A 107,369-nucleotide genomic window follows, 5' to 3' on the forward strand; every position below is an offset into this window, starting at 1 on the left:
ACAAGTAAATCAGAATCTCTAGGGGTAAGGCCCAGGAAGTCATGTTTTTGTCTTGAAAACTCCACTGGTTATCCTACTACGCCATCAGGGGTGAGGGTCACCGATTTAAAGCAACTTGAATACTTTCCTGTTCTGGAAAAGTACCTGGAAATAATCCACATCACAGAGGGTTTGATCATTGTCTCCTAATGAAATGGACTAGGATTTGGAGTTGATGCTCTCCTCTCCCTCACTCCCATTATGTTTTTACTGGTGATCATGCTCTCTGGAGAGCTTTTCAAGCCAGTACCCAATAAACTAAAGAGAACTAGAACCAACCCCAAAGGCTGAATCATCTCCCATGTCAAAATGAACCAAACACAAGATCTCTTCAAATATTTAATCAGTTTGGAGACCTCTGCCTTCCAACCCAGTTGGGTAAAAATTCAAAAGAAAGCATGATGAAGGGGTCTTCAAAGAAAACACTGGACTAAAATGGAGAGCAGACTGGGTTTGGGAAGACAGAATATAACATGTGCCTTATGACCTTTTGAAGGCATTCTACCTTGGATTAAAAACAATAATCATCATCAAAATGAACAGGAAAGGATTAAACAGTTATACAAATTTAAGGACAACTAAAACTCTTATGGCTGAAAATACCAGACATGGCTTTGAAATAGACTCTTTAAAAACCTTTAGATCATTCTGTGGCTTCTTTCTATAGCCTTCTGTACATGCAAGAAGCAAGCTAGCTACACCTAGAATCCCCGGGAGCTTTGGGGGGCCTTGGCAAAGAAGCAATCAAGGAGAGATAGAGAGAAGGCCTGGAGGAGGTGAGAGGAAGTGGTTCACAGTTTTTGAACGTGGACTCAGACCCTGCAAACCTAATCTATTTTCTTTGAAAACTATGGAAACAAACTGAAGGCCTTGAAAAATCACCGTCGATCTCAGGTCAGTGTGCCAATGATAATGCTTTTCGATAACTGCGTCGTAGAAACTGGGGAAGTATGTCCTTCAAAGTGACGGGTCTGTAATAACAGAGGCGTGGTCGGGACTCATGCTGACTCCTCAGGAGACGTTCGGCCGAAAAGGCCTCACGTCTGTCTCACTCTCGTGCTCTCTGGTTTCTCTGCTTCTCTGTCCCTTGGTGCAGTTGCAGGCAGTGTCAGAGGCTGCGGCCCGGCGCTCAGAACGGGTACTGGGACACATATATCCGCAGTCGGATCACAGAGCTGCCTCTGAAGTTGATGACGGTGTTGACCGTGATCATTTCCAAGTCCAGTTGTATGTCCCGGGGCCCTTTGATGGGGCGAGTCATCACCAGGGTGGCACTGATGGGGCCCGTTTGCTGTGGACGGAACCAGGCATACTAGTTAGAGAAGATCTGACCAGCTGAAGGAGCCAAGGGTAAGCTTGACTCTGGAAGCTGTCAAACAGCAGAAAATGGTACAGATGAGCCTATTTGCAGGAACAGGAATAGAGACTTGTGGACACAGAATGGGGAAGGGAGCTTGGGAGAAGTATTGACATATATACAATATCATGTGCAAGATAGCGAGAGGCTACTGTATATAGCACAGGGAGCTCAGCTCGGTGCTCGGTGATGACCTATAAGGGTGGGATGAGGGTGGTGGGACGGAGGCTCAAGAGGGAGGGGATATATGTATACATAAAGCTGATTCATGTTGTACAGTAGAAACTAACACATTGTAAAGCAATTATACTCCAATAATAAAATTTTTAGAAAAAGAAAACAAACAATGGTAGAGAGGGTGAGGAAAGCTGTCCTTCAGGTGACATGGCCTCTGGGACAGTCACTAAAGCTGAAGTCAAGTGGTCTGGTCGCAGCCAGCCTCTGTAGTCCCAGTCCGGGTGCTCCCCCTTGCCCACTGCCAGCAGACAGGCATCCCTTGATGCCCTCCTCCCTGACTTTGCTCATGTTGCCCTGGCTTCTCCCTGCTGCTCCTTCAAGTCTCACTGAAATATCACCTCCTCAGATGAGCTTCTCTGCTTTTCCCAATTTAATTCAGGTCCCTGTGACCCTCTGCCAGTGCACCCCCTACTTTAGCAAGGAAGAGAAGTGTTCATTACCACGTGTCATCATCCACGCTATTTACCAAGTCCATGTCCGGTGTCTAGGTCCACACTAGACTGGGGGTGGGTTTTCCACCGCTGAGCCCTCCAGAACCCAGAATAACGCCTGGCACATGGTAACTGTTCAGTGACTGTGTCTTGAATGAAAGAAGAAACAGTTGCCCGAACTATGTGACTCCAGGCTGTCACTTCACCTCTCTGGACCTCCTCTCTAAAAGGAGAGTTTGTACCAGATCAGTAGTTGCCAAGTAAACAGCTCCACAGCACCTAGGACACTTTTTAAACTAACAGTTCCAGGGGCCCATTCTGAGATTTTCTGCTGCAGTGGATTTTTTTGATGATGCCTGAGGAAGTGTGACTTGTTTACCAGACTCCAGCTGGTTCCAAGTGCAGCCTCTGCTGGAGCTTCTGGCTGGACACACCACACCCCCTGTCCTGCAGCTTCATCACTCTGTGAATCTATCTCTGTCATCCTGATAACTTCATGTGAGCTTTCTTCCTCCACTGAATCTTTTCCTAAAGTTTTTAAGGTGGTAAGGAGAGAAGACTGACATAACTGAGCTTCTGCTATGTGTGAAGTACTCTTCTGGCCACTTTTATGTACATATTCTGATTTAATCCCTGTAAAAGCTCTGAAAGGCCTGGCTACTCAGTGTGGTCCTTGGACTAGCAGTATCAGCATCACCAAGGCACTTATGAGTCATGCAAGACCTCAGCACCTGCCTGAGGCATGCTAAGCCAGAATCTGTAGCTTAATATAATCTGCAGGTGATTCATGGGCACATCAACAATTGCGATGGCACCCCACTCCAGTACTCTTGCCTGGAAAATCCCATGGATGGAGGAGCCTGGTGGGCTGCAGTCCCTGGGGTCGCTAAGAGTCAGACATGACTGAGTGACTTCACTTTCACTTTTCACTTTCATGCATTGGAGAAGGAAATGGCAACCCACTCCAGTGTTCTTGCCTGGAGAATCCCAGGGATGGGGGAGCCTGGTGGGTTGCTGTCTCTGGGGTCGCACAGAGTCAGATACAACTGAAGCGACTTAGCAGCAGCAGCAGCAGCATCTAAAAGCACAGGACCCAGTCTGGGGACCCCAGCTGTCATACTAAAGGTATGTCTCGTTATCCCCTTGTTTTGTTGTTCCTTGTGAACTGAGTCTCCATAAGTTAAGTCACTGCTTAGAGTCACTAGACCACTTATGGGCAGGGACATGGGGTTCCATTCCAATGCTTTTGACCACAAACTCCAGGCCTTTGTCACTGCACAACAATTATCAGAAAAGACTGATATGTGTTTTATTTCTCCCTAGCACTGCCCTAAAGGACAAATACTCAGAGGGCCAGTGCAATGGCCAGAGAGTAGGTACCTGGAAAAGAAATAGCACAAGGGAACAGGACATGCTGGACGATCCCTTCCTACAAGTTGCAGAGCCCGGCGCTATGTCCAGACAAAGCAACAAGCTCTGCAAAATCAAGAAACTTGGCTTGTTGAAAGCCACACCAGACATTTTATCTGTCTCCATGAAGGGAGAGCTCCCCATGAAGTTCTGGACATCACCAAGAGCTGCCACAGGTATGACAAGGGCAGGGCAGGCAGACAGGTTTCACCCAGTAGTGGGACCTCCCCTGTCCTCTGGGCTATCAGCAGCCTGACACCACACAACTTCCTCTTGGCATCAGCTCCCTCTGTTCCTGTCAGGATCCATGCACTTGGCACCCTCTCATACAGAGGATTGTTCCGACTTCCTTGTCAACTCTTGAAAACCCTTTGAGCTCTGGGCTAGGACTTCAGAGGGTACAGCCATACATGGAAATGCCCAGGGCACTTACAGATCTAAATATCTCACCAGCTTTCACTATTTGCACAAACAAAGGCCAGGGATTGAGGACCCTGAGCTGTGGACAGGCTTGGGCAAGCTGTGGGCAAGCTGTGGGCGGGAGAGTTGCAGAGCCAGGGACAGGGAGTGGAACAGCTGGAAACTTCCCAGTTGTTCCTTTGGGCTGTCCTTGAAAATGTCTCCAGAGTATGAGAGCATCACTGCCTCTTCTATTTGGAAGTAGTCTTAGAGGTCAACCAGTCTGATCCCCAGCAGGATCAGATCTGCAGCAGCCTGAGAAAGGCCCGCCCACAAACACACGGAGGACTCAAGTGCCTGCCAAGTTTGCTGAGGACAAATATCTCCACTCCTCACTAGGCTTTTAGGGCAGACCCAGGGCATTAATGAGATAGGCCCCCTTGAGAGGCTCTGGTCATTAGTGGACTTGGTGATCACTTGGTACAAAATGATGATGGTGATGGTGGTCATAGTTGATACTCAGCATTTGGCTATGACTTGGGCTTCCCTGGTGGCTCAGATGGTAAAGACTCTGCCTGCAATGTGGGAGACTCAGGTTTGATCTCTGGGTCAGAAAGATTCGTTGGAGAGGGGAAAGGCTACCCACGTCAGCATTCTTGCCTGGAGAATCCCCTGGACAGAGGAGCCTGGTGAGCTACAGTCCATGGGATTGCAAAGAGTCAGACATGACCAAGTGACTGACACTTTCCCTTTCTTTTGCATACATCTCCTTTTTAATCTTTATAACCCTACAAAGTAAGTAGGTTAAGTACATTAGCACATGGTACTAGAGCATCTGACTCCAAAAATCAAGCTTCTAGCTACTAAACTCAGATAAGTTCTCAGTATCTCTCCATTTCCAGACCATCCCAGGCACTTAGTCTACTTGAGAATCACTCCTTTGAATTGTAAATGTTTGCCTGCTTGTTTTCCCTCCCCTCACAGTGTGGATTCCTCAGGGCAGAAGCCGTGTGTTCCTAAACTCTCAGAGCTGCATATGTAGTGGAGCTGAATTAATGTCAGTGACCGAAGGTGGATGCGAAGTTGCGATGCCGGTGAAGGGGCCTGCAGAGGAGTAGCTTGCAAACAGCCCACCTGACCGTCTGTCTTCTTGGGCCTGCCCCTACAGAGGCTCAGGTTTGTCTTGAGTCAACCAGCGAGGTGGCATTGTCTGACGCAGGGCAAGCAGCCAGGCCACAGCAAGTCAGCTTTCCGTGATCCCGTCACCTGATCTCCACGCCCTTTGGCACAGTTTATGCCCCGTGACCGTGCTCCTTCTTCCCGTCCTAACTGTCCCTAAGTCACCTGGCCAAAGCCAGTCACCAGTTGTCTGTCCAGGTCTCAGTGGGAGAGAGAGTGCCAGTGGGGGCTCATGAAAGGGCTGTGTGTGAACGTGCGCATGTATTTGCATGTGTGTATGTACCTGTGCACATGAGCGACTGTGTGAGTGTACATGTGTATGTACAGGCATGTGTGCATGTGTGTGTACATTTGTGGGTATGTATGTGTGGGGAATGCCTGTTGTGTGAAATGAAGCTCTTCCCAGGAGACTGTAACACCATCAGTGACACTCAGGGTAGCAGAGCCTGAACAGCCATCAACACCCACCCCCAACAAGATGCTGCAGTCCCTTGGGCATCTCCAACATCGCCAACCTCGCCAACTTCGCCAGGGCCCAACAGCTCACAACCTCCTAACAACAGTAGCAGCAGCCACAGAAATGACTCTACCAATACAATCATAATCAGTGCTTATTGGACACTTTCATTTTTTTTGATTAGATGTTAAAGGAGAGATTTTTGTTATCTCAATTTTGGCTGAGACTCCAAAGCTAGACAAGTACTCCGCATCCTAAAGAGAAATGTGAGAGTATGTATAGATACTAGTGGCACACTGTCTGGGTTCTAATGCTGCGCTGGGATTTCCTAAGCTGTAAGATCTGGGGCAAGTTCCTTCACCTCTCAGTGTCTCAGTGCCCTCGTCTGTAAAGTCAGGGAGGGCAAGCAAACTTAGCAGCGGTCCCCAACCTTCTGGGCACCAGGGACTGGTTTTGTGGAAGACCGGAAGCCGGGGGATGGTTTCAGGATGACTCAAGTGCATTACATTTATTATGCACTTTATTTCTACTATTATTACATCAGCTCCACCTCAGATCATCAGGCAGTAGATCCCGGAGGCTGGGGACCCCTGCCCTAGAGAACAGGGCTGTGATGAAGATGAGAGCAGTGATATATGGAAAATACTTGGCGTATGTCCCGCACCGTACAGGGTCAGCTGCCACTGCTCTTTGTGTAGATTCTCCTGCTGTTGTCATAGAGGACTTGAAGGCCATGGCCCAGCGCCAGATCTGTTTCTCTCACTTTGTCACCTCCAGCCTATATAAGTGTATGAGACACACTTACCAGCCCCCAAATCAAGCTTTCAATGTGGGTCCTCTGAACTTAAGGATGCAGAGAGTATACCGGACTCTCTCAGAGAAGAGAGCCCAGAGATGCTGTGCACCACGCGGGGGACAGGGGGCTGTGGGGGAGCTGGCTATTGGTGTCCTGAAGGCCCAGTGCAAGGTCTGCCCGCCAGGGTGAGGCAACAGCCACACATGCAAACTTTCTGAGAGAGCGGTTTGGGGTGGCAAGCAGCCAACCAGAGGCCCTCGCCCACACCTGGGAATGGTCAGTGCAAAGTCCTCAGGGAAGTCTCCAAAGAACCGACAAAGCATCCCATGAAAGCAAGAGCATTTGGGTCCCAGAAGAGAGCACCAGGTCCTGCCCACAATGGCGACAAGGGAGTACGACCCTGGCTCCCCTCACCGCCTCCCTTCCACATCTGTACCCCCAAAACCCCAGAGGAGGAGCCAGGTCAGCACCATCAGTGAGGAAAGGGGAAGAGGAAGGCAGGCAAGAGGCCAAGCTGGCAGGGACTTTACACTGAGAGACTTGGTGGTTGGCTTCTACCTAAAGCAGCTGGGACTTCTGATATGGGGGAGAGAGGCAATTCAATAGTAACTGAGAGCATTTGTGAATCCAGTGGGCTCCGCCTGAGAGCTCACTCAGGTGTGTGCAGGTTCAAGATAGCCAGAGGAGAAATAGAAAGGTATTGAAAGTTTCATCCTGCTTGTTTGATAAAAAACAGCTGCTCTGTGCTCTAGGCACTGGGCTAAGTAGATGATCTCATCCAATCCCAGAATTGATACTATCATTATCCCCTCTATACAGATAAGGATGGCTTCCCAGGTGGCATTAGGTGTGCAGGACCTGCCTGCCAACGCAGGAGACATAAGAGATGCGTGTTCGATCCTGGGTTGGGAAGATCCCCTGGAGAAGGAAATGGCAACCCACTCCAGTATTCTTGCCTGGAGAATCCCATGGTCAGAGGAGCCTGGCGGACTACAGTCCATAGGGTTGCAAAGAGTCGGACACAACTGAAGTGACTTAGCACGCACAGATGAGGAAACAGTCTCAGAGAGGTTAGAGTGTGTGTCCAAGGCCATAGCATTGGTGAGTTGTAGAAGGAAATGAGGTGGGTCAGCCTGGCTCCACAGCCCATGACTGTGTGGCCTCCTGAGGAGGGCACTGCTGCTTTGCACAGTGTCGGGAGGGAAACCCTACCTCCTCCTACAGGGAGGCTGCCTGGCTTCACAGGGCCCCTACACCGGGCCTGTCTTCTCTTCCCAAGAGCAGCCTTTAGGACCTTTCTAGCCAGGATCCAGCTTCCCATCCCTAAGTTCCTTCAGCCATTCCCAGGGCAGGTCTATGTGCCCTCATCCCCTCTGTGTCCTGGCATCCTCAGTTGAATATATGCTAACGAATTAGGGCCCTTCTCAATGTTCTCCAGAGAGAGAGAGCAAACCACATAGAGCTCAAAGTTTTGTGAGTTTCAAGGGTCCCCTCATCGCCGTAACAATCCAGGCACTAGAGGAAGCTCGAAGGAAGGGGCCCCGCCTCCTGGTCACTCGCCTGCAGAAGACAATCTTCCTCCCCTGCCATGAAGGGGCAGCTCTTACAAGTCAGCTACATGGGGAACATTTGGATCAAGAGGATTTTAGTAGGTGGTGACCTGGCCAAGACAAGGCCACCTCCTATTCTGCTGGGGGTAAAACCTAAAGCAGCTGATATACGTGATGGTATTTTAAATCCCCGAGAGGGGCATCTTTGTACCTTATGATTGGGACCTGCTGTGTCTGTACAGACACTAGAGGCCAGATTGGAGAATGCTGGCGGGCTGGGCTTATGCTCAAGGGGGCAGCAAGCCCACAGAGGCAGGCAGAGGTGGGTTCCGCTGGATGGCCACGGCTGATGGGAATGCAAGAAGGACTGACAGAGACGCAGCTCCATCTTTTTCACCTTGAGAAGTTCCTCTACCCTCAACTCATTCCGTCTTTTTACACAGCCCGTGACCCCACTACAGTGTTCTACAGATGCTGGGTCCACAGGTGCGTTATCACATGTGACCTGGCCCTGTTAGAGTCTTGCCAAAAACATATTAGTGAGGAAACAGACATAATACTCGCTCCTGAGGCCTTTCTAATCTGGTATAATCCTGCTTCTGAAACCTCTCTGTTTTCAGATGGTCCCAGCCCCAGAGGCAAAGACTGGAAGAGAAGGGTTTGGGAGAGGGTGGGGAGAGCTCAGACACTTGGTTCTTTCACCAGCCCACAGGCTGAAGCTGTGAACTTCTGAGTCGAGTGCCCCACACTGACCCTGGAGGACCACATACTGTGTTCATTAGAAATGCAGATTCCCAAGGTGAACCATGGCCCCCAAGGGTATCAAGTCCTAATCTCTGGGCCCTATAAATATTACCTTATATGGAAACAGGATCTTTGCAGATGGGATTAAGTTAAGGATCTCAACACAGGGGGATTATCCTGGATTATCTGGATTATCTGCTGCTAAATCAGTCCTGTCTCTGTGTGACCCCAAAGACGGCACCCAACAGGCTCCTCTGTCCCTGGGATTCTCCAGGCAAGAATACTGGAGTGTGTTGCCATTGCCTTCTCCGCTGGATTATCTGGGTAGGCCTAAATACAATCACAAGTGACATTCTAAGAAACGGGGAGATTTGATACACACAGAAGAGGAGGGACTGTGACAACAGATGCAGAGATTGGAGTGGTGTGGTCACGAATCAAGAAGACTGGCAACACCAGAAGCTGGAAGAGACAAGGAATGGATTCTCCTCTGTAGCCTCTGGAGGGAGCACGGCCCTGCTGACATCTTGATTTCAGCGCGTGCGTGGGTGTGCTAAGTCACTTCAGTTGTGTCTGACTCTTTGACCCCATGGACTATAGCCTGTCAGGCTGCTCTATCCATGGGATTCTCTAGGCAAGAATACTAGAGCGGGTTGCCATGTCCTCCTTCAGGGCATCTTCCCGACCCACTGATGGAACCCGCATCTCTTACATCTCCTGCATTGGCAGGTAGGTTCTTTACCACTAGCTCCACCGGGAAGTCCAGAGCAGTGGGTAGATTCTAGCACAGTGACAATGATTTCGGACTTCTGACTTCCAGAATAAATTCCTGTTGTCCTAAGCCGCCAAACTGGTGACAATTTGTTACAGCAGCCATCAGAAACCGATACACTAGGTCTTAGCCACCATCTTCTGAAATAAAGTCTCTAGAGAGGAAGTTCTGGAATTCACTTTTTCAACAAGCATCCAAATTCACACTGAAATGTGAAAAGCACAGCTGTAAGACAGTGGGCTCCAAAGACACATGACCACTCCAGAGGCTGAGGGAAACGAAGCTCAGTAATAGAAATGGCACAGTACCACGTGTGTAATTTACAAATAAGCACATGCATTTAGGATGTGTGCTCTAAAATTTGTTCCTGATAAATCCACATCAATTTATCCTGATATGGCTAAATCAATGTTAGCCAACCAAACTTTCTACAGTGATAGAAATGTTCTGTATCCAAGCGAATACAGCAGCGGAGCACCTGAAATGTAGTTAGTGCAACGAAGGAAACTAATTTTTAATTTTACTTATTTTACTTCATTTTCATTTTAAATTTAAAGAACCATATGGCTACTGTGTCGGACAGCACAAGTAGAGCCCACTTCTTTGAGGAATGCCTTTAAGTTCATTGCTATGTAAGTGCCATGAAGGCAGGCATTCGGGACCTTTTTGTTCATTGCTGCAGTCAGTTTCTAGAAGCAAATAGTGGGGACTTGATGCGTTTTGAGTGTACGCTCAGTTGCTTCAGTCGTGTTGGACTCTTTTGTGACCCCATGGACTGTAGCCTGCCAGGGTCCTCTGTCCATGGAATTTTCCAGACAAGAATACTGGAGTGCGTTTCCTCCTCTAGGGGATCTTCCTGTCCCAGGGATGGAACCTGTGTCTCCTACAGCTCCTGTATTAGTAGACAGATTCTTTACCTGGGAAGCCCAGGGACTTGAAAGAATATACATATACATATACAGACATAGATATAGATATGTCTATATCTGTAAATATAACTGAATCACTTCGCTGTACACCTGAAACTAACACAACATTGTAAATTGTCTATACTTCAATTTTTTTTAAATGGTTAAAAAAAAAAAGAAGAAGTGCAGGGAGAAAGAGACCTACCATTGCATCTTGGCCTAATTTCTCATTGCACAGATAAGGATCCTGAGGCTCACAGAGGAGGAGCAATGTTCTCAAGGCCGCTCAGAAAGTGAGAGGAACCAGGACAGTGGAGTCCTGACTCCCATCCACTTTCCCCTCCTGCCTCCACACCCACCCCTCCGAACTGCACTCTGGCCTGTTTCTAGAAGCACACTCCGGGCTAGACAACAGAACAGCTTGTGGAAGATGGTGACCACCACTTAGCACCCCCTCTTACCCGCATATAGAATTCTCTGCCCTCATTCCCAGACTTGATCTGGAAAATGTAATAAGCCCCAGGGTAGCGGGTCGTTGCTTGCATTTGGAAGATGTCAGCGGGAACAGAGCGTCCTGACACCACGTCCATATCCCGGTACAAGATGGTGAAGGGCTGGTCTCTGCAGCCAGGATTCTCCGCGGGACACATACAGCGGCTGTCGGGAAGGGAAATCATGTGAGAAAGTGGCAGATCCTTTCCAGATGCTGGTTGTACCTACCTCTGTGCTTGAAACATGGAAAAGAAGGACACCCCCTTTCTACCATCCAAATGCTGTGGCTGTGGAGGCCCTCTCCTTCTGTCTCTGGTCTAAAAACTCTCCAGCATGTAGGTGAGCCCTCTGTTTCCTAGAGAACGGCCTGTTCTGGCCAATCAGATAGTCCTGCTACTGAAGCATAAACCTGAGTTGCCTGGTTTTCAGAACACTGGGACATCCTGTAATACACTTCATGTTTGTCACATATTTAGTTGGCAAAAGTGTGCTGCACAGTCCTTCACTTCCCAACCATCCATACTCATTGAGAAGCTTTAAAAATGAGAAATTACAATAGATGGATGGGTCTTGACTGGTCTTTTTTACATTTTCTATTGTACTTACCCCAGTCTGTGTGGAATAGAATTGGGTATTTCCTTTCTTTAAACAAAACATCAGAACTCGCTATGTACAAGATACATTAGGACAGGACTTTCAGATGTTAGGACACTTATTGCAATGATAAATTTAATTATCTTAAATTCACTCTTTAATAGGAGAAATAAATCATAGACGAAAATGTCTGATACAAAGCATCTCATTTGAGACACTAGTAATAGCATAGTCTAACTATGTATATATTTAACATAGTATAACATAGTATAAAGTTGACTCATTACCAAGGTATGCATTTTACAGACACCGCTGGATTTATCCTGAATCACCACCCCCATCTCTCCCCTCATTCCTGAGATTCCCCCTAGGGGTCCAAGTGCATAACAGGATGAGGATATCTGTTGATCTATGCCTTGGTGGCCAAAACTGGGAGTAAGTTTTTCTGTTTCTGTCACTCTCCCCTGACTTCCAATCCATCTTCAAAATCTATCCGTTCTACTTCTAAAATGTAGTCCAAATCCAGCTACTCCATCTCCACTGTCAGTGCACCGCCTTGATGTCTCACCTGGACCTTGTGACAGCCTCCTTGATGGAACAGAAGGCTCTCCCACTCCAACCTATTACACCGCAGGCAGAGTGCCCTTCGTCAAACATAAATCAGATTATGTCTGTATCCTGCTTCAAAGGTTCTACAGTGGCACCCATTGCAACTTGCATAAAAACTAAACACATACTCTAACCTCTAAAACCTCATGGGGTCTGGTCTCTGTTAGTTTCTCTAACTTCCTCACAGGTCACTGTCCATGTCATTGATGAGGCTGCAGCTTCTTCCTGTTCCTGAAGACATCAAGGTCACTCTTGCTCATAGCGTTAAACACGCTGTTCCCTCTGCTCTTCTACTCTGTTAACATCGACTCACCTTTCCATTCCAGCTCAAGGGTCATTTACTCAGAGGGGCTTTTAGACTCCCCAGACTAGACCAAGTCCAGCCTACTCTTTCACTTTGTAAATTTCCGTTCTTCCTGTTCACAGCCCCTACTACCATTGAGGATCATGCATTCATTATGTGACCATTAGTTCATCGTCTTTCTCCTCCACCAGCAATAAGAACAAACACCACAGCACCTGGCACTGGGCACAGACCAGGAGTTTGACTAACACTTGATAAATGAGGGTATAAAAAGAATTTTTAGGGGCTTCCCTGGTGGCTCAGTGGTAAAGAATCTGCCTGCAGGAGAGGTTGGAGCCACATGCAGGAGGTACGGGCTCTATCCCTGGTCTGGGAAGATCCCATATGCCAAAGAGCAATTAAGCCCATTGCCACAAATATTGAGCCTGGGCCTGGGAGCCACAACTGCGGAGCCTTCACTCTGAAACTACTGAAGCCCATGTGCCTAGAGCCTGTGCTCTGCAACAAGAGAAGCCACCTCAATGAGAAACCCTCATACTGCAAATAAAGAGTAGCCCCTGCTAACCGCAACTAAAGAAGAGCCCAAGAAGCAATAAACACCCAGCACAGCCAAAAATAAGTAAATAAATAAAATTACTTTTTAAAAAGGAATTTTTGAAGTTTTGTTTTTTTAAACAGCCAAGTCAAGATGTTCCGGGTGCCAAAATAGCCACATTAAAATGTCATATGTCACACAGAAACTAATTGTTTTCTAAAAGAGATGTGGAGGAGGGAGAGATGGCTCCCAGCTGAAGAGGATCGCAAACAGCTGGGAGGTGGCACTGGCACCCAGATCTGAAAGATGGGGCAAGTCTGTCCCGGTGGCAATGGCAGGAAAGCCTTCCATGTGCAGAAAACGTGTGCACAGAAGCCGGGAGGCAGGACATTCCGGGGTGTGGGTGAAGGTGAGGGCAGGTCATGCTCAGGTTGTTCAGGACACCTGAACAAGGAAATGAGCTGGATAAGGGCGGCTGAAGTGAAACTGGAATGGGGCCTGAAGGCAGGGTGCAGGAGTCTCCCAGGGCTCTCAGCGGCTCGTCGGGGCCCTGCCAGTAACACCAGCTCAGGGCGGGTCCCCACCACAGACAAGTGAGACCTGGAGAAACCCAGGGACAACCAGGAATGGGAGTCGGTGAGGGTGGAGTTCTGCTTTGCCACAAAGGGCCCTGGAACCAGAAATCAAAGAATGCTGTTCCACAGGGCTACTTAGAAGCACAGCTCTTAGCAGCCAGCAAAGACTCCTTTAGGACCTGTCTGTTCCTGCTTTGTCCTTTTCTGCCAGCTTTTGATCAGAGCAGGAAGCATACTGGTAAGGCGTGAATTCCTCTTAGGAGCTGTGTCCTTAGAGGGCATGCATGATGGACGTGTCCCTTCATCCCTGTATCCCAGTTGGGAGGGCTGGGAGCTGTGGGGGTAGTAAACAGGTGACTGGAAGGGAGGAGGGCAGAAGACATCCGTGTGTGTGTGTGTGTGTGTGTGTGTGTGTGTGCGCGTGCGCGCGTGCGTGCCTACTGCAATGCACGCAGGCTGCAGTGGAACTAAAACAGTTAAATAGGAACTAAACAGTAAGAAAAGGAATTCCTAGTACACGGGGGCAGAAAACCACTGTTCTAGTGTATTCACTCTGTAGAGGTTGTCTTCACTTCGGTGCTCACCTCAACGAAATATTTGCCATCTGGTGATTTCATTCAATCACTATTATGACTTCAAAAACTTGATTAGAGCAAGCTAGGTATCCTCAGTTATGAGAACTCTCTAGCGATCTGTCCAGCCTCTTGCTACTCCCAACAAGGTCCAGGAAGGCTGCAAGCATCCATTTCACCTGGGGGCTTGTCTGCAAGGCCGAGTCTCACACCAGATCAGGCCCACAGAATCAGAATTGGGCCACTAACAAGATCCCTGGGTGGTTTCTATGCATGTGATCTTTGAGAAGCCCAGCTCTAAAGACCCTGTATATCCACCAAAACAGCAACAACATCCAGGACAAAGTCATTAAAGGGAAAAGGAGATTCATGAACCCCAGCTCTCCTCTTGATTAGCTTTCTAGAGAATCTTCATATAGCTCTGGCATGAGCCGGGGAACGGTAGAGACGTGTGGTGGGGGAGGCGGGCGTGCATGTGTTGTGTTCAGTTCAGCCGCTCAGCGCTGTCCGACTCTTTGCGACCCCATGGACTGCAGCATGCCAGGCCTCCCTTGTTGTATAGGAGACAGTAGACCACATCTCCCACTACCCTGGGAGGTACTCTCTCCTTGACACCTCACCGGCAGATTTCTGAAACAGGCTCCTCATCCACATTCCCATCTCCCCAGGGGAAGTCATGACTTACTTATCACTGATCCGCAGATAAGGCTCCTCACAGCGGATGGGGTCAATGCACTTGAAGCCCCCTTGCAAATTGTAGCAGGTCTGCTGCAGGATGCACGTGTGGTTTCTGTGCTCACACTCGTTGATGTCTGAAATGCGTGATAGACAAGAGGCTGAAGCCAGGCAGCACTTCCGAGGTGCCGGTCCCGGGGCCAGACGGGTGGGAGTTGGGGTGGAGGCGGCCTGGGTCTTTCTACAGAGCTACACTAGCCAGTATGGCAGCCACCAGCCACACGTGACCACTGAGCACTTGAAATGTGACTAGTCTAAACTGAGATGTGCTGTAAGTGGAAAATACAGATGAGAGTCCAACAACTTAGTAAAGCCAAAGAATGTAAAGCACTGATAATTTTTATATTGAGTACATAGTAGACTGGTAATATTTTAGATATATAGCTCTAAATAAAATATGCTCTAAAATTAATTTTACCTGTTTCTTTCTATTGTTTTAATGTGACTACTAGAACATTTAAAATTACATATGTGGCTCACATTTATAGCTCACAATATATTTCTACTGCTTGGCACTGTTGTGTGGAGAATTCTTGCTTGGTGTTGGGATAAGGCAAGTCCCAAGGAGCTTAAAATGAATCTGTTGCCCAGCTACCAGCCTCCTCCATCTGCCCCAGTAGGTGAGCATGGGCTGGAAAGCATCTTGAGCAGCCAATCTTGGGGAGACCCCACCCCCTTCACAGCCAGGGTCACGACCCTTTGAGGCAGGCAGCAGTCAGAGGATGCAGGTGGCCCCCGCCTGTGTCCATTCTCTAGGAAGTTGGTAGAGAAAGGCTGACCAGGCTGCTCTCCAGGGACCATGAGAAAACTGGCTCATGGACCACGACCCGGCCATCAGAGGTCCTGGTGGGGTCTGGAGCCTTCCTCAGAGGGGCTGCAGAGACCTGCCTGGGGAGGCAGGACCAGCTGCGTGTATCTGCAGAGGGCATTCCAGCAAGGAGAGTGACCTTGTCCTTTCTGAAGCCAAAGGATGGGGTTGCAGGGCAGGAAGGTACCAGCCCAGGCATCCTGCCCAGAGCCTGTCACACTGGGAGTCACCAGCACCCATTCACACCCTCACCCCTGCCACCTTCCCCAGGCAAAGACATCCAGGTGGCCCCCTGAGCCAGCCCCATCTCACACCTCCCCCAGCTGGGTCCCTCTAGCAGCCTCACCCTGGCAGCTCCGGTTGTCATCCAGCAGGATGTAGCCGGCTGGGCAGGAGCAGAAGTACGTGCCTGGCTGGTTCACACACTCGTGTTGGCAGAGGAACTCAGAGAAGCTGCATTCGTCCATATCTGGGGGAGACAAGTTACACATGCCATTTATAATCATAAACTACCTGGGCATGGGAACTTACTGCTATTCTAGCTTTATTTATCCCAGCCTGCACACTCTCCTTGGTCAGCAAGGAGATGAAATCAGTCAATCCTAAAGGAAATCAACCCTGAATATTCATTGGAAGGACTGATGCTGAAGCTAAGGCTCCAATACTTTGGCCATCTGATGCAAAGAGCCAACTCATTGGAAAAGACCCTGATGCTGGGAAAGACTGAAGGCAGGAGGAGAAGAGGATGAGAGAGGATGAAATGCTTGGATGGCATCACGGACTCAATGGACATGAGTCTGAGCATGATGAAGAGAGACAGGGAAGGACAGCAAAAAGTCTGGTGTGCTGCAGTCCATGGGGTCGCAATGAGTCAGACATGACTTAGCAACGAACAATAGTAGCCACACTCTCCTGACACATAGGATAGCTTCTCTGCCAAGAAGTTTCCAATTCATTTTTGAACACTTCTGGTGATGGGGAGCTCACTACCTACCAAGGAAGCCCATTGATAATTGGACAGCTCTAATTGGTAGAAAATTCTCTCCTTCATGAAGCTAAACTCTGTCTCCCTCAAGCTTCCAACACCGTTTGCCTCTGGCTCAGCTACATCATCTACTCATCACTGTCTCATTTTGCCCTGTAGGTGAATCTACCCTCTACATCTGGAGGTGAGATTTGTTTGTCTGCTGGAGTTTTCTGGGTGCAGAGCTCTTCCCTAGACCTAAAAAACATATTCACTGGACCTAGTCTTCTGAAAGGGCAACTTTACCAGTGCCTTGTTGTTATTTAGTCACTAAGTCATGTCTGACTCTTTGCAACCCCATGGACTGCAGCACGCCAGACTCCTCTGTCCATGGGATTCTCTAGGCAAGAATACTGGAGTGGGTTGCCATGCCCTCCTCCAGGGACTTTCCTGACCCAGGGATCAGACCCACGCCTCTTATGTCTCCTGCATTGGCAGACAGGTTCTTTACCACTAGCGCTTCCTGGAAAGCCCTAGTTACCAGTGCCAACTCCCCTCTAATCGCCCGCAAGTTGAGAAACAATATTATTCCTAAAATCACAACTAAAAGGGACATCTCCAGAAGGCCAGGGGGTGTGAATTTTATTAAAACTTCATTGTATCCAAAAACTTCCCTGAGGGACTTCCCTGGTGGTCCAGTGGCTAAGACTCTGTCCTCCCAATGCAGGAGGCCCAGGTTCCATCCCTGGTCCAGGAACTAGATCTCACATGTTGCAACTAAAGATGTCACATGCTGCAATGAAGATCGAAGAGTCTGTGTGCTGCGACTAAGCCCTGGCACAGCCAAATAAATAAATAAATACTAAAAAACTTCCTTGAAAGGGAAAACTCTGTGTGGCACGGGGTGGCCCGCCTGCCTCAGGTGGTCCCTGGGATGTAGGACCTGGCGCTGGGCCACTCTCCAGCCACAGAGGTGGGGACCTGAAGAGGGAGCCATTGAACTTGTAGACTGTGGCCAGGGATACAAAAGCAGGCGCTCCAGAAGAGTCAGCTCTTCATCACACACAGTGTTTGGCAAGAGAACCCCCATTTGAGCCTCACGCGATAAGCACGCCAAAGAAAACATGTTTTTCTTTTATTTGTTGTGTTCCCGAAAACTTGCTTTCACTGGCTTCCCCATGTGACATGTCCTAGGATTGCTCTCTGGAATCACCCAGAGAGGGTGTCAGCGCATGGGAGGCTGCTCCTCCACTATGCGATAATTCCTGTGTTACATGCCTGCTATCTCTCACATTTGAGAAGGAAAAACTCCTTTCCTTCTCTCCCAGGGGCCTCCGGGCGATGGGTTAAGAGCCAGCATAACTGAGATGCTGCTTTGAAAAGTTAAAGCACGCTCGGTGAGTCAGATCTGCTCTGTCCTGCCCACTCCCGCTCCCTGGGGAGCCTCGTAGAGTCTGGTCTTGGCCCCAGCCATCCTAACAGAGTGTCCTGTTTATTTCTGTTAAGCGTGTAGATTCCATTCATACCTTTAGTAGAAGGCAGTGGTAAAACCTGTCATTTCCTGAGAGCTCGCTGTGTACCAAGCCCTGGGTTACATGCACTACACGCCTCATCTTATTCAATCCTCACCTCAGCCCTAGAAAGGGGTGCTATTACTAACCATACTTGACAGAGAGGAGATTGAGGCTCACAGAGATTAGGTAACTTTTTTTTTTTACTTTTTGGCCACACCATGCGGCATGTGGGATCTTAATTCCCCAACAAGGGATCAAATCTGCCCCCTGCATTGGAAGCACAGAGTCTTAATCACTGGACCACCAGGGAAGCCTCAAGGTTAGGGACTTTGACTAAATTTACAGATAACGGGTAAGCAGTAAAGCTGGGATTTGAACCTGGCCAGCCAGACTCCAGATTCTATACTCATCAACACAATGCCATAATGTCTCTCTGAGTAAATCCTGCCTGAATTGGACTCCAAATTGGTGGATCTGGGGAGTTCTGGGCTTGGGAAGTTCCCTGGCTGGGGCTCGCCCCACTGCAGATGGAGAAATAGCAACCACCTCCACCTAACAGACCCCTCTGCTTATGTTAGAGTCACAATCCCCAGACTTTACTAAGGACTGTGGCTCCATCCTCCATAAGCAGAAATACAATGGACCTAGAGAAAAAGAGTTATGACAAACCTAGACTGCATATTAAAAAGCAGAGACATTATTTTGCCAACAAAGCTCCATCTAGTCAAAACTATGGTTTTTCCAGTAGTCATATGGATGTGGGAGTTGGACTGTAAAGAAGGCTGAGTGCCAAAGAATTGATGCTTTTGAACTGTGGTGTTGGAGAAGATGCTTGAGAGTCCCTTAGACTGCAAGGAGATCAAACCAGTCCATCCTAAAGGAAATCAGTCCTGAATATTCATTGGAAGGACTGATGCTGAAGCTGAAGCTCCAGTACTTTGGCCACCTGATGTGATGTGATGTGATGTGAAGAGCCAACTCTTTGGGAAAAACCCTGATGCTGGGAAATATTGAGGGCAGGAGAGGGGGACGACAGAGAATGAGATGGGTAGATGGCATTCAATCTTCACCTCAGCCCTAGAAAGAGGTGCTATTACTAAACATACTCAACAGAGGGGAGAGTGAGGCTCACAGAGGTTACCCATTCAATGGACATGAGTTTGAGCAAACTCTGGGAGATAGTGAAGGACAGGGAAGCCTGGTGTGCTAAGTCCATGGGTTCGCAGAGTCGGACACTACTGAGCAACTGAACAACAATAAGTAAGTGAAGTAAGTCAGAAAGAAATATCATATGTTAATGCATATACGTGGAATCTAGAAAAATGGTATAAATGATCTTATTTGGAGAGCAGAAATGGAGACACAGACATAGAGAACAAATGTATGGATACCAAGGGAGGAAGATTGGGATCGGAAGAATTGGGAGACTGGGATTAATGTATATACACCGCTGCTGCTGCTGCTGCTAAGTCACTTCAGTCGTGTCCGACTCTGTGCAACCCCATAGACGGCAGCCCACCAGGCTCCCCCGTCCCTGGGATTCTCCAGGCAAGCACACTGGAGTGGGTTGCCATTTCCTTCTCCAATGCATGAAAGTGAAGTGTGAAAGTGAAGTCGCTCAGTTGTGTCCAACTCTAGCAACCCCATTGCAGACTACCAGACTCCTCTGTCCATGGGATTTTCCAGACAAGAGTACTGGAGTGGGGTGCCACTGCCTTCTCCAGTATGTACACTACTATGTATAAAATAACTAGCTTACGAGAACAGACTGCATAGCACAGGGAACTCTACTCAGTGTTCTGTGGTGACTGAAAACGAAAGCAAGTCCAAAAAAGAGGGGATATGTGTATACATATAGCTGGTTCACTTTGCCATATGGCAGAAATGAACACAACATTGTAAAGCAACTGGACTCCAATAAAAATTACTATTAAAGACTGAAGCAGGAATAAAAAAGAAATACAGGCCAGTTTCTGGCAAGGAGCACAGTTTCAAGCATCCACATGAGAGTCCATCGTGGTTTCCTGGGTCAGCTCACTTAGCAAATCTCTAAGGGACATGGGGCTGCACAGAGGGGCCACAGCAGCTGGAACAACACAGCAAAGGTCACAGATCCTGGCCAGGAAACAAGCAGCACAGAAAGGGAGTTAAGTAGGAAGGGACAGACAACAAGCTCCCAGCAAACATCCCCGCAACTCCTATCTGACTCTCTGCGACCCCATGGACTGTAGCCCGCCAGGTTCCTCAGCAGAGGGGAGATTTGTCCTGTCCATGGGGTTTTTCAGGTAACAATGTTTGAGTGGGTTGCCATTTTCCTCCTCCAGGGGATCTTCCTGACCCAGGGATCAAAACTATGTCTCCCGTGTCTCGTGCATTGTAGGCAGATGCTTTACCTGCTGAGCCATCAGGGAAGCCCAGGCCCACAGTGGACAGGGGTTAGCTAAAGATTTCAGAAAGTGTGCATCATCACGAATATGGGGAAAAAGATGACCATTTTGGTTAAAGTGAGTCAACTGAAAATTTTTGCCAAAACACCAAGGATGGCTTCTTGACAAACCAAAAGTTTCTTACACTTAGGCTTAGAGAAAGTAAGTTAACACAAATGACACTGAGGTACCCCAGCTCATTTCATCTTTATGACTGCCCATGAAGGTGTTTGTTGGTTGGTTTGTTTTTTAACAAATGTGGAAACTGAGGCTCAGAAAGTGACTTGGCCAGGGAAGGCACTGAACGGGAGAGCTAGAATTTGAAACTGGCTCCTTCTGACTCTACAGTCTCTTCTCTGCAGGTGGCCACATTTGTGGATGTGCAGACAATTCTCCAAAAATGAATGACCCCACTGCGTAATGCTAAACGTTTCACCTCTTAGTTCCTTAGCCCAGATTCCCCAAAGGAGTACTACAGGAGGTGAGGAGAGACGGGGATTGAAATCTAGGAAGAAAGTAGTTTTTTATGCCTGAGGGTATCTTACGGCTATTTCTGGGACTGACATTTAATCGGCCTAAGGCTACTTGTGGCCGTATCTTTCCAGGCCCTGGGGAGAAGAGCTCGTTTGTTTCAGAGAATTCTGTCCCCAAAACACTCTGGTCCTATCTGAAGCTATCACACACGTTCCATTCATGGCCTGGGTCAGTTCCTGTTACGATGAAATCCAGGATTAGAAAACTTTCTATTCTGGAGGATGAAAAGATTTTCACACTCTAGGATATGGCATACTTGTTTTGAAAAATACAGTGAAGCATCATTAGTTTGGACTGTGCTCCTTCACAATTGCTGATGATGCTAAAACTGAATAGAATGGAGTTTAAGTCAACATTTACAAAAAAACAGGAAAAGAAAGAAGAGAAGGAAAAATGAAGCAAAGAATGAAATATACATGGCCCTCTGCAGAATGCTATAGGAACGGATAGGAGTAAGAAGCTACTCCTATTCCCAAGGAGTTTACTGGAGTTTACAAGTTTCTAAGATAATTGTGAGTCCAAGTTTCTAAGATAATTATAAGAGTCCACAAGCTAGCATGAGCAAAGAGTCATAGCTTCCTGGGCTTGGAAAGAATTTACAAAAGGTCAACTGAGCCATATGTGTTCTCACAATAAATTAAGATTTTATTCATTCAACATCCAATCATTCATTAGTTGATTTGAAAACTAGTTACTGCGTGTTCATGATGTGCCAGGTCTGAAGTTAGGCACTGATTGTAGAGACTTTAATAGTCTACATACATAATCTCATTCATTCAACACTCCCCCTCCCAACCCTACCCTGTGAGACTTGCTTTTATTCCTGCTATCATTCTGTTAGTACTATCTGCCCTATTCCCATGACTTGACTCAGTGCTGGGTGAAGACAGATAACTCAAACCAGCATGCAAAATTAGGCAATTCCTCTTCCTCTTCAACCCCATGTCAGATCCTAAAAGTTAGCTCCACTGATTTTTGCATTAAGGGTCAAATAACAAGGGACGTGCAGTTGCATGCCACCTTTGGGAAGTGACTCATCTGTTTTGTGTGCTTGTAACCCCGCTGCACTGGAAAATGTCCCAAACTGGAAATCTGTCTGGGAAACAAGAGGAAACACCTGTGAAGAAACCCCTGTCCCAGTGCCCCTAGGACAAGTGGAAGTCTCCAAAGCCAAGCTCATTACCACTGCAATGAACGCCATCATCCTCGAGTTCATATCCTGGGTCACAGCGGCAGATGAAAGAGCCATAGGTGTTGACACAGGTTTGTACACAGGGATTCTCAGTTGCACACTCGTTCACGTCTGTGAAAAACAAAAGCATATCACTGACCATTCCCACAAGAGAACGTTTGTATTAACTCGGCAGAAGGATGCACCAGCAACGAAACCCACTACCACCAGGAGACCAGATCCACAGATGCCAAGGCTCTCCATCTAAGACCTGTCGGATGGAGACTCAGACCCCAGAGTGTCCACTGAAGAAGCCTGGGCTCCATCCACCAGATCTACAGATACCAAGGCTCTCCATCTAAGACCTGTCAGATGGAGACTCAGACCCCAGAGTGTCCACTGAAGAAGCATGGGCTCCATCCACCAGATCTACAGATACCAAGGCTCTCCATCTAAGACCTGTCAGATGGAGACTCAGACCCCAGAGTGTCCACTGAAGAAGCATGGGCTCCATCCATACTTTCCCTCTGGGGTTGCAAGTTAGGAAGGGTGGAAATGGCGTGTATACATATCATATATGTGTGCCGACATGTACACGTTTACACCTCCAAGGAAGTCTACTCTCCAAGGCTCGCCAACAGGAATTTCTAGGCTACATCTGCTCCTTCCCACCCCCAATTAGCTCTTACCTCACCCCCACTGACTTTGAAGTTCCAGATAAAGAGGTAAATAAGCATGATAATTTACAAAAGATAACCATTCACTATCACTGTGGACTGAACTGTGCCCCCTCCAAAATTCCTGTGTTGAAACCCTCATCCCCACATGTGATGATATTTGGACTTGGGGCCTTTGGGAGGTAATTAAGGTTAAATGAATTCATAAAGGCGGGGCCCTTATGAAAAGAAGCACTGGGGCTCTTGCTCTTGCTCTTTCTGTTGTGTGATGACTGGGGGAAGGTGGCCACCTACAAGCCAAGAAGCACCCAAGCAGCCAATCATGCTGGTACCTTCACCTTGGACTTTCAGCCTCCACAACTGGGAGAAAGTAAATTTATGTTGTCTAAGCCACCACGGTCTATGGTATAATATTTTATCATGGCAGCCTGAGCCGACTATGATAGATGGACTTAAATAATGTCACTGATTATTACAGAAGGATCTCGTACTCACCGAATCCTTTCACCCCATGTTACAAGTTCAGTAGGTTAAGGAGAGAACCACAAAAGGGCACAAGGAAACTTTAAGGAGTGATGGGATATTCGTTGGGCTTCCCAGGTGGCACCAATGGTAAAGAACTCACCTGCCAATGCAGGAGACATAAGAGATGAGGGTTTGATCCCAGCATCTGGAAGATCCCCTGGAGGAGAGCATGGCAACCCACTCCAGTATTTTCCCCTGGAGAAGCCCATGGACAGAGAAGCCTGACAGGCTACAGTCCATAGGGTTGCAAAAAGTCGGACATGACTGAAGCGACTTAGCACACACGCATGGGATATTCACTGTCTTGAGCTGGCGATGGTTTCGTGGGGATATATGTTTGTCAAAGTGCATGAAATCGTGTGCCTTTAACAGTGCAGTTCATCTTATGTCAATTATACATCAACAAAGATGTTTATCTTGGTTTTGAAGTTGAGACATGTGCCCAAGTCCCCAAGCTAGCAAGGGCACAGTTGAAAATGGGACGTGAGTCAAGGGTCTTTCTGCAATATACAGGATTCATCCTGCAGAGCTCAGAGAAGGGGAGGCAAGGAGGGAGCCGTTACTACAATGGCACTGGCTGGCCCATTTTAAACTCCTCTCCCTGATACTCCATATGACAATGACCAAAGTGCCAGCTGAGGAAATTTCTATCCCTTTCAAAGTCCAGGGAAACCTCTTCAGACTCTTAATAGAGATTTGAATGCTTTCAGAATTAAAAGGGAAGTGGCTCGAGAAGTTTTCCTTACAGAAGAGGGCAAGCCCATATCTACATTGCTCCCACATCCTGGCATCTTTGAAACTTTCAGAGGGGCAAAAAAAAAAAAAAATAGATGGCCATGCAGGGCAAGTCCAGGGAGATGCCAGTCTCCACCAGTGCAAAGGAAGTCTAGAGGCTGTCCACCCAGGAGGCCAGGAAAATGTCGTGATGCCAGGCTGTCCAGGCAGGACTGCACCAAGGAGGAGAGCTCGAGTCCTCGGCTTCCAGCCAGAGGCTGGCTGTGCAAGGACAGCAAGCTCAAGACCTGCCCTCTTACAGCCTCAGCTACTTGCACTTCTGCCCCCAGGGCCCTGGTGGCCCTCTCTGGCCAGCCCTGCCCTCCACACATACCCAAGGGCCCTTCTGAATCCCCCGCTCCCCACTCCAACCTGCTGGACAGGACGACTGGACTCTTGGGCTTTACACTCCTTTCTGCCACCACCTAACTGTGTGACTCTGGCCAAGTTGCTTAACCTCTTTGAAGCCTGATTTCCTCATCTGCCCTGCCTACCTCACAAGGCTATTGTTGGGGCTCAGTGAAATGAACAAATGTGACAATCCTTTGACGAGGGCAAAGCCCTCTACCTTGCTTGAGGTGTTAGGAATACAAAAGCTCGCTGGAGTTTGTCACATCCTGTGTCATCGTGGGCCCTGCTGATGCAATATCCCAGTGGCTGAGTGCCTGCGTCCAGGCCTGGGTGCTGTGTCTGTCGCTTTATCACACTGCTGGACCCGGAGCCAGGTATGTTAACTGCTCCTTGTCAGAGGATGCTCTCCATGGGACACAAGGGCCTTTGGGCTTCTCTGTGTGTGGCTGTGCCTTAGGAGGGGCTGGCATCTCGAACCTCCAGCCCTGGCACAGAGAAGCCTGCATCTGCGCTAAGCCACTTATCACAGCAGCAAAGGAGCCAGGCGCCTGCTCCCCTGCCCAATCAGCTCCCTCAACCTCCCAGGCCAGCCTCTGCTCTCAGAAGAAAATGACCTCTCCTGGCGAGAGGAACACAGTCGAGACTTCTTGGAACAATCAGCAGAACCAGCTTTGGAAGAGAGACTGACAAAGAATCCAGGATCCAGCTCTTTAACGCTGATGCCTTCCTGTTTACTCAATGATTTAGATACGATTAAACTAATGGAGACATAATATCCTCCAACTAGCTGGCCAGGAGCCTGCCAGCCAGACCTCAAGTGCTGTGACAAGGAAATGGATCCTGCAAAAGCTGGTGGCAGGCTCCAAACAAAGACCTCATTCTGAGTCTCTGGCGCTGTCCCCACCCTGGATGGGGCAGCTGCCAGGGACTGGAGGCCCCGGGCTGGGGGCTGGGGGAGGGGAGCTGGGGGCCAGGCAGGACTTATGCTAATTCTTTGGGTCTTAAGTCCCCTGTTCACTTCCTGAGCAGAAGATACCTTCAGCTGGAAGCTGCCATAAGCCTGGAACTTGTTTTTCTTACTTATCAGTATGTGACGCAATCATGTGAAAGTCAGAAAATGCCTTTGTTTCATTCTGTTACTTCGGGGAATGTCGGGTTGTAAGGGAAGTTACCACCATCACCATCCTATTACTCCTTAAAATAATAGGCCCTCCTAGCATGGACAAGGGAAAGCTATAATGACAGGCATTGAAGTTGCCTGTGGGGCTTCCCCTGTGACTCCGGGGTAAAGAATCTGCCTGCCAATGCAGGAGACAAGGGTTCCATCCCTGATCCAGGAAGATCTCTCATGGCACTAAGCAACTCATCCCGTGTGCCACAACTACTGAAACCCCCAAGCCCTAGAGCACGCCCTCTGCAACAAGAGAAGCTACCACGATGAGAAGCCCACGCACCACAGCTAGAGAGTAGCTCCTGCTTGCTGCAACTAGAGAAAGCCTGTGCAGCAATGAAGACCCTGCACAGCCAAAAGTAAAATAAATGAAGAAAATTATTATTTTTTAAAAGTTGCCTGTGAAACCCTTGCATAAAGTATATGTGAATACCTCGCAATTCATCAGGAATCAGGAGCCCTCTTTCTTTTATCCCTCTTTGGGCCTTGGGAGTTGAACTCAGTCAGGCTAAGAGGACATGTGAGAAAGCTTCTGACTGATCAAAAATGTTGGCAAGGCTACTTGTGGACAGCGGATACACAGAGAGAAGCAAATCCATGAAATCGTAAGCTCCCAGCTGGTGGATGATGTGGTTCTAATCTCAGTAAATGCGCAGAGTACATCCTGACATGTTTCACATAAGCTCAGTTAGGATCTCAGGTTTCTGTAAGCAACGGCATGAACAGGCAGTGAGTGGAAATACACTTTAACAAAGGCGTTTCCCACCGACATAAGCTGTCAGACTCTGAAGAAGACAGCATCTAGGGTTTCACACTGTGTTCAAGTTATCATTCACATCACATACCTTGGCAAGACCTTCCATCCTCGTTGAGGGTAAAACCAGGGTTGCATGTACAGGAATAAGATCCGGGAACATTCGCGCACAGCTGCTGGCAGTAGCCATAACGACATTCATCAATGTCTGGAAACAGAATTGCAAGCAAGATAAGATATTTCTTCTCCATCACCGATGCCACCCCCAGCATCATTATTGCCCGTCTCTTCTGGAACAGGATCACAAAGGGAAGCAAAGGGGAGCTAACGCAAAGACAGCACCGACTAAGCCTCAGGGAGGGTAACACCCCTCTGGATTCCAGGCTCAATCTCCCCACCATCCTCCCTGACCTGTCTCAGTCTTGTGTGAACACCTGAATCTATCTTGAAAGTTGCAGAAAACAATTTTTTGCTTAGAGAGGAACGTTGGTCCAGGTGACCTCTAGGATTTCATCCGAATCTAAGACTTAACGCTAAGACGGATCCAACCCTGACAGGTGCTCTAAGATTCTACAGAAGCGTGTCACTGCCCTGGGAACAGACCAGTTAAAGTGTAAAAGGATTCCATAGCCTGGTTCCTGTAGGCTCTTTGCCAGCTCCACTAATAATGAATATGGGGACCTCCCTGGTGATTCAGTGGTTAAGAATCTACCCGGTAATGCAGGGGACATGAGTTCAATCCCCGATCAGGGAACTAAGATCCCAAACATCATGGGGCAATTCAATGCGTGCAGCACATCTAGAGAAGCCACCACTCGCCACAACCAGGCCTGCCTGCTTCAACGAAAGACCCCGCATGATGCAACTAAGACCTGACACAGCCAAATAATCATTTCTCTAAAAATAATAATAAGTAATGAATATGTCTGGCTGTTGGGAACAAGACTGAGTACAGTCTAGGCTGAGCTGGGGAGCATTGCAGTCTGGAGACCTGTGAACCCAGGAGCACAAGGATGCTGGAGTTCGCCTTGAATCTCCTCCTTGTAGCACAGCAGCCATCAAACTCTGGATAAACACACTTTTTTAAACTACAACCAGCCTTTCTTGAGCAAGCAGCTATGTGGGTGAATGGTTCCTTTTAGCAGAGCCAGGCTGACATGTGCCAGTCAGTGGGGAGTCTGAGGTTATGGGAAAGCACTTCCCAACACCCCAAGCTGATGGGCTGGAGAAACCACTCCTGCAAGATAGGATGTTTTGAATGAAGCCTCCAGGTGGGGACTAAGCTCTCACTTGATTTATACCTATCACGGGTCCCTATTTCACGCTCAACTCCTCCTAAACGTTTTCCCTCTGGTATCCCAGTTCCTTTGGAACCAGGGTCCATTCAGGGTTTTGAAGACCAGCTTAGAACTTTTCTCTGTGCCTGGCTTCTATCACCTACTGCCAGAAAGCAGTAGCCCCTCACTGGAAGGACTGATGCTGAAGCTCCAGTACTTTGATGCTGATGAGAAGAGCTGACTCATTGGAAAAGACTGACGCTGGGAAAGATTGAGGGCAGGAAGAGAAGGGGGTGACAGAGGATGAAATGGTTGGATGGCATCACCAACTCAATGGACATAAGTTTGAGCAAACTCCAGGAGAGAGTAAAGGACAGGAAAGCCTGGTGAGCTGCAATACATAGGGTCACAAAGAATTGGACAAGACTGAATGACTGAACAACTGCCAGAAGGGACCCCACCTCCACATTACTCATTATTCAGCCCCCCTCAGAAGCTGTGCCCTGCCCTTGTCACTCTGTTTTATCTCTGAGTGGTAGCTACTTTTAACCCAGCTCACCCCACCGCTGAGTGGCATGCAGCTCCCACGTGGGAAGCACATTGACTTGTGCAGTTGCTGGTCCTGACTCTTATGTGGGTGCAGTTGGGTGCATCCCCAAGCCCAGAGAGGCAGCAGGGGGAAAAGAGGGCATCTTCTGCCTTAGGGGTAGCTTGGAGGAAAGGCAATCCCCTGGCCCTTCTTTTTCTGCAAAGGCAATGCCTCCAAAGTCATGCAGAAAGGGTGGTGGATGGCTATGGAACTTGCACCTTGAAAGCAAAAGAAGAGTTTGGCCAGGAGAAGGCACAAGTTTAGCCATATTGGGGAAAGTGAAAGTGAAGTCACTCAGTCGTGTCCGACTTTTTGCGACCTGTGAACTGTAGCCCACCAAACTCCTCCGTCCATGGGATTCTCCAGGCAAGAATACTAGAGTGGGTTGCCATTTCCTTCTCCATTTCCTTTCTTCTTGGAGAAAGGTCCTCACTTTGGATGTCAATTGTAAGCAGACTGTGCGTGCAGCACCAATTAGGCCTCCAGGAGCATCCTTCCTAAAGCTTCATGCTCTGTGAATAAGAACAACCCTCCTGGTGGAGGAATGTCCCAGTTACTGTCCCCACTCAGACGGGGAGGGGTTTCCTGGCCCCAAGGTCTCTGCAATCCAGCCTGTGTGTCCCGGTCACCTGGTCTTCTCTAGCACCCCCTGGTGGTGGAAAAAATGGACTGAAAAACAGGACACAGATTTTAGACCCAATAGCATATTCAAAAGCAGAGACATTACTTTGCCAACAAAGGTCTGTCTAGTCAAGGCTATGGTTTTTCCTGTGGTCATGTATGGATGTGAGAGTTGGACTGTGAAGAAGGCTGAGTGCCGAAGAATTGATGCTTTTGAACTGTGGTGTTGGAGAAGACTCTTGAGAGTCCCTTGGACTACAGGGAGATCCAACCAGTCCATTCTGAAGGAGATCAGCCCTGGGATTTCTTTGGAAGGAATGATGCTAAAGCTGAAACTCCAGTACTTTGGCCACCTCATGTGAAGAGTTGACTCATTGGAAAAGACTCTGATGCTGGGAGGGATTGGGGGCAGGAGGAGAAGGGGACGACAGAGGTTGAGATGGCTGGATGGCATCACTGACTCAATGGATGTGAGCCTGAGTGAACTCCGGGAGTTGGTGATGGACAGGGAGGCCTGGCGTGCTGTGATTCATGGGGTCTCAAAGAGTCGGACATGACTGAGCAACTGAACTGAACTGAACTCTTTGTCCAACATGTTCCTCCTCTATGCGTCTCACTTTCCAACTCTATAAAAGGTGGATGACATAATATATAACATCCCTTCCAGCTCTGAAATGCTACATATTGAGTTCCCATACAAATAACTCACACTGATCTGCTTATGTTCAAATCAGTGGCCTCAGATTTTCCATAATAGCCGAGGTTGGTTAAAATGCAAAGCAATCATCATATTCACACATGCCCATGTGCAGCCAACTCTTCGGTGCCTGGAAAGGAGAACCAAGTGAGGTCCAGGCTGGCTTGTCAGGCCCCTTTGGGCAGGGCTCTAGAGGTGACCTCAACACAGTTTCAATCAAGAGAAAACGGGAAAAAAGAATCTTTTTGTCTGTTTGTTTCCATGAGGTTGTTTGGATTTATTTCTTAGCACCTCCAGGACTGACTTTCAGGCAACAGCAGCGTCTTGAGACTTTAAACTAGAAGGGCTTTTCCAAGAAACAGCAAAGAAATCACACCCTAGAAAGAGAAATTGCAGTGACAACTAGAGATTGTTATGAGTGCGTGCACTTGGCTAAACCAAAGACTAGAGGGGAAGAAAGAAAAATAGCCCTCCAGGAAAAATAAACAGAGGGATCATATAGCCAATGCCAACTGCAAGGGAGAAAATTCTCAATAGGTGCTGACTGACTTTTTAAAAAAGACCAGAGCTAGACGGGTGGGCATGGGGTGGGGGATATGGTGGGGTATTGGAAGGAGATGATGTTAGATCTGAATCCCCTGATTCATATTTGAAACCTGGGACATTTCTATGACAAAGCAAGCACTCCCTTCTATCGGTAGGATTTCTAATTAGGGACAGAATAACCCTCACCTCTACCACTTCCTGCCTCTGTTATAAATTTCCAAAGGCAGAAAAAAGGTCTAGGTAAGACCAAATATGAACCTTTAAAAATTACAGTAAAAAATCCTGATGATGGAGAGGCAGTGACGAAGGCCTGAAAAGCACCTTCTTATCCTGGCAGAGTCTTTATTAAACTCTATATAAACAGGGTAGTGAAAGGGAGGAAGACCGCAAGGCTCAGGGCCTGAAAAGCAGGGTAAGCAGCTGCAGCCATGATGGATCGATCCCAACTGTCAACAGCAGGGAGCCAGGCTGCCGCAAGCTTGGATTTGCCACAAGTCTGCATTTGGGACTGGACAAAAACATGTTTTGGTGGTTCAGTGGTAAAGAATCTACCTGCGATGCAGGAGATGCAGATCCGATCTGTGGGTTGGGAAGATCCCCTGGAGAAGGAAATGGCAACCCACTCCAATATTCCTGCCTGGGAAACCCCATGAATAGAGGAACCTGGAAGGCCATAGTCCATTGGGTTGCAAGAGATACAACTTAGTGAGTAAACCACCACCATTGTCATAATAAAAATAAGAGAAAGTGAAAGTGGCTCAGTCATGTCCGACTCTTTGCAACCCCATGGACTATACAGTCCATGGAATTCTCCAGGCCAGAATACTGGAGTGGGTAGCCTTTCCCTTCTCTAGGGGATCTTCCCAACCCAGGGATCTAACCCAGGTCTCCTGCATTGCAGGCAGATTTTTTACCAGCTTAGCCATGAGGGAATACTGGATTGGGTAGATCCAAGAATACTGGAGTGGGTAGCCTATCCCTTCACCAGTGGATCTTCCTGACCCAGGAATCAAACCGGAGTCTTCTGCATTGTAGGCAGATTCTTTACCAACTGAGCAATCAGAGAAGCCCAAAAATAAGAAAGTGGGGGGAAAAAATTCCTGGTGATGACATGCCGTCATGCGGTGATGGTGACAAGTGATCTTAAAGGGTGGTGCTCCATGTAAGCTCAACAATCTTCTGCCACCCACAACCCCAAAGAAAAGCCCATTGCCCTTAAGCCACCCAGCCATGACCACGATTCACAATACCCCCAGGCAATCATTCACTTTCAAGAGCTTCTGTATTACCTAAGCACTGGCCTTCAAGCAGCCAGTAGCCATCCGTGCAGGAACAGGTGTAGCCTCCTTCGGTGTTGATGCAAATCTGGGTAGGGTTACACTGGTGGGAGTCCGTTGCACACTCATCCACATCTGTAACACAGACATATTCCAAAGAATGTCACCTACATCTGTTTAGAGCCCTTGGAGCCACCAGAGGTGCTAACTGCTTGCTTGTCTGGCTGGGAGGCAGTTGATTATGTCCCTGGATTACATCACCTCCCTAACAGGTACCACTAGGAGACCCTGGCTTTTCTGGAGGGGGCCGAGCTAATCTGCTCCCTGGAAAATCTACAAGGGAAATGGCCAAAAAGAAAACACACATCCTTAAGCACTGTTCTGCCATCCTGTCCAACATTCTCTGAAAACAAGTTCACCTTGATGACAACCATTACTTGATTTAGAAATGTATTTTGTATTAGGTTCATCCATTCACATATAAACAGGTCTGCTGTGTACCTTCTGGGTGCACAGAGCCATGATAAACACCTCTGAGAACAAGAACAGAAGGAAGAGAAACATCCCTCGTTAGTGGAAGCTTGTGAGTCACTTGACTGCATCCACACAGGAAAATCTTTTCATTTGGGGCCCCTGCATCTTCAGGAAGCTTCTAGGAGCCCTCCAGCCTTCCCTCCTCCACTCCAGAGCTCTGGGGCTCACCTCCTGCTGCCCTGTACTCAGATTGGGTTTCTCCATGCTGTCATTACACATGGCCATCTGTCTGCTGCCGGGCAGGTACTTGTGCCAAGTCAGTCCCTTCTCCTTCAGTGGGACCATCAAAGCGCAGAGACCAAGCTGTATTATGCCCACGTTTCTCATATGGTGTACGCAGTACTCAAGACTGTTTCAGCTGAAACGAATCCTACTTTCTTTTCTCCCCACACTGCACCTTAGGGAGTCCTGGAACAGGTGCTCCTGACACCACGCCCTCACTTTGACAAAACTCCATAGGGATTCACCCCGCACACTTAATTCATCTGGCCTGGCCCTGCCTCTCCCCTTCACTCCCACCCTCACCTGCCTGCATCCTTAGTAGGGCTCTGGCCTTTTGCCCTCTCATCAGGGTTTGCTCATCTACACCCTACCCCTCCAGAATGGACCATCGCACCATCAGAAATATCAAGTTGACAAAAAGTTTGTTAGGGTTTTGCCATAACAGCTTCTGAAAAACCCAAACAAACATTTTGGCCAACCCAGTAGCATTAAAAGCTGCACTTCACTGAGACTGAGCCGTGCACCTGGCTCCTCATTTTCCTCTCACAGTCGCCCCATGCAGTGGGCTCGTGATTCCCATTTTACAGATGAGAAAATGTTGCCAAACATGCTATAGCATCGAGGTCTGTGCAGGGATGACAGGGCTCATGCTGCCGGGCCCTGGCAGGTCACGCAGAGGAGAGAGGGTTGAGCTTTTGCTGCCTTTTCCTGCCCCACCTGGGAAACTGTCTGCCTCTTAACATTGTAGATGGCAGACTGGGGGTGGGGGGAGGGGGCGGTGGTGCAGCGCTGGGGGGCCCCGAGGATTCCAAAGTGTTAGCTCCATAGGTAGTACAGGGGTGTACTCAGGAAGCGAGCACAACTGATCCAGTGAAACAAACATTCAGCCAGGTAAGTGATGGTCTCCTGGGTCCAAGGACACCACCCACCACAGTCCACCACCACGTGCCTCATCAGTCAACACCAAGGACGCTGGTTGGTTCCCACCCCAGCCCAGTGACCAGAGTCTGGACATCACATGGAACCAGGCTCCAGCCTTCTCAACATGGACAACCTCCAAGAACCTACTTCCAGGGTGGCAGCCATCTCTGCTGCACCCCAACGATGTACAGCCTTGATGGCAAAGACCCAGGGCCGTTCTCAGCTGCAAGAACTCCTGCCTTGGCCCCAGGCATCGCCTCCAGCCCCAGCTCTGCCCACCCAGCAAAGCCTCCCAGGGGATCCCGCAAATAATGCTTGGCCAGCAGCCGCTCCTGCTCAAATCCGTATCGAAGCCTAGGATAATAAATAAAGCCACTATCGGCCAGCACATATTTACATTTTTCCGGCGGGAAGTGATGGATGACAATTGTACCCTGGGAACAACTCTGCCTTAGGAATGTGTGCTCTTTATCCTGCTTCAAGGGGAACGGAGGGTGAAGGAGCAGCAGAGCCGTCAGAGAGCCCTGGGGACAGCAAGTTCCAGGGCTCTGTGCTGTGTAACCGGCATGGAGACGACGTGCCCCCAGTAGCTGATAGACAGCCACCAAACTGGGAGAGGCCCAGACTGGGCCCAGAGGAGCATGGGAGGCCTCAATGTGTAGGCAGGTACAAACTATTCAAATCATCCAGAAACAAAATCTCTAAGGTTTATTTTTTTAAAATCCACCATTTTTACTCAGTTAAAGAATTAACTCAGTTATACTGCATATCTGTTGATGGACATTCAAAAAACTACTTGAATTGACTGATTGGATGTCTTGAACGGGTTGAATTCATTGTCAATTGATTGACCTTGAACGGATGGTCAATCTAAATATGTTCTGAGAACTCAGTAAGTCTGGGAGTCTCTGGGGGAAGTATGTCCCATATTTATATCCTCAAAATATACCTGGTTTTAACTTGGGTCCATGCATGTGTTAAATCATGTCTGATCCTTTGTGACCCCATGGACTGTAGCCCACCAGGCTCCTCTTGTCCATTGGTTTTCCAGGCAAGAATACTGCAGTGGGTTGCCATTTCCTCCTCCAAGGGATCTTCCTCCTCCAAGGGATCTTCCCACAGGATGGAACCCATGTCTCCTCCTTGCGTCCCCTGCATTGGCAGGCGGGTTCTTTAACACTTAACCCAGCTGGGAAGTCCCCACCTCAGGTCCATAGTAAATGTTCAATGAATGAATGAATGAACACATGGGCAACACACATTAAGGCCTTTGAGTCCCCAGACAAGTTTTTCCAGCCAACTTGCTGACAAGTGTGTAGACTTTAAAAACAACCACCTCCACTGAAAACCCCCATCAGCTTGCACACCTGAGGAGCTGAAACTGAGAACGTTCACGCCTTGGGTTCCGCACGAGGTGAAAAGACTCATCACACATTCCAGCTCACAGCTGAATTGCTTACATTAAATACCTTTGATTTAAATAACAGAAGGGAAAAAAATACGTCGAACCACTCCCAAGGACATTCTTTGGCAAAGGGGCCTTTTCTGCACCAGTGGAAAAGTACAAGTTAGGGCAACCTAAGTAAGTACCATTATCCTCAGATGCAAATTGTGCTGGTTACTTCTTCCCTTTTCTGTGTAATGTTTAGGAAACGTCCCTTAAGAGAAGAGGATGCTGGGTTCATTCAATCATTCATGCCCTCGCTCATCTATTAATTCTTTCTGTTCTACTGTGGCTGTGAGTGTGTGTGTGTGTGTGTCTCCTCCCAAATCTCCAGGCTGCTGAGAAAGCCAGTGGGGAGCACAGTCCCTCCAACCATGTGACTCCTACAGTGTCTTTCCTGGGGCTGTAGTCCCGGGCAGCTGCCTGGGCCCTTCGAGGACTCTAGCACAGCAGCTGTGGCTCATCTCTCCTCCGCCGGGAAGACATCTACCCACTGTCATCCAGCACCCCGATAACTGGAGGACAGAGCGCCCTGACACCTCCAGAACCAGATCACAGCCCAGAACTGCACCTGTCCAGGAAGAAATCATTCTCCGTGTTGAACAACACATCCCTGCTGCCCAATGCAGCTCTGAGCTGTTGCCCTTTCCTGCAGACCTCCCCAGGGTGGCCGTCAGTTACAACATTCTCAGGACTTCCCTAGTGGTCCAGTGGCTAAGACTCTGCGCTCCCAATATAGGGGGCCCTGGTTCGATCTCTAGCCAGGAAACTAGATCCCGCATGCTGCAGCTAAGAATCCACACACCACGACTAAAAGATCTCACATGTGGCAACTAAAAAGAAAATCTTATGCCTCAGCAAAGACTGAAGATCCTGTGTGTTGCAACTAAGACCTGGCACCCAATAAATAATAAAATAAATAAATACATATGCATGCATATTAAGTCACTTCGGTCGTGTCTGACTCTCTGCGACCCTATGGTCCATAGCCGCCCCTGCCAGGCTCCTCTGTCCATGGGATTCTAAAGGCAACAACACTGGAGTGGGTTGCCATGCCCTCCTCCAGGGGATCTTCCCGACCCAGGATTCGAACCCATGTCACTTACACCTCCTGCATTGGCAGACAGGCTCTTTACCACTAGTAGCACCTGCTGCTGCTGCTGCCTAGGAAGCCCCAAAATAAATGCATATAAAAATGATTTTAAAAGTACAGCAATCTCAAACAACAACTGCTCACTTAGAAAAGTTCTCAAAGCAGTCAACCTCATCTCCTTGACCCGCTTCCAGGAGGCAGAAGTGGGCTCCCGGCCTTGGTACAGCAGCCCACATGTCAGACATACTCATTCAGGAGGTCATATCCATAGCTGTGTCCCATGTCCCCAGCTGGTGCACTAAGGCAGCAAGATCTCACAGGGGCACCAGGTGGAGAAACTGGCCTCAAGACATCAGAATACAATTGCCCAACAAACCAGGACAACAAAAGGAACAGAATCTTCCAGGCTGAGACCTTAATAAACATTTCTCTGAACAGAACATACAAGTGGCCATTAGGCACATGAAGAGATGCTCAACAGTACAATTATTAGAGAAATGAAAATTAAAACTGCAATGAGGTACCAACTCATACCAATCAGAATGGCCATCATTAAAAAGTCTACAAATAAATGCTGGAGAGGGTGTGGAGAAAAAGGGACCCTCCTACAATGCTGGTGGGAATGTAAGTTGGTGAAGCCATTATGGAAAATAGTACGGAGTTCCTCAGAACACTAAAAATAGGATTACCATATAATCCAGCAATCTCACTCCTGAGCATATACCTGGACAAAACTATAATTTGAAAAGTTCATAGCAGCACTATTCACAATAGCCAAGACATGGAAACAGTGTACATGTCCACTGACAGACGAGCGGATAAAGAAGATGTGATGCATGTATACAATGGAATACTACTTGGCCATAAAAAGAATGAAATAATGCCATTTGCAGTAACATGGATGGACCTAGAGATTATCATATTTAATACTAAGCAAAGTAAGTTCAGAAAGAGAAAGACAAATACCATACGATATCACTTACGTGTGGAATCTAAAGTATGACACAAATGATCTTATCTATGAAATAGAAAGAAAATCAAGGACATAGAGAACAGAATGGTGGTTGCCAAGGGGGATGCGAAATGGGGGAAGGATGGAGGGGGAGGTTGGGGTTAGCAGGTGTAAACTATTATATACAGAATGGATGAACAACAAGGTTCTACTCTACAGCACAGGGAACTATGCTCAATATCCCATGATGAACCAGGATAGAAAAGAACATGAATAAAGAATGTCTATATGTGCATACGTCCGAGGTCAGGGGCAGCAGCCAAGAGTACCAGACTGCGACGGCGCAGGAACGGCCGAGAGGAGCTACCCCGCGTCCGAGGTCCGAGGGGGCGGGCGGCCAAGAGGAGATGCCCAGCGTCCAAGGTCAGGGGCGGCGACGAGAGGAGTTACCCCGCGTCCGAGGTCATGGGCGGTGGCCAGGAGGAGCAACCCCACGCCCGAGGCCAGGGGCGGTGGCCGGGAGGACCAACCCCACGTCCAAGGAGCCGTGGCTGCGCGGGCGCAGGAGGGCCTAGAGGAGCTATCCCACATTGAAGGTCAGGAAGGGCGGCGGTGAGGAGATACCCCTCATCCAAGGTAAGGAGCAATGGATGCGCTTTGCTGGAGCAGCCGAGAAGAGATACCCCATGCCCAAGGTAAGAGAAACCCAAGTAAGACGGTAGGTGTTGTAAGAGGGCATCAGAGGGCAGACACACTGAAACCATACTCACAGAAAACTAGTCAATCTAATCACACTAGGACCACAGCCTTGTCTAATTCAATGAAACTAAGCCATGCCTGTGGGGCAATCCAAGACAGGCGGGTCATGGTGGAGAGATCTGACAGAATGTGGTCCACTGGAGAAGGGAATGGCAAACCACTTCAGTATTCTTGCCTTGAGAACCCCATGAACAGTATGAAAAGGCAAAATGATAGGCTACTGAAAGAGAAACTCCCCAGGTCAGTAGGTGCCCAATATGCTACCGGAGATCAGTGGAGAAATAACTCCAGAAAGAATGGAGGGATGGAGCCAAAGCAAAAAGAATACCCAGCTGTGGATGTGACTGGTGATAGAAGCAAGGTCCGATGCTATAAAGAGCAATATTGCATAGGAACCTGGAATGTCAGGTCCATGAATCAAGGCAAATTGGAAGTGGTCAAACAAGAGATGGCAAGAGTGAATGTCGACATTCTAGGAAACAGAGAACTGAAATGGACTGGAATGGGTGAATTTAACTCAGATGACCATTATATCTACTACTGCGGGCAGGAATCCCTCAGAAGAAATGGAGTGGCCATCATGGTCAACAAAAGAGTCTGAAATGCAGTACTTGGATGCAATCTCAAAAATGACAGAATGATCTCTGTTCGTTTCCAAGGCAAACCATTCAATATCACGGTAATCCAAGTCTATGCCCCAACCAGTAATGCTGAAGAAGCTGAAGTTGAACGGTTCTATGAAGACCTATAAGACCTTTTAGAACTAACACCCAAAAAAGATATCCTTTTCATTATAGGGGACTGGAATGCAAAAGTAGGAAGTCAAGAAACACCTGGAATAACAGGCAAATTTGGCCTTGGAATACGGAATGAAGCAGGGCAAAGACTAATAGAGTTTTGCCAAGAAAATACACTGGTCATAACAAACACCCTCTTCCAACAACACAAGAGAAGACTCTACACATGGACATCACCAGATGGTCAACACCGAAATCAGATTGATTATATTCTTTGCAGTCAAATATGGAAAAGCTCTATACAGTGAGCAAAAACAAGACCAGGAGCTGACTGTGGCTCAGACCATGAACTCCTTATTGCCAAATTCAGACTGAAATTGAAGAAAGTGGGGAAAACCACTAGACCATTCAGGTATGACCTAAATCAAATCCCTTATGATGGTGAGTGGAAGTGAGAAATAGATTTAAGGGCCTAGATCTGATAGATAGAGTGCCTGATGAACTATGGAATGAGGTTCGTGACATTGTACAGGAGACAGGGATCAAGACCATCCCCATGGAAAAGAAATGCAAAAAAGCAAAATGGCTGTCTGGGGAGGCCTTACAAATAGCTGTGAAAAGAAGAGAAGCGAAAAGCAAAGGAGAAAAGGAAAGATATAAACATCTGAATGCAGAGTTCCAAAGAATAGCAAGAAGAGGTAAGAAAGCCTTCTTCAGAGATCAATGCAAAGAAATAGAGGAAAACAACAGAATGGGAAAGACTAGGGATCTCCTCAAGAAAATTAGAGATACCAAGGGAACATTTCATGCAAAGATGGGCTCCATAAAGGACAGAAATGGTATGGACCTAACAGAAGCAGACGATATTAAGAAGAGATGGCAAGAATACACAGAAGAACTGTACAAAAAAGATCTTCACCACCCAGATAATCACGATGGTGTGATCACTGACCTAGAGCCAGACATCCTGGAATGTGAAGTCAAGTGGGCCTTAGAAAGCATCACTATGAACAAAGCTAGTGGAGGTGATGGAATTCCAGTTGAGCTATTTCAAATCCTGAAAGATGATGCTGTGAAAGTGCTGCACTCAATATGCCAGCAAATTTGGAAAACTCAGCAGTGGCCACAGGACTGGAAAAGGTCAGTTTTCATTCCAATCCCAAAGAAATGCAATGCCAAAGAATGCTCAAACTACCGCACAATTGCACTCATCTCACACGCTAGTAAAGTAATGCTCAAAATTCTCCAAGCCAGGCTTCAGCAATATGTGAACCGTGAACTTCCTGATGTTCAAGCTGGTTTTAGAAAAGGCAGAGGAACCAGAGATCAAATTGCTAACATCCGCTGGATCACGGAAAAAGCAAGAGAGTTCCAGAAAAGCATCTGTTTCTGCTTTATTGACTATGCCAAAGCCTTTGACTGTGTGGACCCTAACAAACTGTGGAAAATTCTGAAAGAGTTGGGAATACCAGACCACCTGACCTGCCTCTTGAGAAATTTGTATGCAGGTCAGGAAGCAACAGTTAGAACTGGACATGGAACAACAGACTGGTTCCAAATAGGAAAAGGAGTACGTCAAGGCCGTATATTGTCACCCTGTTTATTTAACTTATATTCAGAGTACATCATGAGAAACGCTGGACTGGAAGAAACACAAGCTGGAATCAAGATTGCCGGGAGAAATATCAATAACCTCAGATATGCAGATGGCACTACCCTTATGGCAGAAAGTGAAGAGGAACTCAAAAGCCTCTTGATGAAAGTGAAAGAGGAGAGTGAAAAAGTTGGCTTAAAGCTCAACATTCAGAAAATGAAGATCATGGCATCCGGTCCCATCACTTCATGGGAAATAGATGGGGAAACAGTAGAAACAGTGTCAGACTTTATTTTTCTGGGCTCCAAAATCACTGCAGATGGTGACTGTAGCCATGAAATTAAAAGACGCTTACTCCTTGGAAGGAAAGTTATGAGCAACCTAGACAGCATATTCAAAAGCAAAGACATCACTTTGCCAACAAAGTTTCGTCTAGTCAAGGCTATAGTTTTTCCTGTGGTCATGTATGGATGTGAGAGTTGGACTGTGAAGAAGGCTGAGAGCTGAAGAATTGATGCTTTTGAACTGTGGTGTTGGAGAAGACTCTTGAGAGTCCCTTGGACTACAGGGAGATCCAACCAGTCCATTCTGAAGGAGATCAGCCCTGGGATTTCTTTGGAAGGAATGATGCTAAAGCTGAAACTCCAGTACTTTGGCCACCTCATGCGAAGAGTTGACTCATTGGAAAAGACTCTGATGCTGGGAGGGATTGGGGGCAGGAGGAGAAGGGGACGACAGAGGATGAGATGGCTGGATGGCATCACTGAATCGATGGACGTGAGTCTCAGTGAACTCCGGGAGTTGGTGATGGACAGGGAGGCCTGGTGTGCTGCGATTCATGGGGTCGTGAAGAGTCGGACACGACTGAGCGACTGATCTGATCTGATCTGATATGTGCATAGCTGAGTCACTTGGCTGTACAGCAGAGATTGGCACAACATTGTAAATAACTATACTTCAATAAAAAATATAAAATTAGAATCTTCCAGGCAGACTCAAGGGACAGCATGGGAAAAGGCCACAGTCTGCAAAGCTGCTGAAGGGTTAGCCCTCAGAGCTGGAATCTGTGACAGAAGCAAGTAGCAATAGACAGGTCCCCCCGGTCTTGTCAGATGGAGTTTCACAGGGCACCCTGACTATCATGCTGTTGCTTTATGCCTCATACGTCCTTCCCCGGGAGTGAATGAGTTCTCAGCATACAACCCACTTTCTCATTCCCTATAAAACTAATGGTTCCAAGTATAATCTTAGGGTTAACTCACAGTATATTATATAAAAACCTCTATAGGCAGCTAAAATGGACAACATGCCGCTATAAACACGCATAAACGTGTGTGTGCTTAGTTGCTCAGTTGTGTCCGACTCTTTGCAACTCCTTTGAATACAAATAATATGCATACATAAGCCAAGTACTTATTATATTTGAATGTCCATATTATATACCTACACGTATTTACATGTCAGCATTTATTCCTAAAAGTTCAAGGGAAAATAGTTAAACTGTTCTCACAACACAAATTCTCATTGAAATAAATGTCCCTTGAAAACTGTAAAACAAAGCAAACCAAAACAAAAACTAATGGTTCCCCCATGCCCACAGGGAAAAGATTTCCCAAGTCATGCTGCCTGTACCAAAGCTTAAGAGGAAAAAAAGACCAAAGGTCTGAGACCTCCCCAGAAAGGGCTGCTGGGTTAAAAAAAAAACAAAAAAAAAAAACGTTGAGGGCAGGCAGAGCTGGGTGTGGATTCAGTTCTTGCACTTAAGAACTGAATATTACCGACAAGTTGATTAATCTGAGGGATGCTCAGATGCTCTGCAAAACAGAGCTGCAACAGCCTGCCTCCTCAGCTGCTAAGAGAGTTCACAAATAATTGTGTTTGCAGGTGCTATTGCCGCCACCTGGCGCACAGGAGGTACTTAGGAGGTTCTAGTTTCCTTCCTTAGTGAGCTGCTGTTTCTAAGAGTTGTGAAAGATGGGGGAAGCTTGTCTTCTGCCGGCTGCAGGCTTTGTCCTGGGATTCAGAAGACACGATGATGACAGCTCTCAGTGGGCTGTGAGACACAGTTAGCTTATGGTTCAATCAACCACAGTCGCCAACCGTCCATGATTCTGTAACTGAGGATGTCCGGAAGCCTAAGGGTGCGTGTGTCTTACTGAAGTCCACAGCCAAATACCTTAACGCCGTGATTCTTCCCTCTTCCTGTGTTTTCTCTTCTCCGATACTGTGATTAAGGCAGGGCTGCCTTTGTGAGCCTGTGTACACACCCTCGGCTGAGCGTCTCGGGTCTTGTGTGAGAATGGCCATCAGCCAAAGGGAAACATTCTCACTGGGTGACACCAGGAGAAAGTGTCCAACGCCTTTGGAAGCCTGCACCTTTCCAAAAGCCTCCATGAGTCCTTTTTTGGACACAGCCAAATCATTTCCTTGGTAGTAAATTTTTACCCAGTGAAACAACATGTTTTCCCAGCCCGTTTTTGTTCCTTCCTTGCTCAAGCTAATGGGGCTTGATAAGAAAGAAGAAAATAAAAATGGCACATTCCAATGCCTCCAATTGAAGCCAGTTTCAGGCCTGCTGCTGGGCTGGATCGGGGCCATTTTTCAGCCAGACAAGCTCAGCCAAGGCTGGAAGCTACACAGGACCGACTTCCCAAACACCTGCTTAATTAAAGACCTCAGTGTTTGAGAACTCTCTTGTTGAATTCCCAGGACATCTGCATTCCATGTGTCTTATGGGTCCGGGGCAGTCGTCAGAAGCCAGCTCTTTCTGTGTTTACAGCACTTTTCCCAATGCTTGATATTAAGCTTAGAACACAAAGCCTGCTCGTTTCGTGCCTCTAATTAAGCAACAAATATGTGGTCCATTTTCCAAACAACAAAAAATCCTCTCGGATGAAACCAGCTGGGCTGCAGCTTCCAACTTCTCCGTGGATTCAATTTTTCTATCCATAAAGCAAGAGCTTGGAGGAGAGCTCTGAAAGGCCCTTCTAGCCCTGACCTTCTACAGAAACAAACTATGCAACTAATGGGGATCACATTGTTTGGTTCTTGGCTAATTTTTTTCATCCAGAGTGCTTGGTAAACATCAGCTGACTTTAGCTGCTCTCAAACTGGGCAGTGAATTGGCTAGGCTCATTCAAGTTTTGACAACGTGTGAATGATCACTGCAGGTTCAGGCATGGGGGTGGGAGTGGGGGAGCGACACATACATTCCTTCCTATCATGCACCAGTAGTCCTGAGAGGTCTCTTCACTTCAGAATTAATTACTTAATGTATTTATTAATAATGACTTTAAAGTATTTTGTAGAAATATACTGTAAGATTCTTTATGCTAACATTATCATTAGCATTCTTCAGATTTATGTTCTCTAAGAATCTAGGTATTCCCCAAATGATTAACTACCTGAAGATTTTAAAAAAATTATAAACTTACAGCAATGAAAAATATTTCATACTTGGGAGCACATTACACAAAATAATGTGAATAAATTTGTTTTACTAGACTTAAAAAAAAAATTGTCCTGAGAGTAAGGGGACAAGGCTGCTTATTGACAATGTAGACAATGGTATTTTTCAAAAGAGCACGAGACTTTAGCTATTATTGTGATTATAAAGCAACAAACGTGGAGCTCAAACAAGATTCCCATTTGCCAAAATTCTTGCCATTTGTCCATCAACAGAGAAGGATTTTTGCAACTATACAAGTCAGTGGTTCACAAACCTAGCTGCCCAAGAGAATTACCAGGCTAACACAGAAAGTCTGGGGTGGAGGCTTGAAAAACTTTTTAAAGTGACCTAAGTGATTCCAATGTAAAACCATATCTGGAGCTTGCCGTGCCAGACTAAAACTTCTTAAACTTTAATGCGCACATAACTCAGTGAGGATCTTGTTGAAACGCAGTCTCCAATTCCATCTTCTCTGCGTTTCTAATAAGCTCCCAGGTGACGCCAATACTCCTGGCTCCAGGACCTCACTCCACGAGGCAAGGTGCTGGATTATTGAGAGCGGTGTTTGGTTCTGTAACCACGCAACCTGCTCAGAGTTTAAGAAGCTGTTCAAGAGAGTCTGGGAGGGAATTAAGTGTTCAAAAGTCAAACTGGCAATCCCTAGCCAGATTCTTTTCTAAGATCAAACCTGTTAGTTATAACAGTATTGTGATTTTTAGAGCCTTATTTAAGAAGTTCTCAACACAGTCAAAACCACAGTCTAAAAATGCTTTCCTGGGAGTACAAACAACAGCTATTACTCACATCCACCTGCAATGGTTGTGAGCACTGTGTACCTACAAAAGGTTCTCCTTTCAATTTGCTGGTGGTGTTTTGATTTCCTAAGAGTTAACTCAGTTCCCTAAATCTTAACTAAGTTCTTAGAAAATACTGCCCCCAAAGTGATGACAAAAAGTGCAAAAGATTCCAATTAGGAGAAAAGACAGGGTTTTTCCTTCAGTGCAGACCATCCCTTGTTCATGAACACAGTCTATAAATACTTAGCTCTTAAATTGTGTCATCTCCACTGCATCTCCCATAGGCTCCATCTCCCAGTTCCCTCTGAGCTATTCCTCCCCCACACCCTCAGCTCAACGTCATCCACAGTGCCCCAGGCTGGGATCTCCTTGTCCCTGATCCCCACACCCTCCTCTCTGTTTTGCAGAACCCCAGGCTAAAAAGCTCAGACTTCCTTAAATCCTTTCCCCGACCCACGCAAGAGTCTCACACAGTTCTCCTTCTGGAAATCTTGCAAATTCTTTCTTACCATCCCTTATACCCTAAAATTCCAAGGCCTCACTGTCTTTTCTCTGAATGACTGGAATAACTCCATATTAGTCTGCTGGCCTCCAGCCTCTCCCCCTGAAAGCAAGCAAAACACAACCTCCAGAACCATGCAAGACACAGAATGTGTGGCCCCTACTACTCAACACTGTATATCCCCTCCTTAGAAACCTCAAAGCTTTCTTTTTACATTTTGGCAAAGCACACGATGTGATGTGATGTAATTAAGCATATCAGGTTTTCCAGCATCTCACACCGTATTATATAATTAGCTGTGCAGGGCTCCATCTCCTTCCACTAAACTGTGAGTTTCTTGAAAACAAAAAGTGGGTCTTATTCACATTTGTGTCCTAAGCAGATGGACGACATCTGGGGACTGTGCTTGCCCAGCAGACCTCAGGCCCCCACCTGGGATGTGTCCTAACCCCTGTCCAGTCTTTGCCGAGGGCTGATTTGAAAGTGTCTACTTTCAAATTGTGGTGCTAGAGAAGACTCTTGAGAGTCCCTTGAATTTCAAGGAGATCAAACCAGTCAATCCTAAAGAAAATCAGCCCTGAACACTCATTGGAAGGACTGATGCCGAAACTCCGATATTTTGGTCACCTGGTGCAAAGGGCTGACTCATTGGAAAAGACCCTGTTGCTGGGAAAGACTGAAGGCAGGAGGAGAAGGGGTTGACAGAGGATGAGATGGTTGGATGGCATCACCGAGTCGATGGACATGAGTTTGAGCAAGCTCTAGGAGATAGTGAAGGACAGGGAAGCCTGGAATGTTGCAGTCCATGGAGTCGCAGAGTCGGACATGACTTAGTGACTGAACAACCGACCTCCAAAGGCTTTGACATGCCATGTGCTTGGCTTGATGGAGTGCCAGACAACCTAGACAAGCAAAAAGTTTATTCTCAACATTCAGGAGGGAGGGACATCAGAGGAGAGAAAAGATACACCTTTTCCTGGCTTGAAAATGGGCAGCAACAGGAACTCGTAGGGCACAACCAGGAAACCCAATCCACTTTGCAGACCCTCAGTCTGGTGCCAGCTGTGAGAATACCCAGGTGTGCAAATTCACCCCAAGAAATCAATCATCCTGTTGTCAGGATCAAACACTCCCTGCCAATCCCTCCCAGAGCACAAGAAAGGAATCTGCATATGCTAGCACCTGCTACCACCTCTGACGCCATCACTAACTAACCAGCATGCCCGTGTGTATGCCATTGGCCTGCCTGTGCTTCCCTGTCTCGGAAATGGGGCCTCAGAGGACTTGTAGGCTTGTGGGGAAGACAGGTGGTGAACAGAAATGAGGAGTGCACTGAGGAAGGCTATGGGAACACATAACAGTGAGTGTCCCACACCTGGGAGGTGAGGGCAGGCTTTGACCCCGGACAGTGACATAGGGGAACGCGTCCTCCATATACACCCATTCCTGGAGCCCTAAGACAAGGGAGGGGAGAGACAGATGGCTCTTTCCACATAAGTTACAAGCAGCAGGCCAGGAGGTGATTAAGGATATAGATATTCCATCCTGAGACTTCCCTGGTGATTCAGACGGTAAAGAATCTGCCTGCAATGCGGAAGCCCTGGGTTCAATCCCTGGGTCAAGAAGATTCCCTGGAGGAGGGCATGGTAACCCACTCCAGTATTCTTGCCTGGAGAATTCCATGGACAGAGGAGCCTGGCAGGCTATAGTCCATGAAGTAACATAAGAGTCAGACATGACTGAGGGACTAACACTTTCACTTTTCTTTCATCCTGAGATCACTCCCTCTGATGATCGCCTCTCCTGCTCCCCACCCCCTACTCTGCTTTGGTCCAAAGTTCCTTGTTCCTCATCTCCAGCCAATGACCTCAGCACATCAGAGAATAACTGTTGAGGCTACAACTCAAGAGGAGGTGAAACCCCACAGGATGGGAGGAAGAGGTCAAAATACAGAGGGACTCTGAGGTTAGGGGAGAGGATGCCAGAAAGAGAGAATCTGTCTCGTGACTGAGGGGTTGCATGTCCTGAGAGTCTGGAAGGGAGAGCCCCACCCCAAATGGCGCAGGACTGCAACAGCCACACCAGCTCCACACAACCTTTTGGACTTGGTAAGCCTTGGGTTGTATCACTTAAACCTAAAATAAATATTTGAACTGATTAAATACTTCCCAGGATTGTGTGTTTACCTAGCTGATGGAGTAGGGGCTGCTCTCTTCCATCCCCGCTCTGGGGTCACTAGCAGATGTCTGGATTTCTCTTCTTCAGAAGGCAGGGAGGTGAAGGAGCAATATTTGAGGGCAATCAAGTAAGTGACCTGCCGACCAGTCTAGCCCTCCCTCCAACCATCAAGAGCACAGCACCAAAGACCCAGGGCCTGTAATACAGCTATTCAGGATTCATTTATGCAACAGACATTCACCATGAGCCAACACTGCTGTAGGTACTAGGGAGTCAAAGATAAATGACACATGGGCCATGTCTGTTTACAGTCTAGAAGGCAACGGATAAGAGACCAGATAATCCCAATTCAGTATGGTAAGTGCCATGCTGGAGAAAAGAACGTGGGCACTTCCGGGAGGAAGAGACATCTTGCAATAGGGGATGGATTCCTGGAATAGGACATTGGGGTGAATCTAGACGGATGATGTGGCAGAGACTACCCCAATCAGACACAGTCTTCTGATACCCATTCTCCCAACTGAAGACTACATTTTTCATTTTCCTTCACAGTGATATGTGGCTATGTGATGAAACTCTGGCCAGAGGGATATAAGTAAAAATAATATGTAACAACTTCTGGGTCATGCTTTAAAAGAACAATATATGGTTCCCTTGTCACCTCTCTCCTCCCTCTGGCTGGGATGCAGGTGTGATGGCAAGAGCTGGAGCAGCTATTTTGGATCCAGAGGTGAAAGTCACACATTGAGCTTGGTCTAGCCAGCCTCTAGCCCTGAACTGCATGCCTCTGGACTGTACTATGAGAGAGAGTTTTAATTCTCTCCTATTTAAACCAGTGTGTTGAAAGTCTCTTTGTTATTGTAACTTAACTTGTTTCTCAATACAAATGAGTAGGAATCAGCCAAAAGAATGGCATGTGCAAAGGCACTGAGGCATAAGAGCCACAGAACATTTAGACAGCCAAGAGCAGTTAACACAAGCAAACATGTGGGTGAGTGCAGGGGAGGGAAGGGAAGATAGGAGCCCATTTGTAAAATGACAGTGTACCAAGCTAAGGATGCTGGAGAAGGGGGAAGAGAAGATGAGCAGAAAGAACAGGAAAGGGGAAAATGAAAAAATGAAGAGATGATAAGGAGGGCAAAGGAGGAGTGAGAGGAAGGATAAAAAAAAAGCCACAGTCATCCTTCCCTGCATGTGGGAACTTGCATCAGTTCTCAGTTAACACCACAGAAGTCCTAGCCCTTTTTGGTTCTGCAACAATTAGCATTAAGCTTCATGTTTTAATGAGCTCTCTGAGTTGGCCTCAATCAGAAAATTTTGACTTATTTTTTTTTTAAATAACACAATAAGATGAACCCTCCAAAATATAGTTACTGATTCTAAATGGTTGGGTTAAGAGTATGCTCAGTTGAGTTCGTAATAAATGATGTTTTGATTAATAGTAGCCGTAGTGAAGGAAATGCTAATAAAAACACATGAGCCGATGTAACTCCCCTATGACCACAGAATTTCTCTGGGTCCCTCTCTCACAGTCTTCCTGGAAGTAATTGTCTATAGTCACTGCTCTGCCTTCCCACCTCCCACTCTCTCTAACCTGATACAATCAGACTTCTATCTTTTTTATTTTACTATAGCCTTTCTGTTCAAAGTCACAAATGATTTCCACAAGGTCAAGAATGATTTTCACAAGATCAAATCCAAAGATTTAGTCTTTATCCTTCACTACTTCCCTTCAGCATTTGGCACAGTCATCCTTTCCTTATTTCTTTCAAGACTTTCTTCATTAGACTTTCATGATCACACCTTTCTCTGGTTTGGGTTCTCTCCTAAGGGTATGCTGGTAGTCAGTATGGGTGGGTCAGGACATATTATGGGTAGTCAGCATGGGTGGATTGTTACAGCAATAATCACAATAGCCGAGAGATGGAAGCAACCCTACTATCCATCGATGGATGAATGAATAAACAAAATGTGGCCTATACGTACAGTGGAATATTATTCGACATTTAAAAGAAAGGAATTTCTGACATGCAACAGCATGAAAGAACCCAGTGAGACATTATACTAAGTGAAATAAGCCAGTCACAAAAAAACTAATATTAATGATTCCACTTATATGAAGTAGCTAAAAGTAGCCAAATTCATAGAACACATAAGGTATAATGGTGCTTACCAGGGGTTGAGGGGAAGGGTAAAAAGGGAGTGATTCTTTGATGCGTACAAAGATGACAAAGTTCTGGAGATTATTTCACAATAATGTGAATGTCCTTAACAGTATTCAACTCTACTCTTAAAAACGGTCAAGATGGTAAATTTCATGTTATGTGTTTTTACCCCCAATAAAGTTAGTATCTGTAAATTAAAACATATTCATTGACCTTGACTCTAAATTTTATCAATTGTTCCTACTGGAAGACATAATTGACCTGTGATCTGAAATAAAATCCCAGAGAAGAGGCAGACAGTAGCATCCTGTGCTTCTGACGAGCTTACCTCCCTGCCTATCAGCCCATATCTCCACAAAGGAATCAAGACTTGAGTATCCTTGGATGGGAGCAGAGAATCAGGAGAACAAGGATGGAGGGGGAGAATGATGAAGGCATAGGGGGAGGGGAGTGGAACAGGAACAAAGAGATCTGCACTAGGGCATGGGGCATCTCGCACTTCTGTGCACTAGGTTCAAAGGACAACAGAGGTCGGTGGGAATATTGGCTTTGGAGTCAGACCTGTTTCAAATCCTATGGCTATGTGATTTTAAGCAAGTCTTTTCTTACTTTTTGCTGATTTGTTTTAGCCCCTAAAAGCCTTGTTTTTCCTCATTTGTAAAAGGAGTTGGTGACGATACACAACTCCTGGTGTTTTGTGAGGATCCCATATAAGTAAAGCCTGTAAATCAGTGCCCAACACAGAAATGGCCCTCAGCCAAGGCTGACTATTCCAGCTTCATGTCAAAAAGTAGGAGGAAGAAGGGGAGGAAAGGGATGGGAGGAGGGTAGCTCACCTTCTAAAAGAAGAGAAAAAACAAGGGACTGAAAGCCAAATCCTAGTCCAGAACCTTCCACTAGCTCAATGGTGGCCCCAGGCGAGTCCTTCCCAGCCTTTCCTCCTCTGAAAAACGAGATCTGGAGTCTCCTTCATCTGGAAAGTTTGATACATCTGAATCCTCTGCTCCAGAGGAGTTCCCCACTCTCATCACTCACTTTACACCTCTTACCTATGCAGGGCTAAGGAGGCCCTCTAGAGGACACAACAGGAAAAGACATAAACATGGCTGGAGGCTCACAATTTGACTCTGCATACAAAATAAGGACATGATCTTGTAGAACAGACTATTACAAGGTTGGGAGAAGACACAGGATAAGAGAGAGACTTAAATGGGGAAGGGCTTCTTACCTGATACTCTTGGGGAGCACAACTAAGTTAACTTCTACTTTCCGGTTGTCCTCATGTCAAGTGTCTACTACAATATATAAACATTGTTATCAGGTATGACTGTGCCAAAGCCTTTGACTGTGTGGATCACAATAAACTGTGGAAAATTCTGAAAGAGATGGGAATACCAGACCACCTGACCTGCCTCTTGAGAAACCTGTGTACAGCTCAGGAAGCAACAGTTAGAACTGGACATGGAACAACGAATGGTTCCAAATAGGAAAAGCAGTATGTCAAGGCTGTATATTGTCACCCTGCTTATTTAACTTACATGCAGAGTACATTATGAAGAACACTAGGCTGGAGAAAGCACAAGCTGGAATCAAGATTGCCTGGAGAAATATCAATAACCTCAGATATGCAGGTGACACCACCCTTATGGCAGAAAGTGAAGAGGAACTCAAAAGCCTCTTGATGAAAGTGAAAGAGGAGAGTGAAAAAGTTGGCTTAAAGCTCAACATTCAGAAAACTAAGATCATGGCATCCGGTCCCATCACTTCAAGGGAAATAGATGGGGAAACAGTGGAAACAGGGTCACACTTTATTTTGGGGGGCTCCAAAATCACTGCAGATGGTGACTGCAGCCATGAAATTAAAAGATGCTTACTCCTTGGAAGAAAAGTTATGACCAACCTAGATAGCATATTCGAAAGCAGAGACGTTACTTTGCCAACAAAGGTCCGTCTAGTCAAGGCTATGGTTTTTCCAGTGGTCATGTATGGATGTGAGAGTTGGACTGTGAAGAAGGCTGAGCGCCAAAGAATTGATGCTTTTGAACTGTGGTGTTGGAGAAGACTCTTGAGAGTCCCTTGGACTGCAAGGAGATCTAACCAGTCCATTCTAAAGGAGATCAGTCCTGGGTGTTCATTGGAAGGACTGATGTTGAAGCTGAAACTCCAATACTTTGGCCACCTCATGAGAAGAGTTGACTCATTGGAAGAAACCCTGATGCTGGGAGGGAATGGGGGCAGGAGGAGAAGGGGAAGACAGAGGATGAGATGACTGGATGGCATCACTGACTCAATGGACATGAGATTGGGTAAGCTCCAGGAGTTGGTGATGGACAGGGAGGCCTGGCGTGCTGCGATTCATGGGGTCGCAAAGAGTCGGACACGACTGAGCGACTGAAATGAACTGAACTGAACTGATGACCATTGTTACAGTATATGAACATTATCATAATATGATGCAAGTGTTGTTACAATATATGAGTGCTGTTTTAATGTATAAACATTGCCATCTTCCCTGAGATACACTCTGAAAGAAGAATAGTCTCATATTTTCCTCTGGAACTCTTTTAAGACCTGTTGAATAGGCATCTTCAGAAGGCCCTTCTCGGGGGCTTAGGAAAAGACTGAGAAGCTTCTAATTAATTAGTTTTTCCTTTATATTTCAGCTTCAAGCTCCCTAGGTTTATGTCAGTGTTTCTGTTTTTTAAATGGATGTATCAGGCCTAACTTCTTTCAGGGATTCAGTGAAATACGAGTTTCCTTTGGAAGAAATGCCAACTCGTACATATTTTAGAGACTATTACCATTATAGAAGAAATATTTTTCTCCAGAAATAAGTGTAAAGCAATTATCTAATTCTATTATGTTGAAGACTGGGTCTGATGGTCTCACACTATCCGTTTTGCAAGCAACCTCTCACCCACGCACTCAGTGTCTATTTCCCAGGCCAAAGGAGGAAGGGTGTGAGCAGGAGAGGAGACAGTTTTGGCGGGCCATCATATTCCTAGTGCGCGTTTGCAAGGGTATTTTGGAATAAGATGTAGCTGGCAGGATTGGACAACTTGGCTGGGTAGAAAGAGCTAATTTCTCTAATGCCTGGTCACTAGACATTCATTTATCTGTCATTCATCAGATCAGAAAACATTTACCAAAAAACTTCCACATTCTTGGCATTATGCTAGGCACTGGTGGATACAAAGTGAGTAAATCATGTTCCAAGCAAATCTCATAGTATCACACAAATCATATTCCCTGATGACAGTGCAATTAAGTAGAAATCAATAACAAAAAAGATAACCCCCATAAATACGTAAAATTTTAAAACTCATCACTAAGTAAATCATAGACCACAAGAAGTAGTCACAATAAATCAGAAAATCCCTAGAACTTAATGGCAATGAAAATACTACATATCCAAATTTGTACAACACAAAGAAAAATATATAGTCTTAAATATTAGGAAAGAAGGAAGGTTTAAAATTAATGAGCTAAGTATCCAGCAAAAGAAATTAGAAAGGGAACAAAGAAATATTTTAAAAATTAGAAAGACGATACTAAGGATAAGAGCAGAAAAATAATGAAATAAAAAGCAAAAGCTAAAAAAAAAAATCTACAAAGCCAAAAACTGGTTCTTCGAAAATGACTAATAAAATAGATATGACTTTAGCATATTTTTAAAAGAGCACTAAAATCCTGGGAATGAAAATAGCAACAGAACTACAGAATAGCAACAGATTCAGCAGAGATTTAAAAGAAAATAGAAAGAATGCTATGCAAAAGCTCATGCAAATTAATTTGAAAACTTAGACAATTCTTAGAAAAACATAACTTTGCAAAACTGACTTAAGAAAGAGTAAAAAGTCCAAAAGTCCTATAACTGTTAAAGAAATTATATCAGTAGCTAAAAATCCTCACACACACATATAAAATCAGACCCCAATGATCTTATAGAAAAATTCCAATAACTTTCCATGAATCATTCTAGCCTTCCAGAGAATAGAAAAGAATACCACGCTATCAAGATATCAAACACAGCAAGAGTAATTTTTAAAAGAAATACAAGTCATTTTAATATATAGACAGTAATGAGAAAATTCTAAACAAAATATGAGCCAAACAAATTCAGCAGTTTATTTGAAACAAATTATACTGTATCATGAAAAAGCTGGTTATACTAAGAATGAATGAAAGGTGGATTAATAAGAAAGTCTGTCATTGCGATTCCCCACAAAAGCAGATTTCAAAAGCATATAATTATCTCATCAGTTCAGTTCAGTCACTCAGTTGTGTCCGACTCTTTGAGACCCCGTGAATTGCAGCACACCAGGCCTCCCTGTCCATCACCGTCTCCCGGAGTTCACTCAAACTCACATCCATCGAGTCGGTGATGCCATCCAGCCATCTCATCCTCTGTCGTCCCCTTCTCCTCCTGCCCCCATTCCCTCCCAGCATCAGAGTCTTTTCCAATGAGTCAACTCTTCACATGAGGTGGCCAAAGTACTGGAGTTTCAGCTTTAGCATCATTCCTTCCAAAGAACACCCAGGGCTGATCTCCTTTAGAATGGACTGGTTGGATCTCCTTGCAGTCCAAGGGACTCTCAAGAGTCTTTTCCAACACCACAGTTCAAAAGCATCAATTCTTTGGCGCTCAGCTTTCTTCACAGTCCAACTCTCACATCCATACATGACCACTGGAAAAACCATAGCCTTGACTAGACGGACCTTTGTTGGCAAAGTAATGTCTCTGCTTTCGAATATGCTATCTAGGTTGGTCATAACTTTTCTTCCAAGGAGTAAGCGTCTTTTAATTTCATGGCTGCAGTCACCATCTGCAGTGATTTTGGAGCCCCCCAAAATAAAGTGTGACCCTGTTTCCACTGTTTCTCCAATTATCTCATAGTTGTAGAAAAAGCATTTGATAAAATTCAATAACCATTAATTATTTAAAAGAAAAGAAAACATTCTTAATGAGGAAAAACAATGGACACAGTCCTTTTACCATCAAAAGGCACAAGAATTCTATTGTCAACACCTATGTCCAATATTATTCTAAAGGTACCAGCCAGTACCGTAAGACATAAAAACAAAGAAAAGGTTTAAAGGTTTAAAAATTAGAGAAGAAACAAAATTCTCATTTTTCATAGATAGTGCAGTTGTCAAAATCACCCGAAAGATTCTACAAAGTATTGGAAAGAATATGAGAATTTCACAAGCTATCTAGATATAAGATCAATATTTTAAAATAAACTGTTTCTATACACTAGCAACAAAAGAAAGACATAATTTTTTAAGATATCATAAATATAACAACAAAAATATGTATTATATATACACACATATATATACACTTCCAAGAAATCAATCTAGACAAAGATGTGCAAAAAGGGAAGAGATTTAACGTACACAGATAAAGAGATACAGTAAAATGAGGATGTCAGTTCTCTTCAAATGCATCTAGAAACTCACTGAATTACAATCAAAGTCTCAAAAAGTTTTTTTTAAGGCACTTGACCTAAGAATATCCCAGACACTCCTGAAAAAGGAGCCTGCCTTGTTAGATAGTAAGACTTCTTATGAGCTATAATAATTAACACTGAGAGGTACTGGTGCAGAAACTGACAACAGAAGAGAGTGACAAGAACACAGAAACAACACAAGAGTTGTTTCTTTGATATTTGATAGGCAGGGGAGGGGGCAGTACAGAGCAATGGGGAAGGGAGGCGCTACTCAGTAACAGGTGTGGGGGTAGTTCGCGATTGTCCATGTGGAGAAAAGTGAAACTGGATCTATACTTTTCACCATATACACTAATAGATTCCAAATGGATTTAAGGTTTATATGTGAAAAACAAAGCTTTAAAACTTTCAGAAGACAATATAAGAAAACATATTTATTATCTTAGGATTGGGAAAGATTTTTCAGGCAAGCCTCCACAAAAACATTTGACTACATTAAAATTGGGAATGTCTGTTCTTCAAAAAACTCCATGAAGATACTGAAAAGATAAGCCATAAATTGGGAGAAGTCAACTGCAACTCATACAATTAAAAAAGGATAAGTATCTAGATATATAGATTCATACAAATCGCAAGTACAAAAAGGAAAGAAAATCCAATAGGAAGACAGGCAAAATATACGATCAGACAGTTACACAAAAGAAGAAATACAAATGGCCAATAAATATATTAAAATATGATTAACCTCATTAGCAACCTAGGAAATGCAATTTAGAACACAAAAAATACCATTTTACAACTACTAGAGTGGTAAAAAATTAGGAAGTATATCATACCAAATGTTGGTGAGATTGAAGATCAACAGAAAATCTTTATCACTGCTAATTAGTATGTAAACTGGTATAACTATCTTAGAAAACAATAAAGGATTGCTTTCTAAAATTGAAATTTCCATACCTTCTTGGATATGTGTCTTAAGACACATATTCAAAGTCACACAGCTAGTGAGATCTAGGGTCAGGCCCAGATATCCTGGCCCTGGCTCTAAGGTCTTCCTATAGATGCTTCTCCATTAAATACTTGGAGGGAATATTCTAGTCTACTTCTGACATCTCAGGACTATGCCCTGAGCGTAACTCAGGTCCTTTTCCAGAAAAGCAGTATTCAATTGCTTCAGATTTTCTGTCTCAGTCATGGGGCAGTGGTGTATCCTTGGACCATCATTCCAGTTCAAAAGCTCTAAGAAGCTATCCTTACTCTGTAAGTGATCAGTGGGGCTTTTCTTTAGGACAGAAGTTAATTACTCTAATGAAACAAGTCTTAGGGAATATATGGCTACCTAGAGCTACGCTTCTTACTTATTCTAACATCACATACTTTTTATACATTCTTTTAATCCTCACAGAAAAACATGAGATAGGCATTATCCTTATTTTATAGTTAAGAAAACCAAGGCCATTCCCAAGATTTACCATGATAAGGGGCAGGAGATTAAAAAGAATCAAAAACTCTGTCCATGTGAGTAGAGGCAATTAATGTACACAAACAATTAATGTATCAGTGCTGGTGAGTGCTAATTCTCTTCAGCCATGTCCAACTCTTTGTGACGCTATGGATTGTAACTCACCAGGCTCCTCTGTCCATGGGATTCTCCAGGCAAGAACACTGGAGTGGGTTGCCATGCCCTTCTCCAGGGGATCTTTCCGAACCAGGGATCAAACCCATGTCTCTTGGGTCTCCTGCATTGGCAGGTGGATTCTTTACCACTAGTGCCACCTGGGAAGCCCAGAATTAATGTATCACCACCATTAAAATAAAAATGGAATCAGAGACACACAGGTTCCTTGATGTGCTATGGTGATGAAAATGGTTATACTCAGAACTAATCTGCCATACCTGTTTTTTATTTTTTGTTTTTCTTAAGCACAGGATAAGAAAGAGCAGCACAAATGATTTGAGCAAGACAACAGGCATTTCTCCTTGACTCAGAAAATTGTAACAGCCTGGTATTTCTATAAAGAGGATTTGTATTATTGTCTCCCTGGCAATTTTTGATGACTAAGAGCATTAATCGTCTTCAAGGGGCAGTGTGGATACCCGGCTACATGAGGACAGATGGGTAGCATCTGGACAGTTCCAGGCCCCTGACTTCTTTCTTTACTGGCGACCATCCCTCCATGTCACAGAAGGTGCATGTACAAGGGACGCTGAATTAGCTGGGGAGCACATTCTCCTTTATCTATCACTGTTGACTCAGAACAAACTACGGTCCTTCTGTTTCCTCTGTTTCTATGTGGAAGACAGAATCTGCCCTGAAAATCAAGAAGCCTTTATAGTGGAGACAGGAGATCCCAGATACAGCTCTTGCCCACTCAACATCCAAACTCCTTTCACAAGGTAACAGTATTCTAAATTTCCTTTGAGAAACCATCTTTACTCACCTTTAGTGCAGTGTTCCAGAGAGCTTTACAACCCAGTACTGGCTCCAGCATTGGGCTGGTGATGTAGGCTCAGTAAATCACAGCCCAAATTGTTGCTGGTCACAGTAATAGGCGTAGGACTGGGCATGTGACCCAAACTAGCTAATAAAATCCTACTACACCCTTTTACCAGAGTTCCAAAGATGGAAGCAATCTCTCATGTTGCTAACCCGGTAAGAGAAAAGCCTGCAGCTGCTAGGGGCTACCTCTTAAGACAGCTGCCCCAAGAATGAAGAAGCCTTTGTATTGGAGACAGGAGACCAGGAGAGGAAAAAAAAAATAAAAAACAAGTCCATATGATACCACATGAGCCCTTGGATCTAGCCATCTCTGGGGCTAATTCTGCTCATGGACTTCTCAGTTATGAAAAACCATAGCCTTGGTTATACAGACCTTTGTTGGCAAAGTGATATCTCTGCTTTCTAATATGCTGTCTAGGTTTGCCATAGCTTTCCTTCCAAGGAGCAAGCATCTTTTAATTTCATGGCTGCAGTCACTGTTCACAGTGATTTTGGAGCCCAAGAAAATAATATCTGTGACTGCTTCTACTTTTTCCCCTTCTATTGATGGGACCAGATGCCATGATCTTGGTTTTTCAATACTGAGTTTCAAGCCAACTTTTTCACTCTCCTCTTTCACGCTCATCAAGAGCCTCTTTAGTTCCTCTTTACATTCTGCCATTGGGATAGTACCATCTGTATGTCTGAGATTGTTGATATTTCTCCCAGCAATCTTGATTCCAGCTTGTGATTCATCCAACCTGGCATTTCGCATGATGTATCTGCATATAAGTTAAATAAGCAAGTGACAATATATACAGCCTTGTCATACTCCTTTTCCCAATTTTGAACCAGTCCATTGTTCCATTTCCAGTTTTAACTGTTGTTTCTTGACCTGCATACAGGTTTCTCAGGAGACAGGTAGGGCAGTCTGGTATTCCCATCATTTTAAGAATTTTCCACAATTTGTTGTGATCCACACAGTCAAAGGCTTTAGCACAGTCAATGAAGCAGAAGTAGATGTTTTTTCTGGAACTCCCTTGTTTTCTCCATGATCCAACACATGTTGGCAATTTGATCTCTGGTTCCTCCACCACTTCAAAATTCAGTTTGTGTAACTGGAAGTTCTCTATTCATGTACTACTGAAGCCTAGCTCAAAGGATTCTGTGCATAACCTTGTTATTAATAGCATGTGAAATAAGCACAATTGTACAATAGTTTGAACTTTCTTTGGCATTACCTTCTTTGGGATTGGAATGAAAACTGACCTTTTCCAGGCCTGTGGCCACTGATGAGTTTTCCAAATTTACTGACACATTGAGTGCAGCACTTTAACAGCATCATCCCTTAGGATTTTAAATAGCTCATCTGGAACTCCATCATCTCCACTAATTTGTTCATAATAATGCTTCCTAAGACCCATTTGACTTCACACTCCAGGATGTCTGGCTCTAGGTGAGTGACCACACCATTGTGGTTATCCGGGTCATTAAGACCCTTTTGTATATTAATACACTGAATGTAATCAAATTGCCCTACAACTTTAATGAACCATAGAGTCCTAATGTTGGCTTTCACTTTGTCCAAAGTCAGAGCACCAAAAGTAATAAGTGAATGTATTTCATTTTAAAAGGTAAACACTGAGAAACCTACTCAGTGATCCTAGACATCTCTGCAGAACACATCAGTCTAAAGCAGTCCTCACCAACCTTTGCCATTGGGGGCATACATAGAAAATTCTAAAAGTGTATAAGGCACAATGGAGAGAACCAAGGTAACTGGTCCAAGGACTCAAAGCATCCCAAGGCCCTGGAAACCATCCCAGGAGCTGAAGGGACCAATATCCAGGTACACCTACCCTCCAGGAACCAGGTAGGAAGCTTTACTGAAGAAAGTAGAGGAAGGAGGGGAGGGAACATGTTTCAGAGCAAGTCCTCCAAGGAGTCTTCTCTTAACAAGACGGGTGACCTCCCTTATCTAATAGTACATTCCTCATCCTCTGTACACCATTCTGAAATAGTGATTTTAAATTATCAGCATTGTTTTTCAGAATCAGCCTGCCAAAACCCAGCTGTTTCTGCATAGTCAGGCTTTCTGGGCTGTGTGGCTCTGGGTCCGTGGGAAGGACCCTCACTCTCCTGAAACTGCCTCTGCTCTCAACAGCAGACCCAGATGCTCAGCCAAGAAACAAGGGGACAGAAGGTCACAGGACTGGGGGTGGAGGGAGGAGCATCCACAGAGCCTGGCCAAATGAATGCCATTATTCAAGCCATGATTGAAGCACTTCTTAAAGACTGGCCAGAGGAGTCATTCTCTTTGAACTCTGGGGGTTTAGGAATGCTGAGAACCCAGATGGCAGACTTCTCTGTTGACCCTTGTGGTCAAACAAGGATAGAAGGGTGGAAGGAGCTTCTTTTTTTGATAAACCCAGGAGCTCGACTTTGTCCATGAGTGCAAAGACTCTGAGGAAAGGCATGTTGCTGTGGCTGTTTTATTAATAGCTGCATCTTCCTGTTTATCCAGCACTTATTACCCAACTTCCTTGGACAGCCAGACCATCAACAAGCCAACAAATATTACCAAACCTGCTCCATATGCAAGACAGGAGGCGGTGGGCTATGAGAGAGACACAAAGATGCCTAAGACATGAGGCTTCAGTAAATCAGGAGCACAGACACATTTCTAATGAAGTATAAGGGAGATGATGATAAATGGCTCAACAGAGGTACCAGCTAAGTGTCTGAGGAAGTGAAGAGGCTGTGGGGAGGGAATCCAATGGGCTTGGGACAGAGCGGTAAAGATCTAAGAAGGCTTCCTGGGGGAAATCACCTAACAGCTGGGTCATTACGGATAAGACCAAAAACCGGCTTTCCCAGTGGCCTTTGATGTCACAAGGGTACCCTCCACCAACCCTGGGAGGAAAAGGACTGTGTCCTATGTTTCGGGCTGAATTGTGCTCCCCCCAAAATTTGTATGTTGAAGTCAAACTGTGTCTCTTGAAATTCATTTGTTGAAGTTCTAAGCCCTGGGACCTCAGAATGTGACTGTATTTGAAGATAGGGTTTTTAAAGAAGGGATTAATTAAAATGAGGTCATTAGGGTGGATCTTAGTCCAATGTGACTGGAGTCCTCACAAGATGGGGGAATTTAGACACAGAGATGCACACAGAAGGAAGATGATGTGAAGATGACTTTTTGCAAGCCAGGAGAGAAGTCTAGAACAGACCCCTCCCTTCAGGCGCTCAGAGGAATCTGGCTCTGCTGGAACCTTGACCTTGGACTTCCAGCCTTCAAAACTGTGAGAAAACAAATGTTGTCCTAGCCCTCTAGTTTGTGGTACTTGTTACAGCAGCCCGAGTGCCCTCGGACTTTCTGTGTGCTTCCTCCTGGCCCCGAACACCTCCCGCCCTGGAGACTTTCCCCAGACTCCCAGAGGGACGCGATGGCTTGCCCTCCCCTCTCCTCTGCCCGGTCTCAGGGTTCTTAGTGTGCGTGTGGGTCACTGGACTCGACTCGAACCCCACACACTCTTCCTCAAGGCCAGTAGGCTGCCCTGGAATGCGATCCTGGCAAGCCTGCCCTCCTCATGAGAGCTAAAAGCCAAGTCACACTATCTCCTGCTGTCTTATAATCGCTTTCTATTTTATTAACTCTTTTGTGACTCATTTGCTTCTGAAGTACCAGGGTCTCCTGCCACCTTTTTTATTTTCTTTTTCTTTTTTTCATCTTCAGAGGGAGATCATGCTAACAGTCAGATTTATTCCATTTACAACACTCTTTTCCAAATTGGATTTTTTAAAACTGCTTATTTGGTTTTTGTTGTTGCTGTTGTTCTTCATGCTCTTCTGCTTGTGGGATGTTAGTTCCCCAACCAGGGATTGAACCCACGCCCCCTGCATTGGCAATGCAGAGCCTCGACTACTGGACCTTCAGGGAAATCCCCCATTTATAACTCTTTATGGAGCTTAAACATGGAAAGAACAGAGCTGTATGACTCACAAAGAAGATTCAGCTCAGCCTGTCCATGCAGCTGGGTTGGGGCAGTATTCCCGTGAAACCAGACTCTAGTGAAAGTAACTGTGGCCAATGCAATGAGTCTGCTTTAGAAAGACAGTTGCATTTATGCCCTGACTCACCTTATCCTGACAAACACTAGCTTGCCCAAACTGCTTAGAATATAAAAGTTAACACCGGCGCCAGAACCAGAGCTCCCCAGTCTGTCCATCTGAGATCATATGATGTTCATCTCTTATCCCCACAATGAGTGAGGGTCTAAACTAACCCTAAAGATCACTGTCCTCTGTGAGGCCCACAGATAAGAAGGGACTTGTTCAAGGTCACTCAGCTTCAAATCCAGTCTCTTTCCACAGCATCATATGGTTTTCTGGAATCAGGAATCCAGTGAGTTTAGGCACTATCCCTCCTCTGCAAATGACAGGTAAGGTGACTTTGGGCAAATTACATCTCACCCCTGGTCTCCAGGTTCCCATCTAAACTATGCCTGTCCCTTCTCTGGGTAGACTTCTTGACTCTCTTGGGCAGAGGTAGTTGCCCCTGTAATATGTATTCCAGAGCAGCCATGTGGTTTGCAAACCCATCCCTTCTTGTGCAGGCACGTGTGTCTGCACACGTACACACATCCACTCTCTCTCCATTTCCCATGGGTCCTTGAAGGAGTCCTGCCCACAACTGGAGGATGAAGCGTGGGTTATCTTGGCCCCAGCCCCCTCTCAGCACTCCATAAACACCTCAGACCTCATCTTCTACTCTGCTTTGACCAGGAAAATCAAATTTTACCTTTAAAACCCAATTCCAGTCTGGCAAAATCTCAACTTTTTTCTCTTGAAACCACAGGGTAGGAGAGGCCTCAGACACTTGAGGTTCTGAAAGTACCACTCTGGCAATTAAAAGTGTCCCATGCAAGCCAGTCCTAAAATTCTAATTCACTCACCCAGAAAGTTCCCAAGAGGTTTAGACCTGTGATATCTGGCTGGGTCGTAGTTTGTTTGAACAAAATGCTGACAAGCCCAAGATGAAGGTTTCTTCCTGTACTTTCAATCTGCTCATCACAGAGGAAAACCTTGAGCCATGGTCACAGCCTGCATGCCCCCATTCCATCACAACCACAGCTGGCTTGCTAGTAATTTGTCCCAAGTGGGAAGAGTGAGAATGTGTGTGCTCTTCCCCACCTGTTGACAGGTGAGGTGAGGTAAGTATCAAAGTTTAAGTACAGCACAGAGACGTGGCCGACTCAGGGAACCACACTTGGCTGGATATCCTGGTTGGACTTTGGACAGCCCTCCTTCAACCCAGATAGCCTCATTCATTCATCTGGAATTTCAAGAAAATTGTCCATAAAAACTATATACCAATTTAATAATAACCCTTAGAACAACAAACTAGTGAATTCAACAAAAAAAAAGAAGCGGACTCACAGATATAAGGAACGAAATAGTGGTTACCAGTGGGGAGAGGAAGTGGGGAGGGGCAAGAGAGACATAGGGGACCAAGAGATACAAACTATTATGCATAAAATAAGCTATAAGGATATAATGCACAGCACAGGGAATATAGCCAACATTTTGTAATAGCTATAAATGGAATATATCCTTTCAAATGGTGAATCACTATGTGGTACACATAAAACATATATTTTTGTATATCATCTATAATTCATTAATAGTAATAATAACCCTCAGAAAAAGCTTAAAAGTGAAAAAGTGAAAGAAAAAGGTAACAGGGAGAAGAGATCAGACCATATAACTCCATGTTTCTGTCAATGTTCCACCTTCCTTCTTAGGTGTGGGAAGACAACACAGTAAAAGAGTTCATCTGAGTCTTCAGTCAACACGCATTTGACAAATACTTGTCAGGCACCAAAGATGGACCAGGCATACACAAGGATACAGCAAAAACAAGATAAGAGATCGAACAGACAATAAACAAACAAGTACTGCCAAGATATGGAAACAACTCACACGCCCATCAGCGGATGAATGGATAAGGAGATCAGCCATCAAAAGGGACATGTTGCTGCTTGCTACAACATTGGAAGGACCGTGAAGGCATTAAGCTAAATGAAATAAGTCAGAGAAAGACACATTCCTTAGATCTCACTTACACATGGAATCAAGGGGAAAAAGCTCCCGTATACAAGAATAGACTGGTGGTTGCCAGAGACTGCACTGGGAGGGTGGACAAAATGGGTGAAGAGGGTCAGACAGTACAAATACCCAGTTATAAAACAATTAAGCCATAGGATGTAATATAACTCATGGTGACTAGAGTTAATCATACTGTATTGCATGTTTGAAAGTTGTTGAGTGTATATCTTGAAAGTCCTCATCATAAGAAAAAAAAATTTTTTTAACTGTGTGTGGTGATGGACATTAACTAAACTCACTGTGGGGATGCAATATATTTTGATACTGTGCTTGAAGTCCTCCAGATGATTTTAAACCTGCTCCATTTCAAGACAAACAGCATGGACCTAACAGAAGCAGAAGATGTTAAGAAGAGGTGGCAAGAATACACAAAAGAACTATACAAAAAAAGATCTTAATGACCCAGATAACCACAATGCTATGATCACTCACCTAGAACCAGGCATCCTGGAGTGTGAAGTCAAGTGGGCCTTAGAAAGCATCACTACAAACAAAACTAGCGGAGGTGATGGAATTCCAGCTGAGCTATTTCAAATCCTAAAAGATGATGTTATTAAAGTGCTCCACTTAATATGTCAGCAAATTTGGAAAACTCATCAGTGGCCACAGGACTGGAAAAGGTCAGTTTTCATTCCAGTCACAAAGAAGGGCAATGCCAAAGAATATTCAAACTACTGCACAACTGCACTCATTTCACTTGCTAGCAAAGTAATGCTCAAAATTCTCCAAGCCAGGCTTCAACACTATGTGAACCAAGAACTTCCAGATGTACAAGCTGCATTTAGAAAGTGTAGAGAAACCAGAGGTCAAACTGCCAACATCCACTGGATCAAGGAAAAAGCAAGAAAATTCCAGAAAAACATCTACTTCTGCTTCATTGACTATGCTAAAGCCTTTGATTGTGTGGATCACAACAAAGTGTGGAAAACTCTTAAAAAGACAGGAATACCATACTACCTTACCTGCCTTCTGAGTAATCTGTATGCAGTTCAAGAAGCAACAGTTAGAACTGGACACATAATAACTGGTTTCTAATTGGGAAAGGAGTATGACAAGGCTGCATGTTGTCACCCTGCTTATTTAACTAATATGCAGAGCACATCATGCAAAATGCCAGGATGGCTGAACCACAAGCTGGAATCAAGATTGCAAAAGAAATATCAATAACCTTAGATATGCAGAAAACACCACCTTTATGGCAGAAAGTGAAAAATAATTAAAGAGCCTCTGAAAGAGGAGAGTGAAAAAGCTGGCTTAAAACTCAGAAAATGAAGATCATGGCATCCAGTCTTATCACTTCATGGCAAGTAGATGGAAAAACAGTGAAAACAGTGAGGAACTTTGTTTTCTTGGGCTCAAAAATCATGAGGACAGTGGTTGCAGCCATGAAATTAAAAGACACTTGCTCCTTGGAAGAAAACCTATGACAAACCTAGACAGCATATTAAAAAGCAGAGATATTACTTTGCCTACAAAGGTCTGTATAATCAAAGCTCTGGTTTTTCCAGTAGTCATGTACGGATGTGGGAGCTGGACAATAAAAAAGGCTGAGCACTGAAGAATTGATGCTTTTGAACTGCAGTGCTGGAGAAGACTCTTGAGAGTCCCTTGGACTGCATGGAGATCCTAAAGGAATAGAGGAAATCAACCCTGAATATTCATAGGAAGGACTGATGCTGAAGCTGAAGCTCCAATACTTTGGCTATCTGATGTGAAGAGCTGACTCATTGGAAAAGACCCTGACGCTGGGAAAGATTGAAGGCAGGAGAACAGGAAGACAGCGGATGAGATGGTTGGATGGCATCACCAACTCAGTGGACATGAATTTGAGCAAAATCCAGGAAATGGTGAAGGACAGGGAAGCCTGGCGTGCTGTAGTCCACGGGGTCACAAAGAGTTGGACACGACTGAGTGACTGAACAACAACACAACAGCAAGTTCAGAGCAGATAATGATAAGACCTGTGACAGAATGACAGCAGGGTGACTTCATACAGGGTGGAGAGGAACGGGCTCGTTAAGAAGACATCTACTGAGCTGAAGCCTGAAAAGGGGAAATGAGCTAGGGAGCGTTCCAAACAGAAGGATTTGCAAATGTAAAGGCCCTGAGGTAGGAAAGAGCCTGCTCTGTTTGAGAAGACAAAGGAGGCCAACGTAGTCAGCATATATCTTATGGGAGGAGCTGGGTCTGAAGATCAGCAAGTCTACACTCTGGTTGGCCTCTCCCATGGACAAACTGTGAGATGTTGCGACAATCATGCAGCCCTTCAAAGTCATCCTTCTGAAATGAGGACATGATTCTAAGCCTGCCTACTGGTCTGTTTGAGAACTCAGTGAGTTATTGGATGTGAAAGCACTTGGAAAATGGAGAGGCAGTGTTCAAGTGGGAATTATTACAATAAAGGGAGTCACTTAAGGATGTAACCACAGGATTGAGCTTCTCACAGTGAGTGGCCATCAGACCACAGGCCAGCACCACCTGGTCCCTGGCCAACTCCTGCTCTCTGCAGCTGAATGAGATTGAGATGATCCTTTAAAAGGGTCTGTTTAGAAGAACTGGGGAGGGGGGGGATTTCCCTGAAAGGCGTGATTGTAGAACTCTTACATTCTTAGCCCATTGGTCAATCTCAGAAGAGTCTTGGCTCTGTAAGGAATCTGTGTTTTGCTCCAGCTGCTTGCAGACTCTCCCCAGGTGTTACAAAGGCAATGCCAGATTTCTTACAGAACCAGGCTGTGTGCTATCATCACAGTCAAAGCCAATTTCATCACCGTCCACAGATGACCCTTTCCTGGAGGTACTCAAAAAGGACTCATCTCTGCCTCAAGCTTAAAAGAAGGCTCCACGATATCACTGATGAACATAGATGCAAAAATCCTCAACAAAATTCTAGCATACAGAATGCAACAACATATTAAAAAGATCATACATCATGACCAACTGGGCTTTATCCCAGGGATTCAAGGATTCTTCAATATCCACAAATCAATCAATGAGATACACCACATTAACAAACTGAAAGATAAAAACCATATGATTATCTCAATAGATGCAGAGGAAGCCTTTGACAAAATTCAACATCCATTTATAAACCCTCCAGAAAGTAGGCATAGAAGGAACATACCTCAACATAATAAAAGCCATATATGATAAACCCACAGCAAACATTATCCTCAATGGTGAAAAATTGAAAGCATTTCCCCTAAAGTCAGGAAAAAGACAACACTGCCCATTCTCACCACTACCATTCAGCATAGTTTTGGAAGTTTTAGCCACACCAATCAGAGAAGAAAATGAAATAAAAGGAATCCAGATTGGAAAAGAAGAAGTAAAACTCTCATTGTTTGCAGATGACATGATCCTCTATATAGAAAACCCTAAAGACACCACCAGAAAATTACTAAAGCTAATCAATGAATATAGTAAAGTTGCAGGATATAAAATTAACAAACAGAAATCCTTTGCATTCCTATACACTAACAATGAGAAAACAGAAAGAGAAATTAAGGAAACAATTCCACTCACCGTTGTGATGAAAAGAATAAAATACTTAGGAACGAATCTACCTAGAGAAACAAAGACCTATATATAGAAAATTATAAAACACTGATGAAAGAAATCAAAGATGACACAAATAGATGGATAAAAATACCATGTTCATGGATCAGAAGAATCAATATAGTGAAAATGAGTATACTACCCAAAGCAATCTATAGATTCAATGCAATCCCTATCTAACTAAGAACGGTATTTTTCACAGAACTAGAACAAATAATTTCACAATTTGTATGGAAATACAAAAAACCTCGAATAACCAAAGCAATCTTGAGAAAGAAGAATGGAACTGGAGGAATCAACCTGCCTGACTTCAGACTATATTACAAAGCTACAGTCATCAATATAGTATGGTACTGACACAAAGACAGAAATATAGATCAATGGAACAAAATAGAAAGCCCAAAGATAAATCCACACACCTATGGACACCTTATCTTTGGCAAAGGAGGCAAGAATATACAATGGAGAAAGGATAATCTCTTTAACAAGTGGTGCTAGGAAAACTGGTCAACCACCTGTAAAAGAATGAAACTAGAACACTTTCTAACACCATACACAAAAATAAACTCAAAATGGATTAAAGATCTAAACATATGACCAGAAACTATAAAACTCCTAGAGGAAAACATAGGCAAAACACTCTCTGACATACATCACAGCAGGATCCTTTATGACCCACCTCCCAGAGGAATGGAAATAAAAGCAAAAATAAACAAATGGGACTTAATTAAACTTAAAAGCTTTTGCACAACGAAGGATAAGGTGAAAAGACAGCCTTCAGAATGGGAGAAAATAATAGCAAACAAAGCAACTGACAAAGAATTAATCTCAAAAATATACCAGCAGCTCATGCAGCTCAATACCAGAAAAATAAATAACCCAATCAAAAAATGGGCCAAAGAACTAAACAGACATTTCTCTAAAGAAGACATACAGATGGCTAACAACACATGAAAAGATGCTCAACATCACTCATTATCAGAGAAATGCAAATCAAAACCACAATGAAGTACAATCTCATGCTGGTCAGAATGGCTGCTATCGAAAAGTCTAAAAGCAATAAATGCTGGAGAGGGTGCAGAGAAAAGAGAACCCTCTTACACTGTCAGTGGGAATGCAAACTAGTACAGCCGGGAATGCAAACTAGTACAGCCACTATGAAGAACAGTGTGGAGAGTCCTTAAAAAACTGGAAATAGAACTGCCTTATGACCCAGCAATCCCACTGCTGGGCATACACACCAAGAAAACCAGAACTGAAATTGTACTCCAGTTAAAGTGTACTCCAATGTTGATCACAGCACTGTAACAGCTAGGACATGGAAGCAACCTAGATGTCCATTGGTAGACAAATGGATAAGAAAGCTGGGGCACATACACACAATGGAATATTACTCAGCTATTAAAAAGAATGCATTTGAATCAGTTCTAATGCACCTCTAATGAGGTGGATGAAACTGGAGCCTATTATACAGAGTGAGCTAAGTCAGAAAGAAAAATACCAATATAATATAGTAACACATGCATATGGAATTTAGAAAGATGGCAACAATGACCCTATATGTGAGATAGCAAAAAAGACACAGATATAAAGAAGAGACTTTTGGACTCTGTGGGAGAAGGTAAGGGTGGGATGATTTGAGAGACTAGCATTGAAACATGTATATTACCATATGTGAAGTAGGTCACCAGCCCAAGTTTGATGCATGAAACAGTGCACTCAAAGCCGGTGCACTGGGACAACCCTGAGGGATGGGGTGGGGAGGAAGGTGGGAGGGGGGTTCAGGATGGGGTACTCATGTACACCCATGGCTGATTCATGTCAATGTATGGCAAAAACTACTACAATACTGTAAAGTAATTAGCCTCCAATTAAAATAAATTGGACTTCCCTGGTGGCTCAGACGGTAAAGCGTCTGCCTACAATGCGGGAGACCCGGGTTCAATCGCTGGGTCGGGAAGATCCCCTGGAGAAGGAAATGGCAACCCACTCCAGTACTCTTGCCTGGAGAAATCCATGGATGGAGGAGCCTGGTGGGCCCCCAGTCCATGGGGCCGCAAAGAGTCGGACACGACTGAGCGACTTCACTTCACTTAAAATAAATTAATTAAAAAAAAAGAAGGCTCCAACCAGGACTCTGTGGAGCATGGAGGTGATATCATTGGAGGTGGTCCGATAATTAACCCCCAAAGTTCAGACTCACTGTAAAATCACTGCCTCCAATGAAAAGATACCACCTCTAAGTCTACCTGCCTCAAGAAGCTAGTCTCCACTTAGCTGTCACAATCATGTCCGCATCCAGAGCAGTCAGGGCTGGAGGGAGCCTTGGAGACTGTGGTCCAGCCCCATTGTGTAGACAGGGAAATGGAGCCTAGAAAGAGAAGGTTCAGGAGCCACGACACCTTCTACCCCGGGCTTGTGCAATAATGAGATTAAATCAAGACTCCAGTCCACTGGCCTCCTAAGCCAGGAATCTTCTTCAAATAGGTATCAAAACACTACTCCTCCACTTAAAAACCAGTGTTCATAGAACAAAGCCCGAGATTATCATGGCATACATGATAGTTCCTGCCAAATATCTTAGCCTCATCTGTCACTCTTTGCCTGTTCCCCTGCCCCACCTTATTTCCATGCAGCAGCCATGCACTGGGTATCACAAATGGGCAAGTGACCAATGGGCTCATGACCAAGGCTGTCCCTCAGCAGTATTCTTCAACATATCAAGAAGTTTCTTGCCTCCATGTCTTTGTCCAGGCTGTTCCCTCAACTCGGAAAGCCCTTCCCCATCTCCACACGAAAATCCTACTCAAGCCTCCAAAGATCGACTCAAAGGCCATTGTATTCATTGCCAGGGGTTTCCCAGGTAGCTCAGTAATAAAGAATCCACCTGCCAAGCAGGAGATATGGGTTCACTTCCTTAGTCGGGAAGATATCCTGGAGAAGGAAATGGCACTCACTCCAGTATTCTTGCCTGGAGACTCCCATGGACAGAGGAGCCTGGCAGGCTACACTCCATGGGATCACAGAAGAGTTGGACATGACTTAGTGACTATACAATAACAATCCATTGCCAGAGCAGAATCCCTGTTCCTTGTGGGCAGTCCTACAGCACTTGCCCATACTGCTCTCACCACACTCAAGCTCATGGAAAGACTCTGATGAGTTACATGTATCCACCCCTCCCCAACTCCCACTCACATCTGCTCAGCTGTGAGATCCTGAGGGCAGGGACTGAGTCTTATTCATCTTTAGATCTCCTCTCAGAACTTGGCAATATCTAACACAGAGACATACTCAGTGAATACCTGTTTAATCAAATAAATGCACAGATGTGTAACACCTGTCCTTGTGGAAGGATTCTGCAACCACTCCAGCCAGGGCCAACAGAGGATCTCATATCTGTTTTGACTGCTGTCCCATTTCCTTGAGCTGTAATTGTGTATGTGTTGGTTCCCTACCTCCTGCCAACCTACCCCAACTCCTGGCAAGAGAACAGAACTCTCCAGAGCAGCAATGATGCCTGATTTACCTTTCTGTGCACAGCATAGCTCCCACATGAAAATGATACATGAATAAAGTCCATTAATGATAATAAGTTAACCCTTGTGGTTAATTTATTATTTATTGAGAAGTAATCAATTTCTCTGGCTCATTTGACTCTATAAATACAATTCACCTCTATACCTATTAGTAAATACAATTCACCTCTATACATAATTCCGCTTATTAAACAAATATTTTGTTGCTATTGTTCAGTCACTAAGTTGTGTCTGACTCTTTCAGACCCCATGGACTGCAGCATGCCAGGTTCCTCTATCCTTCACTATCTCCTGGAATTTGCTCAAATTTATGTTCATTGAGTTGTGATGCTATCTAGCCATCTCATCCTCTGGTGCCCTCTTCTCCTTTTGCCTTCAATCTTTCCCAGCATCAGGGTCTTTTCCAATGAGTTGGCTCTTTGCATCAGGTGGCCAAGTCTTGCAGCTTCAGCTTCAACATCAGTCCTCCCAATGAATATTCAGGGTTGATCTCCTTTAGGAATGACTGGTTTGATCTCCTTGCAGTTGAAGAAACTCTCAAGAGTCTTCTCCAGCACCACAGTTCAAAAGCATCAGTTCTTCAGCGCTCAGCCTTCCTTATGGTCCAACTCTCATATCTATACATGATTACCAGAAAAACCATAGTTTTGACTACACGGACCTTTGTAAGTAATGTGATGCTTTTACTTTTTAATACGTTATCTAGGTTTGTCACAGCTTTCCTTTCAAGGAGCAAGCGTCTTTTAATTTCATGACTGCAGCCACCATTCCGCAGTGATTTTGGAGCCTAAGAAAATAAAATCAGTCACTGCTTCTACTTTTTCCCCTTCTATTTGCCATGAAGTGATGGGACCAGACGCCACAATCTTAGGTTTTTGAATGTTGAGTTTTAAGCAAATATTTATCAAGCACTAAAAATACAAGGTGAACAGGACAGAAAGTTCCTGCTCGACATAGAGATGTTAAATACATAATCACAAATATCTATTTATCACAGTTATGGAGCACGCACCAGACACAGTGCGGGAGGCTGTGGTCACTGCTGTTGGCACTGAGTTCATCGTCCGCCATGGCGCCGGCATCCCATCATGCTTCACTTTGCTCACAGTGGCCCCAGCAGAGGTGGCCACCCCTCACCCAGCTCAGATGCAGAAAACAGATGATTTGTCTTTCTCCCCAATGGGAATGAAGCTGAGTCTGGGATTTTTGTGCCTTTGCATTATTAATATAATCTCCCTTAAATTATTATCCCCTGCTTCCCACGGGAACTGTTGAAGATGCCAATTTCATACTGATTCCGGATGCAAAGTCTGTTCTGTCTGACCTCATTGATTCCTGGGGGATGTGTTAAGACCTATGAAATATGTGGGGCTCATAAATCAACTCTGGCTGGGTTTCTGCAAACGTTTTAGTTTGAAGGAAAGTCAGTTCACACTGACAAGTCCCCCACGCCTCACCGCCTCCCAGCCTCGACCCGCCCGCCGTCCCCTGGAGCCTGTCGATGCTGGCTGCCTGGGGCAGGGCCCAGCACTGGCTGTCCCCATCTCCCCTCTGGCCCAGCTCCGACAAGCCGAGGGGAATGGGAGGTCAGTCCTTAACATCCAGTCTGATGTCTGAGGCCCTCTGGAGGGAAGGAATCCTGTGAATGTCCTTTCCCTGCCAGCCCCCAAGGAGATGGCCCGGGGACCCTTCCCCAAGCATGCACCTCTGTTTCCAAGACAAATAGGAGCCTCCTGCTGCTTGTTGGGCTCCAGAGGATGCCAATGGCAGGGCCGCACAATTGAATGGCGCCCCTTGGAGTTGTGCGAGGAGCTGACCCTGGCTACAGGCGGATCCCTGACAGCCAGTCCCTCCCAAGGCAGAGAAACAAAGCCCTGGTTCCAAGGAGAACACAGCTTATCACAGATTTTTCCTAGCAGAGCCCAGGGCAGAAAGGATGGTGGAGGTAAGGTCTCTTGGTAAGTTAATCTGAGCAGATGATTCTTCGCAAGCATCTTTTCCCATCAGCCCCTCAGCTACAGTGTAAATTCAATTCAGTTCAATGCTTGCCAAGTGCCAGTGGTCCAATGAAGCATGTTGGGTGCAGGCACACACCATGAACACGGTGCTGGCACTCAAGGGACAGAGATGCTTGGTCATCTTGGCCCCCCTTTGGCATCCAGCACAGTGGGAGCCATTCAAGGGGCATACTTTGAGGGGATGATGAGAGACCAAATGTGGAAGTGAGAGAAGGTACCCCCAGCCACCTGGGTTGAACGGTGCCCATGCTTTCCTTCTATTCATCCCGTCACTCATCCATTCATTAGTTGCCAATAGCTTGTTGAGAGAGGAGGGCATGGCAACCTACTCCAGTGTTCTTGCCTGGAGAATCCCCATGGACAGAAGAGCCTGGCGGGCTACAGTCCATGAGGTCGCAAAGGGTCAGACATGACTGAGTGACTAAGCACAGCACAGCTTGTTGAGAATTCACACTGCCAGATGCTGAGGGTAAACAGTGGATGCTGGAGCAGCGGCTGCATCCAAGGAAGCCCCGACACTGTCTCAACTCCTAGCACCCATGTCCTGGTGAGAGCACGTGGACTCCTGCCTGCCCTCTGTCATATACCTGGAGGCTGCCAAGAAGCCTAGCCTTTCTGCCCTTAAGCAGGAGACCACCCAGCCTGCTCGAAGATCATCTGACTCAGGGGTCTCTAGATGATGGGTCAGCCCAGCCCACCAGCACTTCCTAGTCACCACCTCCTGGGGCAATGTGGTCTGGAGTCTGTCTTTCTGTCGGCGTGTCCACGTGTCCAGAGAGGCTGGCAGCCGAAGAAAGAGAACAAGTATACCCATCTGGCCCCTCGGCACCCCCAGAGGTAAGAGAGCCCAGAGAATGACTCAAAGGCAGCCTCTTTGGCTGAGCAGGGATCAAAGTGGAGCTGGGAAGAAGCATCAGCACATGGTTACAAATCCCCTTCCCTCCTGACAGCTGCCCACCTGGGATAAGCTGCCAGTGAGCAGCTGCCACTTGTCTGTCCCTGTGCTGGGCAGGGATTGGCTAAATGTGATGTGACAGAGGCACTGCTCATCTGTGGAGAGGGTGGTGGGAGTGATAGACAGCAGCAATTGTTTGGGGGGTGTAGACAGCACATCCTTTGCTAAAACCAACTCCAAAGGGTAAGCACTACCATCCCATCTGGAAGAGAGGTCTCTCAAAGGGTTTATAGCTTGGAGCCAGGCACCTGTGCTGGGGGTGGCATTTGAACTCCAGCATCTCTGAATCGAAAGCCCACGCTTTCCCCACACATCACACTGCCCTCCACCACTCCCCAGCCTGTCACCCAGTCGCTCCAGGCCTTTGAGAACACAAAGATCCCCTTTCTTGGCATAACAGCAGATATAACTCGGGCCTATCAGATGGTATTTACATGAGGATGTTGTTATCAGCAGCATTAAACGTGATTCCTCATTTATGGCTTGAATCAGTTTCCTTGTACACATGCATACACTCTCCGCAACACTAACACTTTGCTTTCATATGGCATTTTTACTTCTTTATTTCATCTAATCCATTCCTAACAGCACAAAGAATTCCCAGATCACTGTTTCTTGCATCACACTGGGGGTAGGAGCCGCACACATGCCTTGTGGACCCCGCCCACACACGCAGATCAGAGCCACATGGAGCTCCGGCAGAAGCTGCGAGGTGGGCAGAAAACCTCTGCAAGCAGCTCTGCTCCCGGGTGTCCAGTGGTGTGCTCACCCCACTTCATCAGAGGGATCTTTGAAAAGAAATCTACAACCTGCCTCAACGATGAAAGAGGAGGTACAATCATCTTCCTACATATCGGGAACCACTGAACATCTTTGAGAACCACGGTACCAGGCACCTACCACTAATTTCAAACACATGTGGCTAAACAGGCTGCAATGGTCCACTCGGCCCTGGCCCCAGAAGGTGACAGCAACCTCGTGCCCTCCTGCCCTGCAGCAGGGCTTGCTGGAGACCTGGCCTGACACTCGCTTTCGCCAGAAACAACCACAGCAGGGCTGGAGCTGCCGCGGCTCAGAGTCCACGTTTCCCCATCCTCCTGCAATACCGCTTGCTCTTCACACACAACTGGCTAATCCCAGAATGGAACATGATGAAAAGAAACATGACCAGACCAAGGAACATAAGGTGAGAGCCAAGAAAAAGTTGTGGTTCATTGAGAAAATGGCCATGCTAGGCAGCAGGGAAGTGCCTACCACACACACAAAGGCCCAGAGAGTTCCCATTCAGCCCCAAGGCCAGCCAGTGCCCTGACCTCACCGCGGTCAGGGTGAGGTCACCTAGGCCTCACCTAGGCCAATCCCTGCAGCCAGCTACAGCTGTGGGTAGGTCGGGGTTCCTCATAAGTGGAGGACTGGCATGGTCCCAGCAGAAGATGTCACTGAGTACGTGGGCTGGTTGAAACACACAAGTAGAGAAGGACCACATTACAAGCAATCCAGGTGGGAACAAGTTAACAGAAAACCCAGGCTGCCTGGACACAACCATCATCTTCCCCAAGGACCAGGGATTGAAGAAATCATCTGGTCTAGGGCATGTGTTTTGCAGACCAGTGAAGCCATGGACCTGTTTCTCAGAGTAATGCTTTTAATTGCATAAATTATATTCATAGGATTATGAAAGAAACCAATAATACTGGAAGTTATCAAAATATTTTTTAAACAAATGTATAATATATCTTAGAAATGACAAGGTTGAGTAGTAGGTCTAGTATCTCCCACAATTTTGCAGTGATGGCAAGTGGGACTATTTCAAAATACATCAAGATCTTCAAAGTGTGTCAGAATAACTGGTACAGCTCTAATGTGATGTATAAATATCTGTGCTTCTCTTGTCAATACTGCCACAGGTATTGCTAAGCGTCCTGTGGTTTATTGCCTATATAAAGGCAGATAATGTTAAATTTCATTAGAAGTTAGTAGGGAAAAAAAGATGAAAACCGATCTGCTAAATTCTATCCACAGATCCCATAGTAAGACCTCTAATCCCTGCTTTTTACAGATAATAAACCTTAGGTCAGAGAAGCCAAGTGACTTTCTTAATATCACTAGCTAATCTGGGAATCAGAGAACATTTCTTACTGATGTCCTAACTTTACCACTACAGCATGATGCTTCAATTTAGGCTTTAAAAACATTTCTATGGGGCTTTTTGTTTTTGTTTTTCAACAAAAATAAAACATTCTTCTAACAAATTTGAACAATATGGGAATTACATTAAAAATAAAGTTTCTACCTTTCTTCAAATACAGGCCTATCTAAGGGTAGATAGATGGGATGGTAGCTTCCCTGGACCAGCAGCATCTCATCATCCAGGAGCTTCTACAAAATGTGGAGCCTCAGGCCCCACAGCAGACATGCCAAGTCAGATCTTCCCCACAGGTGACTCTGGGGCACATTCGTATGTGAGAAGAGCTGTCCTGGACACTCTCCTGGAGTCCCTTCTCTGCTGAGTTCCCCTTGGAAGCACAAGTAATGCCAATTCCTGCCACCAAAAGTGGTAAGAATTCAACCCTCCATTCTCTAAAAGGCCTGTACTCTCTTCTTGTTGTTGCTGTTTCTGCTGCATAACAAAGTGAATCCGCTCTGCATGTACACATGTCCCTTCCCTCTTGAGCCTCCCTTCCACCACCACTCTCCCATCTCACCCCTCTAGGTCATCACAGAGCACCAAGCTGACCTCTCTGTGCTATACAACAGCTCCCCACTAGCTATATATTTTCTGCTTGGTAGGGTATAAATGTCAACGCTACTCTCCCAATTCATCCCACCCTTTCCTTCCCCTCCGTTCACATGCCCATTCTTTACATCTGCATCTCTATTCCTGCTCTTAAGTCTAACTCCCAGAGGAAAGAATAAACAATAGCAGAATAACAAGACTAGGAATATGGAGTAGCAGAATTCATCACAGAATGATAAGATCTGACACACCCAAAACAGTATAACAACTATTAACCCTTACAGAAAGCCAGCCTCCATGCTAGACAAGTTATGTGAACTATCTCAGTGAAATCTCACAAATATCCTATACTAATAATTGATACTGTCATCCCGGTTTACAGATGGAAAAACTGAGGTTCAGAGAAGTGAAAATGTTTGCTCACTATCCCAGCCAGTGACTAGGAAAGATCTGAAGCAAGATGGGACAACCTGAGTGCGGGCACTGCACATGATCAGGCTTCCTAAGGCCCAGTTCACAGGGACATCTGAACAAATCTGTATCCTGCTTCCACCTGGGTCCCCTCCTCCCTGGGCCTGCCTGGTCTGGTCCCAATTCAGCAGCTAAAGAGCCCAGTGTCTCAGCTTCCTGTGCTTCCCTCCTGGTCTCATCCTGAGGACTTGGTTTCAAACCTGTATTTTAAAAAATATGAAGAAAAGCCTGCAGGAGCTGCCCCATCCAAGCACTCCTGCCCTTGTCTTATCAGCTGGGTAGTTTGTTTTATTTCACAATTAAATAAATTCAGGGTTCACCAGCATCTCAAAGCACAACCTGACTGAAGTCTCATAAAGTACTAAACTGGGCAAAGCCCAAAAGGTCTGCAAGGTGAGTGAGTACCAAGCTCAGTTTTAGGTCATTTTAAAGGTTTTCAAGAATTAGGACCTTGGGTCTTCCCTGGTGGTCCAGTGGTTAAGACTTCTCCCTTAACCACTGAGTACAGATTCAATCCCTAGTCGGGGAGCTAAGATCCTGCATGCCACACACAGCCTGGCCTAAGACATTAAATAAATTAAGTTATAAAGATTAAAGCTTCCTTGCAAAAGAAAAAAGAAGACCAGATATCAATTAAAAAAAAAATTAAGGCACTTAATACATTTTCAGACTTGATGACTCTCTACAAGTTATCATCTCAAGACCTGAGAATCTTTCTTTTCTCAATTAACATTTACCGAGTGATACCCTATGCAGACACTGGGTGAGATATTTTCACATGTTATCTGTGAAATACGCATTGTTGTACCCATTTTACTGATGAAGAAACTGAGGCCCCAGTCTCATACCTAGGAAGTAGCCAAACCAAGGTGAATATCAAGGCCTGACTGGCTTCTAAGCCCAGCCCTCTTCACTCCAGGAAACAGAGCCTTTTCCTGTCTGCCTTCTCTTCGAAAAATCTCAGGAACCTATCAGAGGCCGCCAAGTATTTCAGTTGCTTGTTCCATGACTAATCGCCCTTCCTTGACGGTAAGCTCTGAAGACAGTCCCATGGCTGTGCCCAGACTCCCTGCCCCCCTCAGCGCCTAAGCCAGAGCCTGGCACCAACGAGGTGCTCTATAAACAGGGATTGACTACATGTTGGCTGACTTTCAGGAAAAATAACTCAAGAGAATGCTTCAGGCCAATGCCATTCATCTTTCAAAAGGATCCATATGTGTTCCTCTCTGCCTGCTCAGGCGCTTTGATCAATGAGAAAACCCTGGGCCAGAAGGAAGAATAAAGATATTGCTTGTAACTTCACAAATGACCAGAGGAATTCCTGTAGTCCCTGGGGCAGTGTGGTTCTAGTAAAAGGCTGCTTTCTCAATTGCGAAACGTCTCATGAGCATTAGTTATTGGTGGAGTCCCTAGTTTGGCCACAGAGCCAAATTGATTAGCAAAGCCAGAATGAAGAATGTCCACCCAGAGAGGTGACAAGTTAAGCCACAAAGGAAACAGACAAGCCTAAAAGAGTGGCATCAACATGAGGAACCTTAGCCAAAGTCCTGTTCTCAGAGGCAGTGTGATGGTAGAAAGGTTCCTGAGTAGGGGTTCATATTCTGAATGCCTCAACCACTCAGCTTAGCTCACCCCTCCCTGAGTCCTCAGCATCAACCCTGTTAGCCCCACAGCATCCTGCCTTTTAGGTACCAGTTCCATCCTCCTTGCCAATTAACCAAGTCCATCTGGTTCTCCAATCTCTGAGATGCTGACCATCAGCTCTCCCAAGGGGCCAGGATCCAAGGGACACACTTTAACCAGCCACAGGTCCCACTACCCTCACAGAGGTTGCCCTGGTGCTGAACATCCCCAAGCCAAGATGCCGGTTTTCTTGATGACACAAAACTTTCTTGGTTCATGTAATTCTTGTGTCACTGTTCACTAAGCCTGCAGCGGTCCTGAGTGATCCAGGTTTACATCTAGGGGTTTGTGGACTCAAACCTGAGGCCAAACTTTGTTCCAGAAGGAGCAGGGTCTAGGGATCTCCCAAGTAGAACCGAAAACAGAGAGGTCAAGAAGGAAGCTCAGAGGCTCAGGGGACCTGGGCTCCGAGTCTGGCCCTGCCCGGCCTGCAGAGACAGAGGACAAGGAAGGAAATTGCTGTCTTGGAAGTGGGTACAAAACCCAGAAGGAGCAAACCTCAGTGAAAGTGTCCACTTGCTTCTTTAAGCTGGAGTTACTTACAGTTGATATGCAGAAACCGGACATGCAAAGAAGAACAAGGACACTACCTAGAAAACAACTGGCCCCAAATTTAAACTTAAATTGGATCAAGTCTCTAGATCTAACTATTACCAGTTTACAGAAAAATAGATAGGATGAAGAAATACGCTAAATCCACTCCAAGAACACAGCAAGCAAGATATCAAATGTAGGAAATTCTACAGGACAGACAACTCAGCCTCTTCAACAAATAAGTGCGAAAGAGTCAAAAAAGATTAAGAAGCTGTTAAGAGACTTGTTGATCAAATGTAATTTGTAGACCTTACTTGGATCTGATTCTAAAAAAAAAAGAAAAAAAGGACATTTATGAAAGAATAACAGAAATCTGAACTCTATCTGGATATTAAATGATAAAAAGGAATTATTGTTAATTTTTATAGGTTTGACAATGGTATTGTGGCTATTATTTTTTTAAAGAAGCTTTATCTCTTAGAGACAGATACATTTTGAAGTATTTAAGGATATAACGATTCGATTCCTGATATTTGCTTTAAATTGATCCACTGGGTCAGGGTAAAGAAGAAACAAGAGTGGGTCTATATTGACAATTACCAAACTGGGTGACAAGTAGGTAAGTGTTCACTGTTTCTTCTGCTTTTGTCTAGGTTCAAAGTTTTACAGAACAAAAATTTATTTACCAAAAAAAAAAAAAAGGCAAGAGAAAGCCCTAGTTTTTCATCAGGGATCCAGGACTGACTCCTGTGAGGCTTGAACCTTGACCTTGTTCAGCCTCAGCTTCCTCATCCAGAGCCTGAATGGGTTCAAACCCTGGGTCAGCCCCCACCTGCTGTATGTACTTAGACAGATTCTTAACCTCTCTGTGCTTCAGGGCCAAAGAGAATAACAACAGGCCTGCTGTATAGGCTTGTGGTGAGGATTCAACATGTTCATTCAGGTAAGGATCCCAGCACACAGCACCATGTGCTTGCTATTATTACTACTGCTGCTGCTGTTCCTGTTGTTGAGCATTTTCTGTGTTGAAGAGGAGGAGGAGAGGCCCCTTGGACATGTGGTCCTCCTCTCCCACAACATCCAAGTTTGAAAAACAACAGATACATGCATATATACAACAGAATCACTTTGCTGTACACCTGAAACTATCACAACATGGTTAATCAACTACAATCCAATACAAAAGCTTAAAAAAAAAGAGGGATTCCTTGGTGGTCCAGTGGCTAAGACTCTGCTCGCAATGTAGGGGGACCAAGTTCCATTCCTGGTCAAGGAACTAGATACCACATGCCACAACTAAGAGTTTGCATGCCGCAGCTTAAAGTTCCTGCTTGCTGCAATTAAGACACTGCTAAACCAAAGAAATAAATACATTAAAAAAAAAAAAGAATACCCAAGTTTCAGAAACACTTTCCAATTCTCCACATCACACGCCACTTGCTCTAGCTTCCTCCACAGGATCAGACCTACGTTCACCCCCTCACCTCCTCTTTTCCCAGCAATATCCCCCTCTGGGTTCCTTCGGTTCCTCCCCACCTTCCCCCTACCCCCCACCCCCGCCCCAGCCTTGCTTCCCCGTGGCCTGTTCCCAGGCCCCGCCTCTCTCATTCCTCCTGGGGCCTCCTCCCTCTGACGTCCCCTCTCACAATGCCCAGAAGAACCAGTGTAAACCAGGAAAGGCCGGGTGGGGTGAAGGGAGGCGGGGAGGAACCCGGGACTTATAAATACATAACGCTGAACTTTTCGGAAGTGGACGGCCCGGTGCCAGTCCTCGCTAGGGTTCCTGGATTGTATTCTCCTTACAAAAGGGCCATTATGAGGCTCCGCATCTCCCGTGAGACAGGTTGGAGGCCGTAAAAGTGCTGACGTCACAGGGACCGGGAGATGAATAGGGTTCCCAGCCGCGTGCTTATTCTCCAGTGCTGGGATCCTGGGAAGAGGGCTTCAGGGGAGGGGTCGCATTGGAGTTCCCAGCTGTCCCCCAGAAGGGGTCTGCGGGACTGCCTCACGGCCACCGAGACCCGCCCCCGCTGAAATCCTGGAGTGACTCACAGGGTCCTGACAACCCCTTCCTCACTTCAAGATGTGCACGTGGTCACTCGGCTTCTCCAGCCCCACAGGACATCCTGAAGAGCAGCTCCCCACCCCCCAACTCTCTTTCTCTGCCTTTTCTTCCAGATCATTCCTTTTCTACCAAATGAGAGCAGTCACATAGGCGAGTGAGGAAAACGTAGGCTGCTGTCAGCAGAGCAGGACCCCCATCCTACCTTTGTAATTACCTTTCTTGGTGGAGTCCACATCCCCGTTTTTATAGAATGAAGAGGCTGTGGTTAAAGACTGTTAAAGTCCCTTTCAGTTACACTGGCCTATTGTCCTAGTGGTCATAAGGAAGTGCATTACTATCTTCCCCACCAGCACTTCAGTCCGTGACTTGATTGGGTCCTGTATTCTTTTTCCTTGAACACTCATCTATATTCAACGTGACCATCAGTCAGCTCTTGTCCCTCTCTCTCTCTCTCTCTCACACACACACACACATATTTTAGATCAGTAAGAATAGAGAAGTTTGGACAAGGCGTATCCAATTTTCCCTTTTGCTCTGAAAGACACATTGTTTGCATATTATTTGCATGTAGTCAAATGAAAATGCACACTCATTTGCATGGTCATATAGAAGACATGACAAAATCACCAACACACCTCCCCAGCAGTAGGTTACAACGCCACCTTCAGAGCCCTGGAATGGGACCAACATCAATCTCATTAAGTACCCTGATGGTCTCACAAACTTCCAGGGCACAGGAAGGAAATATTAGAATTTCAATTCATATTTTATTTTGATCACATTCTTTAAAATTTTCTATGTCTCACATATGCTTTACACTCCTCAAACCATATGAGACTAACAGGATATGTATGTAATTTATAAACATGCGTGTAATAAGGGTCCAGGTTCAAAAAGATTTTGCAGATGGAGCATATGATCAAAAAACTTTGGAGCGATCATCACTCTAGACCCACCTTCCAATGTTGGAAACAGTTGCAAAGTTTTGGTCCAACCAAAGCTAAAGCAACGAGGGGGGATACTGGGTAACCCTCCACGAAAGCCACACTGGCCCACAGAGCTCCAGCACTCCCCCAGGCACCATCACAACACTTGCCAACAGCCTGGGGACCTCATGGCATATGGCATCTCCTTCTTCCCCAAGATCCACTCACACTATGAGCTCCCATCTACAAGGCTCCGCTTGGTCAAAAGACTGGTCCCCACCCAAGGAACCCACTTTCTTTCCAGAACAATTGGCCTTGTCCCTCAAGGCTTCTTTTCTTTCAGGAGCAAACATTCCATTCAAGGGTGTGTGATGCTGAAGGCTCTAGAAAGCTGGTCCCTTTTAGATCTTTAGATCCTCTCTCTGGGATTCACTTAGTATGTTTGACCAAATATATCTGTTATTGAACAGAGAAAAAACATGAGCTTGGTCTTCAAATAGATAGATGATAGATACAATTGAAAGACAGATAGGTAGGTAGATAATAAATACGTAGATGATAGATAAGATAGATAGGTGAATATATAGATGAAAATAAAGCGAAGACAAAGTGGCTTTCTGGAGACGACCTTGGGCTGGACCTGCTGGACAGGAGCGTGGCTTTGCCAGCCTAGAGGAAGCCTAGGATGCTGGGCTACTCACCCACACACTGGTTGCTTTCATCCATCTGGTATCCAAAGCGGCATATGAGAGGCCTGGAGATGGTGGGGTAGTTTGGAGCTGACAGCGGGGGTGCAGCTGCTGGGTAAGAAGCTGAGTAGGGGTTGGAGTAGGGGTTGGAGTAGGGCCCTCGGTACACGGGGTTCGTTCGGGGGATGCACAAATACCCGCCGTTTTGGTTGACACACATCATGTCTCCTCGGCAGGCCTCAGGGATGGTCCGGCATTCATCAACATCTGCAAAGCCACAGAAAGGACAGGTGTTAGCAGCCCCTCAGCCACATGGTGCAAACTGAAGCAGAGCTCTGTGCTGACAGCACCAGGAAGGACCCCAACCATGATTTACCAGCATCTGCTCCCAAATACGTAGGGCAGTGCCTGGCCCATCACCATCTGGTACTACCCAAATATTAGCTGAACTGAATCAAATTGACAAGTCATCAAATACCCGCTACCCTGGACTGTCACATGCTTGACCCAATTAACCAATCCATCATGTGTTCGGTCCTGTCCAACTCTTTGCAACCCCATGGACTGTAAACCACCAGGCTCCTCCGTCCATGGGATGTCCCAGGCAAGAATACCAGAGTGGGTTGCCATTTCCTCCTCCAGGGCATCTTCCCCACCCAGGGATCGAACCCACATCTCCTGCGTCTCCCACACTGCAGGCAGATTCCTTACTGACTGAGTCATCAGGGAAGCCCCACATGCTTAACACTTTTCTCTAAATGAATCCACATTGTAAACCCAAGTGTGCATATTTTTTTCATCTTACATGATGATAGCAAATGAAAAAAAAACACTATCAATTGTGAAAAATAGAAGGTAAGAGTAAAAATAAAATATAAAACTATTAAAATAAAGAGTGTTTTTCTGTGGCTGTATCACCCAAAAGCATCTCAGGTACTCTTGTGTGTCCATACGACACTCAGGAAACACTGGGATGGTTCTCATCATTGTACTCAATTCTATTCCAAATAACAGCTAGGCAGGGAGAAAAAGTCCCTTGTGTCCAAAAAGACAAGGCTTGGCCAAGAGTGAGTTACTTGTTAGGAAAGTGGAGACTTACTTGAGAGTCAGCTCACACGGTGCCAACAAACAGGGCCCGCTTCCAGCCAGGCTGGTGCTCAGTCTGTTGTGTCTAGAGTTGGGGGTGGGGTTTGGGGGTGGGGGTAGGTTCTCTAGAAAATCAGCCTGGCTGGGCAGGGAACAGAGGAGGCCTGGACTGGGTTGCCAGCAGGAGCAGCTGACCTGACCCTCTCACCAACCTTGGGGGGTCTGTTCTCCGTGGGACCAGAGGCTGGGGGAGAGGGCCCTGAATCCTGACAGCTCACCCCGCCACCTCCTCCGAGAGACTCGTGCCAACTCCCCCCTCAGCAAAGGGAAACATGGAGCTCCATTTTCTAGCTGTAAGCCTGAAGTCATCATTAAAACTGGGGGGCCAGGGAAGACGGCTGTCATCCTTCTCTGCATCCACTGGCACATCCTCACGCCCCTTCACCTTGAGTCAAAGCAGGAGCCTGGAGCTTCCAAGTCATGGTTTTGTTCCTCACTACCCATCATTCTTTTCAACCCTAAGCTCAGAGATTACAGATGATTTGGCCTAAATCAAATATAATTTAAAAGGTAAATACATTCCCAAGATGGGAGCCGTATTCTTTTTCTATACTCTATGCTTCGTCCACAGCACGCTATTCTATACTCTGATTGTCTCCCTGGTCTTTGCTGATGCTGTTCCTACCACTTGGGATGCTATTTCTCGGGATCTTATTCATCCTTCAACACCCAACTCTATGCTTCATCCACAGCACACTATTCTATACTCGATTGCCTTCCTGGTCTTTGCTGATGCTGTTCTTACCACTTGGGATGCTATTTCTCGGGATCTTATTCATCCTTCAACACCCAACTCAAATGTGACCTCCATGAAGGCTTTCTTTATTGACCTCAGACAGAAGGCATCACTCTCTCCCTTACTTCTCGAGGGGACATCACCTCATCTTGGCAATGACTTTATTCCACTCTGTACAGCTCACTCCGCCTAGGTCTACCACCCCCACTAGATGGCGTGCTAGGAGAAGAGCCCTAAATTGTCCTCCTTGGAACCTGCATCCCTGCTGCTGGCTCAGCTGGTAAAGAATCTGCCTGCAATTCAGGAGACCTGGGTTTGATCCCTGGGTTGGGAAGATAACCTGGAGAAGGGAAAGGCTACCCACTCCAGTATTCTGGTCTAGAGAATTCCATGGACTGTACAGTCCATGGGGTTGCAAAGAGTCAGACACAACTGAGCAAATTTCACTCACTTACTTGGAACCTGTGACTACATTAGGTTACAAGACAAAGAGGAATTAGGCATGGATGGAGTGAATTTAAGGGTTTCCCAGGTGGCTCAATGGTAAAAGAATCTGCCTGTTAATGCAGGAGATGCAGAAGATGTGGGTGCAATCCCTGGGTCGTAAGGATCCCCTGGAGGAGGAAATGGCAATCTATTCCAGTATTCTTGCCTGGAAAATTCCATGGATAGAGGAACCTGGTGGGCTACAGTCCACAGAGCTGCAATTCCAAGGAGTCAGACACAACTGAGTGACTGAGCATGCATGCACTCACAGAATGGATTTAAAGCTAATCAGAAGACCTTGAGATGAGAGGATTATCTGGGATTATCTGGGTGGGCCCAGGGAAATCATACAAATCCTTAAAAGTGGAAGAAGAGGCGGAAGGATTGGTCAGCGAGATGAGGCAACAGAAAAAGATGTGATTAGAAACATGTGAGGGACTTAACTTGTTGGCTCTGCAGGCGGAAGACCAAGGAAGAGGCCAAGGAAGAAGGTGGCCTCTAGAAACTGAGAAAGGCCTTCAGCTGACAGCCAGCAAGGAAACAGGGCCATCAGTCCTACAACCACGAGAAACTGAATTCTGTGGAATGTTAATCAGTGTAGCCACTACGGAATACAGTGTGGAGGTCCCTCCAAAAGTTAGAACTAGAAATACCATACAATCCAGCAATTCCAATTTGGGGTATATATCCAAAGGAAATGAAAATAGAATCTTAAAGAGATATCTATACTGCTATGTTGATTGAAGCATTTATTCAGGCTAGCCAAATTATGGAAATACCCAAAATGCACATCAATGGATAAAGTTCGTAACGATAGATGTGATATTATTATCAATTAATATCATCATCGTATGAATAATATAATATTAATAATAATCATATGACTATTATTCAGTCATGAGGAAGAAGGAAAAGCTGCCATTTGCAACAACATGGATGGACCTTGAGGGCATTATGCAAACAGAATTTATGAGTTTAGGCAAACAGAGAAAGACAAATGCTACAAGATATCACATATGTAGAATCCAGAAAAGCCAAACTTAAAGAAACAGAGAGTAGAATGGTTGTCATCAGGGGCTTGGGGGTGGGAGAGATGAGGAGATGTAAAATGGTACAAACTTCCAGCTAGAAGATAAGTTCTAAGGAACTAATGCACAGTATTGTGAGTATTATGAACAATACCTATTGTATACTTGAAAAATGCTGAAAATAAATCCTGAATGTTCTCACCACAAAAAAAAAAAAAAAAGGTAATTATGTGACAGGAGGGAGGTGTGAGCTCTAAGCTATGATGGTCGTCACACTGGAATACATAAGTGGATCGAGTCAACACACTGTACACCTTAAACTTGGACACCATCGTATGTCAATTATATCGCAATCAAAATAAAAGAAAAAAGAAACTGAATTCTGCCAGCACCATCATGAGCAAGAAAATGGATTCTTCCCTCCAGTCTCCAGAAAGGAACAAGGCCCTGCCAACACTTCAGTGTTAGCCTGGTAGAACCCCCATCAGGCTTCTGACCTGTACATCTATAAGATCATATAGTTGTACTGTGTAAGCCCCTAAGTTTGTGGCAATTTGTGAAGGCAGTCCTAGGAAACTGACGCAGATGGGGAGCTCCTTGATGGCGGCGATCAAGCCTTCCTCATCTTCGCCCTGTCGCACAGGGCTTACCAGTGCTGGGCACAAAGAAGGTGACCAGCGGAAGAGTTCATTGATTTCAACCATCCCGTGGCACTGTTTCTGCCCATTTCTGTGGGCAAGGCTGGTACAGACTTGACAATACTGAACACCAGCTGAGAGAGAAACGGCCCTGCGATGGCGCTGTGGCTGCACCCCCGCCCTGCGAAGGACCTTCAGGGCCTCATACCTAAACACTGTCCTGACGAGCGGTCCAGGTCAAAGCCGTTAGTACACTGTTGCTGCAGGAAGGAAGAGAAAAAGGAGAGGTCATTTTACTTACTTTTTTTTTTTTTTTTACTACAGAAGCATTCTAACTGCATCACAGAAAGTACAGGAAATGGGTAAAGAAACAAGGCATTTGTAACACCAACATCTGTGTTATAACTTAGGTATTTTTTTTACAATCATTTTACACCTAGCATCACTTTTTAAACTCCCGCATCATTGTATCAAAATGCCCAGTTTTAGCAAATGGTTACTGGGGCCTTTTCCTGCTCTAGTTCTGAAGAGCAATACTAATCACATCTGATGTGCCCAGCGAGGCTTGCCCTGTACTCACCCCTTCCTGGGAGAGAATATTATTGCTTTAAGGTCAACTACTCTCTTTCTTTGGGGGCTATTTAACTCCTTTCCAGTGCCCAGCATGAGTTCTTTGGCCCCTCTGAAATCTTGTACCTGATTACAGCGTCTGTGTATAAAATAAATCTACACAGTGATGTAGTCAGTTTTCTAAGAGAAACAGAATTGGGGAAATTCTTCCGTTTTAACCTCAGGAAGACAATTACACAAAGATGCTTCCAGAGATAGCCAGGTCTCAACAGCCCCCGAGGGTTGCAGGCTTCCCATACAACTTGAGTTACAACTTCATGCATTTAGAAAAATCTCATGGGCTCAACAATCAACCTCTAGAGCTGACATGTTACAGGAATAAGTCAAGGAGGTGTGGTTTTGCCTGGCTTTCCCTATGGTTTGGGGGGAGTTAAACTTCCCTGAGCTATGGGTTGATATGTGGAGATGGTAGATTCAGCTGCATTCCTGGGAGTGGATTCAGGTATCTTAGGGCCTTGGGGCAAAAGAAATGGAATGAATGAGCCAGGAGGCTGTGCCATAAAGTTCAGAAAACCAGGAGATGTGGTAAGTCTCAACCTTCGTTTGCTAAGTGCAGGTGTGGGTTCAAGTCTACTGACTGGCTTCCAACTCTCACTCCAGCCCCCACTCACTGCATAACTTTTCTATGCCTCGGTTTTCTCATCTGTAAAATGGGGATGATAGTACTTACATCTGAGTGGTTGTAAGGACTAAATTGTTAATGTGCCTAACATGCCTATAATGCAATAAACACTATATTATAAACACGGCCCTCTCTGGATCTAGATGCCAACTGTCACCACAGAGCTATAATGGAGAATGCCAAGACCTTTCCAAGGCCTAAAAGTCTTTGGTGGGACTTCCCTGGTGGTCCAGTGGTTGGGGCTTTGCCTTCCAAGGCAGGCGGTGTGGGTTTATTTCCTGGTCAGGGAGCCAAGTTCCCATATGCCTTGTGGCCGAAAAAAATGAAACGTAAAACAGAAACAATACTATAACAAATCCAATAAAGACTAAAAAAATGGCCCACATCAAAACATTAAATCTTTGCTACTTTTCTCAAGATTCTTTCCACCACCAATGAAATCTATTTCAAAATTCTTAATTTTGAAAAAACATTTAAAAGATGTGATCAAAACAAATGTGAATTAAAATTCTAAGATCTCCTTCCTAGACCCTGAAAGTTTGGGAGAGCATTGAGTGTTTGGTTGGTCCTGTTTCAGGGCTCTGGTGTACACAGCTGAAACCAACAGTTGGAGGGGCTGTGTTGGTGATTTTGTCCTGACTTCTATATGTTCATGTACATGCATGTGCATTTCCATTTGACTACGTGGCCCCTCAGCCCTGCTCAGAGGTGGGGCTTCTCTCATTTCTGAGCTGGAGATGCAGAAAGGCTGCCCTGAGCTCCTTAGGAGGGATCTGCCACATTTCTCAAGAGCTGACACAAACATCACTTTTGTAAAGTCAGGGATACTGCAGGCTTCTCCACATAGCCCCGCAGGAGCTTAAGATCCCCCTTCACACTCTTCCCAGGGGTCTGGGCCAGAGCCGGGTCTTCACTGGTTGGGAGCTGAGTCACCCTTCCTCTGCCCACCTCCTCCAGTTAGGACACATACACACACACGGGCAACACGGGGAGAATAGAGAGGCACCACTGCCCAGAAACACTAGAACATGCTTGAGTTTTTAGCACTTACCCAATGAACACAAATGAGGCAGCATGATCTGATTATAAGAGCCTTGGATGGCAAATCAGGACACCAAGGTCCCAGCCCTGCCACTTATAAACTGCACCAGCTGGGGCAAGTCTCAGCTTCCCTGAGCCCCAGCCTTAACCTCTGTACAATGAAGAGCTAGGCTCAGGTAAACGACACGATCCTAGGATTCTAAAATGCATGGCTGGACACCCTCAGCCTGTTTTTTAACATACTTCACGACAAGTAACAAAATAAAAATCTTACCTGTGCATTCCCAGGAGTTGGAAGACAGAGAGCCAGAACGGTCACGGTGAGTATCCTGTGGGAAGTAAGAAGTTGACGTAAACGCCCAAGACACTTCCAGCGCCCGGGTCTGGGGTTATATCTGCATCTTGTGCTGCCCGTGTGTTTACAATGGTGACCCCACCTTGTGCTTGTATTTGGAGGGTGAGGGGCGTGCTCGAGTAGCCGGGGACATGCCAGATGTCCCAACCATCCGGAAGAGAACTACGCCCCTTCCACTGGTTTCATATCAACATATCAACACAACATAATGTGTTAGATGGCATTTTTTAAATAATTGAAAAAAATTTTAATGACATGATTGATTTACAACATTGTGTTAATTTCTGCTGTATAGCAAAGTGATTCAATTATATACATATGTTCTTTTTCATATTCTTTTCGATTATAGTTTATCACCAGATATTGACTATAGCTCCCTGTGCTATACACTAGGACCTTGGGTTTTTTTGTTTGTTTGCCACAGTGTATGACTTCAGGTGGCATTAAAAACAAACAAACAAAAAAATCAGGGCTTCCCTGATAGCTCAGTTGGTAAAGAATTTGCCTGCAATGCAAGAGACCCCAGTTTGATACCTGGGTCAGGAAGATCTGCTAGAGAAGGAATAGGCTACCCACTCCAGTATTCTTGGGCTTCCCTTGTGGCTCAGCTGGTAAAGAATCCACCTGCGATGCAGGAGACTTGGGTTCAGTCCTGGGTTGGGAAGATCCCCTGGAGAAGGGAAAGGCTACCCACTCCAGTATTCTGGCCTGGAGAATTCCATGGACTATATAGTCCATGGGGTCGCAAAGAGTCGGATACAACTGAGCAACTCTCACTTCACTTTAAAAATAAACAGTTTGACTGCTTCAAAGAACAAACCTAACACCCACCACTGTGGTATTAATAATGTATTCACCACTGCTTGACCTTCACTCCTGACCCAAGGGGACTTGCCTGCGTTTTGAACATCTTCACTCTGAAATGACTACAGCGTGAAGGAGCCGATGTGCCCCCGGATGATGAAAGTACAAATGTGAAGCATGTGAGTTCCCCGGAATGGAGGTGTCACAGGGAACACACATGCTCCAGAGTGCACCTCACACAGACCCAGATGGAGGACAGGACATGGGGACCCAGGCAGCCCCAAGAAAAAGGAACACAGTGGACACTTAGAAGGAGGTGCCAAGAAACTGTGCATCCACTTTATATCCATCAGGTGGCTATAGCCAAAAAAGCTCAAAGCTAGTAAGGCTGTGGAGAAACTAGAGCACTTGTGCACTGTTGCTGAGAAGGTATGCTGATACAACCACTATGGAAAGCAGTCTAGAGGTTCCTCAAAAAATTAAAAATGGAACACTATATGATCCAGCAATCCCACGTCTGGGTATACACACAAAAGAACTGAAAACACAAGCTCAAAGAGACTTTTGTACACCCCTGTTCACAGCAGCATTATTCACAACAGCCAAAAGGTGGAAGCAACCCAAGTGTCCATCACCAGATGAATAAACAGTGTGTTACACACATAAATGGAATACTATCAGCCTTAAAAAGGAATTCTGACAAGTGCTACAATACGGATGAATCTCAAGGATCTTATGCTAGGTGAAACAAGCCAGTCACAGACAGACAAATACTGTTTGATTCCATTTATATGAGGGACCGAGAGCAATCAAAATCATGGACAGAAAGCAGAATGGTGGGCGTCAGGGGCTGGAGGGAGGAGGGATTAGGGAGTTGTTGTTTGTGGGTATAGAATTTCAGTTTTGCAAGATGGAAAGAGTTCTGGAGATTGATTGCACAACAGTGTGAATGTACTTAACACTATTGAACTGGACACTTAAAAATCGTGAAAATGGTTTTTAAAATAATCTATGCAAATACAGAGCTTTATTTGGTGCTATTATTACTGAGTTCAATAGAGGGTTTATCTGAGCAACTACTCCTTGCAGGCAGAAAAACTACAAAACTGACACAGACGCTGCTCTGGAGAGCGGGTTGAGGGGCCGTCTGAAACAGTAACGTCTAGACACTTTGGTTAGGGCATGGACAGAAACACCCAATGAGCACCAGGAGAGCCAGGCTGGGGCTAGAGAAGGTCAGGGAAGACTTCCTGGAGGAGGTGACCTCAAAGGCTTCTTCAGTAAAGCAGTGGACCTGGGACCTGCTTGAATTTAGTGACCTGTTACGATCAATATACACCTTCACTTTACAATCCCTCCCTTTAGAAAAAGAGTTCAAAAGACTACAAAGCTCACTCAATCCATGACACAAGGTTCATAGGAACGAGCAACGCTGGGCTACTTGGAGAGCCCCAGAATTAAGGTGAGGTTCAGAGGAAACAGGACCCTGATGTGGTGCTAGGAGAGGCAAGCCCACTCCCTTCATCTAATCCTCGATCTGAAGAATAATGACCCTAAGAGTCCACAAGCTTTCGTTTCATCTCAGCGCCTGCACGAGACAGGTTCTAGAACGCCGGAGACAGCTCTGACCTTATAAAGTGCAGAGCCAAATCCCAGGGCTTTTTGATATTTGCAAAGGCCAGATTTATATCTGGAAGGAATGAAAGAACAATAACAAATTTATTTTCCAGGCTGTATATTATGAATTTCAATGTTTTCCTGTTTCTTCACATGAAGTTTCCTTTCGGTTGGTTATAAAACCCTGTCTCATTTTTGTTGGAGACAGAACAGGCTGACTGCACATAGTGGACTTCAAGACCTAGTAGAAAAGGCATGCTAACCCCGCGTCTCCCCTACCCCTGACTCCCCCGCTCCCTTTGGCCAGAGGGCAGTCCCAGGACAGGTCTCCCCTGAGAGATCCCGCCCCAAGCCCAGCCTCCTGGAAGAGCCCCAGCTGGGGCCTGGGGGCCAAGTAAGCTCCAGGCTAATTGAGACAGTTTTCCAAAAATGAAATAACATCCAAGCATCCCTGCTCTGACAGTGTCACAAACAGTTACGTTTGTCATGAAAAACTCCAGAAAACTCCAAGATAAATTAACTACAGGAACCCTGGGGATCCTCTGATGTTCCTAACTGGTCCCCGGGACTTTCAAAAACAGGTGGGTCCACCTATTTTGTGTTCCATCCTCAACTGGGAGGAAAGCCAAGAGGGACCAACTGGATCTCAAATCTCAGGACTGTCTGTCAGAGAAATTCTGGTCCCCGATCCAGGATGACAGGATTACAGCTCCATTTTCAGCACACACACACGCACACACGCACACACACACACACACACACACACACACAAAATCTGTCTAAAGCAGTTACGTTCTCAAGAGTTCCCTGGATAAAAACTGCAGACGTAATCCAGATAAAGTTCTTCAAGTTTGAAGGATCACTTGACTGGAACTGCAATTTCCTTAAAGAATATCAAAATGTTTGCTTACATGCGTTTCTGTCTGCAGTCCCCACTTTTCATTGGCTCGAGACTTCTGGGTCGCATGCCCTTTGTGAATCCCACACAGACATAGAGCAAATCCAGCCCTGGGAGGTGCAGCTAGCTTGTTCGCTGGTCCAACAGCCGATGCAGCAAAATAACTGCTAGTGAACTAGTAACTCATCTCTCAAATTAAGAAAAAAAATTTTTTTCTTTTTTTAAATTAAAAAAAGAATTAAAAAAACGGCACACAAATCTGCGGCCCTTTCGGAAAAGAAAGAAGAAAACCAAGCTCTGAGATTTTTGCTGTGCTCTGTCGGATGCTGGCTTCTGAAACTGTCTTATAAAATACCCACTCCCAAAAGAAGACTTCAAGATGGAAATTACAGAGGCGCAGCTTTTTATAATTAACAATATCATTGCATCACTAGCTAATGCCTTTTCCAATATCCTGACACAGCCTGAATCACGGCCATAGCCATTTTCCACCCATCGGGTTTTGAGTAAGGTTTCCAGACCCTGGAGGGAAAAAAAAAGTCCGAAGCAGAGAACGTACCTTTTGAATCCTGGCATGTCCAAGATGCGTGGGCAGGAGAAGCAGCTGGTGGGGAAAAAGAGGAAGAGCTCTCAGCGCCCGCGGGACCCCGGAGGAGCAGTTCCTGAACTTCGGCCTCCTCTGGGCCTGTGGGGCTCGCCGAGACTTTTATTCCAGGGGGGCCGAGCCGAGGCGTGGAGAGGAACAAGGGGAGAGCCTGGGTCCTCCGAGCCACTGGAGAGCCTACAGAGAAAGCACCTGGTTTTGCTTAGCCCTCTTCAGTAATTCAGCATTAAACCAATTGGAGGAGGAATGTTAAAAATGAACACTTCATTTTCTAAGTATGTTAAACAATGCAAATGGGGCCTCAGTCTGGACACAGCTGGTTCAGATTACAGCGCTCACCAACTGGCTAGACTCCTCACAACAATCTTGGGGCGTCTGCCAGGACCAAGTGCTCAGCGCTGGGAGGAGAGCCCTTTCCCGGCGGAGCAGTCGCCCTCGCTTGGGCTCCCAGCATCTCTATGGAGGCGATTGGCGGGCAAGTGCAGGAGGGTGGGGTGCGGGGCGGTGGGTGGGCGGGTGGCTGGGAGGGCCCGTTGACCCTTTACTTCCCACTCGGGGAGGAGGTCCCCGTGGCTGGGCAGTCGTGGGCCGAGGCGGGGGCGACGATCTAGAGCATCAGCACTTCGCCGAGCCGTCGGGAAACCCGGGAAAGTAACTCCCACCCTGGGAAAAGACTGACTCGAACTCGTGACAAACAGCGACAGGGACTAGAGTCTTTTGATTTATTGGGAAACCAGACCCATCGAAGCAGAGGCTTGGGGTAAGCCGCGGGAGACTCAACGATTTTCCAGAAGGGGTGGGGAGCTTGAGGGAGTGGGAGAGAGGAGGAGGATGGAAACTGGCTGACACGAACTCCAGACGTCAGCTTGTGCAATGCAGACCTCGGAGAGGACACGCTCAGGCCCGGCCTCATCCTGGGATTCTCAGGGCCATGTTTTGCTTGAATCAAAATTTGTCCCTGTACCAAATCAATGATTTGTACACCTTAAAGGTACACAGCGTTGTATGTCAAGTACATCTCAATAAATCTGGGAAAACATTTTTAATTGAAAAAAGGTGTCCCTTGGCTTGAACGTGATTTTAACAAGTAACCAGGTGATTTGAAGAGAAAGTCAGGGTAAAGCAGAATGACGGCCAATAATAATAATAAAAGCACTACTCTGAGTCCTTTACATTGGTTACATTGGTGGTTTCATACTATTTCTTTTTCTTTCTTTTCCTTTGTTTTTTTAAGCATTGTCTGTGGATCTGTGCCCTCAGTTGTGTCCGACTCTCTTTCAACCCCATTCCTCTGTCCATGAGATTCCCCAGACAAGAATACTGGAGTAGGTTGCCATTTCTTCCTCCAGGGGATCTTCATGACCCAGGAATCGAACTGCATGTCTTATGTCTCCTGCATTGGCAGGCGGGTTCTTTACCAACTATGCCACCTGGGAATTCCTTTTTAAGCACTGGATCCTTTTTTATCAAATGAAATTTTACTAAAGACCCTATTCTTTTCTTTTCTTTCTTTTGCCGTACCATATGGCATGTGGGATCTTAGTTCCCCAATCAGGGATAGAATTTGAATCCCCTGCATTGGTAGCGTGGAGTCTCAACCACTGGACCACCAGGAAGTCTCAGTCTCTATACTTTAAAAGATGAAAATGGATTGGTAGTAGTCCAAGCCCCTCCTTCCCCACCTGCATCTTCCCTTGGGCCCCTCAACACAGCCCTACCTCCAGCTGAGAAAGCACTGATGAGATTCTTTTTTCTCTTTTATAAGTCTGTGCATAGGAACTATTATCTCCACTGTGTTGGAGGCGGTTAAGAGAGGTTAGTTTACTCCCCATGATAACACAGCTATTGATACCACTGAGACTCCAAAGACTGCATACTTAGCCTTTTTAAAGGGCTTTTTTTTGGTTAGTAAATGGAGTCCTCCTCATGAAAATACATTTGACAAGAAAGGCAAAATGTTGATGGTTGTTGAAGCTGAGTGTCCATTATACTATTCTATTTACTTTATATGTGTTGGACATTTCCCATAGTAAAGTATTTTAAAAATATATTTACAAGATTGTTCATTGCTTGGAATAGCAAAAAGTATAAAGAGACATATCATCAATCAATTAGGTATCAATAGGGTTAAATAATGTGCAACCGATAGAAAAAATAGAAACCAATAGAAAAAAGTGGACATATAAGAGTACATACTGGATGACAACTTTAACATGGAATTCAAAATAAGGTAGTAACTGGGAGTGGGCACAAGGGAACTATTCCCCGCTGGTAATATTTTAATTAGTCGTCTAGATGCTGGCTCCACAGGAGTGGGTACACTTAAGATTTGTGAAATCTTTGATTTGTAAGGTTCATTAATATTAAAAAAGAAAAGAAAAAAAGATCTGTGAAGTCTTATGTATGTTGCACTTTATTTTAAAAAAGACTGAAACAGTTCCTTATGGAACTGTGAGTCATTATGGACTAATAATGAAAGGTTTCTAATAAATTTTGTAGATCAAAATGGAAGAATATCAGTAATTTCACATAGATCAAACTAATATATTAATAAGTATATCAATACATTGTAGAACTGTGTGTAAAGCATGTCACCATTTGAGAAAAATGTATAGGCACAAGTTCTAGCTTGCATATGTATAGAAAAGACTACTCTAGAAGGATATGGGAAGAACTGTTAGCGTTTTTTGTCTCCTAGGAAGGAAATTGTGTAGGCAGATGGGAAGGAGATATAAGAGAAGAATTAGCCCCTTCCTGCTTACCTTTTGCTATAATTTGAATTGTGTACCATGTACCATATTGTACCTATTTAAAATATGAGGCTAATTTAATAGTATACGGTATTTGTGTAGAGCTTTTGGTGGGGTAGAAAGAGGTTTAAATGACTTAGTCCGTTACCTCAGTTCTATTGTCAGCCCTTCTGAAGGATAAGGAGAGAGAGGAAATAAATATGACTGCTTTCTGCATGAGCAAAAGGAGTCTTGAAGGCAAAACCGCCCAGAGATCCATCTTGGACCAGAGATCGTTCCCGCCTTAAAACTGTGGGATTGGAATAGAGGAGAGAATAAGCATTCCAATGAAAGTCTGAGTCTTGATTTTTGTCGATTATCTGATGGGTGACCTTGGACAAGTCACTTAGCATCTCAGTTTCCTCATCTGTAAAATGGAGATACTATTTATGTCTCGGTGGCTGTGGGAATGAAAGAAAGAGTTAGTCACTCAATTGTGCCCTACTCTTTGTGACCCCATGGACGGCAGCCCACCAGGCTCCTCTGTTCATGGGATTCTCCAGGCAAGAGTACTGGAGTGGGTTGCCATTTCCTTCTCCAGGGGATCTTCCCAACCCAGGGATTGAACCTGGGTCTCCTTCACTGCAGGCAGATTCTTTATGGACTAAGTGACAACAGAAGCCCTTTACCCTCATGATGTCACTGTATCTAAATTCCCACCCATACACACTGCTCTCCAAAATACCTTTAATAACTAGTAAATTATCCACTTCCATGGGTGAAACAGCCCCTCTCACTGTTGAACAGAGGCAAGCTCTGCACACATCTCTATTAAGTTTTCATCCATTGTTCAGGATCTTTTTTCAAGATGACTTCTCTTGTCTAAAGTATTAAGTATCACTCTCAGCTTTAACAACTACAGATATGTTGATCTTGACTGTCGTGACTTTATCAGAATTATCAGTGAAAAATTTACTGGGACAGGTGCTGGAGTGAAGCCCTCAGTCCAGGTTGGCACAGATCCACTTATTTTGTCAACATTTTGGGGCCACTGCTGATTGTCTACTTTGGGGTGCCACCAACTCCTTTCACTCAGCTTACATTTCTGCAACCTGTCCACAGAGACTGGGTGAGAGACTTTGTCAGATGTCTTGCTAACATCAAAATTCACTTTTTTTAATCACATTTCCTGATTTAGCAATTCTATTTTAAAAAAGAAAATGAGATTTGTTGAGCATGAACTGCCAAGTGATTGTGGTCGGTTTCTCAGAACTTCTTTTCCTAAGAGTTCTTTGTTTTTGGTTTTTCATTACAAAATAAGGATCCGAACCTCTGCCCCACCTCCCATCATCAGAATCAAATACATCATAACTACAGAACAGCATACAACATGTAAACTGTAGTATAAATGTAAATGGTTATCACCTGCTGAATGGAACTTTCCTGGCTCCAGTGGAGCTCAATTTGTTCACAAGGCCATGGGTTGGAAGACAGATGGACTTTTTTTTTTTTTTTTTTTAAGATAATACTTTAGGATTTTCCTGGCAGTCCAGTGGTTAAGACTTCACCTTCCAATGCAGGGGGTGCAAGTTCGATCCCTGGTCAGGGAGATAAGATCCCACATGCTTCATGACCACAAAAAGTAAAACAGAAACAATATATTGTAACAAATTCAATATAGACTTTAAAAACAGTCCACATCAAAAAAAGGTTTGTTTGTTTGTTTGTTTTTGAAAAAAGATAATGCTTCAAATTGGTGGCTGGGGATTCACAAAATTAGACAATGATAGATTTTGATGATTAATACTAAATTGTTTATTTTTTCACTGTCAAAAAATAACTACATTGCAATGTCTTTATAGAAACAAATTCAAAGTGGAGAAGGGGGTAATATTAAATGTCCACGGTTGTGCTAGGCTCTCCACACACCCTCTCCTTTGACTCCCGCAATAACTCTGTCAAATAGGAAAACTCTTCTTTTTGCAGAAGGAAAAACAAACCCAGAGAGATCAGAGCCACACAGACACTAAAGAGTCCAGATTCAAGCCAAAATCAAGCCAGATGGTTCTAGAACCAACATTGGCTCCGGCTGACCAAGCCTTGCTTCCCCGACTTTGCTCTTATACAGCTGGTTCCTACCCTTCGCCCTAGCTCCTCAGGAACACCCCGGAACTCCCGGGGCTCTTCTATCATTACCATCTGTTTCTATTTTGTTAGCACCAATATAGTCTTTTCTTCTCATATTGTCCAAACTTGGCCCCAAACAGCACAAAAACTAAAATGACAGCCAGTGTTGAAGAATAGCATCGGGCAGCAGCTCCACTCCACAGGTCCTCCTACCCTGGGAGGCGGGAAGTTGTTGTCCTGATGCCCCAGTGGCTTCCGCTCTCCTCCTCCCTCCAGCAGACTTCTCAGTCAGTCACCTCCTCACCAGCTAGGCCCGACTTAACCCTCTGAAATCTCACCACGTCCCACCAATTCTCCCAAATGGTGCTCCCTAAGTCTCCTAGTGATCTCACGGCCGAAACAATGACCTTTACTCCGTTCTAATATTCCTTTGTCTCTTTTGTTGCAGGAAAGAGAGTGGGGCATGAGAGAATGGTCCTTTCCCAGGTGACGTCTGAGTCCCTGGGACTGCCACCGAGTGTAGGTTCTTGGCTTCTGGAAGGAAAGAGTTCAAGAAAGAGCCACAGTAAAGCCAAAGAAGGTCTACTCGGAGGAAACACACTCCATAAACAGTGTGGGGCATCTCGGAGGGTAAAGGAAGCACCAGGGTATGGGGTTGTCAAGTTTTATAGGGATGGGTAATTACATAGGCTAATGAGTGGGATGAGTATTCCAGCTGTTTTGAGGGATGGGGTGGGGATTTCCAGGAATTTTATTAGTTCACGGGAGTGAACTTTTAGACCTCTACAGTCCAAGTGCCTGTGGGTGTGTCATTGAGCACGCTGATGTGTTACAGTGAGCTTATAATGAGGCTCAAAGTCTAGTGAAAGACAACTCACCCGCCATCTTGGACCTAGTTGGCTTTAATCAGTTTATGTCATGTCCTTGGGCTATGTCATTCTTTTAAAGGATGTGCCCCTTTCCTGTCTCACTTTGAAGTGTTTGACCGTTGATGACCCATCTTCTCTCTTGTGTCCACGACTCTAAGTTACCCTGGTTTTCCTCATGTGACCCTGACTACACTTTCTCCAGACACAGCCCCTTTTATCTCCTCCTCCCTAATAAGCAAAGAGTTCCACAAAGTTAGATCCAGCCTCTCTACTCTTTCGTACTACCCTCTTGTCCTGGGATCACTGGTCCCATAGCTACTATAGGACCTAGGTCTCATAAACTGTCAGCATTTTACACACAACTCTAAATAAATTCCTCTCACATCCCTGACTTGTCTCTTGCTCTGCAGACCCAAATGTTCAACTACTTGTGGAGTATTTCCCCCAATCCATTTCTACTCCTGACTTAGTGGACACATCTCCTGTCTTATCAGACACGTATTAGTTTACTCCCATGAACTAATAAAAAAATCAAAATGATTCCATCCTAGTGGTGGTTTTTGGTTTGGGGGGAATGGCTACCCACTCCAGCATTCTGGCCTGGAAAATTCCATGGGGTCGCAAAGAGTCGGACATGACTGAACAACTTTCACTTCACTTCACTTTGAAGAGTGGTGGTTTGTGGTTTCTTTTTCTTCTTAATAGAAATAGCTCAATATTATGTTTGCTAGTAAAATGACACATGTTCTCATATTATGCTGTATAGGTTGTAGTGCAAATATTTTCCTCAGTTTGTCTTTTGCCTTTTAATCTTCTTTATGATATTTTTGCAAACATGTTTTGCATATTTAAGAATTTAGATGACTTCATCCCATCCTTCATGGTTTCTGCCCTCCTTGACATGCTTATGTTAAACACACAATGACCTTTAAAAGTATTGGTTCTGTTTCTCTGGAGAGGCTGGACAAATACAGGACTCTAAGCTAAAGCTTTTAACCTTGCTGAGCTTCAAGTTGTCAGCTGTAAAATGGGCCCGGTGGTGAAGATCTAACACTTCCAAAGCAGGGGGCACGGGCGATTCCCTGGTCGTGAACTCAGATCCCACAGGCCTCACAGGGCAATGAAAAAAAAGGGCAGGGAGCAAAAATATATCACAGTACTGTAAAGGAGATAGTGTTCATAAAGCACCTAGCAGATGCCGAGGCACAGTAGGCCCTCAGAAAAGGTTAGTTCTTTCTCTCTCTCCTCCTCTCTCCCTCTTTCTCTTTCCCATGAGGCACTGATTGGTCAGCAGTGCAAGTACAAACCCCTACCAGTCTTGAGAATGTTAAAAAAGAACATTGTCTCAAGGAGGGAACCAAGTCCTGAACCTTATAACTCGTTGACTGTAACCCCCTAATTTTAAAAACGTGAAACCTAAGGCCCAGAGAGATGAATTGATCCAATTTTACCCAAGTTCATATCATTAGAAGCAGAATAGGGACTGGAACACAGGGTTCTGAACTTTTGCTCCCAGATTTCTTCTCCTGATACGTGTGGTCTCGTGTACTTTAATGTAACCAACTTTTCGAGGATGTCAGGATTTTTTGCACATACTTGAAATTCTCAGGAAATTCAGCAAATCGTGAAAATACTTGGACTTTTCTCATGGATTGTTTTAACTGATTGTGGTTTTAACATATAACCAAGTATAAAATATGAGATCTTTACAAAAAGATTTTAGGTAAGCACACTCTTTGCCATGGAGCCCCACCAGAGCAACACACAAAAAATATAGCTAAGAGCGTTCTGCTAATTTGTCATCTCTGTTTCCTTGGGGCCTGTTTGCTTCCCGACACATAATGGATTGAGGTTTGGGGCAAACTTAATATTTTAAATATAACTTTATAATAGAATGATGTCCAAATTATCTCATTTCCTATTTATGGTCTACACAAAACAAGTGACTCTTAGATTCTTGAGTTTACCAGACCAGTAAAATCAACCCCCTTCCCAAATTAGAGAGAATATTATTATGCTGTCAGCTTTTAATTGCCAAATAAAATAAAAAATGTATACAACTATATCATGTCCCCATGTTACACAAAAGAATGGACTTTTAACACCAAAAGTAGGAGAGACTGTAGAAACTTCTCTATGGATGCAGATGGAATGTCAAATTTTAACAACACTCCCAGAGAATTCTTGAACAGGAGAGGCATACATTATTTGACCATCTATTGTTCTACTAAAAGGAGCAAGACTGGCTCTTTAGTTATTACAGTTTTAAGACATGGTATGTGAAAATGCTTTCAAACTGAAAAAGGGAAGTAAGTGAAATGAGAGTTGAAAGTCAATCTTGAATTGATAATCATTGAAGCTGGTGATGGATATACAGGTTCATTATGCTTCTCTCTCTACTTTTGTGTCTACATCCAAAATGTTAATTAAAAGTTTTTAAAATTCTTTAGAAAATATGGCATAATGTTAAGATTTGATAAAGCTGGGTAATGAGTATGCAAGTATTTATTCTGTATCCTTTAAACACACTTTCCTTTAATTTTTGCATTTACAATCACTGCTTTCAAGTTTTTGTGGGCTAAATTCAAAACTTAGACCCACACAGTTTCTCCTAACTGCTTTTTTCCTATGTATGGGTCACACTTTCTTCTTTGCTTCACTCCTAATTTTTGGCTGAAATCTGGACAATTTAGATTATACTTGTAGTGCTAATGATTCTGATATTTTTCTGATTTTTAAAAACTTGATTGGATTTAAGCTGAGAAATCCGTGTCCCTCAGGAGAGATTGCAACTGCTGATGGCTCTGCTGTTTTTATATTATTTTTATCTTTTAGGGGAGCTTCCGTGGTGATCCAGTGGTTAAGACTCTGTGCTTCCAATGTAGGGGGCAAGGGTTCAATCCCTGATTGGGGAACTAAGATCCCACATGCAACAGAGCACGGAGCCCAAAAAAGCACTGCTGTTTTCCTCTTTTTACTCTGGCTTCCCAGAGGGTGCTCCCGCATGGCTCAGTGGTCAGTAGAGGCTGTGCTCGTTAAATTCCTCGAGCCCGAATTGTTTCCGTCCATGGCAGTGGATCTGCGTGTGGACTGAGAAACTCTCAAAGGCCAGTCTCACGATGGCTTAAGGCTTTTCTTCCCACCAGGCTCTCCTGGTTCCCATCAGCCAGGGCCCTTCCATGGCTTCCTCAGTTCCTGGGACTCCCCATTAAATTCCTACTGATGGGCCACTTTGCCCTGTGTAAAGGGAAACCTCAGGCTAGCAACACTGGGTCTTCACCACGTTTCCTTCCCCATTCACCACCCGTGAGTGACAAAGTCATATTTTTTGCAGCCTCCACCCCCACCCCCGGCCCCCGTCATTGAGTTCACCCCCTTGGACCACTGGATTCCATAGCTCATTGGTACTAGAGACACTGGGAGGTCTGGTGAGTGGGGAAGCTGCAGGCAGGAAAGCTACAGATGTCAGTGTTCTTAACCTGTAGCTCTAGAGGTTTTTCAAATATCAATATTTTTCAATTTCTTGTCTGCCATTGGTCGATTACCAGAGCCCCTAGATGGTTGTTTTCGACCATTTTAGTTTTATATTTGTTTTTTGTAGGGAGGATTGGCTGACATCTTCACACTGCCCTGCCCAGACATCCCTCCTAATATCCTTGTTGTCTCTTCTTAAATGTTTAGAATATTTCACACATACAGAGATACAAATTAAAGGATGACAGCAGGGGTAAAATTACTTTTCACCATGTAAAACTAATGTCTGAAGGGAAAAAACCAAAAGTAAAAAGAGTTCTAAAAATGGAAGTATTAATTTCTTCAAGTAGCAATTCTGTGGAGAATTGATGTTTACCATCATCAATATTTTTCAACACAGGAGCTACAGTTGGCAAGTGCGGTCCTAAAGGGAACTACACAGTTTGAACGCCTGTATCCAGACTATCCTAGTAGTAAATTTGCATGAGGCCCTGCAAATGCCTTAGAGAAATGACTTTGAAATGCTTCCAACATTTTTCAAAGACTATACATTCCATATGAGTTTTCAAAAATAAAAAATTACCTCATTAGTCTGCAACTTGTAACTTTATCACCACTATCCCCTTTTTATTCACAGAGAGTGCCTGAAAATCCTTTTATAAAGGGATTAATGTGTTAACTCGAGATGACATGGTGATTCTTTAAATACAGCTAAACGGAAGGAGCTGCATAGGAAACCTGAGCAAATTTGTTACTGTCTTTCCAACTTTCTTCTTTCTTTTTTAACATTTACTTTATGTATTCGGTTGCACCAGTGAGATCCTTTAGTTTGGCATTTGGGATCTTTTTTAGTTGGAGCATACAAACTCCTGGTTGTGGCATGTGGGATCTAGTTCCCTGACCAGGGATCAAACCCAGGCCCCCTGCATTGGAAGTGTGGAGTCTTAGCCAGTGGACCACCTAGGAAGTCCCCCAACTCTTCCTTAAATGAAATCATATTTCCCTGCAACACCTGGGATGCTCCTTGCTCTGGCATATGAATGCCCTTCAAATACATATCCATTTACCCGTGGGTCCAGAGGGCTTGAGACTGATTCACCATTGTTGGAGGGAAGCTTCTCACAATATAATGTCCTTCAACATCTAAAATGCCTCATGGTTTACAAAATAAAATCATGTGTCTTACATTTTTAACAGTCCAAGTATATCTAGAAAACAACTTTACCAAACTCTTAAGTTACATTATGTTCACAAGTATTTTCAATCACTGAGATTTAATTCTTGAGCGTCAAAAACAGTTCACTCAAGTCTAAGAATATCAGAGGTGAAAAGGAGAGTATGTTTGTAAAAAAAAAAAGTCACAGCTGAAAATGATCACAGTCAAAATATCTTTATAGTGCAAAGTATTAATTTCTCAACCCAAGAAGGGCTAAAAGGCAGATACACAGCAATAGCCAAGGCAGAAAACCAACTAAGGGTTCAAATATTTGCCTTAAGGGGGGATGCATTTATGAGCATTCTTGAATTTTTCTCTATCTCCAAAACAAATATTGTTGTAATTATAATGGACTAATAATTTACTGGATGTATTAAATTATAATAATAACATGCCATAAAACTCTCAGATATATGATATATATTCCCGTGACCTAAATCCCAAGGATAGGAAAACAAGGTTCAAGTTAGTAATAATTGGTATTCCAGTAGAATGGGTTTGGGCAAGAACTGTTTTTTATCTATGTGTCCTTCCCAAAAGCACTGACAGATGTTCAAATCTCCCAGCTAACAACTCCCTCCACCCTACTTTCCTCTCCCATTATCCCCTTTCCTAACCTGATTTCTCAGAAGAGTTGCCTATAAACACCATTATCACTTGCTCAGCACGTACTCAACCTACTTAACATGGCTTTTGTTCCCACCATTCCACCATCACGTCTCTAAGTCAAAACCAACAACTTCCTGAGCCAGTTCCTAAATCTGATTCTTCTTACAACGTATCCCATCAGAGCAACAAGCACTTCACGCTTTTCACCTCTCCTTACCTTCTAGAAACAACACTTGGATTTAGTAACACCCCCATCCCTGACATTCTTACCCACTTTTTGGCAGTGATTATCACAACTTCTAACATCTGTGTAGAACTACAGACTTTAGTAGGCATTTCCACTAGTGATACATTTATTCATTTAATAGATATTATGAATGAACATGCTGGATTGTGAAGTCAAGTGGGCCTTAGAGAAGCATTACTATGAAGAAAGCTAGTGGAGGTCACGGAATTCCTGTTGAGCTATTTAAAATCTTAAAAGATGAAGCTGTTCAAGTACTGTAATTTTGTGAAATATAGCATCTCAGTTTGTTTCTAAGGCAAACCATTCAACATCACAGTAATCCAAGTCTATGCCCCAACCACTGATGCTGAAGAAGCTTAAGTTGACCAGTTCTATGAAGACCTATAAGACCTTCCAGAACTAACACCAAAAAAAGATGTCCTTTTCATCACAGGGGATTGGAATACAAAAGTAGGAAGTCAAGATACCTGAAGTAACAGGCAAGATTGGCCTTGGGAGTATAAAATGAACCAGGGCAAAGGCTAACAGAGTTTTGTTAAGAGAACCCACTGGTCATAGCACACACCCTCTTCCAACAACACAACTCCATACATACACATCACCAGATGGTCAATACCGAAATTAGACTGATTATATTCTTTGTAGCCAAAGGTGAAGAAGTTCTAGAGAGTCAGCAAAAACAAGACCTGGAGTTGATTGTGGCTCAGATCATGAGCTCCTTATTGCAAAATTCAGACTTAAATTGAAGAAAGTAGGGAAAACCACTAGGCCATTCAGGTATGACCTAAATCAAATCCCTTATGATTATACGGTAGAGGTGATGAATAGATTCAAGGGATTAGATCTGGTAGACAGTGCCTGAAGAACTACAGACAGAGATTCGTAGCACTTTACAGGAGGCAGTGACCTCATCATCCCAAAGAAAAAGAAATGCAAGAAGGCAAAGTGGTTGTCTAAAGAGGCCTTACAAATAGCTGAGAAAAGAAGAGAGGTGAAAGGCAAGGAAGAAAGGGAAAGATACCAAACTGAATGCCAACTTCCAAAGAATAGCGAGGGGAAATAAGAAACCTTCTTAAATGAACAATGCAAAGAAATAGAGGAAAACAATAGAACGGGAAAGACTAGAGATCGCTTCAATGGGAGATATCAAGGGAACATTTCATGCAAGGATGGGCAGGATAAAAGACAGAAATGGTAAGGAGGTAACAGAAGCAGAAGAGATTAAAAAGAGGTGGCAGGAATACATAGCAGAACTACACAAAAAAAGTCTTAATGACCCAAGCAACCATGATGGTGCGGTCACTCACCTAGAGCCAGACATCCTAGAGTGTGAAGTCAAGTGGGCCTTAGGAAGCATCACTACGAAAACTAGTGGAGGTGATGGAATTCCAGCTGAGCTATTTCACATCCTAAAAAGATGATGCTGTGAAAGTGCTGCACTCAATATGCCAGCAAATTTGGAAAACTCAGCAGTGGCCATAGGATTGGAAAAGGTCAGTTTTCATTCCAATCCCAGAGAAGGGCAATACCAAAGAATATTCAAACTACCATACAATTGGGCTCATTTCACATGCTAGCAAGGTTATGCTCAAAATCCTTCAAACTAGGCTTTAGCAGTAAATGAAAGGAGAACTTTCAGATGTACAAGCTGGCTTTCAAAGAGGCCGAGGAACCAGAAATCAAATTGTGAACATCTGTTGGATCAGAGAAAAAGCAAGGGAATTCCAGAAAAACATCTGTGTCTGCTTCATTGACTACACTAAAGCCTTTGACTTTAGTGTATGGGTCACAATAAACTGGAAAATTTTTAAAGAGATGGGAGTACCAAGACCACCTTACCTGTCTCCTGAGAAATTTGTACCCAGGTCAAGAAGCAACAGATAGAACGAGGCATAGAATGGCTCGTTCCCAACTGGGAAAGGAGTATGACAAGGCTGTATACTCCACCATCCTTAACATATATGCACAGTACATCATGCAAAATGCTGGGCTGGATGAATCACAAGCTGGAATCAAGATTAGTGGGAGAAATATCAACTTCAGATATGCAGATGATACCACTCTAATCGCAGAAAGTGAAGAGGAACTAAAGAACCTCTTGATGAAGGTGAAAGAGGGGACTGAAAAAGTTGGCTTGAAACTCAACATAAAAAACAAACAAACAAACAACTAAGATCATAGCATCTGATCCTGTCACTTCATGGTAAATAGAAGGGGGAAAAGTGGAAGCAGTGACATATTTTCTTTTCTTGGGCTCCAAAATCACAGTGGATGGTAACTGAAGCCATGAAATTAAGATGCCTGCTCCTTGGAAGAAAAGCTATGACAAATCCTAGGCATCATATTGAAAAGCACAGACATCACTTTGCCAACAAAGATGTGTATAGTCAAAGCTTATGGTTTTTTTCAGTAGTTATGTACAGATGCGAGAGTTGGACCATAAAGACGGCTGAGCTCCAAAGAATTGATGCTTTCAAACTGTGGTGCTGGAGAAGACTCTTGAGAGTTCCTTGGACTGCAAAGAGATCAAACCAGTCAATCCTAAAGGAAATCAACGCAGAATATTCATTGGAAGGACTATTGCTGAACCTCCACTACTTCGGCCACCTGATGCCAAGAGTCGACTCATTGGTAAAGACTCTGATGCTGGGAAAGACTGAAGGCAAAAGGAGGAGGGGGAGGCAGGGGATGAGTTTGTTAGATAACTCAATTATTGACTGTCTGACTCAATGGGCATGAATTTGAGCGAACTCTGAGAGACAGTGAAGGACACAGGAACCTGGTGTGCTGTAGTCTATGGGGTCGCAGAGTCAGACATGACTTGGTGACTGAACAACAGGAAATGAATGAACAGGTCATTTGCTCCTTATAACCCCTTAAGTTGAATAGTGGGCATTATTTTAGAGACAAGAAAAATCAGTTACACAGTGAAAGTAGTTTGTTACAGGTCACACAGAAAGGTTCAAAATCTGTACTCCAATCCATCTCTCAACTTTAAAACTCATGTTCCTTCCAATCCTACCACATGAATAGTTAAAAATATACAAGTTCTGGGACTTCCTTGGTGGTCTAATGGTTAAGACTCCAAGCTGCCAACAGAAGGGGCAGGGGTTCAACCCCTGGTCAAGGAACTAGGATCCTGCTAGTTACAAAGTGCAGCCAAAAAACCAAACGAACCAAAAAACCAAGTTCCACATCTAAGAAAAACTGAGTACATAGCCGATCATTTTGCAGAAAAACCACGAGCCCACTGATGCATACTATCACCTCTGGGGAAAAAAGGCCTGGCTAAAACCTCTCAGATCCTCTTCGCACACATAACCTTGAGCATCTATTAAACTGTTCATAGTTAACATTTCCAAAGCTTCAAACACTACCCTAACAGCAGACATCCGGTGAACACTTGAAGATATTAGCTTCAGTAGTTCATCAACTGCTGCTATAAACAACATGTGTAAGTCATTTCTCCCCCTTCTAAAGAAAAAGTCAGCAGCTGTTTGCTAAAAA

General features: G+C 45.1%; 1 protein-coding gene across 3 annotated transcripts; it reads right to left on the minus strand.

The window, feature by feature from the left end:
* Window positions 1–365: 365 nt before the first annotated feature.
* FBLN5 (fibulin 5) lies at window positions 366–93,051 on the minus strand. Of its 3 annotated transcripts, XM_005222224.5 has the most exons (12): window positions 92,931–93,051; window positions 92,547–92,768; window positions 88,588–88,642; window positions 86,229–86,280; window positions 81,999–82,253; window positions 31,384–31,506; window positions 26,456–26,572; window positions 22,125–22,244; window positions 15,850–15,972; window positions 14,646–14,772; window positions 10,741–10,936; window positions 366–1,330 (listed from the first exon to the last, which is right to left on the minus strand). In XM_005222224.5, the coding sequence occupies exons 2-12, from the start codon at window positions 92,561–92,563 to the stop codon at window positions 1,169–1,171; spliced, it is 1,347 nt and encodes a 448-aa protein (XP_005222281.1). In that variant the 5' UTR covers window positions 92,564–92,768; window positions 92,931–93,051; the 3' UTR covers window positions 366–1,168.
* Between the last annotated feature and the right edge of the window lie 14,318 nt (window positions 93,052–107,369).

This window comes from Bos taurus, chromosome 21 (genome assembly GCF_002263795.3).
Source record: "Bos taurus isolate L1 Dominette 01449 registration number 42190680 breed Hereford chromosome 21, ARS-UCD2.0, whole genome shotgun sequence".
Taxonomy (NCBI): domain Eukaryota; kingdom Metazoa; phylum Chordata; class Mammalia; order Artiodactyla; family Bovidae; genus Bos; species Bos taurus.

Excerpts from the sequence above, each read along its gene's own strand:
- FBLN5 (XM_005222223.5), bottom strand. The coding sequence starts at position 92,056 with ATGCGACCCAGAAGTCTCGAGCCAATGAAAAGTGGGGACTGCAGACAG. Across the intron at positions 88,643-92,000 it reads GACTGCAGACAGAAACGCAT|GATACTCACCGTGACCGTTC; the intron begins GTAAGCAAACAT and ends TACTTCCCACAG. Across the intron at positions 14,773-15,849 it reads TGACAACCGGAGCTGCCAGG|ACATCAACGAGTGTGAGCAC; the intron begins GTGAGGCTGCTA and ends CACGCATTTCAG.